This window comes from Pleurodeles waltl, chromosome 3_2, assembly GCF_031143425.1.
Source record: "Pleurodeles waltl isolate 20211129_DDA chromosome 3_2, aPleWal1.hap1.20221129, whole genome shotgun sequence".
In the NCBI taxonomy this organism is placed as follows: domain Eukaryota; kingdom Metazoa; phylum Chordata; class Amphibia; order Caudata; family Salamandridae; genus Pleurodeles; species Pleurodeles waltl.
In genome coordinates, this window is record NC_090441.1 from 211,772,789 (window position 1) to 211,916,967 (window position 144,179).

General features: G+C 47.2%; 1 protein-coding gene across 1 annotated transcript; it reads left to right on the plus strand.

Moving 5' to 3' along the window:
- Positions 1-6,908: 6,908 nt before the first annotated feature.
- On the plus strand, positions 6,909-69,646 carry INHA (inhibin subunit alpha). Its single transcript, XM_069227208.1, has 2 exons — positions 6,909-7,195; positions 67,263-69,646. The coding sequence occupies exons 1-2, from the start codon at positions 6,913-6,915 to the stop codon at positions 68,015-68,017; spliced, it is 1,038 nt and encodes a 345-aa protein (XP_069083309.1). The 5' UTR covers positions 6,909-6,912; the 3' UTR covers positions 68,018-69,646.
- Positions 69,647-144,179: the final 74,533 nt, after the last annotated feature.

Below are 144,179 nucleotides of genomic sequence, written 5' to 3' on the forward strand. Positions count from 1 at the left end.
TTCATTGTTTCCCAGACAGTAAGTACCCTCGAGTGGGTGTGAAATGCCTCCCAGGAGCAAACAATAGGCTCTCCTGAATGGTCGAAGATAACTCCTCTGAACTTCACAGAATATACAAGACGGGGCTATTTGGATCTTTTTTGACACTTAAGTGTCAAATCATTCTGGAATGTCAAATCCTGCTTGACGGGTCTGCTGAGTTCACATATAACACTTGGGGAACACGTGAGAACAGGGTGCTGTGGGCTTCTGCCTGACACCCCATGAATCTCTAAGTGCCTCCCTCAGCTCCTACGGAACTTTAGAAGTTTACTCCTATAGTAGATTGGGACTACGTCAGAAGGTAAAATCCTTGAGCAGGACAAACCTGGTTGTTGTATCTTACCAGCCCTCCATCATGGTCAGACTCACTTTGCGCCTATGTCCTGGTCTACCGTGACCAGTTACTATCATTGGCGCTTTGTACTGTTTGCCATTATTTCTCCTTAAAACGCACATTTCTCAGGTTCCTATTATTGGACCTTTGTCAAGTTTGTGCCTTCTTGTTTATTACATTTGCTCTATATTTCTAATGCAGTTTGGGTTTTTAATTGTTTTACATGATGACCTTTTTTGCTGTTTTGGTACTGCATAAATATTTTACACTTTGCCCTAAGTTAAGCCTGGCTGCTCTCTGCCATGTGCATTAGGCCCTTGAGTCATCCACCCCAAATAATAATCCAGTTTCTTGCACTGCCTTTCAGCTACTTGGACACTGAATAACTGCCCATCAGTGATTGGGCCACACTCACTCTCTCACTGTCACATACTTTCTTAGGTTATTTCTCTCTAAACCAGCTCTGATGGGTTCTTTCATTCTAGTTTTTTCATGTATTTTTTGTCTGGCTACCTCTCACTCATTCTGATTCTGAACGAAATCCAGTTTGTTGATTTTTAGGGGGCTTAGGGCCCCATTTACGAGGCCCTTGTTCCACCGGGGCGTCACTTTTTGTGACACTTCAGTGGCACGTAGCAGTGCACCATATCTACAAGGTGGCGTTAAGCCACTTTTCCTAGCTTAACGTGGCCTTGTTGATATGGGCCGCCCGACACAGTTTCCTGCGGCTAAGGGGCATCCAGTGGGTGTTGCTGTGGGCGTTCCACCACAACACCCACTGATTTTTGACAGTGCCTCAGATTTACAAGAAATCCCCAGGGGAGGAGTTAGAGTGGCACAATGAGGAGAAAAACGTTTATTTCGCGTCGTTTTTTGCTCTTTCAATGTGTGCTGCATTCTGCAGCACACATATAAGGAACAAAACACCATTAATTATTGTTTTTTGCAGGAAGGTGTCCCTTTCTGCACAAAAACTATCTCCCCCGCACCATGGCGCAAGGGTGGCTGCGTTGGCACTGGGCAGCTAATTTTGCGACAGCGCAAGGGGAAACACAGGGATGCGCTGTATTCTTTTAAATACGGTGCATCCCTGCCTTTTGGAAATGACATAAAAAGTCATCATAAAAATCCAAAATTTTGGGGCAATCGTTTGAAACTGTTGGATGCCCGATTCTTATAAAAGAAGTCATTGGGAAGCATGGAGTCCAAATGGAGAATATAGACACTGTAATCAGTACACACTACCGATGTCTTTAGACGTTCATTTGTACACAACAAACAACCCGTACACGAGGTCTCAGTGAGACCGTGGTGGCTGCAGCCCGGTGCCTCGGCACAAGAAAAGCAGATTTCTGCACCAAAGCAACAGCTGATGTTTTATGGCCAAACTGAGAGGACAGAACTCAGTCAGTGGCTCAATCAATCAATCAATCAGGGAATTTGTAAAGCGCACTACTCACCCATGATGGTCTCAAGGCGCTGAGGAGGAGGTGGGGGAAGGGGGGAGGGGGGAGCTGCTAATGCTCGAACAGCCAAGTCTTGAGAAGTCTTCTGAAGGTAAGGAGGTCCTTGGTCTGACGCAGGTGGGTGGGAAGGGCCGAAGGGCGGAGTTCTGCAGACAGTACCTGCAAAGAGGGTATCACTGGAGAAGGAAACTAGACAGAAATACACAGAGGACCCTCCTGTACTGGGAGGAGGCCTGGACAACAGTTCACTTATCATGCCACAAACTATGAAATTTGGCGATTTTCTTGCTACGCTGAAAGTCCCGAAATTGCACCATTTTGCGACTTTGCATAATTAGGAGCTATTACCAGTCAATAATCTACAGCAACGTTTGCCATTGCCCTTAAGAATTCACCGCAAACGTGTGCAAACAACAGAAAGCAAGCATCCTGTGCTCTCTGCGCTTTGTTTAAATGCACCTTCGGGGCAGAAATTGACACGAGTGCACATTTCACACTAAAATATAGCACAAAATGACTGCATAAATTTGCTTAACTTTTGTGTAATTACAGAAAAGCACACCCCACAGGAGATCAGCGAGTGGAGCAGCTCAGAGGACCCGAGCAGGGAGACAAGCATTGGCAAAAAATAAAGTTTTGCCTTGAGTTGTTGAAGGTGAATGGTACCTGCTATCAGTGGCCTTTGTTGGGCTGGCTTGTATTGCTGGTGCTGGGTCCTTCTCCCTTGGTGACTGATCATACTTCATCCAGGTGACTCATTCCTCCTTATTAGCATCACTAAAGCTGCATGCAGCGAGCCACCTTCGGTGGTGCAGCTCCTCCATCAAACAAGCACTGGCTGCTCACCAGTGCTTGCTAACTGCTCAAGGCTGCTCAGCCCACTGTGGCTCTCTGGCTTCTTTCCTACTGTACATCTTGAGGCATGCCATCTGAATGGCATTTTATGGCACTAGTTAACCCTTTGTGGTAAACGTGCATCATTTATAATTCCTGCCCAGTGATAGAAGAACCGTAATGCAGGTGCACAGAGAAGGGACTGTGCCTCAGACATCTCTTAAGTATGATCAGTTTGTTGTCCCTCCTCATCGACCGCTTGGAACTGTCAGTCTTTTTAGGCAGCATTAAAGCGTCTCAGGAACAGAGGGATCTGAGGGAACCAGAGTATCTCCATCCCAACACTCCTGTAGTATGATGAAATTGATTGTATGTCAGCCAACAAGCCAAATTTGGATGTATTGAGGTTGTGTCACTATGCTGGATTTTCTGGTCACAGGGCAGTAAAAACCGCCGTAGATGTACTCTTAGTATTACAATATTTTTGGTGACCAACTGTTCATTCTGACGTCATAGAATATGATGCTGCGGGTCCCACTTGTGGTCAACACTAGCCAGGAAATTCTAAACTTTTGAAATATTCACAATTTCTACCTGGGGCTCCGGAACCTTGTCACATGATATCCTCAGGACCTCTGCCTTCTAAATGCAATTATGGTTACTCTGCATACCGGTTTCAAAACTTCAAATTTTTCTCCTTTAGCCAAGGTACCCACAGCAGAAGAAATTACTTAGGGCCTTATTACGAGGCTGGCAATCTGAAGAATGCCAGCCTCGCAGTGGCAGTCGGAACTCCATAGCTGTGGTGGACAGACCGCCACATTACGATGCTGGTGGGCAGACCCACCAACCTACCGCCATCCCTGCCAGGATCAGAGATCCCGGCGGTCTGGTGGTTGCGGGGGTCCTAATCTGCCAGGGCAGCTCTGCCCTGGGGATTACAACCTCGTTCTCTGCCAGCCTTTTCCTGGTAGTAGCACTGCCATGAAAAGGGTGGTGGAGAACGGGTGCTGGCATGGGCAGTGCAGGGGTCCCCCTGGCCAGCACCCTCGCAATGTTCACAGTGAAGATTACGAGGGTACTGCTGCGTCCTGCATCCTACAACATTGCCACCGGCTCGATTACGAGCCGGAGACAATACTGTAGGCTGTTTCCTGCTAGGCCACTATGGCGGCAACCTCCCCATCGGAAGTTCGGCGGACGGACTAAATTGTCAGCCGAACTCATAATAAGGCCCAAAATGTCCCATAATGTTTGCACTGTTCAAAGATCACATTAAAGAAACATGTTAACTCAAGATCAAGGTCACCTGTTTTGCTCCTAGAGTTAAGGTTTGGTGTCTTCTCCTTGCCTTCCACTTCATGCCTGATGTTAATATTGTGTCAAAAATAGCATTGGATACAAACATTGTCACAAAAGATATTGTGATGGCAAGAATATCGTGGTACAGAATACTGCAGGTAAGACTATTGTGTTTTGTAAGTGTGTAATGTTGTTTTTCATAGCTGTTAATAGTCTCAATCTTTACTATTTTGCAATATTCTGTGTTTTAAGTTAGAAACGTGAATTTTAGTTGTCTAGTTTTTTTAGTAGTCACCTTATTCTTTTGGTAATATATTTTATGTTTTGCTTTTGACATCATTGTATTTTTTTTATTATGGATAAGTTGGCAGGTTTGTAGGAGAGTAGGGCGAGAACATATTTTAATAGATATGTAAATTGTTGATACTTTTCAAACTATGTTAAGTTTAATTGGTTAATTAGATTAATACTCGGGTAAATCATTAAAATATCGCTGCATGCAATGCTGCCCTGCGGATTACGACTTCGTTCTCCACCAGCCAAGGCTGGCAGAGAACATGTGCATGGGGCTGCGGGGGGGGCATCACTGCCCGTGCACTAGGCATGGGCAGTGCAGGGGTTCCCTTGCCCGGCACAGTCGCCATGTTCACGGTAACATTGGGACGGTGCTGGTGCACCCTGTGCTCTACAACAGTGCCGCTGGCTCGATTACGACCCAGAGACAATGCTGTAGCTTGTTTCCTGCCAGGCCAGTGGGCAGAAACCTAAGGTTCCGCCCGCCGACCTAGCGGGAAACTCTTAATAACGTTCGCACGTAGTTGCCACAGAGGCGGCGGCCACCCTGTCGGGAGTTTGGCGGACAGGCTTTCCCATCCGCTAAACTTGATACAAGGGCATAAGTGTTTGTTCAGAAGGGTTGGGAAGAGGAGAAGGATGCTAGATCGTGGCTAGGAGGGCCGATAGGTCTCCTGGGGTCGCGGATCGTAAAGGATGTGTCCTTTAGACGAGGTGGCGGGGAGAGAATGTTTGATGTGTCACTTAGGGTTGTGTTGTAAAGTTGCAAAGCAGGTGGTGGCAAAGTTCGTCCGCTCAGGCCTGTGCCATTGCAGTATCCTTTGCCACACTGTGCTTGCATCTCCTTGCCAAGTGTGCTGTCTAGCTAAAGTCTGGCTGTGGCCTGGCTATCTCTGCTCCTGACTTTTACAGCACCCTCCTCCCTGGGCCTTGGATTCACTCCCCCCCATAATCGGCCTGGGCTCCTGCCATCTCAGCCCCACCTCCAGGCGTCCCCTGGCTTCCACACTCCTTGCCCTCTCTGCCCATCTTCTGCTTGTCCTCTGTCTTCTGTCAGCCCAGGCCCTCCAGCTTTTCTTGCCCTCTTTCCTAAAAGTTCTGCACCGCCCTGAACTGTAGGTTTGTGTATCCTCTTCTCTGTCTCCTGTCACCCCAGAGTGTCCAGATTGTCTTGCCCTCTCTGCCAATCTTCTGCCCCCTCTGAACCCTAGGATGTTACCATCTCTTCTGTGCCCAGTCATCCCAGGCTCTCCATGTTCCTTGCCCTCTCTGCCAATCTTCTGCCCCCTCTGAACCCTAGGATGTTACCACCTCTTCTGTGCCCAGTCATCCCAGGCTCTCCAGGTTTCCTGCCCTCTCTGCCCATCTTCTGCCCCCCTCTGAACCGTAGGTTGTTGCGACCTCTTCTGTGCCCAGTCACCCCAGGCTCTCCAGGTTTCCTGCCCTCTCTGCCCATCTTCTGCCCACTGCTGGACCGTAGGTTTTTGTTGTATCTACTGCCAGCCCAGACTCTCCTCTTTCTCCGTCTTGCGTCCCCTCGTGTGCTTTGTGGGCTCTTGCCTTTTCTGTAAACATCTGTGCCCGCCCCCTCTCTGCCCCCGCCCTTGGCATCTCTGCCGCAGTCTCCTTGTACCCCGCTCCCTCTGCGGAGTCGTGCCATCATTGCACCCGTGCCTTGGTGCCCCTTGCCCTCTATAGTGCTCAACACGTCTGCCACCGTCTCCTGGTGCCCCTACCGTCCATGGGAGCTTCCCCCTCTGCCCCATGTCCTGGTGCCTCCTGTGCTGGGCATGCTGTTATTTAACCAATACCACGATGCCCCCTACCTTGGCCTGGGCTTCTTTGCCAACCCCATGCCTGTGCCAACCCTTACTGCGCCCATCTGCTGCCCTCTGTGGGCCTGATCCGCCTGCAGGCATTCCTAGCCCTCTTACCCACATGTCTGGCCACCTCCCCCCCCCCAAGCCTAGCCATCTTTTTCACCCACCCACCCATGGCTGTCTCGGCCCCTCACTCACCTGTCTGGGTATCCCTCTTCTCCTGCCCCGCCCCCCGCCCCTGGCTGTCCCGGGCCCTCACTCACCTGTCTGGGTATCCCTCTTCTCCTGCCACCCCCCACCCCTGGCTGTCTCGGACCCTCACTCACCTGCGTCGGTATACCTCTTCTCCTGCCCCACCCCCACCTCTGGCTGTCTCGGCCCCTCACTCACCTGCCTCGGTATCCCTCTTCTCCTGCCCCTCCCACCCCCACCCCCGGCTGTATCGGACCCTCACTCACCTGTGTTGGTGTCCCTCTTCTCCTTCACCCACCACCCATGGCTGTCTCGGACCCTCACTCATCTGTGTTGGCATCTCTCTTCTCCTGCCCCACCCCTGGCTGTCTCGGACCCTCACTCATCTCCCCCCCCCCCCCCCCATGCCCCCTGCCCCGTCACTTCTTCCCAGGCTCCTAGACACCACATTCCGCAGATGTCTGCGTTCCTCCAGATAGGACACAGCAGCAGCGCCCTGTCCTTGGCGGCGTGTTCTCTTGGGCATGGCCCAATGCCAGGGCTGATAAGGGCACCGACTCCCCCAGAGCAGAGGGCATCATAGCCGGCGGTGCCCCGTGCAGGGCATCACTCACTGCCCGCGTCAGCTATGGCACTGCTGCCACTCGTCGTGCTCCTGATGGTCCTCGTGGGGCCCGAGGGCTGGGCACAGAGCTGCAGGACCCCCCCGGGGGTCCGACAGCACATCCTGGAGAAGGTGCGGGGACATGTCCTGGACGCCCTGGGCCCCGCCCCCACCCCCTGGGAGGGCGAGCGCCCCCTGCCTCGTGGCATCCACAAGAGGCATGACCCAGGCCCCCTGGCAGCCCTCAGAGGGGGCGACGAGTCCAAGGTGGAGGACTCCTCCCAGGTCATCCTCTTCCCCGCCACAGGTGAGTCTCAGGGGTGGGGGGCTCTGACTCTAGGGGACCCCATCTCTCCACTCTGCACCGGCTGAACATGCCAGCTGCTGGGTACAGCAGTGACGGTGCCAGGGTGCCAGGGGCCCCGTGCGAGGAAGGGCGCGGGCCCCTGGATGAAGTGTGAAACATGCCAATAACCTGGCGTCAGTGGAGCTCGGTGCCACTGCACCTGCGGCACCCCTGGGATGTTGAGGTGCCCTGAAGTAATTCCTATATTCGTGGGCTGAGTGGTTCCTTCACAGTAGTGTTCACATGGACTGTAGAGCGGATGGTATTTACAGGCACCGCCAGGGCAGTTGGGGGTATTTTCATGTACTCGAGGAGCAGCTGGGGGCACTTGCAGGTTACTCCAGGGCAGCTGGCGCGAGAAGCATGAGGGAAGGACCCTCACTCAGGTGACGAGGGTGAATGCATGGATGGGGGTGTGGACTCTGTGTGAGGTGTGTGGGTGCTGTGGGTGGGTGGCAGAGACATCTGAAGCCAACTCACAGAGAGGCTGTGCCTGCGCATGCGTGTGGGGGCAGAAGGGTACACCCGCTCAGTTCTACGTGTTTAAAGTGGTCTCCGTCGTACAGTTTAAGCCACGTTGAATGTGGATACAGACTGTGCCCAGAGGTGGAGGCAGCATCCAGGCGCACCAACGAGGGTACATGCACTGGACCCCGAGCAGCAGAAGAGGGGCCCGTGAGAGTGCACATCTGCCACCGGCCACCGGTAAACTCACTGAGGAGTCCCCCCGGGAGTGGCAGAGAGTAACCCCTAGGAGTGGGCATATGTACCACCATCCCTGATGATATATGACTGAGGGGTCCACCCAGGCGTGGCAGAGAGTGACCCCTAGGAGTGGGCATATGTACCACCATCCCTGATGATATATGTTTGAGGGGTCCACCCAGGCGTGGCAGGGAGTGACCCCTAGGAGTGGGCATATGTACCACCAGCCTTGATGATATATGTTTGAGGGGTCCACCCAGGCGTGGCAGGGAGTGACCCCTAGGAGTGGGCATATGTACCACCAGCCCTGATGATATATGTCTGAGGGGTCCACCCAGGCGTGGCAGGGAGTGACCCCTAGGAGTGGGCATATGTACCACCAGCCCTGATAACATATGTCTGAGGAGTACACCCGGGGTGACAGTGAGATATGCACAGACGTGGACATATATACAACAAGCTGTGATATATGTTCTGAGGAGTCAACCAACGCTTGGCAGAGAGTGTCCTCTAGGAGCGGACATATGAACAACCAGCTTTGATATATGTCCTGAGGGGTCCACCCAGGCGTGGCAGGGAACAACTATTTCTGCTCTGTGCACTATCCATCTATGCCCTGTACCACACTCTCTGCAGTATTCCTGCCCGCTCTATATCACACTCTGTGCAGTATCCATCCCTGCTCTATACCACACTTTGTGCAGTATCCATCCCTGCCTTATACCACACTCTGCGCAGTATCCATCCCTGCCCTGTATCACACTTTGCGCAGTATCCATCCCTGCCCTGTACCACACTCTGCGCAGTATCCATCACTGCCCCGTATCACACTCTGTGCAGTATCCATCCATGCTCTAAATCACACTCTGCGCAGTATCCAACACTGCCCCGTATCACACTCTGTGCAGTATCCATCCATGCTCTAAATCACACTCTGTCCAGTATCCATCCATGCTATAAATCACACTCTGTGCAGTATCCATCCGTGCTTTATATCACACTCGGCACAGTATCCATCCATGCTCTATATCACACTCTGTGCAGTATCCATCACTGCTATATATCGCACTCTGTGCAGTATCCATCCCTGCCCTGTATCACACTCTGTGCAGTATCCATCCCTGCTCTATATCACACTCTGTGCAGTATCCATCCATGCTATAAATCACACTCTGTACAGTATCCATCCATGCTCTATATCACACTCTGTGCAGTATCCATCCCTGCTATAAATCACACTCTGTACAGTATCCATCAATGCTCTATATCACATTCTGTGCAGTATCCATCCCTGCCCTGTACCACACTCTGTACAGTATCCATCCCTGCTATATATCGCACTCTGTGCAGTATCCATCACTGCTATATATCGCACTCTGTGCAGTATCCATCCCTGCCCTGTACCACACTCTGTACAGTATCCATCCCTGCTCTATATCACACTCTGTGCAGTATCCATCCATGCTATAAATCACACTCTGTACAGTATCCATCCATGCTCTATATCACACTCTGTGCAGTATCCATCCCTGCTATAAATCACACTCTGTACAGTATTCATCAATGCTCTATATCACATTCTGTGCAGTATCTGTCCCTGCTCTGTATCATACTCTGTGCACTATCCATCCCTGCTCCATATCACACTCTGTGCAGTATCCATCCATGCTCTAGATCATATTTTGTGCAGTATCCGTCCATGCTCTATATCACACTCTTTGTAGTAACCATCCCTGCTCAGTAACACACTGTGCAGTATCTATTTCTGCTCTGTATCACACTCTGTGCAGTACTCCTGCCTGAACTGTACTCCACTCTGTTCAGTATTCTTCCCCGCGCTGTCCCTGCTCTATATCACACTCTGTGCAGTATTCATCCATGCTCTAAATCACACTCTGTGCAGTATCCATCCGCACTCTATATCACACTCTGTGCAGTATCCATCCCTGCTATAAATCACACTATGTACAGTATCCATCAATGCTCTATATCACATTCTGTGCAGTATCTGCCCCTGCACTGTATCATATTCTGTGCAGTATCCATCCCTGCTCCATATCACACTCTGTGCAGTACCCATCCATGCTCTAGATCATATTATGTGCAGTATCCATCCATGCTCTATATCACACTCTGTGTAGTATCCATCCCTGCTATATATCACACTCTGTGCAGTATCCATCCCTGCTCCATATCACACTTTGTGCAGTATCCATCCATGCTCTATATCACACTCTGTGCAGTATCCATCCATACCTTGTACCACACTCTGCGCATTATCCATCCCTGCTATATCTCGCACTCTGTGCAGTATCCATCCTAACTCTATACCACACTCTGTGCAGTATCCATCCCTGCTTTATATCACACTCTGTGCAGTATCCATACCTACTCTATACCACACTCTGTGCAGTATCCATCCATGCCCTGTACCACACTCTGCACAGTATCCATCCCTGCTATATATCACACCCTGTGCAGTAGCTATCTCTGCCCTGTACCACAGTCTGCGCAGTATCCATCCATGCTCTATATCACACTCTGTGCAGTATCCATCCCTGCTATATATCACACTCTGTGCAGTATCCATCCCTGCCCTGTATCACACTCTGTGCAGTATCCATCCCTGCCCTGTATCACACTCTGTGCAGTATCCATCCCTTCTCTATATCACACTCTGTGCAGTATCTGTCCCTGCTCTGTTCCACACTTTGTGCAGTATCCATCCCTGCTGTATATCACAATCTGTGCAGTATCCATACCTACTCTATACCACACTCTGTGCAGTATCCATCCCTGCCCTGTACCACACTCTGCACAGTATCCATCCCTGCTATATATCACACCCCGTGCAGTAGCTATCTCTGCCCTGTACCACAGTCTGTGCAGTATCCATCCATGCTCTATATCACACTCTGTGCAGTATCCATCCCTGCTCTATATCACACTCTGTGCAGTATCCATCCCTGCTTTATATCACACTCTGTGCAGTATCCATACCTACTCTATACCACACTCTGTGCAGTATCCATCCCTGCCCTGTACCACACTCTGCACAGTATCCATCCCTGCTATATATCACACCCTGTGCAGTAGCTATCACTGCCCTGTACCACAGTCTACGCAGTATCCATCCATGCTCTATATCACACTCTGTGCAGTATCCATCCCTGCTATATATCACACTCTGTGCAGTATCCATCCCTGCCCTGTATCACACTCTGTGCAGTATCCATCCCTGCTCTGTATCACACTCTGTGCAGTATCCATCCCTTCTCTATATCACACTCTGTGCAGTATCTGTCCCTGCTCTGTACCACACTTTGAGCAGTATCCATCCCTGCTGTATATCACAATCTGTGCAGTATCCATACCTACTCTATACCACACTCTGTGCAGTATCCATCCCTGCCCTGTACCACACTCTGCACAGTATCCATCCCTGCTATATATCACACCCCGTGCAGTAGCTATCTCTGCCCTGTACCACAGTCTGCGCAGTATCCATCCATGCTCTATATCACACTCTGTGCAGTATCCATCCCTGCTCTATATCACACTCTGTGCAGTAGCCGTCCCTGCTATATATCACACTCTGTGCAGTATCCATCCATACCTTGTACCACACTCTGCGCAGTATCCATCCCTGCTATATATCACACTCTGTGCAGTATCCATCCCAGCTCTATACCACACTCTGTGCAGTATCCATCCCTGCCCTGTACCACACTCTGTGCAGTGTCCATCCATGCTCTATATCACAGTCTGTGCAGTATCCATCCATGCCCTGTACCACACTTTGTGCAGTATCCATCCCTGCTGTATATCACAATCTGTGCAGTATCCATACCTACTCTATACCACACTCTGTGCAGTATCCATCCCTGCCCTGTACCACACTCTGCACAGTATCCATCCCTGCTCTATATCACACCCTGTGCAGTAGCTATCTGTGCCCTGTACCACAGTCTGCGCAGTATCCATCCATGCTCTATATCACTCTCTGTGCAGTATCCATCCCTGCTCTATATCACACTCTGTGCAGTAGCCATCCCTGCTATATATCACACTCTGTGCAGTATCCATCCCTGCCCTGTATCACACTCTGTGCAGTATCCATCCCTGCCCTGTATCACACTCTGTGCAGTATCCATCCCTTCTCTATATCACACTTTGTGCAGTATCTGTCCCTGCTCTGTATCACTCTCTGCAGTATCCGTCCCTGCTCTATATCACATTCTGTGCAGTATTCCTGCCTGCTCTGTATCACACTGTGCAGTATTCCTGCATGCGCTGTACTACACTCTTTGCAGTATCCATCAATGCTCACTATCACACTCTGTGCAGTATCCATCCATGCTCTATATCACACTCTGTGCAGTATCCATCCCTGCCTTGTACCACACTCTGCACAGTATCCATCCATTCCCTGTAACACACCCTGCGCAGTATCTATCCCTGCCCTGTACCACACTCTGTGCTGTATCCATCCCTCCCTTATACCACATTCTGCACAGTATCCATCCCTGCCCTGTACCACAGTGCGCAGTATCCATCCCTGCTATATAACACACTCTGTGCAGTATCCATCCATGCTCTAGATCATATTCTGTGCAGTATCCGTCCATGCTCTATATCACACTCTGTGTAGTAACCATCCCTGCTCAGTAACACACTGTGCAGTATCTATTCCTGCTCTGTAACACACTCTGTGCAGTACTGCTGCCTGCACTGTACTCCACTCTGTTCAGTATTCTTCCCCGCGCTGTACCTGCTCTATATCACACTCTGTGCAGTATCCATCCATCCTCTAAATCACACTCTGTGCAGTATCCATCCGCACTCTATATCACACTCTGTGCAGTATCCATCCCTGCTATAAATCACACTAAGTACAGTATCCATCAATGCTCTATATAACATTCTGTGCAGTATCCATCCCTGCTCTGTATCATACTCTGTGCAGTATCCATCCCTGCTCCATATCACACTCTGTGCAGTATCCATCCATGCTCTAGATCATATTCTGTGCAGTATCCATCCATGCTCTATATCACACTCTGTGTAGTATCCATCCCTGCTATATATCACACTCTGTGCAGTATCCATCCCTGCTCCATATCACACTTTGTGCAGTATCCATCCATGCTCTATATCACACTCTGTGCCGTATCCATCCATACCTTGTACCACACTCTGCACAGTGTCCATCCCTGCTATATATCACACTCTGTGCAGTATTCATCCCAGCTCTATACCACACTCTGTGCAGTATTCATCCCTGCTTTATATCACACTCTGTGCAGTATCCATCCCAGCTCTATACCACACTCTGTGCAGTATCCATCCCTGCTGTATATCACACTCTGTGCAGTATCCATACCTACTCTATACCACTCTCTGTGCAGTATCCATCCCTGCCCTGTACCACACTCTGCACAGTATCCATCCCTGCTATATATCACACCCTGTGCAGTATCTATCTCTGCCCTGTACCACAGTCTGCGCAGTATCCATCCATGCTCTATATCACACTCTGTGCAGTATCCATCCCTGCCCTGTATCACACTCTGTGCACTATCCATCCCTGTTCTATATCACACTCTGTGCAGTAGCCATCCCTGCTATATATCACACTCTGTGCAGTATCGATCCCTGCCCTGTATCACACTCTGTGCAGTATCCATCCCTGCCCTGTATCACACTCTGTGCAGTATCCAACCCTTCTCTATATCACACTCTGTGCAGTATCTGTCCCTGCTCTGTATCACACTCTCTGCAGTATCCGTCCCTGCTCTATATCACATTCTGTGCAGTATTCCTGCCTGCTTTGTATCACACTCTGTGCAGTATTCCTGCATGCGCTGTACTACACTCTTTGCAGTATCCATCCATGCTCTATATCACACTCTGTGCAGTATCCATCCATGCTCTATATCACACTCTGTGCAGTATCCATCCCTGCCTTGTACCACACTCTGCACAGTATCCATCCATTCCCTGTACCACACTCTGCGCAGTATCCATCCCTGCTATATATCACACTCTGTGCAGTATCCATCCCACACTCTATGTAAAATCTCTGCTCTGTGCATTGTCCCTTCTTTGTGGAGTATACCTGCCAGCTCTGTATCATTCTGGGCAGTATCCATCTCTGCTCTGTATCACACTCTGTGCAGTATCCATCCATGCTCCATATCACACTCTGTGCTGTATCCATCCCTGCCCTGTACCACACTCTGTGCAGTATCCATCCCTGCTATATATCACATTCTGTGCAGTATCCATCCCTGCCCTGTACCACACTCTGTGCAGTATCCATCCATGCTCTATATCACACTCTGTGCAGTATCCATCCCGGCTCTATACCACACTCTGTGCAGTATCCATCCCTGCCCTATACCACACTCTGCACAGTATCCATCCCTGCTATATATCACACTCTCTGCAGTATCCATCCCTGCTATAAATCACACTCTGTACAGTATCCATCCATGCTCTATATCACACTCTGTGCAGTATCCATCCATGCTGTAAATCACACTCTGTGCAGTATCCATCCATGCTCTATATCACACTCTGTGCAGTTTCCATCCCTGCTCAATATCACACTCTGTGCAGTATCCATCCTTGCTCTGTACCACACTCTGTGCAGTATCCATCCCTGCCTTATTCCACATTCTGCGCAGTATCCATCCCTGTCCTGTACCACAGTGCGCAGTATCCATCCTTGCTATATAACACACTCTGGCCAGAATCCATCCCTGCTATATGTCACTCTCTGTGCAGTATCCGTCCATGCTCTATATCACACTCTGTGTAGTAACCATCCCTGCTCAGTAACACACTGTGCAGTATCTATTCCTGCTCTGTATCACACTCTGTGCAGTACTCCTGCCTGCACTGTACTCCACTCTGTTCAGTATTCTTCCCCGCGCTGTCCCTGCTCTATATCACACTCTGTGCAGTAGCCATCCATGCTCTAAATCACACTCTGTGCAGTATCCACCCGCACTCTGTATCACACTCTGTGCAGTATCCATCCCTGCTATAAATCACACTCTGTACAGTATCCATCAATGCTCTATATCACATTCTGTGCAGTATCTGTCCCTGCACTGTATCATATTCTGTGCAGTATCCATCCCTGCTCCATATCACACTCTGTGCAGTATCCATCCATGCTCTAGATCATATTCTGTGCAGTATCCATCCATGCTCTATATCACACTCTGTGTAGTATCCATCCCTGATATATATCACACTCTGTGCAGTATCCATCCCTGCTCCATATCACACTCTGTGCAGTATCCATCCATGCTCTATATCACACTCAGTGCAGTATCCATCCCAGCTCTATACCACACTCTGTGCAGTGTCCATCCATGCTCTATATCAAAGTCTGTGCAGTATCCATCCATACCTTGTACCACACTCTGTTCAGTATCCATCCCTGCTATATATCACACTCTGTGCAGTATCCATCCCAGCTCTATACCACACTCTGTGCAGTATCCATCCCTGCCCTGTACCACACTCTGTGCAGTGTCCATCCCAGCTCTATATCACAGTCTGTGCAGTATCCATCCATGCCCTGTACCACACTCTGTGCAGTATCCATCCCTGCTGTATATAACACTCTGTGCAGTATCCATACCTTCTCTATACCACACTCTGTGCAGTATCCATCCCTGCCCTGTACCACACTCTGCACAGTATCCATCCCTGCTATATATCACACCCTGTGCAGTATCTATCTCTGCCCTGTACCACAGTCTGCGCAGTATCCATCCATGCTCTATATCACACTCTGTGCAGTATCCAACCCTGCTCTGTATCACACTCTCTGCAGTATCCATCCCTGCCCTGTATCACACTCTGTGCACTATCCATCCCTGCTCTATATCACACTCTGTGCAGTAGCCATCCCTGCTATATATCACACTCTGTGCAGTATCCATCCCTGCCCTGTATCACACTCTGTGCTGTATCCATCCCTGCCCTGTACCACACTCTGTGCAGTATCCATCCCTGCTATATATCACATTCTGTGCAGTATCCATCCCTGCCCTGTACCACACTCTGTGCAGTATCCATCCATGCTCTATATCACACTCTGTGCAGTATCCATCCCGGCTCTATACCACACTCTGTGCAGTATCCATCCCTGCCCTATACCACACTCTGCACAGTATCCATCCCTGCTATATATCACACTCTCTGCAGTATCCATCCCTGCTATAAATCACACTCTGTACAGTATCCATCCATGCTCTATATCACACTCTGTGCAGTATCCATCCATGCTCTAAATCACACTCTGTGCAGTATCCATCCATGCTCTATATCACACTCTGTGCAGTTTCCATCCCTGCTCAATATCACACTCTGTGCAGTATCCATCCTTGCTCTGTACCACACTCTGTGCAGTATCCATCCCTGCCTTATTCCACATTCTGCGCAGTATCCATCCCTGTCCTGTACCACAGTGCGCAGTATCCATCCTTGCTATATAACACACTCTGGCCAGAATCCATCCCTGCTATATGTCACTCTCTGTGCAGTATCCGTCCATGCTCTATATCACACTCTGTGTAGTAACCATCCCTGCTCAGTAACACACTGTGCAGTATCTATTCCTGCTCTGTATCACACTCTGTGCAGTACTCCTGCCTGCACTGTACTCCACTCTGTTCAGTATTCTTCCCCGCGCTGTCCCTGCTCTATATCACACTCTGTGCAGTAGCCATCCATGCTCTAAATCACACTCTGTGCAGTATCCACCCGCACTCTGTATCACACTCTGTGCAGTATCCATCCCTGCTATAAATCACACTCTGTACAGTATCCATCAATGCTCTATATCACATTCTGTGCAGTATCTGTCCCTGCACTGTATCATATTCTGTGCAGTATCCATCCCTGCTCCATATCACACTCTGTGCAGTATCCATCCATGCTCTAGATCATATTCTGTGCAGTATCCATCCATGCTCTATATCACACTCTGTGTAGTATCTATCCCTGATATATATCACACTCTGTGCAGTATCCATCCCTGCTCCATATCACACTCTGTGCAGTATCCATCCATGCTCTATATCACACTCAGTGCAGTATCCATCCCAGCTCTATACCACACTCTGTGCAGTGTCCATCCATGCTCTATATCAAAGTCTGTGCAGTATCCATCCATACCTTGTACCACACTCTGTTCAGTATCCATCCCTGCTATATATCACACTCTGTGCAGTATCCATCCCAGCTCTATACCACACTCTGTGCAGTATCCATCCCTGCCCTGTACCACACTCTGTGCAGTGTCCATCCCAGCTCTATATCACAGTCTGTGCAGTATCCATCCATGCCCTGTACCACACTCTGTGCAGTATCCATCCCTGCTGTATATAACACTCTGTGCAGCATCCATACCTTCTCTATACCACACTCTGTGCACTATCCATCCCTGCCCTGTACCACACTCTGCACAGTATCCATCCCTGCTATATATCACACCCTGTGCAGTATCTATCTCTGCCCTGTACCACAGTCTGCGCAGTATCCATCCATGCTCTATATCACACTCTGTGCAGTATCCAACCCTGCTCTGTATCACACTCTCTGCAGTATCCATCCCTGCCCTGTATCACACTCTGTGCACTATCCATCCCTGCTCTATATCACACTCTGTGCAGTAGCCATCCCTGCTATATATCACACTCTGTGCAGTATCCATCCCTGCCCTGTATCACACTCTGTGCAGTATCTGTCCCTGCTCTGTATCACACTCTCTGCAGTATCCGTCCCTGCTCTATATCACATTCTGTGCAGTATTCCTGCCTGCTTTGTATCACACTCTGTGCAGTATTCCTGCATGCGCTGTACTACACTCTTTGCAGTATCCATCCATGCTCTATATCACACTCTGTGCAGTATCCATCCATGCTCTATATCACACTCTGTGCAGTATCCATCCCTGCCTTGTACCACACTCTGCACAGTATCCATCCATTCCCTGTACCACACTCTGCGCAGTATCCATCCCTGCTATATATCACACTCTGTGCAGTATCCATCCCACACTCTATGTAAAATCTCTGCTCTGTGCATTGTCCCTTCTTTGTGGAGTATACCTGCCAGCTCTGTATCATTCTGGGCAGTATCCATCTCTGCTCTGTATCACACTCTGTGCAGTATCCATCCATGCTCCATATCACACTCTGTGCTGTATCCATCCCTGCCCTGTACCACACTCTGTGCAGTATCCATCCCTGCTATATATCACATTCTGTGCAGTATCCATCCCTGCCCTGTACCACACTCTGTGCAGTATCCATCCATGCTCTATATCACACTCTGTGCAGTATCCATCCCGGCTCTATACCACACTCTGTGCAGTATCCATCCCTGCCCTATACCACACTCTGCACAGTATCCATCCCTGCTATATATCACACTCTCTGCAGTATCCATCCCTGCTATAAATCACACTCTGTACAGTATCCATCCATGCTCTATATCACACTCTGTGCAGTATCCATCCATGCTCTAAATCACACTCTGTGCAGTATCCATCCATGCTCTATATCACACTCTGTGCAGTTTCCATCCCTGCTCAATATCACACTCTGTGCAGTATCCATCCTTGCTCTGTACCACACTCTGTGCAGTATCCATCCCTGCCTTATTCCACATTCTGCGCAGTATCCATCCCTGTCCTGTACCACAGTGCGCAGTATCCATCCTTGCTATATAACACACTCTGGCCAGAATCCATCCCTGCTATATGTCACTCTCTGTGCAGTATCCGTCCATGCTCTATATCACACTCTGTGTAGTAACCATCCCTGCTCAGTAACACACTGTGCAGTATCTATTCCTGCTCTGTATCACACTCTGTGCAGTACTCCTGCCTGCACTGTACTCCACTCTGTTCAGTATTCTTCCCCGCGCTGTCCCTGCTCTATATCACACTCTGTGCAGTAGCCATCCATGCTCTAAATCACACTCTGTGCAGTATCCACCCGCACTCTGTATCACACTCTGTGCAGTATCCATCCCTGCTATAAATCACACTCTGTACAGTATCCATCAATGCTCTATATCACATTCTGTGCAGTATCTGTCCCTGCACTGTATCATATTCTGTGCAGTATCCATCCCTGCTCCATATCACACTCTGTGCAGTATCCATCCATGCTCTAGATCATATTCTGTGCAGTATCCATCCATGCTCTATATCACACTCTGTGTAGTATCCATCCCTGATATATATCACACTCTGTGCAGTATCCATCCCTGCTCCATATCACACTCTGTGCAGTATCCATCCATGCTCTATATCACACTCAGTGCAGTATCCATCCCAGCTCTATACCACACTCTGTGCAGTGTCCATCCATGCTCTATATCAAAGTCTGTGCAGTATCCATCCATACCTTGTACCACACTCTGTTCAGTATCCATCCCTGCTATATATCACACTCTGTGCAGTATCCATTCCAGCTCTATACCACACTCTGTGCAGTATCCATCCCTGCCCTGTACCACACTCTGTGCAGTGTCCATCCCAGCTCTATATCACAGTCTGTGCAGTATCCATCCATGCCCTGTACCACACTCTGTGCAGTATCCATCCCTGCTGTATATAACACTCTGTGCAGTATCCATACCTTCTCTATACCACACTCTGTGCAGTATCCATCCCTGCCCTGTACCACACTCTGCACAGTATCCATCCCTGCTATATATATCACACCCTGTGCAGTATCTATCTCTGCCCTGTACCACAGTCTGCGCAGTATCCATCCATGCTCTATATCACACTCTGTGCAGTATCCAACCCTGCTCTGTATCACACTCTCTGCAGTATCCATCCCTGCCCTGTATCACACTCTGTGCACTATCCATCCCTGCTCTATATCACACTCTGTGCAGTAGCCATCCCTGCTATATATCACACTCTGTGCAGTATCCATCCCTGCCCTGTATCACACTCTGTGCTGTATCCATCCCTGCCCTGTACCACACTCTGTGCAGTATCCATCCCTGCTATATATCACATTCTGTGCAGTATCCATCCCTGCCCTGTACCACACTCTGTGCAGTATCCATCCATGCTCTATATCACACTCTGTGCAGTATCCATCCCGGCTCTATACCACACTCTGTGCAGTATCCATCCCTGCCCTATACCACACTCTGCACAGTATTCATCCCTGCTATATATCACACTCTCTGCAGTATCCATCCCTGCTATAAATCACACTCTGTACAGTATCCATCCATGCTCTATATCACACTCTGTGCAGTATCCATCCATGCTCTAAATCACACTCTGTGCAGTATCCATCCATGCTCTATATCACACTCTGTGCAGTTTCCATCCCTGCTCAATATCACACTCTGTGCAGTATCCATCCTTGCTCTGTACCACACTCTGTGCAGTATCCATCCCTGCCTTATTCCACATTCTGCGCAGTATCCATCCCTGTCCTGTACCACAGTGCGCAGTATCCATCCTTGCTATATAACACACTCTGGCCAGAATCCATCCCTGCTATATGTCACTCTCTGTGCAGTATCCGTCCATGCTCTATATCACACTCTGTGTAGTAACCATCCCTGCTCAGTAACACTCTGTGCAGTATCCACCCCTGCTATATATCACATTCTGTGCAGTATCCACCCCTGCCCTGTACCACACTCTGTGCAGTATCCATCCATGCTCTATATCACACTCTGTGCAGTATCCATCCCGGCTCTATACCACACTCTGTGCAGTATCCATCCCTGCCCTGTACCACACTCTGCACAGTATCCATCCCTGCTATATATGACACCCTGTGGAGTATCCATCCCTGCCCTGTACCACAGTCTGCGCAGTATCCATCCATGCTCTATATAACACTCTCTGCAGTATCCATCCCTGCCCTGTATCACACTCTGTGTAGTATCCATCCATGCTCTATATCACACTCTGTGCAGTATCCATCCCTGCCCTGTATCACACTCTATGCAGTATCCATCCCTGCCCTGTATTACACTCTATGCAGTATCCATCCCTGCTCTATATCACACTCTGTGCAGTATACATCCCTGCCTTGTATCACACTCTGTGCAGTATCCATCCCTGCTCTATATCACACTCTGTGCAGTATCTGTCCCTGCTCTGTATCACACTCTGTGCAGTATCCATCCCTGCTAAATATCACACTCTGTGCAGTATTCGTGCCTGCTCTGTATCACACTCTGCAGTATTCCTGCCTGCACTGTACCACACTCTGTGCAGTATCCATCCATGCTCTATATCACACTCTGTGCAGTATCTGTCCCTGCTCTGTATCACACCCTGTGCAGTATCCATCCCTGCCCTGTGCCACACTCTTTGCTGTATTCCTGCCTGTGCTGTACCACACTCTGTGCAGTATTCCTGCCTGTGCTGTACCACACTCTGTGCTGTATCCCTGACTGCGCTGTACCACAGTCTGTGCAGTATGTCTGCTCTGTGCAGTATTCCTGTCTGTCTGTACCACTCATTGTACATTATGTCGGTCTGCTCTGTGCAGTATTCATGCCTGCTCTATGCAGTATTCATGCCTGCTCTGTATCACAATCTGTGCAGTAATCCTGCATGCTCTGTATCATAATCTGTGTAGTATACCTGCCTGCCCTGTACCACATTCTGTGTAGTATCTGTCTCTACTCTGTACCACACTCTATGTAAAATCTCTGCTCTGTGCATTGTCCCTTCTCTGTGGAATATACCTGCCAGCTCTGTATCATTCTGGGCAGTATCCATCTCTGCTCTGTATCATACTCTGTGCAGAATCCATTCATGCTCCATATCACACTCTGTGCTGTATCCATCCCTGCCCTGTACCACACTCTGTGCAGTATCCATCCCTGCCCTGTATCACACTCTGCGCAGTATCCATCCCTGCCCTGTACCACAGTGCGCAGTATCCATCCTTGCTATATAACACACTCTGGCCAGAATCCATCCCTGCTATATGTCACACTCTGTGCAGTATCCGTCCATGCTCTATATCACACTCTGTGTAGTAACCATCCCTGCTCAGTAACACACTGTGCAGTATCTATTCCTGCTCTGTATCAGACTCTGTGCAGTACTCCTGCCTGCACTGTACTCCACTCTGTTCAGTATTCTTCCCTGCGCTGTCCCTGCTCTATATCACAGTCTGTGCAGTATCCATCCATGTCCTGTACCACACTCTGTGCAGTATACATCCCTGCTCTATATCACACTCTGTGCAGTATCCATCACTGCCTTGTACCACACTCTGTGCAGTATCCATCCATGCTCTGTATCACGCTCTGTACAGTATTCATTCCTGCTCTATTTCACACTCTGTGCAGTATTCCTGCCTTCTCTGTATCATTATGTGCAGTATCCATCCCTGCTCTATTTCACACTCTGTGCAGTATCCATCCCTGCCTTATACCATATCCTTCCCTGCCCTGTACCACACTCTGCGCAGTATGCATCCATACTCCATATCACACTCTGCGCAGTATCCATCCCTGCTCTATTTCACACTCTGTGCAGTATCCATCCCTGCCCTGTACCTTGCTATATAACACACTCTGGCCAGAATCCATCCCTGCTATATGTCACACTCTGTGCAGTATCCGTCCATGCTCTATATCACACTCTGTGCAGTATCCGTCCATGCTCTATATCACACTCTGTGTAGTAACCATCCCTGCTCAGTAACACACTGTGCAGTATCTATTGCTGCTCTGTATCACACTGTGCAGTACTCCTGCCTGCACTGTACTCCACTCTGTTCAGTATTCTTCCCCGCGCTGTCCCTGCTCTATATCACACTCTGAGCAGTATCCATCCATGTCCTGTATCACACTGTACAGTATCCATCCATACTCCATATCACACTCTGTGCAGTATCCATCCATGTCCTGTATCACAGTATGCGCAGTATCCATCCCTGTCCTGTACCACACTGTACAGTATCCATCCATACTCCATATCACACTCTGTGCAGTATCAATCCCTGCTCTATTTCACACTCTGTGCAGTATCCATCGCTGCCCTGTACCACACTCTGTGCAGTATCCATCCCTGCCCTGTACCACACTCTCCGTATCCCCGTTCCCCGTATCCCCGTTCTGAGTAGTATCTCTGTTCTGTTGAGTATCTCCGTTCTGTATACTATCTCAGTTTTGTGCAGTGTCCCTGTTCTGTGCAGTATCTCTGTTCTGTGTACTGTCTCCATTCTGTGCAGTATCTCTGTTCTGTACAGTGTCTGTTCTGTTGAGTATCTCTGTTCTGTGCAGTATCTCCGTTCTGAGTAGTTTCTCTCTTCTGTGCAGTTTCTGTTCTGTGCAGTATCTCTGTTCTGTGTACTATCTCTGTTCTGTGCAGTACCTCCGTTCTGTGCAGTACCTCTGTTCTGTGCAGTATCTATGTTCTGTGTAGTATTTCTGCTCTGTGAGTATCTCTGTTCTGTGTTGTATCTCTGTTCCATGTAGTATCTCTGTGCTGTGCAGTATCTCTGCTCTGAGCACTATCCCCGTTCTGTGTAGTACCTCTGTTCTATACAGTATTTTTGTTCTCTGTTGTATCTCTGTTCTGTGCAGTATCTCTGTTCCATGTAGTATCTCTGTTCTGTATAGTATCTCTGCTCTGAGCACTATCTCCGTTCTGTGTAGTATCTCTGTTCTATGTAGTACATCTGCTCTGTGCAGTATCTCTGTTCTGAGCAGTGTCTTAGTTCTATGTAGTATCTCAGTTCTGTGTAGTATCTCTGCTCTGAGCACTAGCTCCATTCTGTGCAGTATCTCTGTTCTGTGTACTATCTCTGTTCTGTGTAGTACCTCCGTTCTGTGCAGTACCTCCGTTCTGTGCAGTATCTATGTTCTGTGTAGTATTTCTGCTCTGTGAGTATCTCTGTTCTGTGTTGTATCTCTGTTCTGTGTTGTATCTCTGTTCTGAGCAGTATCTCTGTTCCATGTAGTATCTCTGTGCTGTGCAGTATCTCTGCTCTGAGCACTATCTCCGTTCTGTGTAGTATCTCTGTTCTGTGTAGTACCTCCGTTATGTGCAATATCTCCTTTCTGTACAGTATCTCTGTTCTCTGTTGTATCTCTGTTCTGTGCAGTATCTCTATTCCATGTAGTATCTCTGTTTTGTATAGTATCTCTGCTCTGAGCACTATCTCAGTTCTGTGTAGTATCTCTGTTCTATGTAGTACATATGCTCTGTGCAGTATCTCCGTTCTGTGCAGTATCTACGTTCTGTGCAGTATTTCTGTCCTGTGCAGTATCTCTGTTCTGAGCAGTGTCTTAGTTCTATGTAGTATCTCCGTTCTGTGTAGTATGTCTGCTGTGTGCACTAGCTCCGTTCTGTGAAGTATCTCTGTTCTGTGTAGTATTGTTGCCCTGTGAGTATCTCCGTTCTGCGTTGTATCTCTGTTCTGAGAAGTAGCCCTGTTCCATGTAGTATCTCTGTTCTGTGTAGAATCTCTGCTCTGAGCACTATCTCCGTTCTGTGCAGTATCTCCGTTCTGTATACTATCTCCGTTCTGTGCAGTGTCTCTGATCTGTGCAGTATCTCCGTTCTGAGTAGTATCTCTGTTCTGTCCAGTATCTCCGTTCTGTGCACTTTCTCTGTTCTGTGCAGTTTCTCTGCTCTGTGTAGTATTTCTGCTCTGAGCACTATCTACGTTCTGTGTATTATCTCTGTTCTGTGTAGTACCTCTGTTCTGTGCAGTATCTCCGTTCTGTGCAGTGTCTCCGTTCTGTGCAGTATCTCTGTTCTGTGTAGAATCTCTGTTCTGTGTAGTATCTTTGCTCTGAGCACTTGCTCCGTTCTGTGCAGTATCTCTGTTATGTGTAGTATTTCTGCTCTGTGAGTATCTCCGTTCTGTGCAGTGTCTCTGTTTTGTGTAGTATCTCTCTTCTGTCCAGTATCTCTGTTTGTGCAGTTTCTCTGTTCTGTGCAGTATTTCTGCTCTGAGCACTATCTCCGTTCTGTGTATTATCTCTTTTCTGTGCAGCATCTCCGTTCTGTTGAGTATCTCCGTTCTGTATACTATCTCCGTTCTGTGCTGTATGTCTGTTCTGTGCAGTTTATCTGTTCTGTGTTGTATTGCTGTTCTGAGCAGTATCTCTGTTCTGTGCAGCATCTCTGTTCTGTGTAGTATCACTGCTCTAAGCACTATCTCTGTTCTGTGTAGTACCTCCGTTCTGTGCAGTACCTCCGTTCTGAGTAATATTTATGCTCTGTGAGTATCTCCGTTCTGTGCAGTATCTCCGTCTGTGAAGTATCTCTGTTCTGTGTTGTATCTCTGTTCTGAACAGTATCTCTGTTCCATGTAGTATTTCTGTGCTGTGCAGTATCTCTGCTCTGAGCACTATCTCCGTTCTGTGTAGTATCTCTGTTCTGTGTAGTACCTCGTTCTGTGCAGTATCTCTGTTCTGTGCAGTTTCTCTGTTCTGTGTAGTATCTCTGCTCTGATCACTATCTCCGTTCTATGTAGTATCTCAGTTCTGTGTAGTATCTTTGCTCTGTGAACTAGCTCCGTTCTGTGCAGTATCTCTGTTATGTGTAGTATTTCTGCTCTGTGAGTATCTCCGTTCTGTGCAGTATCTCCGTTCTGAATAGTATCTCCGTTCTGTGCAGTTTCTCTGTTCTGTGTAGTATTTCTGCTCTGAGCACTATCTCCATTCTGTGTATTATCTCTGTTCTGTGTAGTACCTCTGTTCTGTGCAGTATCTTCGTCGTTCTGTTGAGTATCTCCGTTCTCTGCAGTATCTCTGTTCTGTGCACTTTCTCTGTTCTGTGCAATTTCTCTGTTCTGTGTAGTATTTCTGCTCTGTGAGTATCTCCATTCTGTGTACTGTCTCCATTCTGTGCAGTATCTCTGTTCTGTAGAGTGTCTGTTCTGTGTAATACCTCTGTTCTGTGCAGTATATCTGTTCTGTGAAGTATCCCTGTTCTTTGTAGTATCTCCTTTCTGTTGAGTATCTCCGTTCTGTGTATTATCTCTGTTCTGTGTAGTACCTCCGTTCTGTGCAGTATCTCCGTTCTGTTGAGTACCTCCGTTCTGTGCAGTATCTCTGTTCTGTGCACTTTCTGTGTTCTGTGCAGTTTCTCTGTTCTGTGTAGTATTTCTGCTCTGTGAGTATCTCTGTTTTGTGTTGTATCTCTGCTCTGAGCACTATCTCCGTTCTGTGAAGTATCTCTGTTCTGTGTATTATCTCCGGTCTGTGTAGTATCTCTGTTCTGTCCAGTATCTCTGTTCTGTGCACTTTCTCTGTTCTGGATAGTATTTCTGCTCTGAGCACTATCTCTGTTCTTTGTATTATCTCTGTTCTGTGTAGTACCTCTATTCTGTGCAGTATCACGGTTCTGTTGAGTATCTCCGTTCTCTGCAGTGTCTACATTCTGTGCAGTACCTCTGTTCTGTACAGTGTCTGTTCTGTGTAGTATCTCCGTTCTGTGCAGTATATCTGTTCTGTACAGTGTCTGTTCTGTGTAGTATCTCCGTTCAGTGCAGTATATCAGTTCTGTGTAGTATCCCTGTTCTGTATAGTATCTCTGTGTATTATCTCCGTTCTGTGCAGTATCTCCTTTCTGTTGAGTACCTCCGTTCTGTGCATTATCTCTGTTCTGTGCACTTTCTCTGTTCTGTGCAGTTTCTCTGTTCTGTGTAGTATTTCTGCTCTGAGCACTATCTCCGTTCTGTGCAGTATCTCTGTTCTGTGTAGTATTTCAGTTCTGTGTAGTATCTCTGCTCTGAGCACTAGCTCCGTTCTGTGCAGTATCTCCGTTCTGTGTAGTATCTCTGTTCTGTGTAGTACCTCCGTTCCGTGCAGTACCTCCGTTCTGTACAGTATCTCTGTTCCATGTAGTATCTCTGTTCTGTATAGTATCTCTGCTCTGAGCACTATCTCCGTTCTGTGTAGTATCTCTGTTCTATGTAGTACATCTGCTCTGTGCAGTATCTCTGTTCTGAGCAGTGTCTTAGTTCTATGTAGTATCTCAGTTCTGTGTAGTATCTCTGCTCTGAGCACTAGCTCCATTCTGTGCAGTATCTCTGTTCTGTGTACTATCTCTGTTCTGTGTAGTACCTCCGTTCTGTGCAGTACCTCCGTTCTGTGCAGTATCTATGTTCTGTGTAGTATTTCTGCTCTGAGTATCTCTGTTCTGTGTTGTATCTCTGTTCTGTGTTGTATCTCTGTTCTGAGCAGTATCTCTGTTCCATGTAGTATCTCTGTGCTGTGCAGTATCTCTGCTCTGAGCACTATCTCCGTTCTGTGTAGTATCTCTGTTCTGTGTAGTACCTCCGTTATGTGCAATATCTCCTTTCTGTACAGTATCTCTGTTCTCTGTTGTATCTCTGTTCTGTGCAGTATCTCTATTCCATGTAGTATCTCTGTTTTGTATAGTATCTCTGCTCTGAGCACTATCTCAGTTCTGTGTAGTATCTCTGTTCTATGTAGTACATATGCTCTGTGCAGTATCTCCGTTCTGTGCAGTATCTACGTTCTGTGCAGTATTTCTGTCCTGTGCAGTATCTCTGTTCTGAGCAGTGTCTTAGTTCTATGTAGTATCTCCGTTCTGTGTAGTATGTCTGCTGTGTGCACTAGCTCCGTTCTGTGCAGTATCTCTGTTCTGTGTAGTATTGTTGCCCTGTGAGTATCTCCGTTCTGCGTTGTATCTCTGTTCTGAGAAGTAGCCCTGTTCCATGTAGTATCTCTGTTCTGTGTAGAATCTCTGCTCTGAGCACTATCTCCGTTCTGTGCAGTATCTCCGTTCTGTATACTATCTCCGTTCTGTGCAGTGTCTCTGATCTGTGCAGTATCTCCGTTCTGAGTAGTATCTCTGTTCTGTCCAGTATCTCCGTTCTGTGCACTTTCTCTGTTCTGTGCAGTTTCTCTGCTCTGTGTAGTATTTCTGCTCTGAGCACTATCTACGTTCTGTGTATTATCTCTGTTCTGTGTAGTACCTCTGTTCTGTGCAGTATCTCCGTTCTGTGCAGTGTCTCCGTTCTGTGCAGTATCTCTGTTCTGTGTAGAATCTCTGTTCTGTGTAGTATCTTTGCTCTGAGCACTTGCTCCGTTCTGTGCAGTATCTCTGTTATGTGTAGTATTTCTGCTCTGTGAGTATCTCCGTTCTGTGCAGTGTCTCTGTTTTGTGTAGTATCTCTCTTCTGTCCAGTATCTCTGTTTGTGCAGTTTCTCTGTTCTGTGCAGTATTTCTGCTCTGAGCACTATCTCCGTTCTGTGTATTATCTCTTTTCTGTGCAGCATCTCCGTTCTGTTGAGTATCTCCGTTCTGTATACTATCTCCGTTCTGTGCTGTATGTCTGTTCTGTGCAGTTTATCTGTTCTGTGTTGTATTGCTGTTCTGAGCAGTATCTCTGTTCTGTGCAGCATCTCTGTTCTGTGTAGTATCACTGCTCTAAGCACTATCTCTGTTCTGTGTAGTACCTCCGTTCTGTGCAGTACCTCCGTTCTGAGTAATATTTATGCTCTGTGAGTATCTCCGTTCTGTGCAGTATCTCCGTCTGTGAAGTATCTCTGTTCTGTGTTGTATCTCTGTTCTGAACAGTATCTCTGTTCCATGTAGTATTTCTGTGCTGTGCAGTATCTCTGCTCTGAGCACTATCTCCGTTCTGTGTAGTATCTCTGTTCTGTGTAGTACCTCGTTCTGTGCAGTATCTCTGTTCTGTGCAGTATCTCTGTTCTGTGCAGTTTCTCTGTTCTGTGTAGTATCTCTGCTCTGATCACTATCTCCGTTCTATGTAGTATCTCAGTTCTGTGTAGTATCTTTGCTCTGTGAACTAGCTCCGTTCTGTGCAGTATCTCTGTTATGTGTAGTATTTCTGCTCTGTGAGTATCTCCGTTCTGTGCAGTATCTCCGTTCTGAATAGTATCTCCGTTCTGTGCAGTTTCTCTGTTCTGTGTAGTATTTCTGCTCTGAGCACTATCTCCGTTCTGTGTATTATCTCTGTTCTGTGTAGTACCTCTGTTCTGTGCAGTATCTTCGTCGTTCTGTTGAGTATCTCCGTTCTCTGCAGTATCTCTGTTCTGTGCACTTTCTCTGTTCTGTGCAATTTCTCTGTTCTGTGTAGTATTTCTGCTCTGTGAGTATCTCCATTCTGTGTACTGTCTCCATTCTGTGCAGTATCTCTGTTCTGTAGAGTGTCTGTTCTGTGTAATACCTCTGTTCTGTGCAGTATATCTGTTCTGTGAAGTATCCCTGTTCTTTGTAGTATCTCCTTTCTGTTGAGTATCTCCGTTCTGTGTATTATCTCTGTTCTGTGTAGTACCTCCGTTCTGTGCAGTATCTCCGTTCTGTTGAGTACCTCCGTTCTGTGCAGTATCTCTGTTCTGTGCACTTTCTGTGTTCTGTGCAGTTTCTCTGTTCTGTGTAGTATTTCTGCTCTGTGAGTATCTCTGTTTTGTGTTGTATCTCTGCTCTGAGCACTATCTCCGTTCTGTGAAGTATCTCTGTTCTGTGTATTATCTCCGGTCTGTGTAGTATCTCTGTTCTGTCCAGTATCTCTGTTCTGTGCACTTTCTCTGTTCTGTATAGTATTTCTGCTCTGAGCACTATCTCTGTTCTTTGTATTATCTCTGTTCTGTGTAGTACCTCTATTCTGTGCAGTATCACGGTTCTGTTGAGTATCTCCGTTCTCTGCAGTGTCTCCATTCTGTGCAGTACCTCTGTTCTGTACAGTGTCTGTTCTGTGTAGTATCTCCGTTCTGTGCAGTATATCTGTTCTGTACAGTGTCTGTTCTGTGTAGTATCTCCGTTCAGTGCAGTATATCAGTTCTGTGTAGTATCCCTGTTCTGTATAGTATCTCTGTGTATTATCTCCGTTCTGTGCAGTATCTCCTTTCTGTTGAGTACCTCCGTTCTGTGCATTATCTCTGTTCTGTGCACTTTCTCTGTTCTGTGCAGTTTCTCTGTTCTGTGTAGTATTTCTGCTCTGAGCACTATCTCCGTTCTGTGCAGTATCTCTGTTCTGTGTAGTATTTCAGTTCTGTGTAGTATCTCTGCTCTGAGCACTAGCTCCGTTCTGTGCAGTATCTCCGTTCTGTGTAGTATCTCTGTTCTGTGTAGTACCTCCGTTCCGTGCAGTACCTCCGTTCTGTACAGTATCTCTGTTCCATGTAGTATCTCTGTTCTGTATAGTATCTCTGCTCTGAGCACTATCTCCGTTCTGTGTAGTATCTCTGTTCTATGTAGTACATCTGCTCTGTGCAGTATCTCTGTTCTGAGCAGTGTCTTAGTTCTATGTAGTATCTCAGTTCTGTGTAGTATCTCTGCTCTGAGCACTAGCTCCATTCTGTGCAGTATCTCTGTTCTGTGTACTATCTCTGTTCTGTGTAGTACCTCCGTTCTGTGCAGTACCTCCGTTCTGTGCAGTATCTATGTTCTGTGTAGTATTTCTGCTCTGAGTATCTCTGTTCTGTGTTGTATCTCTGTTCTGTGTTGTATCTCTGTTCTGAGCAGTATCTCTGTTCCATGTAGTATCTCTGTGCTGTGCAGTATCTCTGCTCTGAGCACTATCTCCGTTCTGTGTAGTATCTCTGTTCTGTGTAGTACCTCCGTTATGTGCAATATCTCCTTTCTGTACAGTATCTCTGTTCTCTGTTGTATCTCTGTTCTGTGCAGTATCTCTATTCCATGTAGTATCTCTGTTTTGTATAGTATCTCTGCTCTGAGCACTATCTCAGTTCTGTGTAGTATCTCTGTTCTATGTAGTACATATGCTCTGTGCAGTATCTCCGTTCTGTGCAGTATCTACGTTCTGTGCAGTATTTCTGTCCTGTGCAGTATCTCTGTTCTGAGCAGTGTCTTAGTTCTATGTAGTATCTCCGTTCTGTGTAGTATGTCTGCTGTGTGCACTAGCTCCGTTCTGTGCAGTATCTCTGTTCTGTGTAGTATTGTTGCCCTGTGAGTATCTCCGTTCTGCGTTGTATCTCTGTTCTGAGAAGTAGCCCTGTTCCATGTAGTATCTCTGTTCTGTGTAGAATCTCTGCTCTGAGCACTATCTCCGTTCTGTGCATTATCTCCGTTCTGTATACTATCTCCGTTCTGTGCAGTGTCTCTGATCTGTGCAGTATCTCCGTTCTGAGTAGTATCTCTGTTCTGTCCAGTATCTCCGTTCTGTGCACTTTCTCTGTTCTGTGCAGTTTCTCTGCTCTGTGTAGTATTTCTGCTCTGAGCACTATCTACGTTCTGTGTATTATCTCTGTTCTGTGTAGTACCTCTGTTCTGTGCAGTATCTCCGTTCTGTGCAGTATCTCCTTTCTGTTGAGTACCTCCGTTCTGTGCATTATCTCTGTTCTGTGCACTTTCTCTGTTCTGTGCAGTTTCTCTGTTCTGTGTAGTATTTCTGCTCTGAGCACTATCTCCGTTCTGTGCAGTATCTCTGTTCTGTGTAGTATTTCAGTTCTGTGTAGTATCTCTGCTCTGAGCACTAGCTCCGTTCTGTGCAGTATCTCCGTTCTGTGTAGTATCTCTGTTCTGTGTAGTACCTCCGTTCCGTGCAGTACCTCCGTTCTGTACAGTATCTCTGTTCCATGTAGTATCTCTGTTCTGTATAGTATCTCTGCTCTGAGCACTATCTCCGTTCTGTGTAGTATCTCTGTTCTATGTAGTACATCTGCTCTGTGCAGTATCTCTGTTCTGAGCAGTGTCTTAGTTCTATGTAGTATCTCAGTTCTGTGTAGTATCTCTGCTCTGAGCACTAGCTCCATTCTGTGCAGTATCTCTGTTCTGTGTACTATCTCTGTTCTGTGTAGTACCTCCGTTCTGTGCAGTACCTCCGTTCTGTGCAGTATCTATGTTCTGTGTAGTATTTCTGCTCTGAGTATCTCTGTTCTGTGTTGTATCTCTGTTCTGTATTGTATCTCTGTTCTGAGCAGTATCTCTGTTCCATGTAGTATCTCTGTGCTGTGCAGTATCTCTGCTCTGAGCACTATCTCCGTTCTGTGTAGTATCTCTGTTCTGTGTAGTACCTCCGTTATGTGCAATATCTCCTTTCTGTACAGTATCTCTGTTCTCTGTTGTATCTCTGTTCTGTGCAGTATCTCTATTCCATGTAGTATCTCTGTTTTGTATAGTATCTCTGCTCTGAGCACTATCTCAGTTCTGTGTAGTATCTCTGTTCTATGTAGTACATATGCTCTGTGCAGTATCTCCGTTCTGTGCAGTATCTACGTTCTGTGCAGTATTTCTGTCCTGTGCAGTATCTCTGTTCTGAGCAGTGTCTTAGTTCTATGTAGTATCTCCGTTCTGTGTAGTATGTCTGCTGTGTGCACTAGCTCCGTTCTGTGCAGTATCTCTGTTCTGTGTAGTATTGTTGCCCTGTGAGTATCTCCGTTCTGCGTTGTATCTCTGTTCTGAGAAGTAGCCCTGTTCCATGTAGTATCTCTGTTCTGTGTAGAATCTCTGCTCTGAGCACTATCTCCGTTCTGTGCATTATCTCCGTTCTGTATACTATCTCCGTTCTGTGCAGTGTCTCTGATCTGTGCAGTATCTCCGTTCTGAGTAGTATCTCTGTTCTGTCCAGTATCTCCGTTCTGTGCACTTTCTCTGTTCTGTGCAGTTTCTCTGCTCTGTGTAGTATTTCTGCTCTGAGCACTATCTACGTTCTGTGTATTATCTCTGTTCTGTGTAGTACCTCTGTTCTGTGCAGTATCTCCGTTCTGTGCAGTGTCTCCGTTCTGTGCAGTATCTCTGTTCTGTGTAGAATCTCTGTTCTGTGTAGTATCTTTGCTCTGAGCACTTGCTCCGTTCTGTGCAGTATCTCTGTTATGTGTAGTATTTCTGCTCTGTGAGTATCTCCGTTCTGTGCAGTGTCTCTGTTTTGTGTAGTATCTCTCTTCTGTCCAGTATCTCTGTTTGTGCAGTTTCTCTGTTCTGTGCAGTATTTCTGCTCTGAGCACTATCTCCGTTCTGTGTATTATCTCTTTTCTGTGCAGCATCTCCGTTCTGTTGAGTATCTCCGTTCTGTATACTATCTCCGTTCTGTGCTGTATGTCTGTTCTGTGCAGTTTATCTGTTCTGTGTTGTATTGCTGTTCTGAGCAGTATCTCTGTTCTGTGCAGCATCTCTGTTCTGTGTAGTATCACTGCTCTAAGCACTATCTCTGTTCTGTGTAGTACCTCCGTTCTGTGCAGTACCTCCGTTCTGAGTAATATTTATGCTCTGTGAGTATCTCCGTTCTGTGCAGTATCTCCGTCTGTGAAGTATCTCTGTTCTGTGTTGTATCTCTGTTCTGAACAGTATCTCTGTTCCATGTAGTATTTCTGTGCTGTGCAGTATCTCTGCTCTGAGCACTATCTCCGTTCTGTGCAGTATCTCTGTTCTGTGTAGTACCTCGTTCTGTGCAGTATCTCTGTTCTGTGCAGTATCTCTGTTCTGTGCAGTTTCTCTGTTCTGTGTAGTATCTCTGCTCTGATCACTATCTCCGTTCTATGTAGTATCTCAGTTCTGTGTAGTATCTTTGCTCTGTGAACTAGCTCCGTTCTGTGCAGTATCTCTGTTATGTGTAGTATTTCTGCTCTGTGAGTATCTCCGTTCTGTGCAGTATCTCCGTTCTGAATAGTATCTCCGTTCTGTGCAGTTTCTCTGTTCTGTGTAGTATTTCTGCTCTGAGCACTATCTCCGTCCGGTGTATTATCTCTGTTCTGTGTAGTACCTCTGTTCTGTGCAGTATCTTCGTCGTTCTGTTGAGTATCTCCGTTCTCTGCAGTATCTCTGTTCTGTGCACTTTCTCTGTTCTGTGCAATTTCTCTGTTCTGTGTAGTATTTCTGCTCTGTGAGTATCTCCATTCTGTGTACTGTCTCCATTCTGTGCAGTATCTCTGTTCTGTAGAGTGTCTGTTCTGTGTAATACCTCTGTTCTGTGCAGTATATCTGTTCTGTGAAGTATCCCTGTTCTTTGTAGTATCTCCTTTCTGTTGAGTATCTCCGTTCTGTGTATTATCTCTGTTCTGTGTAGTACCTCCGTTCTGTGCAGTATCTCCGTTCTGTTGAGTACCTCCGTTCTGTGCAGTATCTCTGTTCTGTGCACTTTCTGTGTTCTGTGCAGTTTCTCTGTTCTGTGTAGTATTTCTGCTCTGTGAGTATCTCTGTTTTGTGTTGTATCTCTGCTCTGAGCACTATCTCCGTTCTGTGAAGTATCTCTGTTCTGTGTATTATCTCCGGTCTGTGTAGTATCTCTGTTCTGTCCAGTATCTCTGTTCTGTGCACTTTCTCTGTTCTGTATAGTATTTCTGCTCTGAGCACTATCTCTGTTCTTTGTATTATCTCTGTTCTGTGTAGTACCTCTATTCTGTGCAGTATCACGGTTCTGTTGAGTATCTCCGTTCTCTGCAGTGTCTCCATTCTGTGCAGTACCTCTGTTCTGTACAGTGTCTGTTCTGTGTAGTATCTCCGTTCTGTGCAGTATATCTGTTCTGTACAGTGTCTGTTCTGTGTAGTATCTCCGTTCAGTGCAGTATATCAGTTCTGTGTAGTATCCCTGTTCTGTATAGTATCTCTGTGTATTATCTCCGTTCTGTGCAGTATCTCCTTTCTGTTGAGTACCTCCGTTCTGTGCAGTATCTCTGTTCTGTGCACTTTCTCTGTTCTGTGCAGTTTCTCTGTTCTGTGTAGTATTTCTGCTCTGAGCACTATCTCCGTTCTGTGCAGTATCTCTGTTCTGTGTAGTATTTCAGTTCTGTGTAGTATCTCTGCTCTGAGCACTAGCTCCGTTCTGTGCAGTATCTCCGTTCTGTGTAGTATCTCTGTTCTGTGTAGTACCTCCGTTCCGTGCAGTACCTCCGTTCTGTACAGTATCTCTGTTCTGTGTAGTATTTCTGCTCTGTGAGTATCTCCGTTCTGTGTTGTATCTCTGTTCTGTGCAGTAGCTCTGTTCCACGTAGTATCTCTGCTCTGTGTAGTATCTCTGAGCACTATCTCCGTTTTGTGTAGTATCTCTGTGCTGTGTAGTACCTCTGATCGGTGCAGTATATCTGTTCTGTGTAGTATTTCTGCTCTGTGAAGTATCTCTGTTCTGAGCAGTGTCTCAGTTCTATGTTGTATCTCAGTTCTGTGTAATATCTCTGCTCTGTGCACTAGCTCCGTTCTGTGCACTAGCTCCGTTCTGTGCAGTATCTCTGTTCTGTGTAGTATTACTGCCATGTGAGTATCTCCGTTCTGCTTTTTATCTCTGTTCTGAACAGTAGCTCTGTTCCATGTAGTTTCTCTGTTCTCTGCAGTATTTTTGCTCTGTGAGTATCTCCGTTCTGTGTAGTATCTCTGTTCTGTGTAGTATTTCTGCTCTGCAAGTATCTCCGTTCTGTGTAGTATCTCTGTTCTGTGTAGTATTTCTGCTCTGTGAGTATGTCCTTTCTGTGCAGTGTCTCTGTTCTGTGTAGTATCTCCATCCTGTTCAGTATCTACGTTCTGAGTAGTATCTCCGTTCTGTGCAGTATCTCCGTTCTGAGTAGTATCTCTGTTCTGTGCAGTATCTCTGTTCTGTGCAGTATCTCCATTTGTGCATTTTCTCTGTTCTGTGCAGTTTCTCTGTTCTGTGTAGTATTTCTGCTCTGAGCACTATCTCCGTTCTGTGCAGTATCTCTGTTCTGTGTAGTATTTCAGGTCTGTGTAGGACCTCTGCTCTGAGCACTAGCTCCGTTCTGTGCAGTATCTCCGTTCTGAGTAGTATCTCTGTTCTGTGCAGTATCTCTGTTCTGTGCAGTATCTCCGTTTGTGCATTTTCTCTGTTCTGTGCAGTTTCTCTGTTCTGTGTAGTATTTCTGCTCTGAGCACTATCTCCGTTCTGTGTATTATCTCTGTTCTGTGTATTATCTCCGTTCTGTTGAGTATCTCCGTTCTGTATACTATCTCCGTTCTGTGCAGTATCTCCGTTCTGTGCAGTATCTCCGTTCTGTGCAGTATGTCTGTTCTGTATAGTATCTCCAACCTGTTCAGTATCCCCGTTCTGAGTAGTATCTCTGTTCTGTCCAGTATCTCCGTCCTGTGCACTTTCTCTGTTCTGTGCACGTTCTCTGTTCTGTGCAGTGTCTCTGTTCTGTGCAGTATCACGGTTCTGTTGAGTGTCTCCATTCTGTGCAGTATCATTGTTCTGTACAGTGTCTGTTCTGTGTAGTGTCTCCGTTCTGTGCAGTATATCTGTTCTGTGAAGTATCCCTGTTCTTTGTAGTATCTCCTTTCTGTGCAGTATCTCTGTTCTGTGCACTTTCTCTGTTCTGTGAAGTTTCTCTGTTCTGTGCAGTATTTCTGCTCTGAGCACTATCTCCGTTCTGTGTATTATCCCTGTTCTGTGTAGTATTTCAGTTCTGTGTAGCATCTCTGCTCTGAGCACTAGCTCCATTCTGTGCAGTATCTCCGTTCTGTGTAGTATCTCTTTTCTGTGTAGTATCTCTGTTCTGAGCAGTGTCTCTATTCTATGTAGTATCTCAGTTATGTGTAGTAATCTCTGCTCAATGCACTAGCTACGTTCTGTGCAGTATCTCCGTTCTGTTGAGTACTACCTCCATTCTGTGCAGTATCTCTGTTCTGTGCACTTTCTCTGTTCTGTGCAATTTCTCTGTTCTGTGCAGTATTTCTGCTCTGAGCACTATCTCCGTTCTGTGTATTATCTCTGTTCTGTGTAGTATTTCAGGTCTGTATAGGATCTCTGCTCTGAGCACTAGCTCCGTTCTGTGCAGTATCTCCGTTCTGTGTAGTATCTCTGTTCTGTGCAGTACCTCCGTTCTGTGCAGTATCTCTGTTCTGTGTAGTATTTCTGCTCTGTGAGTATCTCCGTTCTGTGCAGTATCTCTGTTCTGTGTTGTATCTCTGTTCTGCGCAGTATCTGTGTTCCATGTAGTATCTCTGTTCTATGTAGTATCTCTGCTCTGAGCACTATCTCCGTTCTTTGTAGTACCTCTGATCTGTGCAGTACCTCCGTTTTGTGCAGTATCTCCGTTCCATGCAGCATCTCTGTTCTGAGCAGTGTCTCTGTTCAATGTAGTATCTCAGTTCTGTGTAGTATCTCTGCTCTGTGCACTAGCTCCATTCTGTGCAGTATCTCTGTTCTGTGTAGTATTTCTGCTCTGTGAGTATCTCCGTTCTGTGTTGTATCTCTGTTCTGAGCAGCAGCTCTGCTCCATGTAGTATCTCTGTTCTGTGTAGTATCTCTGCTCTGAGCACTATCTCCGTTCTGTGTATTATCTCTGTTCTCTGCAGTACCTCCGTTCTGTGCAGTATCTCTGTTCTGTGCAGTATCTCTGTTCTGTGAAGTATCTCTGTTCTGTGAAGTATCTCTGTTCTGAGCAGTGTCTCTGTTCTGTGTAGAATCTCAGTTCTGTGTAGTATCTGTGCTCTGAGCACTAGCTCCGTTCTGTGCAGTATCTCTGTTCTGTGTAGTATTTCTGCTCTCTGAGTATCTCCGTTCTGTACAGTATCTCTGTTCTGTGTAGTATCTCCGTTCTGTGCAGTATCTCCGTTCTGATTAGTATCTCTGTTCTGTCCAGTATCTCCGTTCTGTGCACTTTCTCTGTTCTGTGCAGTTTCTCTGTTATGTGTAGTATTTCTGCTCTGAGCACTATCTCCGTTCTATGTATTATCTCTGTTCTGTGCAGTATCTCCGTTCTGTTGAGTATCTCCGTTCTGTGCAGTGTCTCCGTTCTGTATACTATCTCCGTTCTGTGCAGTGTCTCTGTTCTGTGCAATTTCTCTGTTCTGTGTACTGTCTCTGTTCTGTGCAGTTTCTCTGTTCTGTGTACTGTCTCCGTTCTGTGCAGTATCTCTGTTCTGTACAGTGCCTGTTCTGTGTAGTATCTCCGTTTTGTGCAGTATATCTGTTCTGTGCAGTATCCCTGTTCTGTGTAGTATTTCTGTGCAGTATCTCTGTTCTGTGTAGTATTTCTGCTCTGTGGGTATCTCTGCTCTGTGTAGTGTCTCTGTTCTGAGCATTATTTCATTTCTGTGGTGTATCTCTGTTCTGTGCAGTATATCTGTTCTGTCCAGTATCTCAGTTATGTGCTGTATCCCTGTTCTGAGCAATATCTCTGTTCGGTGTAGTTTCTGTGTTCTGTGCAGTTTCTATGTTCTGTGTAGTATTTCTGCCCTGTGAGTATCTCTGTTCTGCCCAGTATCTCTGTTTTGTGCACTATCTCTGTTCTGTGTAGTACCTCCGTTCTGTGCAGTACCTCCGTTCTGAGTAGTATTTATGCTCTGTGAGTATCTCCGTTCTGTGCAGTGTCTCCGTCTGTGGAGTATCTCTGTTCTGTGTTGTGTCTCTGTTCTGAGCAGTATCTCTGTTCCATGTAGTATTTCCGTGCTGTGCAGTATCTCTGCTCTGAGCACTATCTCCGTTCTGTGTAGTATCTCTGTTCTGTGTAGTACCTCGTTCTGTGCAGTATCTCTGTTCTGTGCAGTATCTCTGTTCTGTGTAGTACCTCTGTTCTGTGCAGTATCTCCGTTCTGTTGAGTATCTCCTTTCTGTTCAGTGTCCCCGTTCTGTATACTATCTCCGTTCTGTGCAGTGTCTCTGTTCTGTGCAGTATCTCTGTTCTGTGTACTGTCTCCGTTCTTTGCAGTATCTCTGTTCTGTACAGTGTCTGTTCTGTGTAGTATCTCTGTTTTGTGCAGTATATCTGTTCTCTGCAGTATCCCTGTTCTGTGTAGTATCTCTGTGCAGTATCTATGTTGTGTGTAGTATTTCTCCTCTGTGAGTATCTCTGCTCTGTGTAGTGTCTCTGTTCTGAGCATTATTTCATTTCTGTGCAGTATATCTGTTCTGTCCAGTATCTCAGTTCTGTGCTGTATCCCTGTTCTGAGCAATATCTCTGTCGGTGTAGTTTCTGTGTTCTGTGCAGTTTCTCTGTTCTGTGTAGTATTTCTGCCCTGTGAGTATCTCTGTTCTGTGCACTATCTCTGTTCTGTGCAGTGTCTCAGTTCTGTGTAGTATCTCTGCTCTGAGCAGTATCTCCATTCTGCGCAGTGTTTGTTCTGTGTAGTATCTCCGTTCTGTGCAGTATCTCTGTTCTGTGTAGTATTTCTGCTCTGAGCACTATCTCCATTCTGTGTAGTATCTCAGTTCTGTGTAGTATCTCTTTTCTGTGTAGTATCTCTGTTCTGAGCAGTGTCTCTATTCTATGTAGTATCTCAGTTATGTGTAGTAATCTCTGCTCAATGCACTAGCTACGTTCTGTGCAGTATCTCCGTTCTGTTGAGTACTACCTCCATTCTGTGCAGTATCTCTGTTCTGTGCACTTTCTCTGTTCTGTGCAATTTCTCTGTTCTGTGCAGTATTTCTGCTCTGAGCACTATCTCCGTTCTGTGTATTATCTCTGTTCTGTGTAGTATTTCAGGTCTGTATAGGATCTCTGCTCTGAGCACTAGCTCCGTTCTGTGCAGTATCTCCGTTCTGTGTAGTATCTCTGTTCTGTGCAGTACCTCCGTTCTGTGCAGTATCTCTGTTCTGTGTAGTATTTCTGCTCTGTGAGTATCTCCGTTCTGTGCAGTATCTCTGTTCTGTGTTGTATCTCTGTTCTGCGCAGTATCTGTGTTCCATGTAGTATCTCTGTTCTATGTAGTATCTCTGCTCTGAGCACTATCTCCGTTCTTTGTAGTACCTCTGATCTGTGCAGTACCTCCGTTTTGTGCAGTATCTCCGTTCCATGCAGCATCTCTGTTCTGAGCAGTGTCTCTGTTCAATGTAGTATCTCAGTTCTGTGTAGTATCTCTGCTCTGTGCACTAGCTCCATTCTGTGCAGTATCTCTGTTCTGTGTAGTATTTCTGCTCTGTGAGTATCTCCGTTCTGTGTTGTATCTCTGTTCTGAGCAGCAGCTCTGCTCCATGTAGTATCTCTGTTCTGTGTAGTATCTCTGCTCTGAGCACTATCTCCGTTCTGTGTATTATCTCTGTTCTCTGCAGTACCTCCGTTCTGTGCAGTATCTCTGTTCTGTGCAGTATCTCTGTTCTGTGAAGTATCTCTGTTCTGTGAAGTATCTCTGTTCTGAGCAGTGTCTCTGTTCTGTGTAGAATCTCAGTTCTGTGTAGTATCTGTGCTCTGAGCACTAGCTCCGTTCTGTGCAGTATCTCTGTTCTGTGTAGTATTTCTGCTCTCTGAGTATCTCCGTTCTGTACAGTATCTCTGTTCTGTGTAGTATCTCCGTTCTGTGCAGTATCTCCGTTCTGATTAGTATCTCTGTTCTGTCCAGTATCTCCGTTCTGTGCACTTTCTCTGTTCTGTGCAGTTTCTCTGTTATGTGTAGTATTTCTGCTCTGAGCACTATCTCCGTTCTATGTATTATCTCTGTTCTGTGCAGTATCTCCGTTCTGTTGAGTATCTCCGTTCTGTGCAGTGTCTCCGTTCTGTATACTATCTCCGTTCTGTGCAGTGTCTCTGTTCTGTGCAATTTCTCTGTTCTGTGTACTGTCTCTGTTCTGTGCAGTTTCTCTGTTCTGTGTACTGTCTCCGTTCTGTGCAGTATCTCTGTTCTGTACAGTGCCTGTTCTGTGTAGTATCTCCGTTTTGTGCAGTATATCTGTTCTGTGCAGTATCCCTGTTCTGTGTAGTATTTCTGTGCAGTATCTCTGTTCTGTGTAGTATTTCTGCTCTGTGGGTATCTCTGCTCTGTGTAGTGTCTCTGTTCTGAGCATTATTTCATTTCTGTGGTGTATCTCTGTTCTGTGCAGTATATCTGTTCTGTCCAGTATCTCAGTTATGTGCTGTATCCCTGTTCTGAGCAATATCTCTGTTCGGTGTAGTTTCTGTGTTCTGTGCAGTTTCTATGTTCTGTGTAGTATTTCTGCCCTGTGAGTATCTCTGTTCTGCCCAGTATCTCTGTTTTGTGCACTATCTCTGTTCTGTGTAGTACCTCCGTTCTGTGCAGTACCTCCGTTCTGAGTAGTATTTATGCTCTGTGAGTATCTCCGTTCTGTGCAGTGTCTCCGTCTGTGGAGTATCTCTGTTCTGTGTTGTGTCTCTGTTCTGAGCAGTATCTCTGTTCCATGTAGTATTTCCGTGCTGTGCAGTATCTCTGCTCTGAGCACTATCTCCGTTCTGTGTAGTATCTCTGTTCTGTGTAGTACCTCGTTCTGTGCAGTATCTCTGTTCTGTGCAGTATCTCTGTTCTGTGTAGTACCTCTGTTCTGTGCAGTATCTCCGTTCTGTTGAGTATCTCCTTTCTGTTCAGTGTCCCCGTTCTGTATACTATCTCCGTTCTGTGCAGTGTCTCTGTTCTGTGCAGTATCTCTGTTCTGTGTACTGTCTCCGTTCTTTGCAGTATCTCTGTTCTGTACAGTGTCTGTTCTGTGTAGTATCTCTGTTTTGTGCAGTATATCTGTTCTCTGCAGTATCCCTGTTCTGTGTAGTATCTCTGTGCAGTATCTATGTTGTGTGTAGTATTTCTCCTCTGTGAGTATCTCTGCTCTGTGTAGTGTCTCTATTCTGAGCATTATTTCATTTCTGTGCAGTATATCTGTTCTGTCCAGTATCTCAGTTCTGTGCTGTATCCCTGTTCTGAGCAATATCTCTGTCGGTGTAGTTTCTGTGTTCTGTGCAGTTTCTCTGTTCTGTGTAGTATTTCTGCCCTGTGAGTATCTCTGTTCTGTGCACTATCTCTGTTCTGTGCAGTGTCTCAGTTCTGTGTAGTATCTCTGCTCTGAGCAGTATCTCCATTCTGTGCAGTGTTTGTTCTGTGTAGTATCTCCGTTCTGTGCAGTATCTCTGTTCTGTGTAGTATTTCTGCTCTGAGCACTATCTCCATTCTGTGTAGTATCTCAGTTCTGTGTGGTATCTCTGCTCTGAGCACTATTTTCGTTCTGTGCAGTATCTCTGCTCTGTTTAGTATTTCTGCTCTGTGAGTATCTCCTTTCTGCACAGTATCTCTGTTCTGTGTAGTATTTCTGCTCTGTGAGTATCTCCGTTCTGTGCAGTATCTCTGTTCTGTGTTGTATCTCTGTTCTGAGCAGTATCTCTGTTCCATGTAGTATCTCTGTTCTGTGTAGTATCACTGCTCTGAGCACTATCTCTGTTCTGTGTAGTACCTCCGTTCTGAGTAGTATTTATGCTCTGTGAGTATCTCCGTTCTGTGCAGTATCTCTGTTCTGTGCAGTATCTCTGTTCTGTTTTGTAACTCAGTTCCATGTAGCTTTTCTGTGCTGTGCAGTATCTCTGCTCTGAGCACTATCTCCGTTCTGTGTAGTATCTCTGTTCTGTGCAGTATCTCCGTTCTGAGTAGTATCTCTGTTCTGTGCAGTATCTCTGTTCTGTGTAGTATCACTGCTCTGAGCACTATCTCTGTTCTGTGTAGTACCTCCGTTCTGTGGAGTACCTCCGTTCTGAGTAGTATTTATGCTCTGTGAGTATCTCCGTTCTATGCAGTATCTCCGTCTGTGCAGTATCTCTGTTCTGTGTTGTATCTCTGTTCTGAGCAGTATCTCTGTTCCATGTAGTATTTCTGTGCTGTGCAGTATCTCTGCTCTGAGCACTATCTCCGTTCTGTGTAGTATCTCTGTTCTGTGTAGTACCTCGTTCTGTGCAGTATCTCTGTTCTGTGCAGTATCTCTGTTCTGTCCAGTATCTCCGTTCTGTGCACTTTCTCTGTTCTGTGCACTTTCTCTGTTCTGTGAAGTATTTCTGCTCTGAGCTCTATCTCCGTTCTGTGTATTATCTTTGTTCTGTGTAGAACCTCCGTTCTGTTGAGTATCTCCCTTCTGTGTACTATCTCTGTTCTGTGCAGTGTCTCTGTTCTGTGCAGTGTCTGCTATGTGTAGTATCTCTGTTCTTTGCAGTATGTCTGTTCTGTGGTGTATCTCTGTTCGGTGTAGTATCTCTGTGCAGTATCCCTGTTTTGTGTAGTATCTCTGTGCAGTATCTCTGTTCTGTGTAGTATTTCTGCTCTGTGAGTATCTGTGCTCTGTGAGTATCTCTGCTCTGTGTAGTGTCTGTTCTGAGCATTATTTCTGTTCTGTGGTGTATCTCTGTTCTGTGTGAATCTCTGTTCGCTGGAGTATCTCTGTTCTATGTAGTATTTCTGCTCTGTGAGTATCTCTGTTCTGAGAGTATTTCTGTTCTGTGTAGTATCTCCGTTCTGTGTAGTATCTCCGTTCTTTGCAGACACATGCTCTGTGGGTCAGGGGTGGACAGAAAGCCTCATCCAATCAAGGGCCATTGTAGGGCTTTTGGGCAGTTTCTAGCTACTGGGGTCGGCAGTGGTGTAACAAAACTTGAGGGGGGAGGGGCCTGCAAAGTACAGAGAGGGTCCCCCCTCCAGACTCAGTCAGGAGCTTTCAGGCGATAGTACTGCGTTGAGGGGCCTCCTGGAGCTCGCCCTCCGCAGGGACCTATGTTACACCACTAGAGGTCGGGAATGGATAGGCAGCCCATCTCCCTTGTGTACCCCTGTTGCATTGATCACCCACAGACACAGTCAGGAGCTCTCAGGCCAGGGTACTGTGCTGAGGGTTCCCTCTTGAACTTGGCCCCCTGCACCACAGGTGGCACTGGGACCTAGGTTACACCATAGGGGGTTGGGGGTTGGAGGTTGGGAGAACACAGACAGCTTATCTCCCTTGTGTATGCCTGTTGCAGGGACCCCCCCCCCCCCACCCCCCCACGGACTCAGTCAGGAGCTCTCAGGCCAGGGTACTATGCTGAAGGGGCCCTCTGGAGCTCGCCCCTCTCTCCCACACTGCAGGTGGCACGGGGACCTATGTTACACCACCGAGGGACGGGGTTGGACAGACAGCCCATCTCCCTTGTGTACGCCTGTTGCAGGGACCCCCACCCCTACGGACTCAGGCAGGAGCTCTCAGGCCAGAGTGGTGTGCTGAGGGGCCTCCTGGAGCTCAGCCCCCTGCACCGCAGGTGGCACGGGGACCTTTGTTACACCAGTGGGGGTGGACAGACAGCCCATCTGCCTTGTGTACGCCTGTTGCAGGGACCCCCACCCCTACGGACTCAGGCAGGAGCTCTCAGGCCAGAGTGGTGTGCTGAGGGGCCTCCTGGAGCTCAGCCCCCTGCACCGCAGGTGGCACGGGGACCTTTGTTACACCAGTGGGGGTGGACAGACAGCCCATCTGCCTTGTGTACGCCTGTTGCAGGGACCCCCACCCCTTCGGACTCAGGCAGGAGCTCTCAGGCCAGAGTGGTGTGCTGAGGGGCCTCCTGGAGCTCAGCCCCCTGCACCGCAGGTGGCACGGGGACCTATGTTACATCCCTGGTGGTGGACAGACAGCCCATCTCCCTTGTGTACGCCTGTTGCAGGGACCCCCACCCCTACGGACTCAGGCAGGAGCTCTCAGGCCAGAGTGGTGTGCTGAGGGGCCTCCTGGAGCTCAGCCCCCTGCACCGCAGGTGGCACGGGGACCTTTGTTACACCAGTGGGGGTGGACAGACAGCCCATCTGCCTTGTGTACGCCTGTTGCAGGGACCCCCACCCCTTCGGACTCAGGCAGGAGCTCTCAGGCCAGAGTGGTGTGCTGAGGGGCCTCCTGGAGCTCAGCCCCCTGCACCGCAGGTGGCACGGGGACCTATGTTACATCCCTGGTGGTGGACAGACAGCCCATCTCCCTTGTGTACGCCTGTTGCAGGGACCCCCACCCCTACGGACTCAGGCAGGAGCTCTCAGGCCAGAGTGGTGTGCTGAGGGGCCTCCTGGAGCTCAGCCCCCTGCACCGCAGGTGGCACGGGGACCTTTGTTACACCAGTGGGGGTGGACAGACAGCCCATCTGCCTTGTGTACGCCTGTTGCAGGGACCCCCACCCCTTCGGACTCAGGCAGGAGCTCTCAGGCCAGAGTGGTGTGCTGAGGGGCCTCCTGGAGCTCAGCCCCCTGCACCGCAGGTGGCACGGGGACCTATGTTACATCCCTGGTGGTGGACAGACAGCCCATCTCCCTTGTGTACGCCTGTTGCAGGGACCCCCACCCCTACGGACTCAGGCAGGAGCTCTCAGGCCAGAGTGGTGTGCTGAGGGGCCTCCTGGAGCTCAGCCCCCTGCACCGCAGGTGGCACGGGGACCTTTGTTACACCAGTGGGGGTGGACAGACAGCCCATCTGCCTTGTGTACGCCTGTTGCAGGGACCCCCACCCCTACGGACTCAGGCAGGAGGTCTCAGGCCAGAGTGGTGTGCTGAGGGGCCTCCTGGAGCTCAGCCCCCTGCACCGCAGGTGGCATGGGGACCTTTGTTACATCCCTGGGGGTCGGGGGAGGACAGCCAACCCTCTGCCTGGTGTACCTGTGCTGCAGAGACCATGGCCTTGGCCACAGCTCTCGTATCTGCTGTCCACCAGCTGCAACTGGCTTCATCCGGGACAGATGGACACGAAGCAGCCCTTTTGCAACATTGAAGGTTATGTGGCTCCAACCAGACACAAGGGGCCTCGTTTAGAAAGGCAAACTTACACTCCTGTGAAACTTTAGGAGTTTCTGCAGTCACAAATCACATGTTAATAGTAAGTTTACGACTTGGAGAGTCCACAGATGGAAGGGGGCAGAGATCTCCCTGCATGAAAAGTCAGCCCTCTCTTCCCAAGTACAGGTCTGTGCTGCAGAGGCCAGCGTGGCCACCACATGCACAGCCATGGCTGTCTGAAGCCGTAGTGAGGCCTCCGCAGGAGCCTGAGAAGGCACAGCACCCTCGTGCACAGGCGCAGCAAGACTGTGCCAAGTGCAGTCTCTGTTCCGTGCAGTGTCTCTGTTCTGTGCAGTATGGACAGACACACCCCGAGCAGCCTCACCAGGTCACATGTGGAGGTCACGTGACTCTGCACTGGTGCATGGGAAGGCCTCACCTGGCATCTCGTGCTGAGCCAGTATAGAAGCAGGATCACCTGTAAGTGCCCAGTGCGGCCTTCCCAGGTCACATGTGGAGGTCACGTGACTCTGCACCGGTGCATGGGGAGGAGTCACCTGGCATCTCATGCTGAGCCAGGACAGAAGCAGGTTCACCTGTAAGTACCTAGTGCAGCCTTCCCGGGTGACATGTGAAGGTCACGTGAGTCTGCACTAGTGCATGGGGAGCCCTCACTGGCATCTCATGCTGAGCCAGGATAGAAGCAGGATCACCTGTAAGTGCCCAGTGCGGCCTTCTTGGGTCACATGTGGAGGTCACGTGACTCTGCACTGGTGCATGGGAGGGCCTCACCTGGCATCTCATGCTGAGCCAGGACAGAAGCAGGTTCACCTGTAAGTACCTAGTGCGGCCTCCCCAGGTCACATGTGGAGGTCACGTGACTCTGCACTAGAGCATGGGAAGGCCTCACCTGGCATCTCATGCTGAGCCAGGACAGAAGCAGTTTCACCTGTAAGTGCCTAGTGCAGCCTTCCCAGGTCACATGTGGAGGTCACGTGACTCTGCACTAGTGCATGGGGAGGCCTCACTGGCATCTCATGCTGAGCCAGGACAGAAGCAGGTTCACCTGTAAGTACCTAGTGCGGCCTTCCCGGGTGACATGTGAAGGTCACGTGAGTCTGCACTAGTGCATGGGGAGCCCTCACTGGCATCTCATGCTGAGCCAGGATAGAAGCAGGATCACCTGTAAGTGCCCAGTGCGGCCTTCTTGGGTCACATGTGGAGGTCACGTGACTCTGCACTGGTGCATGGGAGGGCCTCACCTGGCATCTCATGCTGAGCCAGGACAGAAGCAGGTTCACCTGTAAGTACCTAGTGCGGCCTCCCCAGGTCACATGTGGAGGTCACGTGACTCTGCACTAGAGCATGGAAAGGCCTCACCTGGCATCTCATGCTGAGCCAGGACAGAAGCAGTTTCACCTGTAAGTGCCTAGTGCAGCCTTCCCAGGTCACATGTGGAGGTCACGTGACTCTGCACTAGTGCATGGGGAGGCCTCACTGGCATCTCATGCTGAGCCAGGACAGAAGCAGGTTCACCTGTAAGTACCTAGTGCGGCCTCCCCAGGTCACATGTGGAGGTCACGTGACTCTGCACCGGTGCATGGGGAGACCTCACTGGCATCTCGTGCTGAGCCAGTACAGAAGCAGGTTCACCTGTAAGTACCTAGTGCGGCCTCCCCAGGTCACATGTGGAGGTCACGTGACTCTGCACCGGTGCATGGGGAGACCTCACTGGCATCTCATGCTGAGCCAGGACAGAAGCAGGTTCACCTGTAAGTACCTAGGCCCGTATTTATACTTTTTTTGCGCCGTATTTGCGTCGTTTTTTGACGCAAAAACGGCGCAAACTTGCAAAATACCATTGTATTTTGTAGGTTTGCGCCATTTTGCGTCAAAAAGCGGTGCAAATGCGGCGCAAAAAAAAGTATAAATACGGGCCCTAGTGCGGCCTCCCCAGGTCACATGTGGAGGTGACGTGACTCTGCACCGGTGCATGGGGAGACCTCACTGGCATCTCATGCTGAGCCAGGACAGAAGCAGGTTCACCTGTAAGTACCTATTCCGGCCTCCCCATGTCACATGTGGAGGTCACGTGACTCTGCACCAGTGCATGGGGAGACCTCACTGGCATCTCATGCTGAGCCAGGACAGAAGCAGGTTCACCTGTAAGTGCCTAGTGCGGCCTTCCCAGGTCACATGTGGAGGTCACGTGACTCTGCACTAGTGCATGGGGAGGCCTCACTGGCATCTCATGCTGAGCCAGGACAGAAGCAGGTTCACCTGTAAGTACCTAGTGCGGCCTCCCCAGGTCACATGTGGAGGTCACGTGACTCTGCACCGGTGCATGGGGAGACCTCACTGGCATCTCATGCTGAGCCAGGACAGAAGCAGGTTCACCTGTAAGTACCTAGTGCGGCCTCCCCAGGTCACATGTGGAGGTCACGTGACTCTGCACCGGTGCATGGGGAGACCTCACTGGCATCTCATGCGGAGCCAGGACAAAAGCAGGTTCACCTGTAAGTACCTAGTGCGGCCTCCCCAGGTCACATGTGAAGGTCACGTGAGTCTGCACTAGTGCATGGGGAGCCCTCACTGGCATCTCACGCTGATCCAGGATAGAAGCAGGATCACCTGTAAGTGCCCAGTGCGGCCTCCTTGGGTCACATGTGGAGGTCACGTGACTCTGCACTGGTGCATGGGAAGGCCTCACCTGGCATCTCATGCTGAGCCAGGACAGAAGCAGTTTCACCTGTAAGTGCCTAGTGCGGCCTTCCCAGGTCACATGTGGAGGTCACATGACTCTGCACTAGTGCATGGGGAGGCCTCACTGGCATCTCATGCTGAGCCAGGACAGAAGCAGGTTCACCTGTAAGTACCTAGTGCAGCCTTCCCGGGTGACATGTGAAGGTCACGTGAGTCTGCACTAGTGCATGGGGAGCCCTCACCTGGCATCTCATGCTGAGCCAGGATAGAAGCAGGATCACCTGTAAGTGCCCAGTGCGGCCTTCTTGGGTCACATGTGGAGGTCACGTGACTCTGCACTGGTGCATGGGAGGGCCTCACCTGGCATCTCATGCTGAGCCAGGACAGAAGCAGGTTCACCTGTAAGTGCCTAGTGCGGCCTTCCCAGGTCACATGTGGAGGTCACGTGACTCTGCACTAGTGCATGGGGAGGCCTCACTGGCATCTCATGGTGAGCCAGGACAGAAGCAGGTTCACCTGTAAGTACCTAGTGCGGCCTCCCCAGGTCACATGTGGAGGTCATGTGACTCTGCACCGGTGCATGGGGAGACCTCACTGGCATCTCGTGCTGAGCCAGTATAGAAGCAGGTTCACCTGTAAGTACCTAGTGCGGCCTCCCCAGGTCACATGTGGAGGTCACGTGACTCTGCACCGGTGCATGGGGAGACCTCACTGGCATCTCATGCTGAGCCAGGACAGAAGCAGGTTCACCTGTAAGTGCCTAGTGCGGCCTTCCCAGGTCACATGTGGAGGTCACGTGACTCTGCACTAGTGCATGGGGAGGCCTCACTGGCATCTCATGCTGAGCCAGGACAGAAGCAGGTTCACCTGTAAGTACCTAGTGCGGCCTCCCCAGGTCACATATGGAGGTCACGTGACTCTGCACCGGTGCATGGGGAGACCTCACTGGCATCTCATGCTGAGCCAGGACAGAAGCAGGTTCACCTGTAAGTACCTAGTGCGGCCTCCCCAGGTCACATGTGGAGGTCACGTGACTCTGCACCGGTGCATGGGGAGACCTCACTGGCATCTCATGCTGAGCCAGGACAGAAGCAGGTTCACCTGTAAGTACCTAGTGCGGCCTCCCCAGGTCACAGGTGAATGTCACTTGAGTCTGCACTAGTGCATGGGGAGCCCTCACTGGCATCTCATGCTGAGCCAGGATAGAAGCAGGATTACCTGTAAGTGCCCAGTGCGGCCTCCTTGGGTCACATGTGGAGGTCACGTGACTCTGCACTGGTGCATGGGAAGGCCTCACCTGGCATCTCATGCTGAGCCAGGACAGAAGCAGTTTCACCTATAAGTGCCTAGTGCGGCCTTCCCAGGTCACATGTGGAGGTCACGTGACTCTGCACTAGTGCATGGGGAGGCCTCACTGGCATCTCATGCTGAGCCAGGACAGAAGCAGGTTCACCTGTAAGTACCTAGTGCGGCCTCCCCAGGTCACATGTGGAGGTCACGTGACTCTGCACCGGTGCATGGGGAGACCTCACTGGCATCTCATGCTGAGCCAGTATAGAAGCAGGTTCACCTGTAAGTACCTAGTGCGGCCTCCCCAGGTCACATGTGGAGGTCACGTGACTCTGCACCGGTGCATGGGGAGACCTCACTGGCATCTCATGCTGAGTCAGGACAGAAGCAGGTTCACCTGTAAGTACCTAGTGCGGCCTCCCCAGGTCACATGTGGAGGTCACGTGACTCTGCACCGGTGCATGGGGAGACCTCACTGGCATCTCATGCTGAGCCAGGACAGAAGCAGGTTCACCTGTAAGTACCTAGTGCGTCTCCCCAGGTCACATTTGGAGGTCACGTGACTCTGCACCGGTGCATGGGAAGGCCTCACCTGGCATCTCATGCTTAGCCAGGACAGAAGCAGGTTCACCTGTAAGTGCCCAGTGCAGCCTTGCCAGGTCACATGTGAAGGTCACATGACTCTGCACCAGTGCATGGGGAGCCCTCACGGGCATCTCATGCTTAGCCAGGACAGAAGCAGGTTCACCTGTAAGTGCCTAATGAGGCCTCCCCATGTGCAAGAGCAAAGAGGTAAAAATGCAGAACTGGCAGAAAGTGTAGTGCTTGTCTAGACATCACACCATTTAGGAGCTATATAATTTCCTCTTAAATCTATAACTGCTTTATTAATTTATAAAACACGCCTATTACCCATTTCAGTTGTACTGGTGCCACACTACAACACTCTCTACCCTAGAGCAGTCTAATCGAATAGGCAAGTTTTCAGTTTCTTTTTAAAAACAAAAAAAAGGAGTATTCCATTTTTCGAATATGAAAAGTTGAGCATTCCATTCTCCCAATGTGATACAGTAGAGCATTCTCTTCTCTGCAACTTGAGGAGGTGGAGTGTTTAATTACCATTAATGTGAGAAGGTCAAGAAACCAGTCTCCCTAAGGTGATAAGCAAGGGCATTCCAATCTCCCTAATGTGAGAAGGTAGAGCATTCCAATCTCCCTAATGTGGGAAGGCAGAGCATTCCATTCTCTCAGCCTGCAAAGGTAGAGCATTCTCTTCTCTGTAATTTGAGAAGGTGGATTATTTCATTATCTTTCATGTGAGAATGTAGAGCATTTCAGTCTCCCTAATGTGATAAGGTAGAACATTCCATTGTCCCTAATGTGACAAGGGATATCATTCCATTCTCCTTTTTGTGAGATGTTGAGCATTTCATTCTCTCTAATGAGAGGGGGTAGAGGATCCCATTTTCTGTAATGCGAGAAGGCACAGCACTCCGTTCTTGGTAATGTAAAAAGGTATAGCATTTCATTCTCCCTAATGTGAGAAGTTCAGCATTTCATTCTCCCTAATTAGAGAAGGAAGAGAACTCCAATCTCTGTAATGTGAGAGGCATTCCATTCTCCCTAATGTGAGAAAGCACACCATTTAATTCTCCCTAAAGTGAAAAGGCACAGCATTCCATTCTCTCTGTAAGAAAACAGAGCATCCCATTCTCTATGAGAGAAGGTAGAGCATTCCATACTTCCTAATGTGATAAGGCAGAGCATTCCATTCTCCCTAATGTGAGGAAGTAGATGATTCAATTTGCCTTAATATGAGAAGGAAGAGCATTCCATTGTCTGTAGTGAAACAATGTACACCATTCCATTCTTCCTAATGTGAGAACACATAGCATTTCATTCTCCCTAATGCGAAAAGGTAGAGCACTACATTCTCACTGTGAGTAGGTAGAGCATTCCTTTTTCTGTAATGTGAGAGAGTAGAACATACAATTCTCCCTAATTTGAGAAGGCAGAGCATTCTATTCCTTCTAATGAGAGAAGGAAGAGCATTCCATTTTCCCTTATGCGATAAGGTAGATCATTCCATTCTCCCTCAAATGAGAAAATAGGGCATCCTGTTCTCTCTAATGTGATAAGGCAGAGTATCCCATTCTCTCTAATCTGAGAAGGTAGAGCATTCCATGCTTGCTAAGATGAGAAGGTAAAGCATTCCATTCGCCCTAACATGAAAAGGCACGACATTCCATTTTCTCTGTGAGATAGCAGAGCATTCCATTCTCTGTGTGAGAAGGTAGAGCATTCCATACTTCCTAATGTGTCAAGGCAGAGCATTCCATTCTCCCTAATGTGAGGAAGTAGATTATTCCATTCTCCTTAATATGAGAAGGAAGAGCATTCCTTTTTTGTAATGTGAGAAAGTAGAACATACAATTCTCCCTAATGTGAGAAGGCAGAGCATTCTATTCCCTGTAATGAGAGAATGAAGAGCATTCAATTTTCCCTAATGCGAGAAGGTAGATCATTCCATTCTCCCTCAAATGAGAAGACAGGGCATCCTGTTTCCTCTAATGTGATAAGGCAGAGCATCTCATTCTCTCTAATGTGAGAAGGTAGAACATTCCATGCTTGCTAAGATGAGAAGGTAAAGCATTCTATTCTCCCTAATGTGAGAAGTTGAACATTCTGTTCTCCCTAATTTGAGAAGTTAGAGCATTCCATTCTCTGTAATGTGAGAAAGTAGAATATTCTATTCTTCCTGTGAGAAGGAAGAGCATTCCATACTAGGTAATATAAGTAGGTAGAGCATGCCATTCTCCCTGATGTGAGAAGTTGAGCATTCCATTCTTCCTAATGTGAGAAGGTAGATCATTCCATTCTCTTCAAAGCAGACACATTCATAGGTCTGGACATGACCTAGTCATGCATCTCACCTTCAGAGCAGTAAAGGCCTGGGAATGCATAGTCGCCCTCAGAAAATACTCTGGGTAATGCTTCATTTAAAACCATCTCAAGCTCTAGTACTGTCTACAGACCACAACAGCACAATCTCTAGTAGTGTCCACGGACCACAACAGCACAATCTCTAGTAGTGTCTAGAGAACACAATTGCACAAACATGAGTCTACAGAACACAACAGTGCACGCTCTGGCAGTGTGTAAAGAATACAACAGCACAATCCTTAGTAATGTCTACAGAACACAACAGCACAAACTCTAGAAGTGTGTATAGAACAGACAACACAAACTCTAGTAGTGTCTACAGAACACAACGGCACACGCTCTAGTATTGTCAACAGAACACAACCACAAAAATTGTAGTAGTGTCTACAGAACACAAAAATCGCAAGATCTAGGAGTGTATAAAGAACACAACAGCATAAACTCTAGTACTGTCTACAGAAGACAACTGCACAAACTCTAGTAGTGCATATAGAGCACAACAGCACAAACTCTAGCAGTGTCTAATGAACACAACAGAACAAACTCTAGTTGTGCCTATACCATACAACAGCACAAACTCTAGTAGTGTCTAAAGAACACAAGAGCACAAACTCAAGTTGTGTCTACAGAACACATTACTAACTCTATTAGTGTCTACAGAACACAACCACACAACCTCTAGTAGTATTTAAAGAACACAATAGCACAAACTGTAGTACTGTGTAAAGTACACAGCAGCACACACTCTAGTTGTGTCTGCAGGACACAACATCACTAACTCTAGTTGTGTCTATAGAACACAACAGCACAAGCTCTAGTAGTGTCTACAGAAGACAAGAGTACAAAATCTAATATTGTCTACAGGACACAACAGTACAAACTCTTGTTGTGTCTATGGAACACAACAGCATAAGTTCTAATAGTGGCTATTGAACACAACAGCACAAGCTCTAGAAGTGTTTACAGAACACAATAGCACAACTCCAGTAGAATCTAGTAGAATCTAAAGAACACAACAGCGCACACTCTAACAGTGTCTACAGAATGCAACAGCACAAACTGTGGTAGTGGCTACAGAACACAACAGCACAAGCTCTGGTAGTGTCGAAAGAACACAACAGCACAAACTCTAGTAGTGTCTATAGAACACAACAGCACAAGCTCTGGTAGTACCTGCATACTACATCAGAACAAGCTCTAACTGTGTCTACAAAACACAACACCACAAGCTCTAGTAGTGTCTACAGAACACAACAGCACACGCTCTAGTTGTGTCTACAAAACACAACACCACAACCTATAGCAGTGTCTACTGAACACAACAGAACAAACTCTGGTAGTAACTGCAGAACACAACAACACAGACTCTAGAAGTGTCTAAGAACACAACAGCACAAACTCTAGTAGTGTCTAAAGAACACAACAGAACAACCTCTAGCTGTGTCTACAGAACACAGCAGCACAAACTCTAGTAGGGTCTAAAGAACACAACAGAACAACCTCTAGCTGTGTCTACAGAACACAGCAGCACAAACTCTAGTTGTGTCTTGAGAACACAAAAGAACAAACTCTAGCTGTGTCTACAGAACACAGCAGCACAAACTTTAGTAGTGTTTAAAGAACACAACAGCACAAACTCTAGTTGGGTTTACAGAACACAACAGCACAAACTCTAGTTGGGTTTACAGAACACAACAGCACAAACTCTAGTAGCGTCTACAAAACACAACACCACAACCTATAGTAGTGTCTACTGAACACAACAGAACAAACTCTAGTAGTAACTGCAGAACACAAAATACAGGCTCCAGAAGTGTCTACAGAACACAACAGCACAAACTCTAGTAGTGTCTAAAGAACACAACAGAACAAACTCTAGCTGTGTCTACAGAACACAGCAGCAGAAACTCTAGTAGTGTCTAAAGAACACAACAGCCCAAACTCTAGTTGTGTCTACAGAACACAATAGCACAAACTCTAGCAGTGTCCACAGAACACAACAGCACAAACTATAGTTGTGTCTACTGAACAACAACACAAACTCTAGTGGTGTCTACTGAACACAACAGCACAAACTCTAGTAGTGTCTACAGAACACAGGAGCACAATCTCTAGAAGTGTCTACAGAACATAACTGTAGGAAAGTACCATCTTGCCTGGCATGTTACCCCAATTTTCATTGTATGTATGTTTGTTTTTGCCTATGTGTCACTGGGATCCTGCCAGGCAGGACCCCAGTGCTCATAATGTATTCCCTGTATGCGTTCTCTGTGTGGTGCCTAACTGTATCACTGAGGCTCTGCTAACCAGAACCTCAGTGTTTATGTTCTCTCTCTGCTTTAAAATTGTCACTGCAGGCTAGTGACTAATTTTACAAATTCTCATTGGCACACTGGAACACCCTTATAATTCCCTTGTATATGGTACCTAGGTACCCAGGGTTTTGGTGTTCCAGGAGATCCCTATGGGTTGCAGCACCTCTTTTGCCACCCATAGGGAGCTCAGACAATTCCTACACAGGACTGCCACTGCAGCCTGAGTGAAATAACGTCCATGTTATTTCACAGCCATTTTCACTGCACATAAGTAACTTATAAGTCACCTACATGTCTAACCCTCACTTGGTGAAGGTTAGGTGCCAAGTTACTTAGTGTGTGGGCACCCTGGCACTAGACAAGGTGCCCCCACATACTTCAGGGCAAATTCCCCGGACTTTATGAGTGCGGGGACACCATTACACACGTGCACTACATATAGGTCACTACCTATATGTAGCGTCACAATGGTAACTCCGAACCTGGCCATGTAACATGTCTAGGATCATGGAATTGTCACCCCAATACCATTCTGGTATTGGGGGGACAATTCCATGCATCCCCGGGTCTCTAGCACAGAACTCGGGTACTGCCAAACTGCCTTTCCGGGGTCTCCACTGCAGCTACTGCTGCTGCCAACCCCTCAGACAGGTTTCTGCCCCCGTGGGGCCTGGGCAGCCTGGTCCCAGGAAGGTAGAACAAAGGATTTCCTCTGAGAGAGGGTGTTACACCCTCTCCCTTTGGAAATAGGTGTGAAGGGCTGGGGAGGAGTAGCCTCCCCCAGCCTCTGGAAATGCTTTGATGGGCACAGATGGTGCCCATCTTTGCATAAGCCAGTCTACACCGGTTCAGGGATCCCCCAGCCCTGCTCTGGCGTGAAACTGGACAAAGGAAAGGGGAGTGACCACTTCCCTGACCCCACCTCCCAGAGGAGGTGCCCAGAGCTTCTCCAGTGTATCCCAGACCTCTGCCATCTTGGATTCAGAGGTGTTGGGGCACAATGGACAGCTCTGGGTGGCCAGTGCCAGCAGGTGACGCCAGAGACCCCTCCTGATAGGTGCTTACCTCTCTTAGTAGCCAAGCATCCTTTCTTAGTCGCCAAACCTCCTTTTTTGGCTATTTAGGGTCTCTCCCCTGGGCTATTCCTCAGATAACGAATGCAAGAGCTCACCAGAGTCCCTCTGCACTTCCCTCTTCGACTTCTGCCAAGGATCGACCGCTGACTGCTCCAGGACGCCTGCAAAACTGCAACAAAGTAGCAAGACGACTACCAGCAACATTGTAGCGCCTCATCCTGCCGGCTTTTGCGACTGTTTCCTGGTGGTGCATGCTCTAAGGGGTGTCTGCCTTCACCCTGCACTGGAAGCCAAGAAGAAATCTCCCGTGGGTCGAGGGAATCTTTCCCCTGCCAACTCAGGCACCAAACTTCTGCATCACCAGTCCTCTGGGTCCCCTCTCATCCTTACAAGTGTGCTCCCTGGAAACAGGAGCTGGTTCCAAGTGTCTCCCACAGTCCAGTGGCCCTTCTGTCCAAATTTGGTGGAGGTAAGTCTTTGCCTTCTCACGCCAGACAGCAAACCTGTGTACTGCGTGATCTGCAGATGCCCCGGCTTCTGTGCGCTTTTCCAGGACTTTCTTTGTGCACAGCCTAGCCTGGGTCCCAGGCACTCTGTCCTGCATTGCCCAACTCACTGAGTTGGATTCTGACGTCGTGGGACCCTCCTTTGTGACTCTGAGTTGACCGCTGTCCTCAGGTCTTCTAAGTGCCTGTTTCGGTACTTCTGCGGGTGCTGTCTGCTTCTGTGGGAGCTCTCTTAGTTGCTGAGCACCTCCTGTGTCTCCTCCTCCAAGAGGCGACATCCTGGTCCTTCCTGGGCCCCAGCAGCACCCAAAATCCTCAACCACGACTCTTGCAGCTAGCAAGGCTTGTTTGTGGTATTTCTGCGTAGAAACACTTCTGCATCCTCTGGCATGCCGTGGAACATCTTCTCACCAAAGGGGAAGTTCCTGGCATATTCCGTTGTTGCAGAATCTTTGGCTTCTTCCACCCAGAGGCATCCCTTTTGCACCTTCATCCGGGGTTTAGTGGGCTCCTGCCCCCCCAGGACACTTGCATGACTCTTGGACTTGGTGCCCTTCCTTTACAGGTCCTCATGTCCAGGAATCCGTTTTCAATGCTTTGGTAGCAGTTGTGGTTCTTGCAGAATCCCCTATCACAACTATACTGTCTTTCTGGGGTAGTAGGTAACTTTACTCCTACTTTTCAGGGTCTTGGGGTGGGGTATTTTGGACACCCTTACTGTTTTCTCACAGTCCCAGCAACCCTCTACAATCTCCCATAGGCCTGGGGTCCATTTGTGATTCGCATTCCACTTTTGGAGTATATGGTTTGTGTTGCCCCTAGACCTATGTCTACCTATTGCATCCTATTGTGATTCTACATTGTTTGCACTACTTTTCTTACTGTTACTTACCTGTTTTGGGTTTGTGTACATATAATTTGTGTATATTACTTACCTCCTAAGTGAGGGTATCCTCTGAGATACTTTTGGCATATTGTCACTAAAATAAAGTGCCTTTATTTTTAGTAACTATGAGTATTGTGTTTTCTTATGGTATTGTGCTATATGATATAAGTGGTATAGTAGGAGCTTTGCATGTATCCTAGTTCAGACTAAGCTGCTCTGCTAGAGCTACCGCTATCAGCCTAAGCTGCTAGAAACACCTCTAATCTGCTATTAAGGGATAACTGTACCTGGCACAAGGTGTAAGTACTAGCAGGTACCCACTACAATCCAGGCCAGCCACCTACAATAACAGCAAAAACTCCAGTTGTGTCTACTGAACACAACAGCACAAACTCCAGTTGTGTCTACAGAACACAGCAGCACAAACTCTAGTTGTATCTTGAGAACACATCATCACAAACTCTAGTGGTGTCTACTGAAGACAACATCACAAACTCTGGTAGTGTCTAGAGAACACAGCAGCACAAACTCTAGTTGTGTCTTGAGAACGTATTCAGCAGAGCTCTAGTGGTGTCTAAAGAACCGAACAGCACAAACTCTAGTTGTGTCTATTGAACATAAGAGCACAGACCCTAGTAGAGTCTAAAGAACACAACAGCACAAACTCTAGTTGTGTCTACAGAACACAACAGCACAAACTATAGTAGTGTCTAGAGAACACAACAGCACAAATTCTAGAAGTGCCTAGAGAAAAAACAGCACAAACTGTAGGAGTGGTACAGAACACAACAGCACACACTTTAGTAGTATCCACAGAACAGCACAGACTCGAGTAGTGTCCACAGAACACAAAAGCACAAACTCTGGTAGTGCCTAAAGAACACAAGAGCAAAAACTCTAGTTTTGTCTAGAGAACAGAACAGCACAAGCTCTAGCAGTGTCTACAGAACAGCACAAACTCTACTAGGGTCTGAAGAACACAACAACACAAACTATAGTATTGTCTAAAGAACACAACAGCACAAACTCTAGTTGTGTCTATACAACACAAGAGCACAGACTCTAGTAGTGTCTAAAGAAAACAACAGCACAAACTTTAGTTGTGTCTACAGAGCACAACAGCACAAACTCTGGGAGTGCCTAAAGAACACAACAGCACAAACTCTAGTAGCATTTACAGAACACAACAACTCAAGCTCTAGTAGTATTTAAAGAACACAACAGCACAAACTCTAGTACTGTCTAAAGGACACAACAGAACACACTCTAGTTGTGTCTACAAGACACAACCACACAAACTCTAGTTCTGTCTATAGAACACAACAGCACAAGCTCTAGTAGTGTTTAAACACACAACATAACACAGCCTAGTTGTGTCTGCAGGATACAATGGCACAAACTCTAGTTCTGGCGACAGAACACATCAGCACACGCTCTAGTAGTGTCTACAAAACACAACACCACAAACTCTAGTAGTGTCTACTGAACACAACAGAACAAACTCTACTTGAGTCTACGGACCACAGCAGCACAAGCTTTACTAGGGTCTTCACAACACTACAGCACATACTCTAGTAGTGTCTAAAGAACACAACAGCAAAAACTCTAGTTGTGTCTACAGAACACAGCAGCACGACCTGTAGTTGTGCCTACAGAAGACAACGGCACACCAGCTCAATCTCTAGCAGTGTCTAAAGAACACAACAGAAAAAACTCTCTGGTGTGTTTTCAGAACAAAAAAGCACAATCTCTACAAGTGTCTGCTGAACACAACAGCACAATCCCAAGTGGTGTCTACAGACCAAAACAGCACAAACTCTAGTGGTGTCTACAGAACACAACAGCACAAGCTCTAGTAATAGTTAAAGAACACAACAGCACAAACTCTAGTACTGTCTAAAGGACACAACAGAACACACTCTAGTTGTGTCTACAGGACACAATAGCACCAGCTCTAGTAGTATGTAAAGGACACAACAGAACACAGCCTAGTTGTGTCTACAGAACACAACAGCACAAATTCTAGTAGTGTCTACTGAGCATAGCAGCACAAGCTCTACTAGGGTCTAAAGAACACAACAGCACAATCTGTAGTAGCGTCTACAGAACACAACAACACAGGCTCTAGATCTAGAAGTGTCTACAGAACACAATGGCACAAACTCTAGAAGTGCCTCAGAACACAACGGCACAATCTCTAGTGGTGTCTACTGAACACAACAGCACAACCGCTACTAGTGTCTACAGAACACAACAGCACAAACTCTAGTAGTGTCTAGAGAACACAACAACACAAACTCTAGTAGTGTCTACATAACACAACAACACAGGCTCTAGTACTGTCTACAAAACACAACATCACAAACTCTAGAAGTATCTACAGAACACAACATCACAAACTCTAGAAGTATCTACAGAACACAACAACACAGGCTCTAGAAGTTTCTACAGAACACAACATCACAAACTCTAGAAGTATCTACAGAACACAACAACACAGGCTCTAGAAGTTTCTACAGAATACAACACCACAAGCTCTAGAAGTGCCTACAGAACGCAACGGCACAAAATCTTGTGCTGTCTACTGAACACAACAGTACAAACTCTAGTAGTGCTTACCGAACACAACAGCACAAGCTCTAGAAGTGTCTACTGAACACAACAGCACAAGCTCTGGTAGCGTGTAGAGAACACAACAACACAAACTCTAGTAGTGTCTACAGAACACAACAATACAGGCTCTAAAAGTTTCTACAGAACACATCGGCACAAACTCTAGAAGTGTCTACAAAAAAGAACAGCACAAACTCTAGAAGCACCTACAGTACACAACTGCACAAACTCTAGTGGTGTCTACTGAACACAACAGCACAAACTCTAGTAGTGTCTACTGAACACAACATCACAAACTCTAGTTGAATCTAAAGAACACAACAGCATGAACTCTAATAGGGTCAAACAAAAAAGCAACAGCACAAACTTCTATGTAACACTACAGCACAAGCTCTAGTAGTGTCTGCAGAACACAACAGCACAAGCTCTAGTAGTGTCTAAAGAACACAACAGCACAAACTATAGTAGTGTCTACAGAACACAGCAGCACAGCTCTAGTACTGTCAACACAACTGCACAATCTCTAGGAGTATCTACTGAACACAACAACACAAACTCTACTAGGGTCTAGAAAACCCAACATCACAAACTCTAGTAGTGTCTAAAGAACACAACAGGACAAACTCCAGTTGTGTCTACAGAAGAGAACAGCACAAACTTTAGTTGTGTCTACTGAACACAACAGCACAAGCTCTAGTAGTGTCTAAAGGACACAACTGCAGAAACTCTAGTAGTGTCTAAAGAACACAACAGCACAAACTCTAGCTGTGTCTCCTGAACACAGCAGCACAAACCTAGTAGTTTCTACAGAACACAACAGCACAATTGCTAATAGTATTTAGAGAATACAACAGCACAAAATCTAGTACTGTCTAAAGGACACAACAGAAAACACACTAGTTGTGTCTGCAAGACACAACCGCATAAACTCTAGTTGTGTCTATAGGACACAACAGCACAAGCTCTAGTAGTGTCTACAGAAGACAAGAGCACAAACTCTAACAGTGTCTACAGAACACAACAGCACAAACTTGTATTGTGTCTATGGAACACAACAGCATAAGCTCTAGTTTTGTCTTGAAAACATATTCAGCACAAACTCTAGAAGTGTCCACAGAACAGAACAACACACTCTCTAGTAGTGTCTACAGAACACAAAAGCACAACCTCTTGTTGTATCTACGGAACACAACAGCACAAGCTCTAGTAGTGTCTACAGAATGCAATAACACAGACTCTAGACGTGTCTAGAGAACACAACAGCACAAACTCTCGAAGTGTCTACAGAACACAATAGCACAAACTATACAAGTGTCTTCAGAACACAGCAGCACAATCTCTATTAGTGTTTGCAGAACACAACAGAACAAACTCTTTGTGTGTGTCTACAGAACAAAAAAGCACAATCTCAATTAGTGTCTACAGAACACAGCACAAACTCTAGTAGTGTCTACAGTACACAATGGCACAAACTCTGGAAGTGTCTACAGAACACAACAGCACAAACTCTAGTGGTATCTACAGAACACAACAGCACAAACTCTAGAAGTTCCTACAGAACACAACATCACCATCTCTAGTAGCGTTTACAGAACACAAGAGCATAAGCTCTAGAGGTGTCTACACAAAACATCAGCACAATGTCTAGTATTGTCTAAAGAACACAGCATTACAAACTCTCTGTTGTGTCTATAGAACAAAAAAGCACAATCTCTATTAGTGCCTACAGAACACAACATCACAAACTCTAGTAGTGTCCATAGAACACAATGGCACAAACTCTAAAAGTGTCACCAGAGCACAATGGCAGAAATTCTAGTAGTGTTTACAGAACACATCAGCACAAGCTCTAGTGGTGTCTACAGACCACAACACCACAAGCTCTAGTGGTGTCTACAGAACAACAGCACAAACTGTAGAGGTGTCTACAGAATACAACAGCACAAACTCTAGCGGTGTCTACAGAACACATCCGTACAAACTCTAGCGGTGTCTACAGAACACAACGGTATAAACTCTAGCGGTGTCTACAGAACACAACGGCACAAACTTTAGCGGTGTCCACAGAACACAATGGCACAAACTCTGGTTGTGTCTACAGAACACAATGGCACAAACTCTATCAGTGTCTGTAGAACACAACGGCACAAACTCTAGCAGTGTCTATAGAACACAACGGCACAAACTCTAGCAGTCCCTACAGAACAGAACAGCACAAACTCTAGTTGTGTCTACAAAACAACAGCACAAACTCTAGCGGTGTCTACAGAATACAACAGCACACAATCTAACACACTAGGGGCATGCTACCACAATGGAGGCACACTACCACACTGGGAGCATGGTACGTCACTGGTGGAATGGTACCACACAGGGGGCATGCTACCACACAGGGGGCATACTACCACACGAGAGGCACACTACCACACTGGGGGCACATTACCACAACGGGGGCACATTACCACAGTGGGGGCATGCCACCACACTACGGGCACTCTACCACTCTAGGGGCATGCCGCCACACTGGGGGCATGCTGCCATACTGGGTGCATGCGACCACACTGGGGGCATGCTACCACACAGGGGGCATGCTACCACATGAGGGGCACCTTACCATTCTGGTGCACAATACCACATGAGGACACGCTACCACACAAGGGGCATGCTATTACACTAGGGGCATGCTACCACACTGGGGGTATGCTGCCATGTGGGGCAGCTATAACTGGCTTAGCAAGGTGCAGTAAGTGTCAATCAAGTAACATTTCACAATTTTGGTCATATTTGTTGGAAATACAATTTTTGCAATCAAGTTGCTTGATTGCGACTAGTGGCCTCCATTAATTAGCTTGACATTTGTTTAAGGGTTCAACTCCCTCCGCATTAGATCAGGCTTTTAAATTTTGCTCTGTGAATCGATGCTGGTGAGTTATGATACCATTGAGCTGCTAAAGAGTATAAATGATAACTGGAAACCCTGGGGATCTTCATGCTCAGGAGAGTTGTTGGCTTGAGTTGGGTTGGAGGGGCTTTGACCATTGAAGTGACGTCTTCTTCCAGGTCGGGTGGGCTCTGATCATTGAAGTGATGTCTTCTTCCTTGGAGGGTGGGTTCTGATCATTGAAGTGATGTCTTCTTCCTGGGAGGGTGGGCTCTGATCATTGAAGTGATGTCTTCTTCCTTGGAGGGTGGGTTCTGATCATTGAAGTGATGTCTTCTTCCAGGTTGGGTGGGCTCTGATCATTGAAGTGATGTCTTCTTCCTGGGAGGGTGGGCTCTGATCATTGAAGTGATGTCTTCTTCCAGGTCGGGTGGGCTCTGATCATTGAAGTGATGTCTTCTTCCAGGTCGGGTGGGCTCTGATCATTGAAGTGATGTCTTCTTCCTGGGAGGGTGGGCTCTGATCATTGAAGTGATGTCTTCTTCCAGGTTGGGGGGGCTCTGATCATTGAAGTGATGTCTTCTTCCAGGTTGGGTGGGCTCTGATCATTGAAGTGATGTCTTCTTCCTGGGAGGGTGGGCTCTGATCATTGAAGTGATGTCTTCTTCCAGGTTGGGTGGGCTCTGATCATTGAAGTGATGTCTTCTTCCTGGGAGGGTGGGTTCTGATCATTGAAGTGATGTCTTCTTCCAGGTTGGGTGGGCTCTGATCATTGAAGTGATGTCTTCTTCCTGGGAGGGTGGGCTCTGATCATTGAAGTGATGTCTTCTTCCAGGTCGGGTGGGCTCTGATCATTGAAGTGACGGCTTCTTCCAGGTCGGGTGGGCTCTGATCATTGAAGTGATGTCTTCTTCCTGGGAGGGTGGGCTCAGATCAATGAATTAATGACTTCTTCTGGGGAGGGTGGGTTCTGATCACTGAAGTGATGGAGAAGGCCACCTCAGATATTACGCCTCTCATGAGGTCAAATGACATCACTGATGACAACACTGATGATGTCAGTGTGCGCATTATACAGCGGTGGGTTCCTGAGTGTGCGCGTGTGGGTTGATAGCATGGAAATAGTGCGAGCCCCAGGGACAAGGGTCATTGTGTATTTTAGAAGGGTATAAAGTGCACCGATGACAAGGCACTCAAGTTTGAGTTGGAGAAAGTACTCCATGTTAAACAAGGTAAAGGCTGAGTGCACCTGACGTGGGCTGCAGGGGATTTTTGAAGGTAGGTTGTGGCTTAAAGCCAATGCATACTGTCAGACATCTGTGAGCGAAGCCACAGCTCTGTGGACAATACTTTTTCCGCTAGTGTATACCTAGACATGTGCCCATGTTAAATAGTTATAATTTAGTGGTATAGACACATTGTATATGTTGTGCATGTTTATTTCTAGAACCTCGCTAAAGAGTTTGTGCATTTCAAAGTGTTGAATAATGCAGAATATAGGGGTGTCCCACTTAAAGGTGGTTTATCTCATACTAGTGTTGTAAGCCTGGCTCTAACATGTGTCATTAAGCCTATCAAAAGTGTGTGTGTAGTGTAATTTACTCAACTACAGAGTGTTGCCCACGGGTCCTGACTGTAGATGACTTTACAGTGGCAAATGTATATCTCACAACCTCTTGATTTAAAATTGTGGCCATGTGAAGTGTTTAAGAGTCCCGCCAATAAGGTGAATGGAAAATTGGCCACATGTGTAAAGTGTTGAATTACTTCAAGGCCACAGACCTAATAGGACCCTGTCACAATGACTGTGTGATGTCATCAGTGACGTCATCTGAAATTACATCAGTGATGTCATTCGTGATGTCATTTAACATATCACGAGTGATGTAATAAATACCGTGACAAACAGTGCACGGCGGGGTGCAAGTTATAGCTAGCTCAGTAAAATATATCGAGTGAACTTCACAGGTTTTTTGTTTTTTTTAATGTAGTTATTAGCAGTTTCTTTGTTTTTTTCCCAGTAAATTTCATATTTTTCATGCATTTGACTTCCGGCCCCCTTCAGGGTTTGCAGTGGGGTTCAGCCTACATCCACGCCCTGTGTCCAAACCGCTCCAGGCGCCAACCTCTGCTGTTTTTAGGAGTTGAACCACAAGGCTTGAACTTTGGACAGTCGTGTTTTATTTTCTGTAATATTTGCTTATTTTTTTTATATGCAGACCCCTCTTAGGTGTAGTGAACCCAGGACAAGCTACATACCAGGTACCAGGAACTCAGGACACGCGTCTCTGGCTTTGCGTTCCCTTCTCGGGCCCTGCTGCGCTAAAGCCAAGGCCGTGAACCCCGAATAACGCGGCAAGGGTTGGGGAGCTTGCCTTGGGTTTCTGCACAAATTGTAAATTGCAAAGCCCCGAGCGCACACTCTGGCACAGGCCTCAGAGGAGGGGTCTGGAGAGGGTCACCAGAGTTTAAACTAAGAACACGGTTGTGGGATCTGCTGACCTCTTCTGGGGTATCCAGTGTCTTGCCGTCTGCAATGGCTCCCAGGGACACCAGTGCTGTGAAGGTACCACAGACCCTGAGCCCTGGGGTCCCCCTGAGGGTGGGTCCTACGGCCTGGGGCCAGGATGCTCTCATCTTGCCCCTCATGAGGTCTTTGCAGCTGTGTGAGGCTGCAGGGGCTGGGGCTGCGCTGTGTAGTGACGAGGAATCTTCCTCTTGCGGCAGCCAATCAGAGCGCTCGCATCTGTGGGTCCACGGTTCGATCTGCTACTTCGATATGGAGGATGGGGGGACGCTGCTCCCTGAAATCGGATGGTTAGTTTTGTCATTTTGGATTTGCAGCTCTGAAAATGCCTTGCAGTTCAAACAGTCAAGATATACAAAAGTGTTAACCCTGTAAAACAATCTTTTTGAACACAGCTCTAGAGCTGCTGCGCATATTTACACCGAAGCGCACTTCCGGAGTAAATAGCGACTGTTTGCCGAGTTTGATGTAAATCCGCCCAGCGGTTTTGGCTGCAGGTGCAGCAGAATTTCCTAAACCCCCCAATAATACTCTTTGTATTCCTTCGTGGATATCATCTGCAGCCTGACTTCATCCTACAGCTTGGGGGAGCACTAAAAGCCCCCCCCGGTGAAAGAAAAAGAAAGCTGAGGTGCTGGACCAGCCCATTAGATGGGGGGTCAGTGTTGGGAATAGTGAGGTTCTGTGTCCGCCCCTCCAGCAGGGACATCTTGAGGATTTTGGGGGCCCTCTGACAAACATATTTTGAGGGCCCCTGTTGTGAACAGCTTTGAATTTGGGATCCAGTTTCAGCCCTTTCACGCTCTCTTTGGCCAGGTCACTGACAGTGCGCAGGCGCACTCGTCCAAATCCTAAATGTGTTTCCATCTATTATTCAGGGAGAGTGGCGCGTGTTTTCAATAATGGAAGACAGTACCAGTTCCTCTCTCATTAATTGATAGCTCGAAACATTTGTTTCACTGTCAAAAGGTACATTGGTAAACATTTAAAATAATACAGCTTAAAAATCTTTTAAAACAACAATAAATATGTCTAGAGTATGTGCAACAATTCATCAAATATAGTTGCCTAGAACGGGGTCATGCAGAACATTATCTGGAGGGAAGCCTCTGTGCAGGGTGCAATGCTTCGAGGCTAACTGACCAGCTATGAACAGGACTTTGGAAGCAGCTCCACCCTCAGTCCAGGAGGTGTCACTTCAGAATATTCTGTCTGTCTCTCCTCCAGCTTGAAGGCCAGGGGACCTGCACAGGGGACTGGTCCATGTGTGTCTTGGTTTAGCATAACAAAAAACAACACTGCAGCAGCTCACTAATATTACTGCAAATAACCTCTGTGCGCCCTCCCATGTGTCATATGTGAGGTCCTGTTTTGACCTAAAAGAAACTTTTTATGCTTGTTGCATGAAGCATAATCACAACAATTTCCTGAAAAATGCCTGTAATAGACTCTCATACATCACCTGCATTAAATATAAATAAAAGGAAAGTAGTATTTGAAGTCATATGTTCAGTGGTGGGCAGTAATTTTAAAAGGGGGGAGGAGGGAGCCTACACCTGCACACTTACACCTCACTCCCACCCATTCATTCACACATGCACTCACACACCCATTCACAACACTCACTAACAAATACACATTCATTCATACACACAAACATGCCCCAAACATAAAAAAAAAACCTTCAGCAGCTCCAACAGGGAAGCCTCAGAGGTCCCAGGAGGGTTGGGACTGCTTGCTTCCCTCATTGGCTGGCCTAAGGTCAACCAATGAGTGAAGGCAGCAGTCCCAACTCGTCACAGAGTGGGATGGGATGAGTGAGACTGCTGACCCCACCCGACAGGGCTGTGACTTCTTCAGCCCAGCAAAGTTCAGCTCAGGCAGCGAGGAGTCTGTGCGAGGAGTCTGTGCATTTAACACAAGTCCAGCTCCTGGCTGCCTGACCTGAACCGGAGGAGTATCTATCAGATGCCCTTCACGTCAGGAAAAAGGTGGAGGACCTAGCCCCTGAGCCCGTACGAATGGGCCACTTCTGCATATGTTTAAGAATTATTCAAGTTCATCAGGGCACGAGTCTCTGCAGAACAGAGCTGGCTCTACCAGGGGGTGCTGAAAGGCTGGTGCCCTGGGGCTGAGCCCAATTTGGCCATGCCTTCAAATGTCTCTGCTCTCCAGTTTTTCTGTGTCACTCACCCATCTCCTCTCCTTCCACAGATGTCCCCTGTGATGCCACTCAGCAGATGCCCTTGAGTCCGGACCAGGAGACCCTCTTCACCTACCTCTTCCAGCCATCTCCGCACATCCTCAGCCGACAGGTCACCTCAGCTCAGCTCTGGTTCTTCACTGGCTCTCTCGTACCATCCAACCCCCCACTCAACATGTCAGCACCACCAGCCGAGGTACTGGTGCTAACTGGGCCGGGCCACACCACCGTCGCCACCACCTGGGTCCAGGTGTCAGACGAGTGGACCTCTTTCCACTTTACCCAGCCCTTCCTTCACTATATCTCTCAGAAGATCTTCGTGCTATCGGTGCAATGTCCATCATGTCCATGTGTCTCAAACGCAGAGAAAATGCCCTTCATCGTGTCCACCACAAAGCCACGGCCCCAGGACCGGGCTCGCAGGTCCTCCTTACCGTGGTCTCCTGCGGCCATCAACCTCCTGCAAAGGCCCTCAGAGGATGCCCAGAGCCACGTCCACTGCCACCGGGGCTCCATCAACATCTCCTTCGAGGAGCTAGGCTGGGACAAGTGGATCGTCCACCCCAAGAGTTTCCTCTTCCACTACTGCCATGGGACCTGCTCCACCTCCAGCACCCTCATCCACAAGCTGGGCTTCCAGCTGTGCTGCGCGGCCCTTCCGGGCACCATGAGGTCCTTGCGCGTTCGCACCACCTCGGACGGGGGGTTCTCCTTCAAGTATGAGACGGTGCCCAGTATCATCACCGAGGACTGCGCGTGCATCTGAGAGCAGCAGGGGTGCTGGTCCCACCAAATGTGCATGCAGGTCATACGTCTGGGTGACAGTGTGTGTAATGTGTCATGGTTAATTGGGTGCTGTGTATAGCACATATGTCTGAATGTGTGTATGCATACAGATTTCCCTGTATGTGTATCTGTGTGTGTGTGTGGTGTACAAATGCCCCTATATATGTGTGTGTGTACAGATGCCTATGTATATGTATTTGTGCATGCGTGTACAGATGCCCCTGTACATGTGTGTGTGTGTGTGATTGTACTGATGCCTATGCAAATGTGCGTGTGTACAGATGCCCTTGTATGTGTGTGGTGTATACACATGACCCCGTATATGTGTGTGTGTGTGTGTACAGATGCCCCTGTATTTGTGTGTGGTGTGTACTCATGCCCCTGTACATGTGTGTGTGTGTGCACATATGCCTGTGTATATGTATTTGTGCATGTGTGTACAGATGCCCCTGTAAATGTTTATGTGCGTGTGTGAGTGCACAGATGTCTAAGTATGTGTGTGTGTGTGTACAGATGCCCCTGTATGTGTGTGTGGTGTGTACACATGCCCCCGTATATGTGTGTATGTGGACAGATGCCTATATATATGTATTTGAGCATGTGTGTACAGATGCCCCTGTATATGTGTGTGTGTGTGTACAGATGCCTATGTATATGTATATGTGTGTTGTGTGTGTGTACAGATGTCTATGTATATGTATTTGTGCACATATGTACAGATGCCCCTGTACATGTGTGTGTGTGTGTGTGTGATTGTACCGATGCCTGTGCATATGTGTGTGTGTACAGATGCCCTTATATGTGTGTGTGGTGTATACACATGACCCCATATATGTGTGTGTGTGTGTGGTGTATACACATGACCCCGTATGTGTGTGTGTGTACAGATGCCCTTGTATGTGTGTGTGTGTGGTGTGTACACATGACTCCATATATGCCTGTATGTGTACAGATGCCCTTGTATGTGTGTGTGGTGTATACACATGACCCCGTATATGTGTGTGTGTGTGTGTGTGTGTACAGATGCCCCTGTATTTGTGTGTGGTGTGTACTCATGCCCCTGTACATGTGTGTGTGTGTGTACAGATGCCTGTGTATATGTATTTGTGCATGTGTGTACAGATGCCCCTGTAAATGTTTATGTGCGTGTGTGAGTGCACAGATGCCTAAGTATGTGTGTGTGTGTGTGTGTGTGTACAGATGCCCCTGTATTTGTGTGTGGTGTGTACTCATGCCCCTGTACATGTGTGTGTGTGTGTACAGATGCCTGTGTATATGTATTTGTGCATGTGTGTACAGATGCCCCTGTAAATGTTTATGTGCGTGTGTGAGTGCACAGATGCCTAAGTATGTGTGTGTGTGTGTGTGTGTACAGATGCCCCTGTATGTGTGTGTGGTGTGTACACATGCCCCCGTATATGTGTGTATGTGGACAGATGCCTATATATATGTATTTGAGCATGTGTGTACAGATGCCCCTGTATATGTGTGTGTGTGTGTACAGATGCCTATGTATATGTATATGTGTGTTGCGTGTGTGTACAGATGTCTATGTATATGTATTTGTGCACGTATGTACAGATGCCCCTGTACGTGTGTGTGTGTGTGTGATTGTACCGATGCCTGTGCATATGTGTGTGTACAGATGCCCTTATATGTGTGTGTGGTGTATACACATGACCCCGTATATGTGTGTGTGTGTGTGTGTGTGTGATTGTACCGATGCCTGTGCATATGTGTGTGTGTACAGATGCCCTTATATGTGTGTGTGGTGTATACACATGACCCCATATATGTGTGTGTGTGTGTGGTGTATACACATGACCCCGTATGTGTGTGTGTGTACAGATGCCCTTGTATGTGTGTGTGTGTGGTGTGTACACATGACTCCATATATGCCTGTATGTGTACAGATGCCCTTGTATGTGTGTGTGGTGTATACACATGACCCCGTATATGTGTGTGTGTGTGTGTGTGTGTACAGATGCCCCTGTATTTGTGTGTGGTGTGTACTCATGCCCCTGTACATGTGTGTGTGTGTGTACAGATGCCTGTGTATATGTATTTGTGCATGTGTGTACAGATGCCCCTGTAAATGTTTATGTGCGTGTGTGAGTGCACAGATGCCTAAGTATGTGTGTGTGTGTGTGTGTGTACAGATGCCCCTGTATTTGTGTGTGGTGTGTACTCATGCCCCTGTACATGTGTGTGTGTGTGTACAGATGCCTGTGTATATATATTTGTGCATGTGTGTACAGATGCCCCTGTAAATGTTTATGTGCGTGTGTGAGTGCACAGATGCCTAAGTATGTGTGTGTGTGTGTGTGTGTACAGATGCCCCTGTATGTGTGTGTGGTGTGTACACATGCCCCCGTATATGTGTGTATGTGGACAGATGCCTATATATATGTATTTGAGCATGTGTGTACAGATGCCCCTGTATATGTGTGTGTGTGTACAGATGCCTATGTATATGTATATGTGTGTTGCGTGTGTGTACAGATGTCTATGTATATGTATTTGTGCACGTATGTACAGATGCCCCTGTACGTGTGTGTGTGTGTGTGTGATTGTACCGATGCCTGTGCATATGTGTGTGTGTACAGATGCCCTTATATGTGTGTGTGGTGTATACACATGACCCCGTATATGTGTGTGTGTGTGTGTGTGTGGTATATACACATGACCCCGTATGTGTGTGTGTGTGTGTACAGATGCCCTTGTATGTGTGTGTGTGTGGTGTGTACACATGACTCCATATATGCCTGTGTGTGTACAGATGCCCCTGTATGTGTGTGTGTGTACACATGCCCCCGTATATGTGTGTGTGTGTAAAGATGCCTATGTGTATATATATCTATGTATAGATGCCCCCTGTATATGTGTGTGTGCGTCATGGTTCATTGGGTGCTATGTGTGTGCATATGTGTGAGTGTGTGTGGTGCATATGCCCCTATACATGTGTGTGTATACAGGTGCCTATGTATATGTGAGTGTATGTACAGATGCCCCTGAGTATGTGTTTGAGTGTTAATGTGTGTGTATACAGATGCCCCTGTACAAGTGTGTGTGCGCAAATGCCTGTGTAGATCGTTGTGAGTGGGTCTATGTGTTGGTGTGTGTGTGCGCACACACAGATGTCTCTGTATATGTGTGTGATTGTACAGCTGTCTATGTCTATCTGTGTGTGTGTGCACAGATGTCCCTTTATATGTTTGTGTGTGTGTGTGTATAGATGTCCGTGTATATGTGTGTGAGTGTGTCTATGTGTGTGTATACAGATGGCCCTGTACGTGTCCGTGTGTGTGTTCGCACGTGTCTGTGTGCCCGGCCCCATGTGTACCTGTGTATGTGTGTGTAGATGTCTGTGTCTATGTGTGTGAGTGTGTCTATGTGTGTGTGTGTGTGTGTGTGTGTGTGTTCGCATGTGTCTGTGTGCCCGGCCCCATGTGTACCTGTGTGTGTGTGTGTAGATGTCCGTGTCTATGTGTGTGAGTGTGTCTATGTGTGTGTGTGTGTGTGTGTTCGCATGTGCCTGTGTGCCCGGCCCCATGTGTACCTGTGTATGTGTGTGTGTAGATGTCCGTGTCTATGTGTGTGAGTGTGTCTATGTGTGTGTGTGTGTGTTCGCATGTGTCTGTGTGCCCGGCCCCATGTGTACCTGTGTGTGTGTGTGGGACCCAGTGTGTGTCTGACGATGAGTGTGAAGGGTGCCTATCTGCCGGGTTCTCAGTTCCGGGTCTTTTGTTGTAAAGCCACAACCACGTGTGTTACCGAGGCTGGTCTCAGGGCCCTCAGACCCCACAAGGATGCTCCCAGCTTCTCGGGCCCTTCACACATGGGACAGCCTGGACACAGCTCCCACACACTTCCAAAGCAGCTGCAAAAACACAGGGCTAGAAGCTTCTAGAAGCTTGTGTGCGCCTCCGTACAACACACCCAGGACCCCGAGGCCCTCACGCAGAGTCCCCCGGAGTGACGTCACCTCCTGGTTCAAGCCTTCATCCCGCACAGGCTGATTACAACTTTTCTACACTCGATTTCTCTGCGTGCGGAACATCCTCCATTTTTAGGTGTGTAAAGTTATCTAATCCAAGCTCCTGCAATAACCCGCATGCGTAAAATAAAAACCTTAAACGGAAGGCCAGTGTGAGAGGAAAAGCACCCGATGAGGCCTCCTGCAGCTGCCAATGATTGTTTAGCATAAGTTGTAGCGGCATACGCCTTCAGATCTACAGATCTCGTTATTTTACAACTGTTGTATCATGCTCCACGTGCTGTTTTTTAAATGTAAATAAAAAAAATGATATAACATTATGTTACGCCATAGTGCACGTGCTGCATTTTTTTTTTTTTAAAGATGTTTTTTATTGAGTCAAATACAAGAACATTAACTTAACATTGCCAGGACAGAGATATGCAGTTGTGAATATATATGCATAAGGAATATTATACTTATAAATGCATATTAAACATGTAAAGGAATTGGGCATATACAGCAATATAGTATCAAAGACTCCAAGTTTGAATAAAGAAAGAAGAGAGGGAGAGGGAGAAGAGCTGTAGGGATAGAAAAGGGAATCAAGTGATAGCCATGTGGAGAGAGAGGTAATAGACATTAGTTACAGCGAATGTAAGATGAAATAAGTATATATAAGAAGAAAAACAGGAAATATATTGACATTTTTTAAAAAGGAGGAGAAAAATCCATTTCCTTCGCAGTGCGTGAGAGATAGTTACTTAATGGCAACCATAGCTGATGACGTTTGAAGAAAGTTCCTGTTGAATCAAGCTTGTAGCTGTCAAGTCTATGATGATAACATACAGAATTCCACCACTTTCTGAGAGTAATGTTCTCTGAAGATTTCCAGTTAGAAGTAATAATAGAGATTGCAATAGAAAGCAAAAGGTCCACCAATTTTCCAAAAGGCCTGAATGAACTACAGATATCGTGTATGCCACCCAAAAACAGTAATTCATATGACATTGGTAAGGAGATCTGAGCTATTGCTGAAATGCGAGACCATACTGAGGACCAAAAAGTAGATAGGGATGGACAGGAAAAAGCATGTGAAAGTCAGTACCCTGCTGAGTGTGGCAGCGCCAACAATTGTAATTTTGTCGAAGTTTGAGTTTGTAAAGGCGTACAGAAGTGTAGAAAAGTCTATTATAAAAAAATATAGGGTCTGTGTGAGGCTTGCAGTGCGTGCAGTGGAATGTATCTTATACCATATTCTATCCCATAAAAAAGTTGGCCAAACAACACCAAGATCTGATTCCCACAATGTCTCAAAAGTGATTTGAGTCTAGATGAAACAGACGTTCTTAAAAGTTTATAAATTCCAGCTGCCCTAGGATAATTAGAAGTTACGATCGGGTGTGGAGATGATGCAAGAGAAGAATGATTATGATGTATAAGTTTATTGAGGGCCTCTTGGACCAGAGTAGAAAGAATGATATATTGGGATTTCATGTGAATAGGGAGATTATAAATTGCTGAGAGAGTAGTAAAAGGGAGGAGACTGTCTTTATGATATAATTGGGAAATGAGAAGAATACCTTTAGTCATCCAAGCCTTCCAACACAAGGTTTTACCTTGTTTCCTAAGCGAACTATTGTGCCAAATAGGACTGTTAAAGAATTGATTAATGGGGGTAAGATGCAAAATAAAAAAAGGTTTCAGTAAGTTGACTGAATGGGAGATAGTGCTGGGCAACCAGAATTTTGGAGGGTTAGACATAAATATAATGTGTTTATGGGAAAAGGGAGAAATAAACGTTTCTTCCAAAGAGAACCATAGCTTTTGAGGGGCATCATTGAGTGTAGATAAATAGGGATGTATTTGCTTAATGCCAAAAGATTTGTGATAAGTTATAAAGTCAGGAAAATTAACTCCACCTTGTACTTTAGGAAGTTTTAATTTTGAGAGAGAGATTCGGGATTGTTTACCGTTCCACAGGAACTTTGATAGAATTTTATCAATTGAACTAAAAAATAGTTTAGGTATCTGTGGAGATGGTTTGGTAACTTATGTAATATAGAAGGGTCAATACTAGAATTTTATGAGCTAGATGGTATTCTAGAATGGAATGTGGAGAGCTGGAGGAAAGAGAAGGGGAGAAGGAGGCGAGAGCTGTGCTGGTGATACTGTACATTGCTGTGCTGGAGATGCTGCACATTTAATGTGAAATAAAAGAAAGATGGAATTAAACTATGCTGGAAGACTCATCTTTACATTGGCGACGAGGGGCCATACCGTGCAGGAGACGGATTGAGATTGAGTAGAGCATCTCCACTCCTACAAACAAATTCAGCTCAATAAATCAACAAATTCAGGAAAAAAAAAGAAAGAAGGTGGAGACTACTAATGAACCTTCAAACATTGATTTCTGTTGGAACTGGTGAGCAAAAAAATATTATTTGCAATCTGACAGTTTGTTCTTAAACGTTAAATATTTGTATGGGAGGAAAATATTTGACAAACTTTGTGGAGGAAACCGAATTGGATGACTAAAAGCTAAGCTAAGCGGTTCGATTGAAGTTAATGATAATATTTTAACCAACGCATGCCGCGCGTCAGTAATGGACTGTGTATATTTGAAAAAACTACAAGTGAGACGTGTGCGGCGTGCGGTAACCGCAAAGTGAGCGCGTGCTGCGGTCAGCGTTTTTCAAACAGCATGCGCACACAGCACGCGATGGAAGCTGTGTAGTGCTCGGCGTCAGCACTCTTCAAAAGACATACCGCAAGCACCATCTCGGTAGCGCGAGCAGATTCGTGCCGCTGATAGTGTTAACGCGACGCACTGTTTCCTTCTGCGAGTGAAACGATAACACGAATAAACTAGGGATTGTTTAAAATAAATAAAAGGAAAGGACTTACGTGTGCACTTCACATCTCTGTCTTCCACGTCTCCCTGTCTTGATCTTCTTGATCCAAAAAATCGAAAGCAAAGAGGGACTTAACAGAAATTGTAGGAAATCGAGGAAAGACTTAGTAGAGGTTGAATACTCTACTAAGGAAAGACTTTTGAATTTTTTTTTTTATTTAAGAGGTAAAAACAGAAGGAAGACATTATGAATATAAAAAGTGTATAGATCAAAATTATTAATATAATTAATTAATATTTATAACAATAATATTGAATAAGGAACTTAAGGAATTATGGGTGATCAAAGTATCTCTTCACCACCACCCTTTTTGCCAACCCCTGGAGAGCCATCTATTCCATGGAAACAGTGGAAAAAGATATTTTCTACCTGCTTACTAGCAATTGGGGGTGATCGCTACAGTTCAATCAGAAGACAGGCGATTCTTCTTCATCATTTAGGTATAGAGGGAAGAAGAACCTATGAGCACCTACCAGAGGTTTCCTTAGGTATGGGTGATGGTCAGCCCTCCAATCTGTTCGAAATGTCTTTACAAATGCTAGATTTGCAATTTACACCTAAAACTAACTTGGTTTTAGAACGTCATAAATTCTTCTCGAGGATGCAGAATGCTGAGGAAGATATGGCATCATATGTAGCAACCTTACGTGGACTCGCGTTGTCTTGCCGCTTCGAACAGTTATCTGATTCTCTGATAAGAGACCAGATTGTAAGGTGTGCTTACAACAAAAAGATAAGAGAGAAATTAGTAATGAAAGATCCTAATCTGGATGAAGCTATACAGATCGCTAAAGCAATGGAGCACATGGCTGTATGGCTACAGCAAATGGATGGTTCGAATAAAGAAGGAAAGCAAAATATTGTTAATGAAATGAGGGATAAGAGCAAACTCCCAATTGGTGAAATGAAGAAAAAATCAGCAAGGAATTGGGAAGACCCGGATCGAGGAACATTTGACTCGAGGGAAGTAAAATGCTATAGGTGTGGAGCACCTGGACACATTGCATCAAGCAACATGTGTGCTGCAAAACCGCTATATGTCGCAATTGCGGAAAAAGAGGGCATTTTGCCAAAGTCTGTAAATTTAAAAACAGCGAAGGTAGCGGACGTGCAATCCTAGAAATCCAGGATGTCTGTGGGAACTTGGAAGAAGTAATATTAACTGTGGATGGAAGCCCCATTGATCCAGCACCTAATGTTAAAACTGCGAGTGTAAAGGATTTGATACACAAGATTGATCTGGAAAGTACAAATGTTTTAGAGAAACCTCATGCTCAGGTGTTACTGAATGACATGCCAGTTAAGTTGTTGGTAGATTCTGGGAGTCTGTTTACCCTCATTTCAAGAAAAACTTATGAGGAATTGTGGAATAATGTTGAAGAGGAGAAAATGTTGGAGCCTGATATAAAAGCTGTGAGGTATGCAGGGAAAAGAATAGTGATGATAGGTATGATTTGGATGACAATCGTTTTCAAAGGGAGAGCAGTTAAAGGAAGAATATATATTGCAGACTTTGGTACTAATCTATTGGGTTGGCGCCACCAGAAAGATTTAGGGATAGTCCTGAATCCCAATGCTAAAGAGCCTGTAATGATAATGGAAAAAGAAAATGTTAGTGAAGTTAATGAAAACAATCGTCATCCTTTAATTCAAAAGCATCCACTAGTTTTTTCTCCAAGATTAGGCGTCTTGAAAGGATTTTCTCATAAAATTGTATTAAAGAGAGATGCAAAACCGGTTGTTCACAGAGTGCGTGGCATACCTAACTTGATGAAAGAACCATTAAGAAATGAATTGGATAGATTGTTGCAAGATGGCATCATTGAACCTATTGAGTCTTCAGAATGGCTTGCTCCAATTGTCGTAGCACCCAAGGAAGGAGGGAGGATTTGTCTATGCATCGATCTTAGAAATTTGAACAAAAACATTTGGGTGGACAGACAACCATTGCCAAATATTTCTCAGATGTTGTCTGTAAAAGGAAAAGGGTGCATTTTTAGTGTGTTGGATATGTCCTCAGCATATCATCAGATTATTTTACATAAAGATTCTAGGCACTTGACATCCTTTGTGACGCCTCTGGGGGCATTCCGCTATAAGAGGATGCCTTTTGGATTAGCCTCTGCCTCAGCCGTTTTCCAAAGACTAATGGAGGAGATTTTTTGAGATTTGGAGAAAGTGTTATGCTTTCAAGCTGACATTTTGATTGTAGGTAATAATGAAAGAGAGCATAACCTCTTATTTGAAGAAGTGATGTCCAGATTGGAGAAGAGAGGCTTAACCACTAAAGAGGAGAAGTGCCAAATTGGAAAATCTGAAGTAACTTAAATGGGACACTCTGTTAGTGGAAACGGTATTAGACCTAAGAAAAGCATAGTGGCTGCAATTGAGAAAGCACCAGAGCCAACTAACAAGGATGAGTTGAGATCTTTTTTTGGGTCTTGCAGAGTACTGTGCCAAATTCATAAGGAATTTTACAGAGATTGTGGAACCTTTAAGGAGATTGATGAAAAAAGGTATGGTATATGAGTGGAGTGAGGACTGCAAATGCGCCTTTGAGAATGTGAAGAAATGTATTTTGAGTGCTCCTACCTTAGGTGTCTTTGATGTAACAGCAAAGATGTATGTGACTTTGGATGCGAGCAATGTGGGAGTAGGAGCGGTCTTAACACAGGTAAAGGATGGTGATGAGTACGTTGTGAGTTTCGCTTCAAGACGATTGCAGGGTGAGGAATTATCGTATTCGGTAATTGAAAGAGAGGCCTTGGCTTGTTGCTGGGGAATCAATCATTTCAAGTTTTACTTGTGGGGAGTGCCTTTTATATTGAAGACAGACCATAAGCCCTTGATTTATATTTTTAAGGGGGGGGGCGTGGTTTAGAAGGGAATGTAACACCGTGAATTTCAAGATGGTTATTATCTGTAATGGAATATAATTTTGATGTGAAGTTTGTAAAAGGTAATAGAAATGTGGTGGCGGATTGTTTATCTAGAATGCCTGTGGATGAGGATGAAATCGTGAGTGAAGTGGTTGAGAATTTTGTGGGAACCATCTTGGGTGAATTGGCCTTGAGCGAGATCCCATGGGCTAATGCTAAAGCGAATGATTTGGTTATGAATAAGGTGGACATATGAGGATGAACAAGATAGTGATGTGTCTTCTTACTTTAGGATTAAGGATCAACTGGAGGGTAGGCTGTATAGGAAGAATCAAATTGTTCCTCCAGAGGGTGTTAAGAAGCACATTATTGACATAACACACCAGGGACATTTAGGGCGAGGAGTAATGAAAAGGAAAATAAGACAATTGTTCTGGTGGCCAGGAATAGACAAACAAGTAGAAGAGACAGTGAAATATTGTGTACCTTGTGGTAATAGTGACAAAACTAAGATTCTAAGGCAAACTCCTCTAGCTTCCATAAGTTTTCCAAAAAGACCTTGGGAAAAACTAGCTGTAGATTTCATTGGTCCCTTCTCCAGGTTGGGTGCTAGGAGCAAGTTCATTATTGTGCTAGTTGACTATCACTCTAAATGGTTTGTAGTCAAAATTGTTGACCAAGTGGACACTGCAAAAGTCATAGAATTCTTTGAAGAAGTTTTCTTAGAAGAGGGTATTCCAAAAACTATTGTGTCTGATAATGATGTACAGTTCGTGTCACGTGAAATGGTGGAATATTTACGGAGGTTGGGTATTAATCATGAGAGAGTTGCTCTCTTTCGGCCACAGGCCAATGGTTTGGTTGAAAGGGAGAATTATGTAAAATGATGTGGACATATCGCAGAACTCCACATTCAGTCACTGGGGTGGCACCGTTTGTGTCTCTGAAGGGCAGAATGCCTGGTGTGAAAGAATGCCCAGTGTGGTTAAAAACTGAAAGGAATGTAAGAGTGGACAGGGAGGCAATGAAAAAGAAAGTAGAAGAGATGCAAAGAAAAAATATCCAACAATATACCAAAAGAATGAGTGTGAAATATGGCCACATAGATAAAGGAGATTGGGTAGTGACAAGGAGAAGTGGAGTAGTGGTGAATGGGGACAGCAAGTACTCTGCTCCTCAACTGGTGAAGGAGGTCAAACGAAATGTGGTAGTTTTAGAGGATGGTTCTTCCTGGAGTATGGGAAGTGTGTGCAAAGTTCATCGTTGAAACGTTAGAATGCAATGTTTCTCAAGTATTTTGTAGAACATTTATTGTAAACTGATGTTAATAGTATTGTCTTATTTTTGTGTATCTAATCTTATTTAATCTTTTCCTTGTTTTGTTATGCGTTGTATATCATATAGGGGGGAGAAGTGTGGAGATGGTTGGGTAACTTATGTAATATAGAAGGGTCAATACAAGAATTTTATGAGCTAGATGGTATTCTAGAATGGATCGTGGAGAGCTGGAGGAAAGAGAAGGGGAGAAGGAGGCGAGAGCTGTGCTGGTGATACTGTACATTGCTGTGCTGGAGATGCTGCACATTTAATGTGAAATAAAAGAAAGATGGAATTAAACTACGCTGGAAGACTCATCTTTACAGTATCCTAATAGGAAGCATCATAAGGAAGAAGTTAATGATAGGGAGAAGCATCGTCTTAATGATGTCCAAGCGGCCCCACCACGTGAGATATAACGGAGACCATTTCTGTGTGAGATCGACAAGCTTTGCGGATAAGATTTCTAAATTAGTCCTTAATGTATCCCTGAGAGTAGTGCAGTACCATACCCCCAGGCATTTAATCTTAGAAGAATTCCAAGATAATCCTGCATCAAGGAATATAGAGCCAGTGCAATGAGCATTAAGTGGTAAAACCACTGTTTTTTCTCTATTAAGTTTATAGCCAGAAACATCAGAATATAAGCTGAGCTCATGCAGGAATGCAGGATGAGAGGTGTCAGGGTGAGACATGAACAAAAGAATATCTTTCGCATATGCCATAAATTTGATGTGAGCATTATTAATTTGAAACCCCGTAAATTGTTCAGACGTTTTTAATTGGTATAGAAAAGGTTTGAGAGCCAAAATAAATAGTAAAGGGTATAATGGGCATCCCTGACGAGTACCCCTTTTACGAGGGAAAAAAGGAGATCGGATACCATTTGTTATAACCGAGGAACATGGTGAGGAATAAAGAATGGATATAAAATGTTGGAATTTAGTACCTAGTCCATGCCATTCCAATGCTTTCGACAAGAAACCCCAGTTAACCCTATCGAAGGCCTTTTCCGCATCCAATGATAAAGCAGCCACTTAAGTTTAGATACCTTGTTAATAATATTTTAAAAAGTACGGGAATTATCTGCTACATTTCTATTAGGGATAAAACCAGATTGATGAGAATCAATAAGGTCAGGTATATATGGGATTAAACGGAGAGCTAAAACTTTCGCATAGAGTTTACAATCAGTATTAATTAAAGATATGGGTCTATAATTTTTACAGTCAGTTGCATCCTGATCTTTTTTGGGAAAAAGACAAATCATGGCCTCCGTAAATGAGCCAGATGCAGAACCTGATATTATAAAGTGATTAAGTAATTGAAAGAGTTTGGGGAAAAGAGACTTAGCAAACTGAATAAAGAATTCTACTGTGTAGCTATCTGGGCCTGGAGCCTTACCCTTGGGGAGAGATTGTAAAGCTGTATATAGTTCGGTAAGTTGTAGGGGTTGGTCTAAAGATGAGAGGTCAATCTGCAATGGGTCTCTTGGTTTGAGATTAGATAAATATTGGTTGAGACATTCAACTGTTGTTATGTGTTCTAGAGTGTACAGGTCCTTATAGTAGGAAGCGAAACACAATGCATATCTTTATCTCTAACATGTTTAACACCATTGTTATCTGTGATAGATTTAATAGTTTTTTTTTTTTTTCTTTGTTTCAAATATCGAACTAGAAGAGAACCAGCTTTATTGTTACCACCATAATATCTGGCATTTATTTTCAGGAGGGTGCCCAATGCTTGTTCAGTGGTATATTGGTTAAACTCCATTTTAGCTGAGACTAGTGCTTCAAGATGTGATTTACTAGTTTTGTGAGTGTAGTATTCATGTTCTAGGACTTTATATTTTCAAGGATGGAAGTCTATTTTTGTTGAGCAGACTTTTTTTTTGAGTGAGCGTAACTTATGATGAAACTCCTAGAGGCTGCTTTGAATGAATCCCACACAAAGTGAAATGGTAGTTGATCACTATCGTTGATGTGAAAGTATTCTTCTATAAACTTACTGTAGGAGGCGATAAAAGTAGCATCTGAAAGTACAGAGTTATTAAACCTCCATGAAGATGTTTTAGAACCATTAAGAAAAAGATCAAGGTCAGTAATCACAGGTGCGTGATCTGAGATCAAAATAGCACTGATTTCAGAGTTTACCATATGTTGCAATAAACCTTTACTCAGAAAGATATAATCAAGCCTAGAATGGGAATGGTGGGTATGAGAATAAAAAGAGTATTCCAAGAGGTCGGAATTGCATACTCTCCAGGAATCAGAGAGAGAATGCTGTCAAATAAAGTTTTTAAAAGCTTTGTGGGAGGCATGTGGAATGAAACATGACAGTGGAACGTCTGTCCAGAAATGGATCGAGAATTTGGTTGCAGTCACCACCTATTAGTAAATTGTTTGAGGAATGTTCAGAGACAATATGTGAAAGATTCTTCCAAAAATTTGGATCCGAATGTGTGGGGCCGTATATATTTAGGATAGTAAGAGAAATATAGTCAATTGTAAATGTAACAAGTACCCAGCGACCTTCTGTATCTTGATGCTGTGAAATTATGGTAGGTTTGAGAGATTTATGACAGAGTATAATTACCCCATTTTTGTTTGTGATGGAAGGGGAGTAGAAAATGTCCCCCACCCATTGTTTTTTAAGCTTAATTGCCTCAGAGTTGTTGAGGTGAGTCTCTTGCAACAAAGCAATGTGGCATTTCAAACGAGCAAGGTGAGATAAGATACACTGACGTTTAATGGGGTGTTTAAGGCTCTTAACATTCCAAGTAACAGTTCTAAGTTGCATAACAAGAAGTATTAATAAACAACTGCTGTAACAAGGAAACAACTAGGCATATCAATTTTGCAAAAGCAAAGAAATGAGAAAGAAACAAGATAGTAAAGAAAAAGAAAAGGAGGAAGATGACCTCCAGAAGTTGTATATACATGGATGTGGCAATACAGGGACTAAAGTCCACGAAAGCTAAAGAAAACAAGATAGAAAGTGAATACCCCGAAAGGTTGAGGGGCAGCGGAAAACCTGAAAAGACAGGCAAGAGTGGCTTCAGCACAAGAAAAGTGATATTAGATATTAAAACAAATGAAGGCGAGTTTCATGGAAGAAAAAAAAACATACAAACGAAAAATATACCATTCAGGAGACCAAATAACGTAATAACTACAGTAAAGGAGTGTGACATGAAAAACAATAAAAATCAAAGCTTACCAGTGAAACGTGTGGGAGAACAATTTGGATGGTGAGAAAAGGACACGGTTGGGAAAGGAACATGAGGATTGCACAAAGAACACTATCTAAAAATATATATATATTTATAAGAAAATAAGAAGATGCAGAGAAGGAAAACCATGGATATAAATATTAAACATAACCATTACTACTAAACTGTCCAGAAAAAAAAAAAGAAAGGACATTAAAGACAAATCAACTTATATCTTCAAGTAATTGCAGATGCTCCTAGTTCCATTGCTTCTGTTTTGTGTTGGTTAATAAAAGCTTGTAGTGCTGAAGGTTCCTCAAATGAGTAAGATTTGTCCTTGAATGTAATTTTGAAAAGGTATGGGTGAAGAAGACCATATTGAATATTCAAGGATTTGAGTTGTGAACGTAAGTCCAAAGACTGTTTGCGACGTGCAGCTGTAGCAGGAGAGAAGTGATGTGTGAAAAACACTTTATAACCTGACCATAGCAAAGAGCCCATCTTTTTGGCTTCCGAGAGTATTTGCATCAAGTCAGTAAATTGGAGAAAGAGAATAATAATGCCTCTAGGATGTGCACGAGGGCCAGTTGAAGTCTGTGGACCTAAACGATGTGCGCGTTGGGTAGAGAGGGGAGAGGTAGAAGGCAAGCGAAGAATTGAAGGTATTGCTGTTTGACGGAATGCAATCATGTTAGAGCCTTCCGAACCTTCTGGAATCCCAAAAAGGCGAAGATTATTTCTCCTATTTCTATTTTCTAAGTTTTTGGTAGCCTTTTAAGTTGAGCTATGTCCTTGGAGATCTACGGATTGACAGTGTTACAATCTTCAAGGTTACTGACTCTCTGTTCCAGAGTACAAATTAGTTGTTCGTGTTGGGACCATTGCTCCTCAATACGTTGCAAAGAGCCATTAGTGTCCATCATAAAGGGCTTTAGTGCACACAATTCCTCCATGACATCATCTAGAGTAAGATGTGTAGGTGATTTTGAGGGAGAATCAAGGTCTTTTTTTGGGCGCTTGACGGAGGAGGTGTTAGATGTTTTTTTCGCAATTGCGCCAGCAGCATGAGATGAAGAGGCGCTATCCTTTAAAAAGACTGCAGCACTATCCATTGTTAAAGCTGATGGTAGAGAAGATTTAGTTATATGTGTGCGCACCACTCGAAGAGGATTATTGGACTTGGAGAAAGATGATGACTGGCAACTCTGAGAATTATGTGGTCTACCCATAAAAGCCAGCACCAATTTGGTAATAGGAAGCCAGCAATGTGAGGTGTTGATGAAATTATATTACTCATGAGAAGCTGCTGCCAGAAGTTTCCAACAACAGAGCAAAATATAATAAAAAAATATATATAAATAGAAAATCCTAAATTATTCTCTCATAACAGGCATGACAGAATACCACAAGAGCAAAGCACCTTACTGCACATAGTCAAACAATTGGTGACTAGTTTTAAGGGAACCTTCTGAAAAGGAAAAATCCCCTCCGTCAAAGGAAAGCATTTATCATGTTATGAAGAGCAATTTGAAAGAGCTCCTTGACAACAAGAGCTGCCAGTGAATACTGAAAGTTGAAAACCTCAGCTAAATGTGATTGAAGAGAGAGATCAAAAGTTCAGCTGGCTGTAAGAAGGTAATAGATAAATAATTACCTCAGGCCCTCACATTACGTCTCTGAAATGACTTCAAAACTTGATGTCTCTGTAAGAGAAAGGCATATTTATGTAAGCTCCGGTGCTCAAAAATGCTGAAGAAATTAATCATTTTGATGTGAAAACATCTCCTTCTTTCCAGGAAGTGCTGAAGCCTCACGGAGCTCTAAAGAGCAGCAGCCATCTTGCGTGACCTCCAGCCACGCCCTTGTGCTGCATTTTTCTGAGAGCTGCGTCAATGAAGGATGTTACATACCTACCATTGGGATGTTTCCTGACCATTCCCTAAGTGTATAATTTTCTGTTGGTTCTGCGTACATACTGACTGACCCACACATTCACTGACATGTGAATCATGGTCAGTTCATTGGATGGGTAAACGCTAGTTCAAGAAATTCAGGACTGAATGGAAAAAAGTCTCCGAACACAATTTCAAGAAATGAAATTAAAAGTAAAAATAAACACGAACAGGAAGCGCTGGAGGGTGATTATATTCTGCCTTTTACCTCTCATACGTACATCCCCTGGACCATGCGGAACACGCTCAGAGGTGTTGACAAGCTGCTGGGCACCCCCCCGGCGGTCAGGAGGCATGGGTCTAGCAGGGGTCGCGACACTCTCAGCCCCTGTGCAGCCAGACGTTTGTAAATAGTAGAGAACACCAGCACAGACCCGATGAAGAGGAGGGACATTGGCGGGTATTGACTCCTGCCTCGTCCCCCCTGTGAGGTCTGGAGTGGTCTCCCCCGCTCGCAAGCCAGGCCTGGGGCAGACGGCGGGAGAGTGGTACTAAGTATGGCTGGAGGTGGGGTCAGACTGACAGCAGTGCTGGCTAATAGCTCAGATGCCTTACGACAATACCCAGAGCTCTGATACTCAGGTCACTCATGCTACCAGCATCCGGTCACGTGATCAGGACTTTGCCTTATATTCCAGGACATTTTCAGCAAACAGTCGTTATTGCACTTATCACCTCAGGACTGGATTACTGCAACCCCCTTTACCTCAGTATCAATACTTCCTGTTGTTGTGTAGCTATTTTAGCTATAGTTTGTATATACGGTATTTTAGCACACTGGGCCTGCCGCTTTGCACTTTAACCTAGATATGTTTTATTTCAGCTTTGTTATTTATTTTAACAGTAGCCATATTTGCGGTTTTGTTTTATTTTATTTTCTCTAGCCAGCTGTTCTTCACCTAGGTCAGCACTGCGTTCTTAATCTTAAACAAGACATTTCTTTCACTCTGTGCTTTTCTCAAGGCTGCATTGAGATAGGTTGCCAGCAAAAGTGGTACGCTTTGTCTCCAATGTTCACAGAAACATACACAGTCTTACATGGGGATCCTTTCCTGGAACATCAGCTGTTTTATTATAAAAATACTACTTTGACCCATGTGCGTGAGAGGGAGATTCCAGCCAGATGACCATGACTGTATGCTGATTGCTGAGTGCTTCGTTGCAGCTGCTTATGTAGACTACAGGCCTCTTACCCAGGTACGAGGGATGATGTCTTCCCAGGGGAAACCTGAAGGACAGAACCAGAGCTTAACTTGCTGTGCTCTAACATAGCCTAGGTTGGAACTACTCCTAACCACCTTAGTGACAATATGGTAGCGTTATTCTTGTGTTTTACTCTGCTTGTCACAAATGTAATCCTGTCATGCTTCATCATCCTAGTTATTGCAATACATATCTTATTATCTAAGACACAGTTTCTTCAATAAAACCTTTTTGAACTCTACTCTGCCTCTGATTGTCCTTGTATACATGAGGCTAATGTAACCGAGAGAAACGGATGAGATCTGAGGGACCACGATTCCCCTGAGGAGTCATGTATGTCATGTGCCCGGTTGCCCAATCATCCCTGCCCTTGGGTGGAGATGAGGCACTGCTAGCTAGCCGGAACAAAACCCGGATGAGGCCGACAGGGGTCACATGGTGCGGGATCAGACTCAGTCCCCCGCAGTCCAGGTGATTCTGCCTCCCAAATCCAGTAGTCTCATTAGGATACTGAGAACCTACGCGACACTGTGTTAACAAACTGCAAGTTGTCCAGAAACCCGACTACCCAACTGATCCCTTTACACCTGAGGCATTCTGCTGTCAGAGAAGATAGTTGCCCCCTCCATTGCCTCCCAATTAAAACAAGCATTTGCAATGCAATAGGTCTTGCATTTTCTTGAGTTTCAGCTATTGGAATTGTAAATTCACAAATGGACTTGTCTTGCCACATAAATTAGCCAACCCTGCCTCATAATTTTGTCTTTCCCTGCCATATAATTTCAGTGGCTCAGCATTTAACCTAGTCACTTCCATTTACCTTCTTCCTCTATCTTAAAACATATACAATTATCATATAAACCTTTATCAGAAATAAACTTTTGACATTAGAGTGTAATGCTCAAAACACTATAACAAAAATATAATTTGGGACGGATTGGAGGGTGAAAGGAAAGAGGGAGTCGGGAGTAAAGATGGAGAGGACAAGTGGCGTAGTATCGGTGTCATGGGGCCTGGAGTAAGAAAGGAAAAAGGTTGAATGGCTTTTCGGAAGGAAAATACAGCAGTAATTAAAGTTGAGTGAGGTCTGTAGGTCTCTGAGCCCCGGTGCCACTGCACCTGTTGCTCCATTGATAACTAGGCCTCAGGAGAGAAAGAGGATGGGGCAGAAAAAGAGAAGCGAAAGGAATACAGCAGACAAAAGGAAGAAAGAGATGGGGTCTCAAAGAAATAAAAGAACAAGAAAATGAAAACACAACTAAGAGAAGAAATAGAGCAAGCTTGTGACACAAAAGAAAAAAGGGAAGGAAGTTAGCGAAAGAAAGATAAAGAGGAAAAAATAACAAAACAAGTGTGAAAAGAAAGAGAAAAATGAATATTAGAGAAAAAAAGAGAGATGTTGAGAGAAACAAGCATTGAAAGAACCAGGTCATGCATGTACTGACACATTTCCTACAGACACAGAATGGGAAAACCACTTTGACACTTCGGGTCCCGACAAGTAACTTGTGGCTTCCACATACAGATGGGAAAGGAGGGATTTGTAGTAAAACATGAATTGACGCATAAAAATAAGAAAAAAACAGAGAAAAGAATGAAGAAAGATTTTTTTTTTAAAGTGAAAGGACGCATACTGAGCAAATAAAAAAAACAAAGAAAGAATGAAGGGAAGAGAAAAAATAGTGAAAGAATGGACGCCTGATGAAGAAAAAAGAGAGGACCGAAACAAGGAAAGAAATAACCAAGTTTTTGCGAGTTTGAAAGAAGAAGTAGCAAGAGCAAGATGAAGAGCGAAATATAAAAAGGAGAGGAGTAGAAATAAACAGTTGAAAGAAAGAGCAAAACTGTTAATGTGTGGATTTTAAGAACTGGAAAGAGAAAACTGGGTGAGAAAGAAAACATGGAGAGTTAACAGAGTAAAGGAAAGAACGGAGTGAGATAGGTGAAACAGACCCTCTCACATAAAGATGGCAGCGAAGAATAGATTTGATTTGTTCCCCCACGTCCTCAAACAGACAACAGAGTGTGGAACAGCGGGGGGCACTGCAGAACAGCAGGAGGTGCATAAGAGTTGTATGTGAACCCCAATACAGCAATATTGGGGTGCTTCAGATCAGGACTGGGGGTATAGACAGAGCTGTGTTCCGGCCCAGTGTTGGAATAACAGAAAGGCAGCGGGCGAGGAATGAGAAACTGGGCGCCGTGTAATTCCTGGTATTGGAATAATGGGGTGCTGCTGGTTAGGGTTGAGGTGCACTAACAGACTTATATGCGGGCTGCAGTACTGGAACAGTAACGGGCACACAAGGTTAGAAGTGGAGTATTTTAATGGAGTTATGTGTGGAACCTAGTATTGGTGTGCTAGCGTTGACGAGTGTTAACCTGGAGGTTCCCTCGCTAAGCTGCAAGTGGGGCCCCGAATGGGAGTGGCATTGCTTCTGAAGCACAGAAGCGAGGAGTCCTGAAGGGCGTGTGTGTGTGTGAGTCTTAGTACTGAGAGGAAATGTGCACTGAATGTTAGAATTGATGGATTCTGCGGAGCTGTGGTGGTTCCCATCAACAGTGACGTTGGATGTTAGACTTGAGGTGCAGTGGCTGAGCTGTGTATTGCTTTTTTGGGTCCAATATTGTCTTGGCAGTGGGACTGAATGTTAGAACAGAGCTGCTGTAATGGAACTGTATGTGAGTAGGGTTCCAGTTTAGGAAAGGAAGTGACCTCGGGGGTGGAACTGAGGCACACTGATGGAGCCCTAGTGGCAATTTACTTTTTGGCAGGAGTTGAGTGTTCATGGAAGTGGATCCAGTAGCAGACCCCAGAATGCACTGGGAAAGCAAAACCTAGTCTTGTGCTCATCAACACACTCAGGCACCAAAGACAAAGCTGTGCTGTTCACACAAATGAAGATATAAGGCTGGCTTGGAGTGAGGAGCCAAAGGTGGCCCCAAAAGAGGGCAGGAGACACGTCCCCTCACACATAGGGTTCAGGGAATCTTCCCATCTCCTTCGAGCTGCACCCCAATTTGTAGGTAGAATATACAGCCCAAATTTACTAAAATTTTGCATTGAGTTGCGGTACTTTTGTGGTGCTGCCCTAATGAAAAATCCATTTTGGGATCTAGCAACCCACTCAAATTAAGATTTACTTGGCTTTGTATGGGATTTCATCCAAAACATAACACAACGCAGTGCGTTATCACTGCCTCGCCTTACTTTGCATCAGGGAGGCATTACATGTGTGGAGCATGAGCACATCCACCCCAGTATCTGGACGCAAACCGATATTTACTAAAGTCATTAAAAACAAATTTTACAACAAAATGGTGCACCTAGCGGAAACTAGCGTAAGAAGGTGAAATGTTTATTCCTTCTCTTTACTTCCTCTTTCCATGTTTGCTGCTTTCTGCAGCACACAGACAAAGTTTAATTAGCAGATGATAGTTTTTGCAGAGGAGGGTATACCCTTCTGCACAGAAAGTATCCTGGTGACAGTGCTGGTTCCCTTGCCTCGTGGTGCTAGGCTGCTGCGTGGGCGCTAGGCAGCCAAAAGTGGGGCGGCTCTGAGTGCAGTACTGCGTCATATCTTCGTAAATATTGTGCGGTTCAGCTCTCTCCCTTTCACGCAATGCAACGCAGCAGCTCCCATGTTGTCAGCATTACATCAACATGCTATGAATATGATTTAATTTAATCTCCACTATTCAAATTCTATGAATTAAGCAGTGTTGTGTGAAAAACTTAAACTTAGACTTTTAAAAACGTTTTAACAACTTTTACACTGTGTATACACTTGTAAAGCACACACACACCCCACTTGCTGTAAACTTTCGCAATAATGCTCATAATTACTGCATACACCACTACACCTTCTTCTTGGTACTATTTTATTTTCTATTTGGACATGTTCATGTTCTTAAATGCCTTATTCAGTTTCAATTCAGTTTCAGTTCAATTTTGTGCAGGGAGGGGCACTTCCTGCACAAAAACAATCCTGAGAGGTGTTTTGCTCTTTCTACGGGCCTCATTTATGAGCCCCACGATCCACAGCGGCACAGCAAGTGCTTTGCCGCACCACCCTGCACCACCGGGAAAAATCAGAAATGCACTATGTCTGCAAGATATGGTGCATTTCTGTTCTCTCCCCCTGCGCCGGTGCACAAATTGCTGCCTAGCGCCAACGCAGGCATCCTTGCACTATGGGGATGATTGGTTTTGTGCAGGAAGTGACACCTTCCTTCACAAAAACAATCACAAGAGGTGTTTTCCGCTTTCCATGTGTGCTGCAAAATGCAGCATACATAGAAAGAGGAAAAAAAACTGAAATAAAGATATTCTTCCTGTTGCATAATTCTTATGCCACCCCTGAGCTGGCATAGGAATCTGACACATTCCCAGATTTGTAAATCTGGGAATGCATCAGATTCCTTCAGGTTCCATGGGTGTTGCATGGACACACCCCGAGTGTGGCCTTGTAAATATGGGCTGGCACACTGCGCCACCGGAGAGTAAAAAAAAGACTCTCCGGTGGCACAGTTTGCCGATAGGCCCTGGTAAATGAGGCCCTACGTGTGTTGCAGAATGCAGCACACATTGAAAGAGAAAAAAATGAGGAGAAATAAAATAATTCTCCTCTCTATGCCCGTAAGGTTTTGGCGCTTCCCCAGGTTTACTTGATTAAGTAAATCTGTGGCAGCATCAAAATCCTTGGGTGCTGCGTTAGAAAACCCACCGCAGTGCCCGCCGAACGCCTCCCTTGCACAGATAGAAGCAGTGCAGCACCCGCAGAACGCCTCCCTTGCACAGAGTGAAGCAGCGCAGTGCCCGCGGAACGCCTCCCTTGCACAGAGAGAAGCAGCGCAGTGCCCGCGGAACGCCTCCCTAGTGAAGCAGTGCAGCGCCCGCGGAACGCCTCCCTTGCTCAGAGAGAAGCAGTGCAGTGCCTTGCAATGCGTTGTCTCACTCCATATCTATGAGGACATTCAAAGCTGCGCAAACTGGCTTTGCGTGGCCTTATAGATATGTTTGATAAGTTTGTGCTGCTGAAGCGGCAGGAAAGTGATGCACCGGAGGCGCACGCCACTCATAAATATGCCCTTTAGGACTGTATTTATAGGCCCCTAGCGCCAGCGGCGCGCCACTTTTTGTGACGTTCCTGTGATGCTAAGCACAGTGCTCTATTTACAAGGTGGCGTTAAGCCACTTTTTGTGGCTTAACGCCACTGTGTAAATACGGCCCCTTCCCACACAGCACTGTGCTTGGAAGGGGCGTGCAATGGGTGTTGTTGTGGGCGTGACACAGCAACACCCATTGCATTTTGACGCTGCCTCAGATTCATTAAATCTCGTAAACCTGAGGCAGCATCAAAATCTAATGCCACCCACAGGGGTGGCATCAGAGTGGTACAACGAGAAGGAATAGTTGTATTCCTCCTTGTTTTTTGCTTTTTTATGTGTACTGCATTCTGCCACACACATAGAAAAAGCAAAATGCCAGAAATTATTGTTTATGTGTGGGAAGGTGTCCCTTCCTGCACATAAACAATCATTTGAAAATTATGCTTTGGCACTTCTGTGTGTGCTGCATTGTGCAGCACACACAGAAGTGCCAAAGCGACATTAGTGCTTGTTTATGTGTAGAAAGGGACACCTTCCTGCACATTAAACAATCACAGCCCTCAACGCAGATATCCTTGCACAGCGGTGTAAGGATGCCTGCGTTGGCAGCTAAATTTAGCGCGAACGCTGGGGGAAACACACGCATACCTGAGTTTCTAAAGTGACGCAGCGTGGCACTGCCAATTTTAGCGCAACACTGCGCTGAGCCACTGTTCTTTAAATCTGGCCCTTAGCGTTTATCCCCTGCCCGGTCACCGGTGTGTCTTCAGTGGTCACTTAGGCAGGTAACCAAGCCATGGTCAGCCTGAGAACTGGACCACTGGGTCTGGGGTGACCTACGACACCTGCAGCCCAGGTTGGGTGCATTTAGGGGGTGCTGGCACTCCTTCCCTCTGTCCTTTGTGCAAAGCAACAGAAGAAAGAACCTCTAACCCCCCCCCCCCTCTCCCTTCCTCCCCCCTCCCACCAGGCAGGCATGAGACCTCTTTACAAGAATACCGTGTTCATTTGCAGCATCACAGGCGCAGTCACTGGGCGATCCTGACGCAAGAAGCGAAAATCGGTCCCAAAAGATGGCGAAGGAGCCTCACACTATCCTCATTCTATAGGGGGCCATGATCCGTTATCCCACAAGGGGCAGGTGGCATCCTGACAGCCGGGGATTGGCCTTATTTTGGGGGCTGCAGCTCAAATCGCTTGGCCCGCAGCCCCAGTGTGAAGTGGTACCCACAGGATGACAAATAGTGCAACTACTGTGGTCCTGGGCGGACTAGGCTGGTTTCAGGATGAGCGTCAGCGGTTAGTCCTAAACAGTGCTGAACACTCGCATCACCCATAAATTAACACAACTTGTGTATAGGAAAAAGACATTATAAATAACCTTGCGACAGTCGTTTTCCAACAAATAAAGTGTGGTCTGTTTTGTGAAATGTAATCCGTGTGGACGTCGCAAGAGCTAGAGCCTACAAACCGGTTGGGGGTGGAAACTCCAGGCCCCTACGCGGTGATTCAGCATCACTGTGACATCCCTCCACAGTCTGCTTTTTCTCTGTTATCAGTTTGTGGCTACCAAGCGCTACATTTGTGATGACAAACGGTGTCCTTCCATGTGGGAACTCCCAACCCCTCCTGGATGCAGCGTGCTCAGGTCTGCTGCTCTCGCGCACTGGCTCTTTAAATCAGGGTTCTCCAACCTTTTCTATAATGTGAGCTGCATCTGACTGATGAAAAAAGTCCTGAGAAACTACAGACAGTCACCTGTTGCAGTAGTGACCACATCAGAGACCTTCACAATAGTACATCTTCAGGATTACTGGCGGTGACTACGCAGCACTACAATACTGCTTGATGCCAAAGTACCTTACCCAGGACACTGACTAACAGAATAACAAGAAGGTATATCAACCTGTGGGTGGGTAAAGATTTAGGGCCTGAGTTAGAGTTTGGCGTATGTGGTTACTCCCTCACAAACATGATGGATGTCCCGTCCACCGTATTACGATACGATCCACAACATAGGAATTCGCCACAAAGCCTTAGACTGGCTCACCTCCTTCCTCTCCGACCGGACCCATAGAGTCCGCTTTCCGCCCTTCCACTCCAACACTACCAAGATCACCTGCGGAGTCCCCCAAGGGTCCTCCCTCAGCCCCACACTCTTCAACATCTACATGATCCCCCTAGCCAACATCCTCCGAGCACACGGAATCACTATCCTCTCCTATGCAGATGACACCCAACTCATCCTCTCCCTCACCCGCAACCCCACCACCGCCAAAACCAATCCTACACGCCGCTCTCCTCGACACCGCCAACCGGATGACCAATAACCACCTCAAGCTCAACTCAAACAAAACCAAGATCATCGTCTTCGGCCCCAACAAAACCACATGGGACGACTCCTGGTGGCCCACCGCCGTAGGCCCCGCCCCCGCAACCCACGCACGCAACCTCAGCATCATCCTCGACCCCTCCCTCTCCATGACACAGCAAATCAATGCTCTAACCTCCTCCTGCTTCCACACACTCCGCACTCCTTCAAATGGATTCCCCCAGAAACCAGAAAGACAGTCACCCACGCACTCATCAGCAGCAGGCTGGACTACGGTAACGCCCTCTACGCCGGCACCACACTCAAACTCAAATGCAAACTCCAGAGAATCCAGAACACAGCCGCACGCCTCATCCTTGGCCTCCCACGCCACGAACGAATCTCACCACACCTCAAATCCCTTCACTGGCTCCCCATAGACAAGAGAATCACATTCAAGATCCTCATCCACGCACACAAATCCCTCCACAACACCGGCCCAACCTACCTCAATGAAAGAGTTAACTTCCACACCCCCCTAGCCCCTGCAGACCTCGCCCTACCCACAGTCCCCCGCATCCAACGCACCACCACAGGAGCCAGGTCTTTCTCCTACCTCGCCCTCAAAACCTGGAACTCCCTCCCCACCAACCTTCGCAAAACCAAAGACCTACTGGTCTTCAGAAAGAACCTCAAGACATGGTTGTTCGATCAGTGTCCCTCCCTACCCCCTCCCCCTATCTCCCCTCCCCCAGCGCCTTGAGACCCTCACGGGTGAGTAGTCGCTCTACACATTTTTTTGATTGATTGATTGATTGATTCCATTATATCCATTGTTATGACGGAGTAACCCATCCACCAAGCTCTGAATCAGCCCCGTACTATTCTAATCCAAATACCTTGAAGGTGTACGTCAGTCTCCACTACTGACAGGTGTGGTGTTAAGAACATGAATACAGCTGTACGTACCTATGGATACCTACTGTCATGATGCCTTGATATACTTTGGTACTCTATTTCCTATACACAATATTTTGGCTGGAAAATATTTAAAATTCACTATTGTAGCACAAGGGCCTCAAACAGGTAGCTCAAGAGCTCCTGGTAGCTCACAGTGCCACGAAGCATCTTCTGAAGTTCAGCAAAGCACCTACTTAAAGGACTGGCTGTATCGAAGGAAGGAGCGCTATATATTTCCGCATTCTCGGAGTGGCCTCCAGCCAAACCAATGGCAGGGCGACATGCAACACACAAACACAAGCTGTGATAGAGTGCAGAAGCCTCACCGTGACCACCCGTCTCCACTGTGCAAAGGTACGCGGACAGTGGTCACTTTGCAAGCCCCACTCTATCAGTCATACAGTTGTAGTGAAAACAGGGCCAGAGAAGAGGTGCCAGTCAGAGCAGAGTGGACTCGGTAGAGTGTGGGGCTGTCACAGACAGAGTAGAAGCATGTGAGAACCATATATTAGGAACCCTGTAGCCAAGAAGAGCAAAGTCTGAATGGAGAGTGGGGACAGGTTACACCTCTTCTGTTTCAGACGGCGGAAGTGGTGTGTATATTTGTTTAAATGTTTCTGTGTAGACATGCCTGGGTTTCCAGGTATCTGGCATGGTGTTTAAACCTGAAAGACTTTGGGGTATATTTACTAAAATTTGATGTTGTGTTTGTGCCACAAAAGTGATGCAAATCGACACTAAGGCCCTCATTATGACACTGGGGGTAAATCCCGCTTACTGCCAGGCTGACATCCGCCAACTTACGGCCGCTGTGGCGGATATCCGTTCACCATATTATGACACACACACACCAATCTGACAGAATACAGCCACATACACAAATCCGCCAGACCAAAGGTCAGTGATAAAGTGGCAGTCCCAAAACCCATACCATTAGGCCAACAAAACAACGCCCACCACATTATAACCCACGAATCACCATGGTGGACATCCAACGGTGGTAAACCATTGGCGGTACATACCGCCGCGCTCAGAATAGACACCCACATACAAAACAACACTACATTGGCCAATATGAAAAATACATACCTGACAACCATACACACACCACTCCCACCCACCCACACCACTATCAAACAGACACCCACATTACCCACAACCCTTTACAAACAACAATTACTACCAGGAGACTGAGAAGAAGAGCACAGAGACAACTAGACACACACACCACATACACCCATACACCCCTCACGCACTCCACATCATACACCCCAACACATCACCCAACACACCCTCACCAACACACATCACACAACACCCATGGCACCACAGAGGCACCCCCGTTTCACTAAGGAGGAGAAAAGGGTCATGGTGGAGGAAATTGTCACGGTAGAGCCACAGCTCTTTGGAGCACAGGTACAGCAGATATCTAAAGCAAGGAAGATGGAGCTACGGTGGAGAATCGTGGACAGGGTCAACGCCGTGGAACAGCACAAGAAAAAGGGACGACATCAGAAAGAGGTGGAATGACCTACGGGGGAAGGTAAGTTCCATAGCAGCAAGGCACCAGCTCGCTATCCAGAGGACTGGCGGGGGACCCCCACCACCTCCCTCACAGCTCACAGCATGGGAGGAGTAGGTACTGGCAATACTGCATCCTGGGGGACTTGCTGGAGTAGCCAGAGGACTGGACACAAGTAAGTCAACATTTACTACTTATCACCCCCCATATCTGCATGCCATCCCACCTCCTCACGCTCACTCCCATCACTCCACTCCATCCCACACACTGCACCTACACATATCACTAACCCCAATGCCAAGCCCTGCATGCCATACTAATGCATGGACAGCCCTCCCAGCCCTGCATGGACACCCATCATTAAAGCATGCACAGCATAGGGAAGCTAACATAACCACACTACATCACCATACACAAGCAAAAGCTGGCAGGGCAACACCAACCATAGAGGGGAAGCTACGGAAGTACACATGCCATACACTTGAAACATAATACATCATTTACATCCCCATAGGTACCGCAGCCAATGTCAGTGGAGAGGAGGTGCCACCACTATCCAGTCCTCCAACAGAAGAGGCCCCCAGTGATGACAGTAACTCTGGACTTCTGGATCTGAAGCACCTACCTGGCCCATCAGGGACCACTGGAAAGCCGGTCACCCAAGCCCACTCACAGACCACCATAGAGCCTCCCCCTTCAGGAGCCAACACCACAGCACCCACCCAGCGTACCCACACCTCTGTCCCCAGGACACGTCAATCAGCAGTGTGCCCACCTGTACCGGGATCCCAGGCCACACCTCGCCCACAAGACAATCAGGGACCTGGGGTCAGTGACAGTGGGCACACCGTTGAGAGGCCAGAGGCATAGGCCAACAGGGACACTGGGAGGACTGCTGTGTGCCAGGGGGAGGACAGGCCCAGGGAACCGACTCTCCAGGAGGCACTCTCCGAGATACTGGGAGCCTACCTGTAGGAAAGTACCATCTTGCCTGGCATGTTACCCCCATATTTCACTGTATATATGTTGTTTTAGTGTATGTGTCACTGGAACCCTGTTAGCCAGGGCCCCAGTGCTCATAAGTGTGCCCTGTATGTGTTACCTGTGTTATGACTAACTGTCTCACTGAGGCTCTGCTAACCAGAACCTCAGTGGTTATGCTCTCTCTGCTTTCCAAATTGTCACTAACAGGCTAGTGACCAATTTCACCAATTCACATTGGCATACTGGAACACCCTTATAATTCCCTAGTATATGGTACTGAGGTACCCAGGGTATTGGAGTTCCAGCAGATCCCTATGGGCTGCAGCATTTCTTTTGCCACCCATAGGGAGCTCTGACAATTCTTACACAGGCCTGCCACTGCAGCCTGAGTGAAATAACGTCCACGTTATTTCACAGCCATTTACCACTGCACTTAAGTAACTTATAAGTCACCTATATGTCTAACCTTTACCTGGTAAAGGTTGGGTGCTAAGTTACTTAGTGTGTGGGCACCCTGGCACTAGCCAAGGTGCCCCCACATTGTTCAGGGCAAATTCCCCAGACTTTGTGAGTGCGGGGACACCATTACACGCGTGCACTGGACATAGGTCACTACCTATGTACAGCGTCACAATGGTAACTCCGAACATGGCAATGTAACATGTCTAAGATCATGGAATTCCATGATCCCCTGAGTCTCTAGCACAGACCCGGGTACTGCCAAACTACCTTTCCCGGGGTTTCACTGCAGCTGCTGCTGCCAACCCCTCAGACAGGTTTCTGCCCTCCTGGGGTCCAGCCAGGCTTGGCCCAGGAAGGCAGAACAAAGGACTTCCTCAGAGAGAGGGTGTTACACCCTCTCCCTTTGGAAAAAGGTGTCAGGGCTGGGGAGGAGTAGCCTCCCCCAGCCTCTGGAAATGCTTTGATGGGCACAGATGGTGCCCATCTCTGCATAAGCCAGTCTACACCGGTTCAGGGATCCCCCAGCCCTGCTCTGGCGCGAAACTGGACAAAGTAAAGGGGAGTGACCACTCCCCTGACCTACACCTCCCAGGGGAGGTGCCCAGAGCTCCTCCAGTGTGCTCCAGACCTCTGCCATCTTGGAAACAGAGGTGCTGCTTGCACACTGGACTGCTCTGAGTGGCCAGTGCCAGCAGGTGACGTCAAAGACTCCTGCTGATAGGCTCTTACCTGTGTTGCTAGCCTATCCTCCTTCCTGGTAGCCAAACCTCCTTTTTTGGCTATTTAGGGTCTCTGCTTTGGGGAATTCTTTAGATAATGAATGCAAGAGCTCATCAGTGTTCCTCTGCATCTCTCTCTTCACCTTCTGCCAAAGGATCAACCGCTGACTGCTCAGGACACCTGTAAAACCGCAACAAAGTAGCAAAGACGACTACTGCAACCTTGTATCGCTGACCCTGCCACCTTCTCGACTGTTTCCTGGTGGTGCATGCTCTGGGGGTAGCCTGCCTCCTCTCTGCACTAGGAGCTCTGAAGAAATCTCCCGTGGGTCGACGGAATCTTCCCCCTGCAACCGCAGGCAACAGAAGACTGCATCACCGGTCCTCTGGGTCCCCTCTCAGCACGACGAGCGTGGTCCCTGGAACTCAGCAACTCTGTCCAAGTGACTCCCACAGTCCAGTGACTCTTCAGTCCAAGTTTGGTGGAGGTAAGTCCTTGCCTCCCCACGCTAGACTGCATTGCTGGGTACCGCGTGATTTGCAGCTGCTCCGGCTCCTGTGCACTCTTCCAGGATTTCCTTTGTGCACAGCCAAGCCTGGGTCCCCGACACTCTAACCTGCAGTGCACAGATTTCTAAGTTGTCCTCCGGCGTCGTGGGACTCCCTTTTGTGTCTTCGGGTGAGCTCTGGTTCACTCCTCTTTGTAGTGCCTGTTCCGGCACTTCTGCGGGTGCTGCTTGCTTCTGTGAGGGCTCCCTGACTTGCTGGGCGAACCCTCTGTCTCCTCAGCCAAGTGGCGACATCCTGGTCCCTCCTGGGCCACAGCAGCATCCAAAATCCCTAACCGCGACCCTTGCAGCTAGCAAGGCTTGTTTGTGGTGTTTCTGCGTGGGAACACCTCTGCAAGCTTCTTCACGACGTAGGACATCCATCCTCCAAAGGGGAAGTTCCTAGTCCTCTTCGTGCTTGCAGAATCCACAGCTTCTACCATCCGGTGGCAGCTTCTTTGAACACTCAGCTGGCATTTCGTGGGCATCTGCCTACTCTCGACTTTGTCGCGACTCTTGGACTTGGTCCCCTTGTTCCACAGGTACTCTCGTCCAGAAATCCATTTTGGTTGCATTGCTGGTGTTGGTCTTCCTTGCAGAATTCCCCTATCACGACTTCTGTGCTCTCTGGGGAATATAGGTACACTTTACACCTACTTTTCAGGGTCTTGGGGGTGGGCTATTTTTCTAACCCTCACTGTTTTCTTACAGTACCAGCGACCCTCTACGAGCTCACATAGGTTTGGGGTCCATACGTTATTCGCATTCCACTTTTGGAGTATATGGTTTGTGTTGCCCCTATACCTATGTGCTCCTATTGCAATCTATTGTAACTATACACTACTTGAATTACTTCCTTTTGCTATTACTGCATATTTTTGGTATTGTGTACATATATCTTGTGTATATTTGGCATCCTCATACTGAGGGTACTCACTGAGATACTTTTGGCAAATTGTCATAAAAATAAAGTACCTTTATTTTTAGTATATCTGTGTATTGTGTTTTCTTATGATATTGTGCATATGACACCAGTGGTATAGTAGGAGCTTTGCATGTCTCCTAGTTCAGCCTAAGCTGCTCTGCTATAGCTACCTTCTATCAGCCTAAGCTGCTAGAAACACCTCTTCTACACTAATAAGGGATAACTGGACCTGGTACGGAGTGTAAGTACCCTTTGGTACCCACTACAAGCCAGGCCAGCCTCCTACACTACCATCATCCTTTTGTGTTGCTAAAGTTGCCCTAAGTGTGAAGGGTATGCCCAGACGTGGATCCCTTGCTCACTGTGCCACTGGATTCAAGCTAGCCTGGCTGATGAAGGGTGAAACCCTGAAACCAGTTCCAGGATGCTTGTTTCCGGTCCAGGGAGGACCTGGCTTGGCAGTTCGGGCTGGACTGTTCCCATGAGGAACAGGGTCAAGACTGATTAGCATATGGCTGGGTCCAAAGTGGGGTGGCATGGTGAGCAAAAGAACGATGGATTAAACCCAGATCTGTGACTGGGGGTGAGTGTTTGCATTTTTCAGCACTCCGTCCATCATCCTTTTATGTTGCTAAAGCCTACCAACATTCCCAGGACACAATGGGCCAGATCATTGACAACATGCAGGAGAATAGGCGGCTACAGGAGGGACAGTGTCAGGGGATCAGGGAGTACTTGCAGGCCATTAACACCACCCTGATCTCCATTGCAGGGGAGCTGGCAGACATGGCCAACATCATGAGGGAGGCAGTGTGACACCAGTGGGCCCCTACCACAAGCCAGTCAACTGAACAGCCCTCCACTTCTGCTGCCGCTAGTGGCAGGAGGCCCCGCCACAGGACCCACAGGCCACCAGCACCCCTCTCCCTGCAGATGGTGAACCACCCTGCAAACGTTCCCTGTGACCCAGACAGAAGCCAGAGACACTTGCCAAGACCACCACCAGGAAATGAGACTCTCCTGATTGTCCCCCTTGTGCCCCCCTCTGTCACCTTGCCCACCTTGATCTGTCATTGCTCCCCTTCCTATGCCCCCCCTTGGACACTGCACCTGTGCTACAAACAGACTGGAACAATACCCTGGGCTTTCTTCCATCATCACCCCCTTCCATTGCACTTTCCCCTCTATTTTTTAGCACAACAATAAACACCCTTGGATAATACCTGACTACTAGTATTTCATGTATTGCAAATTTGTATTGATTGAAACAGCTACAACCATTGCAAATGAAATGTACATAGTGAGAGCATAGAATGAATGGCCTGTTGCTGGCTGTAGTGATCACATCACAACATTGTTGTCAAATCACCAACATCTGTAAAATGATAATCCATAGGTGACAGTAAGTAAAGGAAACAAGTGGGTAATGCCATCATGCCAATGCCACACAGAATACAACAATACTCATGGAAATGTGAAGTTGCACTGTCTCACCTGTGTGTCACTGGAAGTACTGACGTATCACTGATGTTCTGTTGTCCACATCCTCATCATCTGCCTCCTCATCCTCACTGTCCTCAGGGTCCACTGCTGCCCAGGGGCATCTCCAGTCTCCTCCTCCTGCAGAAAAGGTACATGGCGTCAGAGGGCCAGGTTGTGCAACATGCAGCATGCCAGTACTATCTGGCAGACCTTCTTGGGTGAGTAGCACAGGGATCCACCTGTCAGATGGAGGCACCTGAACGTGGCCTTCAGGAGGCCAAAAGTCCTCTCAATTATCCTTCTGGTTCACCCATGTGCCTCATTATAACATTCTTCAGCCCTTGTCCTGGCATTCCTCACAGGGCTCCCGAGCCACGATAGGTTTGGGTAGCCAGAGTCACCTGCAAGTATCAGCCACACACTATCCTATTTGGTTAACAGCAGAGGCATACACCAACATGCACTGGTTGGGGATCAAGGCTCACCTAGAAGAAACACCCTGTGCCTCTGTAGTTGGGCCATCACATTTGGGATGCTGCTATTCCTCAGTACAAAGGCATCATGCACCGACCCAGGATACTTAGCATTGACTTGGGAGATGTACTGGTCCGCCAGGCACACCATCTGCACATTCATGGAGTGGAAACTCTTACGATTCCTGTCCACCTGTTGATTCTGGCGGGGGGACAAACGCAATATGAGTACTGTCAATTCCCCCAATAATATTGGGGATATGCCCCATTGCATAAAATCTGGCCTTCGCAGTGGCCAAATCTTCCACCTGGGGGAAAGCAATGTTGCTGCACGTGTTTTACCAGGGCAGATAAGACTCTTGCCAGCACAATAGAGAACATTGGCTGTGATATTCCTGCTGCCAAGCCCACTGTTACTTGGAAAGAACCTGTTGCCAGAAAATGGAGCACTGATATAACCTGTACTAGATGGGGGATCCCAGTGGGATGACGGATAGCTGATATCAGGCCAGGCTCCAACTGGGCACACAGCTCTGTGACTGTGGCCCTGTCCATTCTATAGGTGAGTATAATGTGCCTGTCCTCCAGTGTAGCCAAGTCCACCAGGGGTCTGTACACGGGGGTATGTCTCCATCTCCTATTCATCCGCAGTGGTAGGTATCTAAGGGACACAAGAGTGAGTAGGCTGTCACAATTTGATCAACTATACCACAACAGCAGTCCACATCGTGCAATCATGTTTCGGGACAGAGTAATTTAAAAGTATGTGCCTATTTATCCTGTGACGCAGCAGTTATCGATAGGCCTGTTCACACCCCCTGAAATGGCGACCACCTGTCCTGCGTGGAGGTACAGGTGGCAGTGAGGTCATTCCGCCTACGTTGTGCACCGTGGTGGTAGGCGGTTGTGAACCGCCGTACAATTCCTCATTGGATAATATTGGGCCCTATGGGGTACAGTGGCCAATGGGGATCTACGCCAGAGGTGACGGTGTACACCGCCACGGATGTGACAGCCATTTTCTCTATCTTTCCTCACTTGTTTCCTGACCTTCCAAAGGAGAAGACCTACACTGCATGTGCTGATGTGACCTGTGTCTGGAACCTACCATGGCCCGTGTGACTGGGTAAAGGGCCCCAGCCTTCACTTCGGGGTAGTTGGAGCGACTGGTGGATGGGGTCCTACCCCAGTACCAGACTGCTGTATGGGCCTCCAGACCAACAGGTGAGTACACTGTGGGCAGATGTGTGTGAAGGTATTGTGTAAGGGTGGGTGTGGGATGGGGGAATTGTTTGTTGGTGGTGTACATGTTGTGAGCTGGCCTATGTGTGTGCCAATGGTGATGGAATCGGGTATGGTGGGCCATGTGTGTGACAGGTTGGACTGTTTGTTTAATGGAGTTCTCCTGTATGTATTATCTCTGCAGGTCAGTGCTCATCAAAAGAAGGGATTATGATGTGCCATCGCCAAGGACGTGTGGACCTTGGGGGTCACTGTCGGAAACGGTGGGAGGACCTGAGATGCTGGCCATGGAAGACCGCGGAGGCCCAGCTGAGAATGGCCTCCCAACGAGGAAGGGGTGCCCTTCGGACCCTGACCCCCCTGATGTCCTGCATACTGGCGATGGCGTACCCTGAGCTGGATGGGCGCTTGAGGGAATCAAAGCAGCCACAAGGGGGTGAGTAAATTGGGTATCATTACAACGTATGGCTGGTGGGGTAGTATCCGGGTGGTGGTTGTGTGTTAGTGGGTGCCCCTAAGGCCAGGCCAGACATTGCAGAGTAGGTCCTCTGAAGGGTAATGGTTACATGGCAAATACAGGTAACCTAGCTTGTTAGTATTCACTTTTAGGCAGGGCTGCGTGGGTCTCAGGTGTGCTGCAGTTGGTGGTGTGTGCTCCTCCTCATGCCTTGGTGACTAGCCATTTCACTGGTAGTGCAATGCATAGTGCATAGGCCTGTTCCCAGTGTGTGAGGGTGCTGTTGACACCAACGGTGGTTTTGGTGCAGTCATTGACCCAGTGTATCCTTTGTCTCTCTTGTGAGAAGGTAGCCTCTTTCTAGCCTTGTTACCCCCACTTTTGGCCTGTTTGTGAGTGTATGTCAGGGTGTTTGTCACTGTTTTCACTGTCTCACTGGGATCCTGATAGCCAGGCCTCAGTGCTCATAGTGAAAACACTATGTTTTCAGTATGTTTGTTATGTGTCACTGGGATCCTGCTGGTCAGGACCCCAGTGCTCATAGGTTTGTGGCCTATATGTATGTGTCACTGGGACCCTGTCACACAGGGCCCCAGTGCTCATAGGTGTGCATGTATATGTTCCCTGTGTGGTGCCTAACTGTCTCACTGAGGCTCTGCTAACCAGAACCTCAGTGGTTATGCTCTCTCATTACTTTCAAATTGTCACTGACAGGCTAGTGACCATTTTTACCAATCTACATTGGCTTACTGGAACACCCTTATAATTCCCTAGTATATGGTACTGAGGTACCCAGGGTATTGGGGTTCCAGGAGATCCCTATGGGCTGCAGCATTTCTTTTGCCACCCATAGGGAGCTCTGACAATTCTTACACAGGCCTGCCACTGCAGCCTGAGTGAAATAACGTCCACGTTATTTCACAGCCATTTTACACTGCACTTAAGTAACTTATAAGTCACCTATATGTCTAACCTTTACCTGGTAAAGGTTAGGTGCAAAGTTACTTAGTGTGAGGGCACCCTGGAACTAGCCAAGGTGCCCCCACATTGTTCAGAGCCAATTCACTGAACTTTGTGAGTGCGGGGACACCATTACACGCGTGCACTACATATAGGTCACTACCTATATATAGCTTCACCATGGTAACTCCGAATATGGCCATGTAACATGTCTATGATCATGGAATTGCCCACTCTATGCCATCCTGGCATTGTTGGTACAATTCCATGATCCCAGTGGTCTGTAGCACAGACCCTGGTACTGCCAGACTGCCCTTCCTGGGGTTTCACTGCAGCTGCTGCTGCTGCCAACCCCTCAGACAGGCAGCTGCCCTCCTGGGGTCCAGCCAGGCCTGGCCCAGGATGGCAGAACAAAGAACTTCCTCTGAGAGAGGGTGTGACACCCTCTCCCTTTGGAAAATGGTGTGAAGGCAGGGGAGGAGTAGCCTCCCCCAGCCTCTGGAAATGCTTTGTTGGGCACAGATGTGCCCAATTCTGCATAAGCCAGTCTACACCGGTTCAGGGACCCCTTAGCCCCTGCTCTGGCGCAAAACTGGACAAAGGAAAGGGGAGTGACTACTCCCCTGACCTGCACCTCCCCTGGGAGGTGTCCAGAGCTCCTCCAGTGTGCTCCAGACCTCTGCCATCTTGGAAACAGAGGTGCTGCTGGCACACTGGACTGCTCTGAGTGGCCAGTGCCACCAGGTGACGTCAGAGACTCCTGCTGATAGGCTCCTTCAGGTGTTAGTAGCCTATCCTCTCTCCTAGGTAGCCAAACCCTCTTTTCTGGCTATTTAGGGTCTCTGTCTCTGGGGAAACTTTAGATAACGAATGCATGAGCTCAGCCGAGTTCCTCTGCATCTCTCTCTTCACCTTCTGATAAGGAAACGACCGCTGACTGCGCTGGAAGCCTGCAAACCTGCAACATAGTAGCAAAGACGACTACTGCAACTCTGTAACGCTGATCCTGCCGCCTTCTCGACTGTTTTCCTGCTTGTGCATGCTGTGGGGGTAGCCTGCCTCCTCTCTGCACCAGAAGCTCCGAAGAAATCTCCCGTGGGTCGACGGAATCTTCCCCCTGCAACCGCAGGCACCAAAAAGCTGCATTACCGGTCCCTTGGGTCTCCTCTCAGCACGACGAGCGAGGTCCCTCGAATCCAGTGACGCTGTCCAAGTGACCCCCACAGTCCAGTGACTCTTCAGCCCAAGTTTGGTGGAGGTAAGTCCTTGCCTCACCTCGCTGGGCTGCATTGCTGGGAACCGCGACTTTGCAGCTACTCCGGCCCCTGTGCACTTCCGGTGGAAATCCTTCGTGCACAGCCAAGCCTGGGTCCACGGCACTCTAACCTGCATTGCACGACTTTCTAAGTTGGTCTCCGGCGACGTGGGACTCCTTTGTGCAACTTCGGCGAGCACTGTTTCACGCATCCTCGTAGTGCCTGTTTTTGGCACTTCTCCGGGTGCTACCTGCTTCAGTGAGGGCTCTTTGTCTTGCTCGATGTCCCCTCTCTCGGCAGGTCCAATTTGCGACCTCCTGGTCCCTCCTGGGCCCCAGCAGCGTCCAAAAACGCCAAACGCACGATTTGCGTGTAGCAAGGCTTGTTGGCGTCCTTCCGGCGGGAAAACACTTCTGCACGACTCTCCAAGGCGAGAGGGATCCGTCCACCAAAGGGGAAGTCTCTAGCCCTTTTCGTTCCTGCAGAAACCTCAGCTTCTTCTGTCCAGTCGAAGATTCTTTGCACCCGCAGCTGGCATTTCCTGGGCATCTGCCCATCTCCGACTTGCTTGTGACTTTTGGACTTGGTCCCCTTGTTCCACAGGTACCCTAGATTGGAAATCCACAGTTGTTGCATTGCTGGTTTGTGTCTTTCCTGCATTATTCCTCTAACACGACTACTTTGTCCTTAGGGGAACTTTAGTGCACTTTGCACTCACTTTTCAGGGTCTTGGGGAGGGTTATTTTTCTAACTCTCACTATTTTCTAATAGTCCCAGCGACCCTCTATAAGGTCACATAGGTTTGGGGTCCATTCGTGGTTCGCATTCCACTTTTGGAGTATATGGTTTGTGTTGCCCCTATCCCTATGTTTCCCCATTGCATCCTATTGTAACTATACATTGTTTGCACTGTTTTCTAAGACTATACTGCATATTTTTGCTATTGTGTATATATATCTTGTGTATATTTCCTATCCTCTCACTGAGGGTACACTCTAAGATACTCTGGCATATTGTCATAAAAATAAAGTACCTTTATTTTTAGTATAACTGTGTATTGTGTTTTCTTATGATATTGTGCATATGACACTAAGTGGTACTGTAGTAGCTTCACACGTCTCCTAGTTCAGCCTAAGCTGCTCTGCTAAGCTACCATTATCTATCAGCCTAAGCTGCTAGACATCCTATACACTAATAAGGGATAACTGGGCCTGGTGCAAGGTGCAAGTACCCCTTGGTACTCACTACAAGCCAGTCCAGCCTCCTACATTGGTTGTGCAGTGGTGGGATAAGTGCTTGAGACTGCTTACCACTCTTGTCATTGTACTTTTCATAAGAGAAAAATATACAAAACAAGGTCAGTGTATATAGACATAGCCAAAAAGTTTTGCATTTCCTCTTTTCACTCTTTTCTAAGTGCTGAAAAGTACTTCTAAAACTTTCAAAAAGTTCTTAAAAGTTTAAAAAGTTTTTTCTGTCTTTCCAAAAAGTTCTGAAAACTTTTTTCTCTTTTTCTATCACTTTAACTCTCTCTAAAAAATGTCTGGCACAGGAAAAAATGTTGAACTGTCCAAACTTGCATATGATCACCTTAGCTGGAAAGGAGCAAGGAGTCTCTGCATAGAGAGAGGTTTGAGTGTAGGGAAGAATCCTTCTTTAGAACTGTTAATTAATATGCTTAGAGTACAGGATAAGGCCATAAGTGCCCAATCTGTAGAAAAAGTAGCTAATGGTTCTCAATCTGATCCAGGGACTCCCCCAGGAAAAGGTTCAGGAAAGAAACGTCTCAGCCTGCCCATTACTAGACAGTCTAGCATAGTTGGTACAGAGGTTGAATCACACCATACTAATGGTGTGCTCTCACATTATACTGGTAGCCAAGCTGTTAGGGTGCCCTCTGTAAGGGACAGGTCTGCTTCTGTTCATTCCCATCATACCTCTGTATCTAGAAATGTCCCTCCCACCCACCCTGATGACAGATTGTTAGAAAGGGAGCTCAATAGATTGAGAGTGGAACAAACCAGACTGAAGCTCAAGAAGCAACAGCTGGATTTGGATAGACAGTCTTTACAATTAGAGAAGGAAAGACAGAAGTTGGGTTTAGATACCCATGGTGGCAGCAGCAGTATTCCCCATAGTCATCCTGCAAAAGAGCATTATTCCAGGAATCTGCACAAGATAGTTCCCCCTTATAAGGAGGGGGATGACATTAACAAGTGGTTTGCTGCACTTGAGAGGGCCTGTGCTGTACAGGATGTCCCTCAAAGGCAGTGGGCTGCTATCCTATGGCTATCATTTAGTGGAAAAGGTAGGGATAGGCTCCTTACTGTGAAAGAAAATGATGCCAATAATTTTACAGTTCTTAAGAATGCACTCCTGGATGGTTATGGCTTAACCACTGAACAGTACAGGATAAAGTTCAGAGAGACCAAAAAGGAGTCTTCACAAGACTGGGTTGATTTCATTGACCATTCAGTGAAGGCCTTGGAGGGGTGGTTACATGGCAGTAAAGTTACTGATTATGAAAGCCTGTATAACACAATCCTGAGAGAGCATATACTTAATAATTGTGTGTCTGATTTGTTGCACCAGTACCTGGTAGACTCTGATCTGACCTCTCCCCAAGAATTGGGAAAGAAGGCAGACAAATGGGTCAGAACAAGGGTGAACAGAAAAGTTCATACAGGGGGTGACAAAGATGGCAATAAGAAGAAAGATGGTGAAAAATCTCAAGATAAGCATGGGGATAAGGGTAAAACCAAAGATCCCACTTCAAATCTTAAACACTCTTCAGAGGGTGGGGATAAAACAAATTCTTCCTCTTCTTCCCAACCTGCACACATTAAAAAGCCTTGGTGCTTTGTGTGTAAAAATAGAGGCCATAGGCCAGGGGATAAGTCCTGTCCAGGTAAACCCCCTGAGCCTACCACCACTAATACATCAAGCTCTAGTGCCCCTAGCAGTAGTGGTACTAGTGGTGGGACTGCTGGCAACAGTCAAGCAAAGGGTGTAGTTGGGTTCACTTATGGGTCCATAGTGGAAACTGATGTAATCAGTCCCAAGACAGTTTCTGTCACACCTAGTGGCATTGGCCTTGCCACACTGGCTGCTTGTCCCCTTACAATGGATAAGTACAGGCAGACAGTTTCAATAAATGGTGTTGAGGCCTTGGCCTACAGGGACACAGGTGCCAGTTTCACTTTGGTGACTGAAAACCTAGTGCCTCCTGAACAACACATCATTGGACAACAGTATAAGATTATTGATGTCCATAACTCCACTAAGTTTCTTCCCTTAGCTATAATTCAGTTTAGTTGGGGTGGAGTTACTGGCCCTAAGCAGGTGGTGGTATCACCTAGCTTACCTGTAGACTGTCTCTTAGGTAATGACCTAGAGGCCTCAGGTTGGGCTGATGTAGAGTTTTATGCCCATGCAGCCATGCTGGGCATCCCTGAGGAATTGTTCCCTCTCATTTCTACTGAAATGAAAAAGCAAAGGAGAGAAGGCCTGAAAACTCAGGATCCCTCTCCATCAACAGGTAAAAAGGGTATCACAGTATCCCCTAACCACCCTACCATTCAGGATACCATTCCTGTGGTGGGAGAAACCTCTCCTGGGGTGGCACCTGTTCCAAGGGAATCATCAGCTGGCAAAGCTGGACTCCCTGAGGTAGAAGTACCTCTCTGTGGGATAACTAACATTGGTGACAAAAAGAGCACCATTTTAGTTAACATGGAGCATCCCTCCAACCCTTCCAGAGAAACTTTAGTGCAGAAACTCTGCACTGCCTCACAACACTTAGGACAGCATCCCTGCCCTAGTGTGGAGCTGATAGGACAGCATCCCTGCCCTGCTCCAACTCAAGAGAAACAGCATCCCTGTTCTCTCTTCCAGCCAGATGGACAAAGTTTTTGCCCAGCTATGGCTTTTCTGAGACAGCATCCCTGTCTGGCATTTCCATCACTACAAATAGGTTCAGTGGACAATTCCCACTGCTCTAAACTAAAACTTACTGATAGAAACTCTGAAAATACATCTTCACATTGTTGCTTAGCTAAAAAACTTCAAACAGGGTGGTTTACATCCCCACAGGGAAGTAACCATATAGTGGATGATAAAGGGAGTAACCAGTCTATTGCAGAGCTACTCTCTACTTATCACCACTTAGACAATAAAGTCTCAACTGGCCAAGGTTAGCCTTATTGTCCTTCGTTTGGGGGGGGGGGTTGTGTGAGAAGGTAGCCTCTTTCTAGCCTTGTTACCCCCACTTTTGGCCTGTTTGTGAGTGTATGTCAGGGTGTTTGTCACTGTTTTCACTGTCTCACTGGGATCCTGATAGCCAGGCCTCAGTGCTCATAGTGAAAACACTATGTTTTCAGTATGTTTGTTATGTGTCACTGGGATCCTGCTGGTCAGGACCCCAGTGCTCATAGGTTTGTGGCCTATATGTATGTGTCACTGGGACCCTGTCACACAGGGCCCCAGTGCTCATAGGTGTGCATGTATATGTTCCCTGTGTGGTGCCTAACTGTCTCACTGAGGCTCTGCTAACCAGAACCTCAGTGGTTATGCTCTCTCATTACTTTCAAATTGTCACTGACAGGCTAGTGACCATTTTTACCAATCTACATTGGCTTACTGGAACACCCTTATAATTCCCTAGTATATGGTACTGAGGTACCCAGGGTATTGGGGTTCCAGGAGATCCCTATGGGCTGCAGCATTTCTTTTGCCACCCATAGGGAGCTCTGACAATTCTTACACAGGCCTGCCACTGCAGCCTGAGTGAAATAACGTCCACGTTATTTCACAGCCATTTTACACTGCACTTAAGTAACTTATAAGTCACCTATATGTCTAACCTTTACCTGGTAAAGGTTAGGTGCAAAGTTACTTAGTGTGAGGGCACCCTGGAACTAGCCAAGGTGCCCCCACATTGTTCAGAGCCAATTCACTGAACTTTGTGAGTGCGGGGACACCATTACACGCGTGCACTACATATAGGTCACTACCTATATATAGCTTCACCATGGTAACTCCGAATATGGCCATGTAACATGTCTATGATCATGGAATTGCCCCCTCTATGCCATCCTGGCATTGTTGGTACAATTCCATGATCCCAGTGGTCTGTAGCACAGACCCTGGTACTGCCAGACTGCCCTTCCTGGGGTTTCACTGCAGCTGCTGCTGCTGCCAACCCCTCAGACAGGCCGCTGCCCTCCTGGGGTCCAGCCAGGCCTGGCCCAGGATGGCAGAACAAAGAACTTCCTCTGAGAGAGGGTGTGACACCCTCTCCCTTTGGAAAATGGTGTGAAGGCAGGGGAGGAGTAGCCTCCCCCAGCCTCTGGAAATGCTTTGTTGGGCACAGATGTGCCCAATTCTGCATAAGCCAGTCTACACCGGTTCAGGGACCCCTTAGCCCCTGCTCTGGCGCAAAACTGGACAAAGGAAAGGGGAGTGACCACTCCCCTGACCTGCACCTCCCCTGGGAGGTGTCCAGAGCTCCTCCAGTGTGCTCCAGACCTCTGCCATCTTGGAAACAGAGGTGTGGCTGGCACACTGGACTGCTCTGAGTGGCCAGTGCCACCAGGTGACGTCAGAGACTCCTGCTGATAGGCTCCTTCAGGTGTTAGTAGCCTTTCCTCTCTCCTAGGTAGCCAACCCTCTTTTCTGGCTATTTAGGGTCTCTGTCTCTGGGGAAACTTTAGATAACGAATGCATGAGCTCAGCCGAGTTCCTCTGCATCTCTCTCTTCACCTTCTGATAAGGAATCGACCGCTGACCGCGCTGGAAGCCTGCAAACCTGCAACATAGTAGCAAAGACGACTACTGCAACTCTGTAACGCTGATCCTGCCGCCTTCTCGACTGTTTTCCTGCTTGTGCATGCTGTGGGGGTAGCCTGCCTCCTCTCTGCACCAGAAGCTCCGAAGAAATCTCCCGTGGGTCGACGGAATCTTCCCCCTGCAACCGCAGGCACCAAAAAGCTGCATTACTGGTCCCTTGGGTCTCCTCTCAGCACAACGAGCGAGGTCCCTCGAATCCAGCGACGCAGTCCAAGTGACCCCCACAGTCCAGTGACTCTTCAGCCCAAGTTTGGTGGAGGTAAGTCCTTGCCTCACCTCGCTGGGCTGCATTGCTGGGAACCGCGACTTTGCAAGCAACTCCGGCCCCTGTGCACTTCCGGCGGAAATCCTTCGTGCACAGCCAAGCCTGGGTCCACGGCACTCTAACCTGCATTGCACGACTTTCTAAGTTGGTCTCCGGCGACGTGGGACTCCTTTGTGCAACTTCGGCGAGCACCGTTTCACGCATCCTCGTAGTGCCTGTTTCTGGCACTTCTCCGGGTGCTACCTGCTTCAGTGAGGGCTCTTTGTCTTGCTCGATGTCCCCTCTCTCTGCAGGTCCAATTTGCGACCTCCTGGTCCTTCCTGGGCCCCAGCAGCATCCAAAAACGCCAAACGCACAATTTGCGTGTAGCAAGGCTTGTTGGCGTCTTTCCGGCGGGAAAACACTTCTGCACGACTCTCCAAGGCGAGTCGGATCCGTCCACCAAAGGGGAAGTCTCTAGCCCTTTTCGTTCCTGCAGAAACCTCAGCTTCTTCTGCCCAGTCGAAGCTTCTTTGCACCCGCAGCTGGCATTTCCTGGGCATCTGCCCATCTCCGACTTGCTTGTGACTTTTGGACTTGGTCCCCTTGTTCCACAGGTACCCTAGATTGGAAATCCACAGTTGTTGCATTGCTGGTTGGTGTTTTTCCTGCATTATTCCTCTAACACTACTCTTTTGTCCTTAGGGGAACTTTAGTGCACTTTGCACTCACTTTTCAGGGTCTTGGGGAGGGTTATTTTGCTAACTCTCACTATTGTCTAATAGTCCCAGCGACCCTCTACAAGGTCACATAGGTTTGGGGTCCATTCGTGGTTCGCATTCCACTTTTGGAGTATATGGTTTGTGTTGCCCCTATCCCTATGTTTCCCCATTGCATCCTATTGTAACTATACATTGTTTGCACTGTTTTCTAAGACTATACTGCATATTTTTGCTATTGTGTATATATATCTTGTGTATATTTCCTATCCTCTCACTGAGGGTACACTCTAAGATACTTTGGCATATTGTCATAAAAATAAAGTACCTTTATTTTTAGTATAACTGTGTATTGTGTTTTCTTATGATATTGTGCATATGACACTAAGTGGTACTGTAGTAGCTTCACACGTCTCCTAGTTCAGCCTAAGCTGCTCTGCTAAGCTACCATTATCTATCAGCCTAAGCTGCTAGACACCCTATACACTAATAAGGGATAACTGGGCCTGGTGCAAGGTGCAAGTACCCCTTGGTACTCACTACAAGCCAGTCCAGCCTCCTACAACCAGTGATACGGACTTGTCCTCTGATGGGAGCTCCCCTTCCAGCACCGCCCTCCCAGCAGCCCCTCAGCCTTTGCCTCGTGCCCGCTCACCCAGGAGGATGGGCATCTCCTTCGCCCCAGGCACCTCAGGCCCTGCCCCTGTCACCCCTGCTGCCCTCAGTGAGGAGGCCATTGACCTCCTCAGGTCCCTCACTGTTGGGCAGTCTACCATTTTGAATGCCATCCAGGGTGTAGAGAGGCAGTTGCAACAAACCAATGCATTCCTGGAGGGCATTCATTCTGGTCAGGCAGCCCTTCAGTAAGCTTTTCAGACTCTTTTCTTCCCCTACCCAGACCCACACCCCTGTACCTCAGCCTACCCCAAGCACACCATCAGACCAGCATGCACACACCCCAACACACAAAGGAAGCTCAGGCAAACATAAGCACCACACATCCCACAGGCACTCACGCAAACATCACGCACATGCAGACATAGCAACATCCACTGCCTCCACTGTGTCCCCCTCCTCCTCGTCTCCCTCCTACCTCCCAGTGTTGTCTCCACTCACACCTGCATGCACTACATCTACAGCCACTACTTCCATCACCAACACACCCCGCTCACGTGCAGTCACTACCCTCACTACAATTCACACATCCCCTGTATCCTCTCCCAGTGTGTCTGAGACACCACCTCCCAAGGTACACAAATGCAGGCACACACCCACCCAACAGCCATCCACCTCACAACAGTCTCCAGCACATGCACCTTCACCCAAAGTCACCAAACGTACACCTCCTACAACCACAACCTGTTCCTCCACTCCCAAACCCCCTCCAGCTACCTGTCCCAGTGTTCCCAAGAAACTTTTCCTGTCCACCCTTGACCTCTTTTCCTCACCTCACCCACCCCGTCAGTCTCCTAGGGCCCGACTCTCCAGGTCCCAACCTAGCACCTCAGCCATGAAATCGGTGGGATCAGTGGTGCCAGTAGTCACAGGATTCTGGAGTGCACCAGGCAGCAGGGCAGTCAGTGTGGCAAGGAGCCACAGCACGGACAGTCCCCCACCTGTCAAGCATCAAAAGTTGGCGAGTGCCCAGCGGGAGAGGGGGAAGACACCAGCCACCAAAGCCGCTCCCAGGGGTACAGGTGGGAGTGTGGAGTCAGCTGCGACACCTTCCAAGGTGGGGAAGGGGCACTAGAAACCCAGCAAGTCTGGGAAGATCGGCACGGCGGAGAAGACCGCCATCAGCCCCGCTGCCCAGGAGGCGACCGCCATCAGCCCCGCAGCACCAGCCCCGCTGCCCAGGCGGCGACTGGCATCAGCCCGCTGCCCAGGGGGCGACTGCCATCAGCCCCGCTGCCCAGGAGGCGACCGCCATCAGCCCCGCAGCACCAGCCCCGCTGCCCAGGATGCGACTGGCATCAGCCCCGCTGCCCAGGGGGCGACCGCCATCAGCCCCCCTGCCCAGGAGGCGACCACCATCAGCCCCGCTGCCCAGGAGGTGACCGCCAGCACCAGCCCCGCTGGCCCAGACAGGACAGCCAGCACCAGCTCCGCTGACCAGGATGCGGCCGCCAGCAGCAGCCCCGCTGGCCCAGACAGTACCACCAGCAGCAGCCCCGCTGGCCCAGACAGGACCGCCAGCAGCAGCCCCGCAGGCCCAGAGAGGACCGCCAGCACCCGCCCCACAGGCCCAGACAGGACTGCCAGCAGCTGAGTCGCTGCCAAGGACACCGCCGCCACAAGCACCACTACAAAGGACACCGCCGCCACAAGCGCCGCTGGCCCATGAGCACCAAGAGCACTGACGCTACTGAGTCCAGCACGAGCAGGATGAAACACTCTGGGCACAAAGCCCCCTCCAGAACCAGTGGAGATTTACATCCACTACCTCGGTCCTTGGCAGGATGAAGCACTCTGGGCACAAAGCCCCCTCCAGAACCAGTGGAGACAGGCATCCACTACCTCAGTCCTCGGCAGGATAAAGCACTCTGGGCACAAAGCCCCCCCAGAACCAGTGGAGACAGGCATCCACTACCTCTGTCCTTGGCAGGATGAAGCACTCTGGGCACAAAGCCCCCTCCAGAACCAGTGGAGACAGGCATCCACTACCTCAGTCCTTGGCAGGATGAAGCACTCTGGGCACAAAGCCCCCTCCAGAACCAGTGGAGATTTACATCCACTACTTCTGTCCTTGGCAGGATGAAGCACTCTGGGCACAAAGCCCCCTCCAGAACCAGTGGAGACAGGCATCCACTACCTCTGTCCTTGGCAGGATGAAGCACTCTGGGCACAAAGTCCCCTCCAGAACCAGTGGACACTGTTATCCACTTAAGAGACTGTGGCTTTGCACTCCCCAGGATTGAACAGTGGGCAACCCACCCACTGTAGAGACTTGAAAGACTGTGGCTTTGCACTCCCCAGGATTGGACAGTGGGCACCCCACCCACTGTAGAGACTTGAGAGACTGTGGCTTTGCACTCCCTAGGATTGAACAGTGGGCAGCCCACCCACTGTAGAGACTTGAGAGACTGTGGCTTTGGGCTCCCCAGGATTGAACAGTGGGCAACCCACCCACTGTAGAGACTTGAAAGACTGTGGCTTTGCACCCCCCAGGATTGAACAGTGGGCATGTGGCCCTCTCGTGGATTTGGCGTTGTGCACTCATCCGGCTTTGGTGCCCCCCCTTTCCCTTCCCCCTGAGGTGCCTGTTTTATTTCTGTCTGATGCCCCTGCAATGTTCTCTCCATCATGTTCGGGTACCTTGTGTGGGCTTCGCCCATGCAGTGTGGGCCCAGTGTTCCACGGACTTAAATGGAGCAATACCTGGACTTCTATTCTTGGTGTATACATTTGTTAATAGTGTATATATATTTTTGCGTACTGGATTTTAATAGATTACAATGGTTACACTAATTTCCTTTTGTCTTTGCATTCTTCCGGGGGGGGTTTGGGGGGAGTAATTGTGATGTATCAATATGTATTAGTGTGTGTGTTGTCGTGGGTAAGGGTGGGGGTGGGGGTGTTGCATGTGTGTGTCACTGTTTTTTCCCTCCCCTGTGTCGTAGGTGCACTACTCACCGTGGTCTTCGCCGCCGGCGTTCGTGCTCCTTATAGAGGAGCAAGAAGATGAAGGCTGGGAAAATGTGAAGCTCTGGTTCCATGGCGTCCTGGTTCCACGTGGGGTGTGTTGAGGTGAGCGTTTTCCCTTCGAAGTCCTGTTTCCGCCGTGTTTTTGTTTGCGGTGAATCCGCCCCGGAAAAGGTGGCGGATTGGTAGGTTGTAATACTGTGGGCGGAACATTGTCCTCCGCCTGTCTGTTGGCGGTGACCGCCGTGCTGTTTGATTGTACCGCCATGGCGGTCGGAGTGTTAAAGTGGCTGTCTATGTTGGCGGTTTCCGCCACGGTCGGAATTCAATTTTTTTTTACCGCCGGCCAGTTGGCGGTCTTACCGACGCTTTAACACCGACCGCCAGGGTTGTAATGACCACCTTTGTCCCTATCTAGCTCAGCTTGGATAGCACTATGCTGATCTTATGCTTAAAAACTTTGCTAGATAAACAGACATTTGAGGTGAGCAAATCTAGAGTGTTGCTGGTGTTGCAGGGTGCTCCTTACTGGAGCTGCTCTCCACCTAAACTTGAGAACTACCCAGAGTTCTCTTTTCTTTTTTGTGTATATATATATATATATACTTCATCTAAATATATATATTTGTATATATATATATATATATATATATATATATATATATATATATATATATATATATATATATATATATATAAATATACTTTATCTATATTGAACCAATTATGAATTTGGAGGTTTTGGGGTTGGAGGCGGATATTACGTGTCCCAGCCCGTTTAAACCAAAGTCAACTTTTCTACCAGTTACACATAGTGATGCTATAGAGGTTTTCGAAAAGGATGTGATTAAACAGCTTAAGAAAATAAGATATGGATCGAAAAGTAAGAAATATGACAATCTCTCACTCATGCAAAGATTGGCTCTGGATAATTTAGCAAAGGATCCCAGTATTATAATCCATGAATCAGATAAAGGTGGCAATGTTGTTGTCTTAGACAGAAGCCAATATTTGCAAGAGGGGGAACAACAGCTAAAAGACTCAGAGGGTCATTCCTACCCTGGCGGTCATAGGTGACGGAGGAAGCACCGCCAACAGGCTGGCGGTGCTTCCGGGGGCATTCTGACCGCGGCGGTAAAGCCGCGGTCAGAAACGGGAAACCGGCGGTGTCCCGCCAGTTTCCCGCTGCCCCAGGGAATCCTCCACGGCGGCGCTGCTTGCAGCGCCGCCATGGGGATTCCGACCCCCTTACCGCCATCCTGTTCCTGGCGGCAGGATGGCGGGAACGGGTGTTGTGGGGCCCCTGGGTGCCCCTGCACTGCCCATGCCACTGGCATGGGCAGTGCAGGGGCCCCCTAACAGGGCCCCATTAAGATTTTCAGTGTCTGCTATGCAGACACTGAAAATCGCGACGGGTGCCACTGCACCCGTCGCACCCCTTCCACTCCGCCGGCTCCATTCGGAGCCGGCATCCTCGTGAAAGGGGGTTTCCCGCTGGGCGGGCGGGCGGCCTTCTGGCGGTCGCCCGCCAGCCCAGCGGGAAACTCAGAATGACCGCCGCGGTCTTTTGACCGCGGTACGGTCTTCTGGCGGTTCCCGCTTGGCGGGCGGCGACCGCCGCCCGCCAATCTAGGAATGACCCCCTCAGACTGTTATGTTGCAGCTGAACAGTTAGATTTAAAGATGTCTACTGTTAAAGATCACAAGTTGTTAATGGAATGGAAAGCGAAGGGTTTAATAGAATGGGAAGAATATCAATTCCTCAAATGTGATTACCCTAGGACACCAATTTTGTATCTTGTACCAAAGCTGCATAAAGATGGTCAGAATCCCCCGGTAGACCAATTGTATCAGCAGTGGGCTCCTTCCTTGAAAACACTTCAAGATATATTGATTCTTTTTTAAGACCATTTGTGGAGAGTTGACCTTCTTATGTGAAAGATACAACACAGTTTTTGAAACTAATGGATGGTTTGAGATGGGAAAATGATTTTTTGCTTTTGACATTGGATGTCAAAAGCTTGTATGCATATATTCAACATAGTTTAGGTTTAATGGCGGATAGACACTACATGAGAGCTAGATCTATCTCATATTTAATGCACACTGAAATGATCTGCGATATGATTTGGTATTGTCTTACTAATAATTGTTTTCTATTTGACAATCAAGTGTATAGACAGCTACAAGGAACAGCTATGGGTACATGTTTCGCTCCCAGCTATGCAAATCTCTTCTTGGGCTGGTGGGAGGAGCAGGTATCCATTAATGTAACCGATTATGAGAATAAGGTCGTGTTGTAGTGTCGATATATTGACAACATTTTTGTAATATGGAGAGGTGATGAAAATTCAGCAAAGAAGTTTGTAGTGGCTTTGAATGAAAATTTGTATAATTTGAAATTTAGTGAACAACATTGTAAGACATCAATTCAATTTCTAGATGTGGAAGTAAGCGTTGAAAATTGTGAAGTCAAAGCTCTACAGAAAAGCGACAGCAGGTAACAGTTTATTAAATGCAAGGAGTGCTCATCCACCAAATTTGATTAGAAGCATTCCGTATGGAGAATAACTGTGAGCTAAACGTATATGTAGCACTTGGAAAAATTACCAGCAGGAATGCACGATAATGTGCAAAAGATTCAGAGAGAGAGGATATAGCAAGGATGTTATCAGTACAGCTATGAAGAAGGTAGAGGGCCACTCTAGAACAGACTTATTATATTCACCACAGAAAATAAGTGATAATGATGAACAAATGAGATTTATTACAACTTATTCTAATCAAGCCTCGAGGTTAAGACAAATGCTTACCAAGAGCTGGCACATTCTACAGACAGATCCCCATTTAATGACTTTTGTCTGTAGTATACAATTGGTTACCTTCCAGAGAGGGAGATCCATATGAGAAGGTTTAAGTCATAATTTAGTGGTTAGCTTGATTAATGGGAATCATGACAGATCAAGTGTTTCAGGGTTTTACTGCTGCCAACAGTGTAAGGCATGTAAGTACAGTATTAATTGCTCCAATGTTATTTGGGGCAATGGACAGAATGAGTATAGAATTAAAGGACATTACAATTGTAATACAGAATTCTGTGTATACTGCTTGAGATGTCCCTGTGATAAAATGTATGTGGGAAGCACCATACACAAAGCAAAAAAGAGAATATTGGAACATATAAGAGCCATACACAATAATGACCGAACTATGCTGTAGTAGGACACTTCCAGGAAGAACATCAGGGCAATGAGAAACTGCTCAGTTATTTGGTGTGTGATCAAATTAGACCTGATGTATGTGGGGGTGACAGACAAAAGACATTACGAATATTAGCATCGAAATTCTAGTGAGGAAATGAGCATTCATCTAGGAAGTTAGATCTGGGTATTAGATGAGTTCATATTTTTGGGACATTGATAATGGGGCTTCAGATTATAAGGATATGTATCTTGACATGGTTTTATTTTGTGGTGTGGGGTTAGATGAGGAATATCCAAACATAGACCTTATGGCAGTAGCAGTCAGTAACTGACAGGATGTAAAATTGAAAGTTTGGAAAGGTGTGTGCAATAACAATAAGGGAGCTTTCTACATTTATGTGACATGTGTAGGGAATATTAGATATTATGCATTTGTTTAAATGAGTAATGGAGAAACAGAAATGTTATTTATATATTATAAATGAAATTGCATAACATTGTCTATTTTTGTAATTGTACCTAGGATCACTTTTTAGAAAGTTTTAACCTTATGATGTTGTTGCTTAAGTAATATAGGCACCAGACATCATTCCAATATTCCAATATGGCCACTGCCGTTATGAGTAGTTTGTTTGTCTCTGCACAATTAGTCTGTTTTTTATGTTGGTGCATTGAGGTATTTAATGGGTTAATGTTTCTAACTCCTCCATCCGTGAACAAGGCTACGTCTGAAACGCGTTGGGAGGAACACTGTGTGACAGTAAATATATTTGCAATTGGCTGGAAGTGTCCTGACTGTTTTCCTTTCACTTGACAAGGAAATGCTATATATATATATATATATATATATATATATATATATATATATATATATATATATATATATATATTTATTTATATAAAATATCAAATGAAATTCTGAAGTGAGCAAAAAAAAAAAAACATGGATTTGAGCCAGAGTGTGCTGCCATCATTCTTGATCTCTGTGTGGCTTGTGAGGTTAATGTGAGCCGCCTCTGAGAGTCTAAAATGATATGGGTTTCACATATATATATATATATATAAATAATTCACTTTAAAAACCAAAGGTTACAGGGACGTTATAGTTATTCTCATATTTTAATCGTACAAAACCTTAGAAATTCACCACTTAGAGTTATCTCACGTAACTGTAACTCATGCCCTAAGGTAACTATAACTCACGCCCCCGCCATGAACAATTTGTTCATCAAAATTTTGCTGCAAATATCACATTGATATTATTAATGCTGTTATCAAAGATGTCATTAGTACTGTAACTTGTGCGTAATTACCAGTGCATGGCGAGGGCACGAGTTATAGTTACTTGAGATAACTCTAACTATAACAGGTGAATTTCTAAGGTTTTGAACACTTAAATTGCGAGCCTCACTATAATGTCCCTGTAACCCTTGTTTTTTAGTGAGTTTCTATGGTTTTTTGATGTACAGTCATTTTCATTACTATATGTTAATCCAACCACAGCTGCACACGACCTTTGGCCGCACGTGGTGGTGGTTGGCCCAGTGCCTGGCCTGTGGCCAGGCCCTGGGCCACCCCCCGTAAGCACCCACCCTTACATCATGCACTGCGTTCACTCTTGTGCACCGGAGGTTGCCTGCAAGAGCTGGGCTGCAGCCAGACACTGTGGCCAACCTCTCTAACCACCCAAACCCATGCTGTGCATTGCCCTTGGATCGTGCGTGGTGGGAGTTGTCCACAGCTTCTCTGAGTGTCAGAATAGGTGTGAAATGGTTATCTGGGGGTGGGAGTGGCTGTCAGATTGTCTGTCTGGGTGTGAGAATGCATACATCAGTGTTTTAGTGGGTGCGTCAATGTGTGCGCAGGTCTGTGAGTGGGTGCATGAGAGTGTAAGTGGGTCTGTGAGTGTTTATGTGAAGGCCTGAGTGGGTGTGTGAGATTAACTATCTGAGTGGGTCTAAGTGGGTGCGTGAGGGTCTGACTGGGACTCTGAGTGAGTGCATGAGGGTCTGGATGGGTCTGTGAGTGGGTGTGTGAGTGTCTGAGTGGGTCTGAGTGGGTGCGTGAGGGTCTGATTGGGGCTCTGAGTGGGTGCGTGAGGGTCTGATTGGGGCTCTGAGTGAGTGCATGAGGGTCTGGATGGGTCTGTGAGTGGGTGTGTGAGTGTCTGAGTGGGTCTATGAGTGGGTGCCTGAGTGTTTGAGTGGGTCTGTGAGGGTGTGCGTAAGTGTCTGAGTGGCAGTGTGGGTGGGAGAATTGATTGGAAAAGAGACAGAGACAGAGAATGAAAGTGCGAGGGAGAGAAAGAGAGTTTTTTAGGTTTTGATGTCTGATATACTTAGAATGAGATATTTGTATCCAATTAAAAATCAAATACAAAATATTTGTTTAAAAAAAATATATATATAAATTTTTTTATTTAATAAAAAAAAGTGGTAACGAGTTCAGCTGGATTCAAACCCGCCAAAGCTCAGTGTAAAGGTCTGCAACCTTCACACTGAGCTATGGGGTATTTTTTTTTTTTTTTTTTTTAGCCCCTTATGGGCTTTCTGTGACCGCGGGGGACCCCTATTTTTTTATTTACATTATTGTAAAAATAATAATAAAAAGCACTTACGGGCCTCCTGGCGCAGCGAGGGAAGCATTAAGGCTTCCCTGGCAGTGCATTGCTTCAGCAAGTAGGGAGCTGCTTTGACTGCAGCTCTGTCCTTGCTGAAGCATTTCATCTTTGTCCCCTGCACGCAGAACACAGCACATATAGAAAGAGGAAACAACAAGAAGAAATTGAAACTATTCTCCTCGTTGCTCCTGCCCTAGGAAGTAGCACAGTTTTGATGCATTCCCAGGTTTACAGATTTTTGTAAATCTGAGAATGCGTCAAAAACCATTGGTAGTGCGTGGGAACACCCACCACAGTGTCCATGATGCAGTGTAAGGCAACACAGCGACTTTCACTGCATTGTCCTTCACCATAACTACGAGGCCATGTTTAGCCACGCAAAGTGGCTTTGCGTGGCCTTATATAGACCTGCACTATGCAGCACTGATGCGTCACAAAAAGTGACACAATGGTGGTGCACAGAGATTGTAAATAAGCCCCAAATTGTAAGGCACGTTGCAAAGAGAGTTGTGCGCTTGAGGAAATATCTTGGGGCTCATTAACAAGAAAATGATGCAGCATAGTGCCGTAAGCTAGCTTGCTTCGCCACGCTGCACCATTAGGAAAGTGCAGGGATGCGTCGTATTTACCGCAATATGACGCATCCCTGTACTTTCCTCTGCACTTGTGTACAAACTGCTGTATAGTGCCAACGCAGGCACCGTTGCCTACGTTGCAGGGATTATTGTGCATGTGCAGGAAGAGACACCTTCCAGCACATAAACAATCATTAATGGTGTTTTTCTCTTCCTATGACACATAGAAAGAGCAGAAACGAGGAGAAAGAAAGTTATTTCTCCTTGTTGAGCCACTTTTATGCCACCCCTGGGGTGGTGTAGGAATCTGATGCTTTCCAAGGTTTATGAAATCTTGTAAACCTGAGAATGTGTGAGATTCTATGGGTGTTGTGTGGGAACACCCGCAGCAACACCCATGAACGCCCCTTTCACGCAGAGCATGCGTGAAAGGCGGCCATATTTACAAGGCCATGAAGTGCCGCACAGGGAGGCTTCACGTGGCCTTGTAAATATGGGCGGGCACACTGCGCCACCGGAGGGCGCAGGGGCATTGTAAATGTGACCCCAGGTCCCAGGAAGAAACGTGACTCTTTGATTATTAAATGCTGGGACTGTCAGAATTGTTATAAGGCTCTAAAAAGCTTGTAAATGTCAGGTTGCTTCTTGTTTTGGATTCTTTCTTCCTCTCTCCCGCCTCTGTTTTGCTCAAGGGTGATTGTGTTTTTTCCAGTGGGGGTGTGTGAGTTAGGAAGTGTTTTGTTCTTACAGTAGGTTTTGTGAGTCATTCCAGAATGTTTTCCTCGGGTTCTCTCATTTTCATTGGTGGGCTCTGCTGTTCTTTGTTTCAGGCAGTCGGAGTAGTGACTGAGTGTCAGTGACTGAGTGTCACCGGCTGCTGGGCCTGGGGGCGCCACCAAACTGGCCCCTTTACTCACTTGGTGAAAATGTGATTTTTCCACACTTTTGTCTTCTTCTTACAGTTTATCCTAAACCATCAAGATTAAAAGTTGACTGCAATTAAACTTCTAAAAACATAGTTAAGGTTTCTTCCTGTGTTTCAGCAACCAAGTTGTGGCATCCTAAGCCCTTCCTATAGCAATCCTCTATACTCACATCCACAATGACAAACTCTCTATAAAACTATTGCAACAAATAATAACTGAGGCTATGATGTGCCTCAATACAAAATGCCTGTCTATTTAACAAGGCTGGGACTCTAGGATCTGCTGCCTCAGAGCACACCAAGGGCCATGTACTGCAAAGGCAAGGGTAATGATGTGCCCATGTATTATAAGGAATAAAGTACCCCCAGTGTGTCCTACAAGGATATTGATACTCCCCTGGGGGTTCAGTGGACCTCTTGTAGTACATGGTAGACAGCACAGTTGCACCTGTACAGACCTAGTACTGACTTGGCTGACAGTGCTGCAGCGCACAAGCGCTCAGAAGCACAAGTAACGGGGTGCACTTCTCAAGCACTACAGGGTATGTGCTCAATGGATTCCAGGCACCAGGGTCCCACACCCTTGAAAACTGCAGGGCTAGCAGTCTACCTGGCCATGCTCCTTCCACTCTGCTGATATGTGCTGAACTGACCTGAGCACCCCCTATGGCCCTGTTTTATGTAGCAGTAACAGCTCACACCACCAACAAGCCCTGCGACACCCTAAACAGGTGCAAGCCTCACAATGCTGGAAAAGCTGTCCCCATTACTTTATGAACAGCCCCTGTCTTTCTGAAGTCCCTCTTGTAAACAAACTCCTGGAAAATGTGCAGTTTCAAGGAACATCTCCTCACTTGCCAACCAAATCCTGGAAACAATTTTTAACAAAAGAAAATCAGTCACCTGTGGCTCACACTTCCAGCCGGCCAGGGCCTTCTCCAGGGAGCGGGGGGGGGCGCTGCTTACAGGAGACACAGACATGGGGTTTGCACAGGATCTGTGACAGGGGTCAGACAGTACTGCTGAAGAAAGGGAGCATGGGGCTGATGCTGGAGGCTGAGAGCACCAGAAGGAGAAGGTGACCTTCAGCCACAGCAGGAATGTCCACCTTTCCAGCTGAGGAAGCCAAGGACCACCTTTCTTGTCCCAGGAGCCAGGGTGTCAAAGAGGGCCTCCAAGCACGAGAGATGGACACTTCCTGTGTGCATCTGTCATCATCGGCAGAAAAACATGGCTGCAGGGAGCTGCTGCTCCTCTAACACAGTCATCGTTTCCCACTCCTCACCTCCAAAACCACCCAGAAACACAGAATGTACAGCAGGGTCCCTAGTGGGCTTGTATCCGAGGGGCGTCTACAGAAGGTGCCCACATGACAGCAAACATCAATGGACATCTACTCAGGTGGGCTGCTAGTCAGGAGGCCCCAGACTACTAGCAGCCTCTGCGAATCAGACAACTACACCCACTCGGTGGACTCTCTGGCATAGTAACTGCTGACCCCATGCATCCTGCATAGTAACTCCTGACTCCATGCATCTGGCATAGTAACTGCTGTCTCCATGCATCCGGCATAGTAACTGTTGACTCCATACATCCTGCATAGTAACTGCTGACTCCAAACATCCTGCATAGTAACTGCTGACTCTATACATCCGGCATAGTAACTGTTGACTCCATACATCCTGCATAGTAACTGCTGACTCCATACATCCTGCATAGTAACTGCTGACTCTATACATCTGGCATAGTAACTGCTGACCCCATGCATCCCAGATAGTAACTGCTGATCCATACATCTCACATAGAAACTCCTGACTCCATACATCCGGCGTTGTAACTGCTGACTCCATGCATCCGGCATAGTAACTGCTGACTCCATACATCCTGCATAGTAACTGCTGACTCCAAACATCCTGCATAGTAACTGCTGACCCCATGCACCCTGCATAGTAACTGCTGACTCTATACATCCGGCATAGTAACTGCTGACTCCATACATCCTGCATAGTAACTGCTGACTGCAAACATCCTCCATAGTAACTGCTGACTCTATACATCAGGCATAGTAACTGCTGACTCCATACATCCTGCATAGTAACTGCTGACTCCATGCATCCGGCATAGCAACTGCTGACCCCATGCATCCTGCATAGCAACTGCTGACTCCATGCATCCTGCATAGTAACTGCTGACTCCATGCATCCTACGTAGAAATTTCTGACTCCAAACTTCCTGCATAGTAACTGCAAACATCCGGCATTGTAACTTCTGACTCCATGCTTCCGACATAGTAACTGCTGACTCCATGCATCCGACATAGTAACTGCTGACTCCATACATCCTGCATAGTAACTGCTGACTCCATGCATTCTGCATAGTAACTGCTGACTCCATACATCCTACATAGAAACTTCTGACTCCATGCATCCTGCATGGCATATGCTGACTCTATGCATCCTACATAGCAACTGCTAACTGCATGCATCCGACATAGCAACTACTGTCTCAATGCATCTAGCATAGTAACTTCTGACTCCATACATCCTGCATAGTAACTGCTGACTCCATGCATCCTGTACAGTAACTGCTGACTCCATACATCTGACATAGAAACTGCTGTGTCCATACATCCTGCACAGTAACTGCTGACTCCGTACATCTCACATATAAACAGCTGTCTCCATACATCATGCACAGTAACTGCTGACTTCATATATCTCACATAGAAACTGCTCTCTCCATACATCCTGCACAGTAACTGCTGACTCCATATATCCGGCATGGTAACTGCTGACTCCATCCATCCTGCATAGTAACTACTGGCTCCATACGTCCCACATAGTAACCGCTGATTCCATACATCCGGCATAGTAATTGCTGACTCCATGCAACCGACATAGTAACTGCTGATTCCATACTTCCAGCATAGTAACTGCTGACTCCACGCATCTGACATAGCAACTGCTGACTCCACGCATCCGTCATAGCAACTGCTGACTCCATGCATCCGGCATAGCAACTGCTGTCTCCAAGCATCCAGCATAGTAACTGCTGACTCCATGCATCCCACATTGTAACTGCTGAATCCATGTATCCTGCATAGTAACTGCTGACCCCATACATCTGACATAGAAACTCCTGACTCAAAACATCCGGGATAGTAACTGCTGACTCCATGCATCCGGCATAGTAACTGCTGACTCCATACATCCTGCATAGTAAATGCTGACTCCATACATCTGACATAGAAACTTCTGACTCCAAACTTCCTGCATAGCAACTGCAAACATCCGGCATTGTAACTGCTGACGCCATGCATCCGACATAGTAACTGCTGACTCCATGCGTCCTACATAGCAACTGCTGACTCCAAATATCATGCATAGTAACTGCTGACTCCATACATCTCACAGAGTAACTGCTGTCTCCATACATCCTGCACAGTAACTGCTGACTCCATACATCCGGCATAGTAACTGCTGACTCCATACATCTGGCATAGTAATTGCTGACTCCATGCATCCAACATAGTAACTGCTGATTCCATACTTCCAGCATAGTAACTGCTGACTCCAGGCATCTGACATAGCAACTGCTGACTCTATGCATCTGGCATAGCAACTGCTGTCTCCAAGCATCCGGCATAGTAACTGCTGACTTCATGCATCCCACATTGTAACTTCTGACTCATGCATCCTGCATAGTAACTGCTGACTCCATACATCTGACATAGAAACTCCTGACTCCAAACATCCTGCATAGTAACTGCTGACTCCATGCATCCGGCATAGTAACTGCTGACTCCATACATCCTGCATAGTAAATGCCGACTCCATGCATCCGACATAGTAACTGCTGACTCCATACATCCGGCATTGTAACTGCTGACTCCATGCATCCGACATAGTAACTGCTGAATCCATACATCCTGCATAGTAACTGCTGACTCCATGCATCCTGCATAGTAACTGCTGACCCCATGCATCCTGCATAGTAACTGCTGACTCCATACATCCTACATAGCAACTGCTGACTGCATGCATCCGACATAGCAACTACTGTCTCAATGCATCTAGCATAGTAACTGCTGACTCCATACATCTCACATATAAACAGCTGTCTCCATACACCGTGCACAGTAACTGCTGACTCCATACATCTCACATAGAAACTGCTGTCTCCATACATCCTGTACAGTAACTGCTGACTCCATACATCTGACATAGAAACTGCTGTCTACATACATCCTGCACAGTAACTGCTGACTCCATACATCCGGCAGGGTAACTGCTGACTCCATACATAGTGCATAGTAACTACTGGCTTCATACATCCCACATAGTAACCGCTGATTCCATACATCGGCACAGTAATTGCTGACTTCATGCATCCAACATAGTAACTGCTGATTCCATACTTCCAGCATAGTAACTGGTGACTCCACACATATGGCATAGCAACTGCTGATTCCATGCATCCGGCATAGCAACTAGTGACTCCATGCATCTGGCATAGCAACTGCTGTCTCCAAGCATCCGTCATAGTAACTGCTGACTCCATGCATTCCACATTGTAACTGCTGACTCCATGCATCCGGCATAGTAACTGCTGACTCCAAGCATCCGACATAGTAACTACTAACTCCATACATCCGGCATAGTAACTGCTGACTCCAACCATCCGACATAGCAACTGCAGTCTCCATACATATGACATAGCAACTGCTAACTCCATACATCCCACATAGCAACTGCTGACTCTATACATCCTACATAGTAACTTCTGACTCCATACATCCCACATAGTAACTGTGACTCCATACATCAGACATAGTAACTGCTGAATCCATACAACCGGCATAGCAACTGCTGAATCCATACATCCCCCATAGCAACTGCTGACTCCATACATCCCACGTAGTAACTGCTGACTCCATGCATCTCACAAGTAACTGCTGACTCCATACACTCCACAAGTAACTGCTGAGTCCATACATCCCACATAATAAGTTCTGATGGCATCCATCCCACATAGTAACTGCTGACTCCATACAGCCCACATAGTAACTTCTGACTCCATACATCCCACATAGTAACTGCTGACTCCATGCATCCCACATAATAACTGTGACTCCATACATCTGACATAGTAACTGCTGACTCCATCCAACCAGCGTAGTATCTGCTGACTCTATACATCTGACATTGCAACTGTTGACTCCATACATCCCACATGGTAACTGCTGACTCCATACACCCCACATAGTAACTGCTGACTCCATACATCCTGCATAGTAACTGCTGACTTCATACATCCCTCATTGTAACTGTCGACTCCATTCATCCCACAAGTAACTGCTGACTCCATACATCCCACATAGTAACTGCTGACTCCATACATCCCACATAGTAACTGCTGACTCCATACATCCCACAAGTAACTGCTGACTCCATACAACCAGCATAGTAACTGCTGACTCAATACATCTGACATAGCAACTGCTGACTCCATACAGCCCATAAGTAACTGTGGACTCCATACATCCCACATAGTAACTGCTGACTCCACACATCCCACAACTAACTGCTGACTCCATACATCCCACAAGTAACTGTGGACTCCATACATCCCACATAGTAATTTCTGAAACCATACATCCCACAAGTTACTACTGCCTCCATACATCCCACATACTAACTGCTGACTCCATACATCCCACAAGTAACTGCTGACTCCACACATCCCACAAACTAACTTCTGACTCCATACATCCCACATAGTAACTTCTGACTCCATACATCCCACATGGTAACTGCTGATTCCATACATCCCACGTAGTAACTGCTGACTCCATACATCCCACAAAGTAACTGCTGGCTCCATACATCCTGCATGGTAACTGCTGACTCTATACATCCCGCATGGTAACTGCTGACTCCATACATCCCGCAAGGTAACTGCTGACTCCACACATGCCACAAGTAACTTCTGACTTCATCCATCCCACATAGTAACTTCTGACTCCAAACATCCCACAAAGTAACTGCTGCCTCCATACATCCCACATGGTAACTGCTGACTCCATACATCCCGCAAGGTAACTGCTGACTCCATACATCCTGCATGGTAACTGCTGACTCCATACATCCCACATAGTAACTTCTGACTCCATACATCAGACATAGTAACTGCTGACTTCATACATACATCTGACATAACAACTACTGACTCCTTACATCCAACATAGTAACTGCCAACTCCATACATTCCACAAGTAACTGCCAGCTCTATACATCTGACATAGCAACTGTTGACTGCATACATCCCACATAGTAACTGCTGGCTGCATATATCCCACAAGTAACTTCTGACTCCATACATCTGACAGAGTAACTGTTGACTGCATACAACCGGCAAAGTAACTTCTGACTCCATACATCTGAGATAGTACCTGCTGACGCCATACATCCCTCATAGTAACTGCTGACTTCATACATCCTGCATAGTAACTGCTGACTTCATACATCCCGCATAGTAACTGCTGACTTCATACATCCCACATGGTAATTGCTGACTCCATACATCCTGCATAGTAACTGCTGACTCCATACATCCCACATGGTAACTGCTGACTCCATACATCCCGCATAGTAACTGCTGACTCCATACATCCCGCATAGTAACTGCTGACTCCATACATCCCACATGGTAACTGCTGACTCCATACATCCCGCATAGTAGCTGCTGACTCCATACATCCCACATGGTAACTGCTGACTCCATACATCCCGCATAGTAACTGCTGACTTCATACATCCCACATGGTAACTGCTGACTCCATACATCCCGCATGGTAACTGCTGACTCCATACATCCCACATGGTAACTGCTGACTCCATACATCCCGCATAGTAACCGCTGACTTCATACATCCCGCATAGTAACTGCTGACTTCATACATCCCACATGGTAACTGCTGACTCCATACATCCCGCATAGTAACTGCTGACTTCATACATCCCACATGGTAACTGCTGACTCCATACATCCCGCATAGTAACTGCTGGCTCCATACATCCTGCATGGTAACTGCTGACTCCATACATCCCACATGGTAACTGCTGATTCCATACATCCCGCATAGTAACTGCTGACTCCATACATCCCACATGGTAACTGCTGATTCCATACATCCCGCATAGTAACTGCTGACTCCATACATCCCGCATGGTAACTGCTGACTCTATGCATCCGGCATAGCAACTGCTGTCTCCAAGCATCCGGCATAGTAACTGCTGACTCCATGCATCCTGCATAGTAACTGCTGACTTCATACATCCCACATGGTAACTGCTGACTCCATACATGTTGACCAACAAGACACCAAGAGTGAGGAAGCCTCTAGAAGTTGTGTCATCCTCAGCCCTGGATTCCCAGCAGCTGCCTCTGTATCCGTTTGGCCGCCCCGTGATCTGAAACATTCCACACCCCATTCCCTCTAGTTCCTTCATCTCATTCCTATCTCAAGCCCCAATAATGTCACAGGCCTTCAGCTGATGAAGTTCTACTGAATGTGGAATTCTTGAATTTCTTTGTAATTCCTCATTGGAAAGCACGCTCGGAATGCACGCTGTCCCCTACGGCAGACAGTGCGCATTCCGCGGGTGCTGTGCGCCACAGCGTTGGCTCCTTTGGGGGCCGAGCCAATGCCGCTGCATTGTTTCCACCAGGCTGACCAGCGGAAACGTCGTCATATAACAGTGTGAGGCCGCTGCCTTGACAGCCGCCTCACCACTGACGTTTTGGCGGTCTTGGTGGGAAAGCTGCCCAGATAATAACCAAGCCCTTGGTCTCTCTCATTCTTGGCAGCGTTATGAGAGGATTAGAGCCCGGCAAATGTTCATTATACCAGCATAATCCTGTGAAATTTCAGACATTTATGTTACACTAAATGCCCCAAATTAGACCATTAAACCACTTAGCATAATTTTCTGCATGTTCAGGGAAAAGTCAAGTTGCTGACACATGAAAACAACATGAACGAACAGAGCACAAGAGTCTACAGTTTGCTTCTTGTGCAATTTAATGCTATGTGTTAAGTCTCCCAGCATCCAATATGGACGTGAGGCCGCATTTCAAGCTAAAAAGTAGCACTAAATGCTGGGGTTGTGATTCACATTATATAAAATGTTGCATAATGACACAGAAGGAGATTACCTGAATTTCGCACACCCTTTGCAAGGCTCCATAAGCTGCCAGCTCAGGGCCTGATTCACAAAGGTAAACTTACACTTTTAGGTAAGGTTACAAATGCTACTATTCACAAAGGTATTTTACGCTGAGTATCTTTGCAACTGTAGAGTCTCTGCTCTTGGGGCAGAGAATCCGCAAATAAAGAACAGGACTGTGTGTGGTAATGTGAGTTACTTACTTGGTAACTGGTTTGGCTGTTGCAAAGTAACCTACTTACACTGTTTGCTGTTGTTGAGTTCTGCACGAGCCCTCCTTCCCTGGTTCACATCTGGATGTATTTGTTCAAGTGCTCGGCAGCTGGACTCTAAGCACTCTTCCCGCTGGTCACTGCCTCCGCCGCCGGGGACATCTCTCGAAGATGAACATCTTTCCCTACTCCACTGCGTCTCCTCACCCTCACTACATTGGCCGACCCCATGTGCAGAATGTCTTCCAAGAGTGCGGACACTCTGCAGTTGTAAAGATACTACTCGTAAAAAACCTTTGTGAATGGGAAAAACATACATTTACACCAAAGTGTGAGTTTACCTTTGTGAATCAGGCCCCCGTGTTTGCCCTTTATATTCCTCGTACCCATGCTCAAGGTCTTTTGTGCTCTTGTGATGAGAACCTTATTCACCTGCAAGGAGCTCGTTGTCTCACTTTCTGTCCTGTGTGTTAGATGGTGCCGGTGTGTAAGGTGAATAAAACCTCCACTTCTGGTGGGGCAGGGCTAGCATTAGATGCTCAAAGCAGTCAAGGGAGAGCCTTGTTTCTTCGTTTTGTGACATCACACTTTCATGTTTTTGCTCAATAAATGTGTTTAGACCTCAAGTAGGCCTGTGAAAGGATTCTCCTGTGACAGATCTGGTGCCAGGGCTTGGAACCCCTACACCCAGGTGAGATGGGTGAGAGTTGGGCTGAAGTCCACATGATGACACCAGGTGCCAAGGTACCGGAGAGGTAAAGAACACTCCAGCCAACAACCCACCCATCAGGTCAGACAGTGTTAGCACAATTACATTTATGAAATGTGAAATCTGATCATGTTTATTCTCTTCCTCTATTTTTGAAGAAACTCGAGAATGTTTTCTGGGTCGGAGATGTCAGGTCGAACCGGTTTGGGTAGTTGGTCACAGAGGGGAGTCCCAGGAGTGACAAGGCTGAATGTGATCCTTGGTACAGAGCATGGGATATCAAATTGCTGCAGAAACCTTAAGATCGTCAGAGTGCCGTGTCTTCAGCACAGAACCTTGAACGATGAATGTGTGTGTAAAGAGATTCACTGATCCAGCCGCCCAGAGAACTTCATGAGTTGTATACCTGGGACTGGAGAATTGGAGTCAGTGCGCATGAGCAAATGATACTTTCCTAACTCGCTCCACGAGAAGAGTTTGAGAAACAAGCGTAGGGTCCCTCTGTATCTTGTTTTCGTTCTCCCTTACAGACCAGAGACCACCCTGCTTGAATGGGCAGGAGGAGCAAACAAATGGAATCAAGAGTCGCAGGTGCAAGGGATGAAGAGACTCATGAGAAACTCAAATACCAAGGACCTGATTATGGCCCAGATTTAAGAGGCCCTTGCGCCTCCTTGCGCCACATTAACGTCATTTTTTTAAGCTACTGTGTCCCAACGATGCAAAATTCACTGCACAAGATTTACAAAGTAGCGCAATGCATGCATTGCACCACTTTGTAACCCCTTGTGCCACATTATGCCTGTGCCAGGCATAATGTATGCAAGGAGGAGTTCCCCCATTAGGGGGTCAAAAAAGTGGTGCAAAAGATTTCTTTGCACCATTTTTTGCGGCACTTTTTAACGCCTGCTCAGAGCAGGCGTTAAAAGGGAGCAGTCCATGGGTTACAATGCGCCCCAAAGTACTGTTCAGGGTTAGCGCCCGAATTTTGGCACTAACCCTGAACACTACATAAAGAGCGTCAAGCATTTTGACGCTATTGGCCCCTACCCTGCGCCATGGTGCGCCGTAATTTAAATACAGCGCACACATGGTGGCGGTAGGGGGGCGCTAAGTGGCGCAAGAAAAGTGACTCTGCACTGGCCGCAGCGCCATGTTTCTTAAATCTGTCCCTTAGTGTTTAGCGGAGAGGTTACTCTGTCACACAAGTGACGGATATCCCGTCTGCCGTGTTACAATGTCCATAGGATATAAAGAGGTCATAACATGGCATTTAAGGCAGAGTTACCCCATCTGTCAAACTCTAAATCAGACCCTGAGTCACTCGCCTGAGGGGCAGGGCTGGGGCTCCCACCCCGACTGTCCCACATCTTCCTTAGTTAGTTCTCAAAATGACTTCAGAAAAGATGGAACCCAGAGATGTTGGGTGTTTAAATATACCAGTGCAGACTGCGGGTGGGGATCCGGGGGCGGATCCCTAAGAAAGTAGACAGCACCAGCCACCCAGCCCGCACTAGGGGTGCAGGTAAACCATGTGTAAGTGAATGCAGGTAATGCACTAGCGAGCACACAGAGGCCACAATTACAGGACGGTTGGCAGCAAAACAGGAGCAGATGACACACAGAGCACACAATGACCTTGTGTTTCCTCAGCTCCCATCCGCACCGTCTGTATCAGTGACCCTTCTCCAGTGCATGTAAACCACCTGGTTGCCTGACCCTGGCATGGTGAGTGTCTGTCAGGCTGACCTTTGGTAAGCTCCATTTTCGAAAGCCTGTATGCATTTGTACTCATCATTCTCACAGCTAGGTGCCTGGCTGCCTGACCCTGGCGTGGTGATTGTCTGTCAGGCTGACCTTTGGTGAGCTCCATTTTTGAAAGCCTGTGTGCATTTGTACTCATCATTCTCACAGCTGGGCGCCTGGCTGCCTGACCCTGGCGTGGTGAGTGTCTGTCAGGCTGACCTTTGGTGAGCTCCATTTTTGAAAGCCTGCGTGCATTTGTACTCATCATTCTCACAGCTGGGCGCCTGGCTGCCTGACCCTGGCGTGGTGAGTGTCTGTCAGGCTGACCTTTGGTGAGCTCCATTTTTGAAAGCCTGTGTGAATTTGTACTCATCATTCTCACAGCTGGGCGCCTGGCTGCCTGACCCTGGCATGGTGAGTGTCTGTCAGGCTGACCTTTGGTGAGCTCCATTTTTGAAAGCCTGCGTGCATTTGTACTCATCATTCTCACAGCTGGGCGCCTGGCTGCCTGACATAGTGAGTGTCTGTCAGGCTGTAGGATGGTGAAAAGGCAAAGGGTCTTCTATTTGGCAGAGACTTAACCTTTTAGTCCAATGCTTGGTGGTGTGAGGCTCTAGGTGTCCTTCCAGTGCAGGTCAATTAAGCCAGGAACCTGGGGTGTCCTTTGACAGCTCTTTATCTTTCTCTTCTCGTGTTAATAAGGTCACCTGCTTTGATACTGTGAGGGTACCAGCAAGTGGCCAGTGAATTCCATACACTTCACTAGCTCCCAGCCCAAAAAGTGCCATGTTCAAAGCACCTTTGGGAATATTTATGGGGATTTGGCGTAGGGCAGAGTGGGAGGCCATGCTGCGCTGGTACAGTTTCTGCAGCTGAGTGCCAATGCTGGCGCCCTTGCACCACGTTGCAAGAGTGCCTCCGTTGCATGTATGATTGCATTTATACTGGAAGGGGCCCCTTCCTGCACAAAAACAATCCCAAGAGGCATTTTAATCTTCCAATGTGGGCTGCAGAATGGAGCACACATGGAAAAAGGAAAAAACAAGGTGAATTAAAAAGATTTCTCCTTGTTATGCCTCACCTCGGGAGGCGTAAGGTTTTGGCGCTTCCCCAGGTTTACGTGATTTTATATATCTGGAGCAGCATCAAAATCCATGGATGTTGTTTGGGAACACCCACCGCAATGCCAGTGGAACGCCTCCCTGGCGCAGAGTAAGGCAACGCAGTGACGTGCGCTGCTTTGCCTTACTCCATATCTATGAGCCATGCAATGCCACGCAGAGTGGCTCTGCGGCCTCATAGCCATGGGCGAGAGGTTTCCGCCGCCGGAGCGCCACGGAGAGTGATACTTTGGCGGCCAATCTGGCGGCACAAGGCTCTCATAAATACGCCTCTGTGTTTGGCCCACAAAGCGCTCAGCAATGCTGGTCCCAGAATCATTCTCACGGGCTTTCAGTGGTAAATCCACATTTATCATATGAGATTCAGCAACAAGAAAGAGGCGTGGTTCCTAGGTTTACACATAGAAGACGGGGAGGTAAATCCTTTCCCTGCCTTATGACCAAACTTTGGAAGTCGCTGCCAATAACATGAAGCCTTCGTAAAACCACAAGCGTTTTAGGAAACACATCAAGACCTGGGGGTTTCTCTCCGACCTTCTCTTCCCTGCAGACTGGATCCTTGCCCCGGCTTACAGCGCCATGAGGCCTTTGGTTCCTAGTAGCGCTTTAAAAGGGAGGGGGATGTGCTTGGACATTTGTAACTTGGGCACAAATACTCTAGTTCTGGCCTTAGTAATTATTGCATTGTTTTATTCTAGTCAGAGTAACGGATGCATTCAGTAACATAGCAGTGGCATATTATATAAACACCTGCAGCAAGCGCCTGGATACCCACTCGGGTGACAAGCCGCGCTATACAAATAACACCTGATTGGTTGATTTAGTGAATGGTGAAAGCCCAAAGTGTGTGGTCTTGTAGAAGCAGCTATTGAGAAAGCCAATAGGACTGGCTAGCACTTAAACATGTGCCTATAACATTAAAAAACGTCTTCTGCTAAAAAAACATTCCTTATGTATAGAATGCATACATAACTACTGCCACTTTATGTCTACTGTAAAGATGTGGTAACAATAAGTCATGCAAACAGCTGCGCCGCCAACGCAGATCTAAAAACTTCTAAAAAGAAGATGAGAAAACCCTGTGTGTGCTCCCTGAAACCACGACCGAGCCCTCGGCTGCGGTCCCACAAGCACAGCACTTCACTCGAGCCACCGGCAGGTGGCAGCGTCTGCGCGAGGATGCAGAGGGGGTTCAGGGCTTGAGGAGCCTGGGAGCCTCCTCCTTGTGCTCCTTGACTCTGTGTGTTAAAGCACAACAAACGAGAGAAGGGCAGACCGGGCAGGATAGAAGAAGGGCAGACTGGGCAGGATAGAAGAAGGGCAGACTGGGCAGGATGGGAGAAGGGCAGACTGGGCAGTCCTAGGACGAGTGAGGGCAGAAGGAGGGCAGACTGGGCAGGATGGGAGAAGGGCAGACTGGGCAGTCCTAGGAGGAGTGAAGGCAGAAGAAGGGCAGACTGGGCAGTCCTAGGAGGAGTGAGGGCAGAATAAGGGCAGACTGGGCAGGATGGAAGAAGGGCAGACTGGGCAGGATAGAAGAAGGGCTTGAGTGGGCAGGATAGAAGAAGTGCAGACCGGGCAGGATGGAAGAAGGGCAGACTGGGCAGGATATAAGAAGGGCAGCATGGGAAGGCTGGAAGAAGGGCTTGAGTGGGCAGGATAGAAGAAGGGCAGACTGGGCAGGATGGGAGAAGGGCAAACTGGGCAGTCCTAGGAGGAGTGAGGGCAGAAGGAGGGCAGACTGGGCAGGATGGAAGAAGGGCAGACTGGGCAGTCCTAGGAGGAGTGAGGGCAGAAGGACCTGGGCAGCTCTTGTGTTACCAGTTGTTCCATCCCTCCGGATGCCCACTCTAGAAGTTGTAAAAGTGCCCTCCGAGAGAGACCCACCCCCCCAACTCCACAAACCCCCCAATCACTCAACACCCAATGACTAGGGCGACAAGACTTTTAAAGTAAAAAACCAGGACATTTCATAAAAATAGAAAAATGGCCACACTTTTACTTTAACCCCGCAGCGGAATGAGAGCGCCCATCAGCACTGAATTACAGCAGAGGCGCTAAGGGCCAGATTTAAGAAAAGTGGCGCTAGGTTACATTACATGCAGCGACACTTTTCTTGCAGGCCCTTGCGCCCCCCACCTCCACCATGTATGCACCGTATTTAAAATATAGCGCACGATGGCGCAGGGTAGGGGGCAATAGCGTCAGAATTTAAGACGCTATGGGGGTCATTCCGACCCCAGCGGTCATTCTGACTTTCCCGCTGGGCCGGCGGGCGACCGCCAGAAGGCCACCCGCCGGCCCAGCGGGAAAGCCCCTTCAACAATGAAGCCGGCTCCGAATGGAGCCGGCGGAGTTGAAGGGGTGCGACGGGTGCAGTGGCACCCGTCGCGATTTTCAGTGTCTGCAAAGCAGACACTGAAAATCTTCATGGGGCCCTGTTAGGGGGCACCTGCACTGCCCATGCCAGTGGCATGGGCAGTGCAGGGGCCCCATGACACCCGTTCCCGCCATCCTGTTCCTGGCAGTAAGAACCGCCAGGAACAGGATGGCGGGAAGGGGGTCGGAATCCCCATGGCGGCGCTGCTTGCAGCGCCGCCATGGAGTATTCCTATGGCCAGGGGAAAACCGGCGGGAAACCGCCGGTTTCCCTTTTCTGACCGCGGCTTTACCGCCGTGGTCAGAATTGGCCAGGAAGCACCGCCAGCCTGTTGGCGGTGCTTCCGCGGTCGTTGGCCCTGGCGGTCGATGACCGCCAGGGTCAGAATGACCCCCTATATATGTACTGTTCAGTGTTAGTGCCAAAATTTTGGTGCTAACTCTGAACAGTACATAGGGGCCCATTACTCCATGTCCATGAGGCCGCGCAAAGCTACGCAGAGTGGCTAATCGTGGCCTCAGAGATATTGTTGAGACTTGCTCTGCCGAAACACCAAAAAAAGTGACCCTCTGGAGGGGGAAGACTCTCGTAAACATGCCCTTGTCTGTGTAAGGAATCAAAAGCCAATCGGTGGCTCAGTGAGTTGATGCTCACCGCTGACATCTGCAGTGACCTGAAGTTGTATATTCTGATCCTGACACAGCAGGCTCTACATCCTTTTCAGGTCAAGAAATTGAGAGCTTGTACATTTGGTATTAGTAAGACAACTTATTTAGAGCGCTTAGAAACAGCGTAAGTGTCATATGCAGCGCTACATAAAAAACTATATTAAAATTGCTATAATAATTATTGCTATAAGAGAGCTGCAGCTGTACCTCCTCCATAACCAGGATCTCTGACCCCTGCTACCCCAACACACACACACCATCCCGCCAGTCATTCTGTCACGACTTACGTGCTGCTTGCGCCGGGAGTTTGCAGATCTTGAGGCGTGGATCTTGAGGGTTCGACTTTGGCCCAAAAAGGGGCGACTCTTTCTGGTAGCCACGGTGCTGTAGGCGAGGAAACGCCAAGGACAGACCGTGACCGTGAGAAAGTAGCGCCAGAGGGAAAAAACCCCTTCAGAAGAAGAGGAAAAAACCTCCCAGAAGATTCGCAGGGGATTCCTGGAACAAGAACAGAGGAACAGGAATCAAAGGAACTGACGTAACACAGAAATGACGAAATCCAGAGCCAAGGGCTAGGAAATCAGGAGCGAGGACACTAACTGAAACAGAGAGTGTTGCAGCGCAAAGAGGAAAAGAAAAACCACCCTTAAATACCATAAAACAGGAAGTGACCCACAGGAAGAAAAAGGACACCATCTTGAATAGGGAAAAGTAGATAGAATAGACTGGAGCAGAAACCATAGAGAATAGGGAAGGAGGAATGCTGGGAAGACAGAGGTAACCTGGGAAGGGGAAAAGACATAAAGGACAGAGGAGAAAACAGACCCAAAAAGGAAGAAAGACAGAAAAGAAGAAAAAGGAGCCCCAAACAGGTAAGAGGGGTCAGGAGACCCCAACAAGATGGAGGGAGAGCGCAGCGCGAGGCCCCTAGTAAGTCCTGGGGCCTCGCAGGGTGCAAGAAAGGCTCGGGGCGCGCCGCGACTTAGAGACGCGAAGCGCGGCCCGAGCCGAACGCGCGGCTTGTGCCGAACGCTCGGCTCGCGCCGCGCGGTGCGGCGCGACAGTAGGCCCCCCTCCCGAAGGCCCTGGTTTGAAAGGAAATAAACGGTGAAAGCGCTGAGTCAGAAGAGGAGCATGAACAGAAGATGCATCTTCCCAAGAACACTCACTGAGAGGATAACCCTTCCAATGAATCAGATACTGCAGACGGGTGTGAAAAAGACGAGAGTCACAAATCTCCTGAACCTCATATTCAGGAACATCATCCACTAAGACAGGAGGAGGACAGGAAAACTGACGGGAATACGGATCTGGTACATAAGGTTTGAGTTGGGAGACATGGAAGACTGGATGAATCTTCCATGTGTGAGGCAAGTGAAGACGGACAGTGACAGGATTAAGCAACTGGAGAATACGGAAAGGCCCGTAATAGCGAGGTGTGAATTTGTTCTGAGAAAGACGTGAGGGTAAGAATTTAGAAGAAAGCCAAACTTTATCCTGTGGATGGTAGTCCGGAGTGGCCCTACGTTTCTTGTCTGCTACTTTCTTCATATATCTCTTGGTGTGTAAGAGATTAGAACGAATCAGTCTATGGATTTGTAGAAGACGTTTGGAAAAATGAGTAATAGCGGGTAAGGGAGTGGGAGACAGAGAAGAAGTAGGAAAAGAGGTAGGATGAAAACCATAAGAACAGAAAAAAGGAGTGGTCTTGGAGGCACTATGGACTGAGTTATTATAAGAGAATTCAGCGATAGGGAGATAAGTGTTCCAGTTGCTTTGAGTTGAGTTGCAAAAACAACAAAGGTATTGTTCTAAGCCTTGGTTCAGACGCTCGGTCTGTCCATTGGTCTGAGGATGGAAGCCCGATGACAGAGCTCTATCGATGTTTAGTGTCTTACAAAAATACCTCAAAAACCGGGAAATATACTGAGGTCCTCTATCAGATATAAGAGTATGAGGAAGTCCATGAAGACGGAAGATATGTTCAATGAATATCTGGCTTAATTCTTGGGATGTAGATAGCTTTTTCAAGGCAGTGAAGTGAGCCATCTTAGTAAAAGAGTCCACAGTGACCATGATTACCCGGTTTCCTGCTGAGAGTGGTAACGAACACATGAAATCGGTGGAGATGGTGTGACATGGAGTTGGCGGAACCGGCAAGGGCTGGAGTAAACCCGCAGGTCTGGTTCGGGGAATCTTGACTTGAGCGCATGTGGGACAAGCCTGAACGTATGTTTCAGTATCCTTTTTCCAAGTAGGCCACCAGAAAAATCGTGATAACAGTTCTTGTGTGGCCTTGATGCCTCTATGACCAGCAACCGGTGAATCATGACACATTTGTAATGCCTTTTCTCTCACTCTGTTAGTGGGGATGAATAACAGATCGTGATAATAATAGTATCCTTGTCTCTTATGTAAAAGAGGCCTTAAGTTCTCTATTTCATCATCAGATAGATTGGGGTACTCCAGTTGTACCTCCTCCAGAAAAGACTGGGCTACCCCAATGATCTTACTAGGTTCCAGTAGGGGTTGAGCTGGGACAGGAGTACAATCTGGATAACGACGCGATAGAGCATCAGCCAGAATGTTTTGGGAGCCAGGAATATATGTAATGTAGAAATCATACTGGCTGAAGAAGAAGGCCCAACGAGCTTGACGACTATTTTGGCATACGAAATTTCGTAAACATTGTAAGTTTCGATGGTCTGTTCTCACTTCAAAAGGTTCCTTGGAACCCATCAGAAACTGCCTCCATTCAATACAAGCTGTTTTCAGAGCCAACAATTTTCTTTCCAATACTGAGTAATGTTGTTCTGCAATAGAGAGTATATGAGACAAATAGAAAACAGGATGTTCAAGACCATCGTCCTCTTGTTGTTGGAGTAGAACGGCACCAATGGCTTTTTCAGAAGCATCGGTGACGACAATAAATCGTTTGTTGGTATCTGGATGTCTTAAGATGGGAGCTTGTGTAAATGCCTTCTTTAATTCCTGAAAAGCTGTTTCAGCAGTTTTAGTCCAGACAAACCCTTTAATAAGATTTTCCTTCTTTAAAGTGTGAGTTATATGGCTAGTTTGTTTAGCAAAGTCTGCGATGAATTGTCGATAGAAGTTCGCTAATCCTAGAAAGCATTGTGTTTCTTTAATGGAAGATGGAGAAGGCCAATCTAGGATAGCTTGTACCTTTTCTTGATCCATGGCTACTCCGGTGGTACTTAAATGATATCCTAGATATTTGACTTCCGTCTGGTCAAACTCACACTTTTCGGGTTTGCAAAATAGTTGATGTGCCCGGAGTCGTTGAAGGACTTGTTTAACATGGGAAGAATGGAGTTCGGGATTTCTGGAATAAATAAGAATATCATCAAGGTAGATTACAACTGTCTGATTCAGGAGATCCGAGAATACTGAGTCCATAAATCTCTGAAAAATTGCCGGGGCATTAGTAAGACCGAAAGGCATTACCCTGTATTCAAAGTGACCAAATGGAGTCCTAAAGGCCGTTTTCCACTCATCTCCTTCTTTAATGCGTAAGAGGTGATAGGCTCCCCGTAGATCTAGTTTGGTAAACCGTTGGGCCCCTCTGACTGCCTCTAAAATGTCCCTTATGAGAGGCAAAGGATAACGATCTTTAATAGTTATTTTATTCAGGCCTCGAAAATCCAGGCAAGGGCGAAGGTCCTTTGTCTTCTTGGGTACGAAAAAGAGAGGAGCCCCGGCCGGAGAAGACGATGGAACAATAAGACCACTTTGAATATTTTCATCCAAATACTCCTTTAGTACTTCCTTTTCAGTTTCCGTGAGGGAATACATCCTGCCAAAAGGAACGATAGTGCCAGGTTCCAAGGGAATAGCACAATCGTAATCTCGATGTGGAGGTAACACAGGTTTGGAAGGTTTTTGGAAGACATCTTGAAAATCCAAATAGTGTTCAGGAACTCCTTGGACTGTATTTATGGTCGAACCGGTGGTACCCTCCGTGATTATTGACCTCTTAGGCGACCAATACTTGTCTGAAGCAAAACAGTGCTCATGACAGAACTGTGAAGACAAGGAAACCGTCCGGGTAGCCCAGTTCACATATGGATTATGTCTGATGAACCACGGGATTCCAAGAATGATGGTATGGTTGGGGGAAGTTATAAGATCAAAGGAAATGTGTTCCTGATGGTTACTGATCTGTAGATTCAGCATCAGGGTAGTTGTATCTACTGGACCCGATGATATCAAAGATCCATCCACCGTGTGAACTTGTTCTGGAACCTCCTTAGGTTGTATAGGAACTTGTTGAGTGGTGGCCCACTTCTTATCCATATAAATGCCACTAGCTCCACAATCTAGTAGTGCCATAGTCTTCTCTTGACGGCCATCAGGTAATTGTAACATTACTGGTAAAATGAACAAGGATGTGGTATTGTCGTTGAAAGAACTGATGGAAGGTATAGCTGCTAATCCCGTCCCCTCCCTTCTTACAGAGGACGGGAAGCGGCGTTTCCCGATGGCCTTGATGGACGTACTGGACAGGTACGCAGTATGTGGCCGGCAGATCCGCAGTATAAACAGAAACCCTTCTTTCGTCTATCTTCTCGTTCGCTAGGGGAGAGAGGGCCTCGAGTTGTATCCACCTGCATGGGTTCTCCTTCGGTGTCTCTGACAGGAGGGCGAGGTTCCTCAGAACGATGCGGAAAAACTCGTGAGGTGCTTGGTTGAAAAGACCCTCTGCTCTTTCTCTTCTCTGCTCTCCGTTCCTGAAGGCGATACTCGATGGAGAGGGCTTGATCCATCAGGCCACGAAGATCTTCCACTCTGGTGGAATGTACTAGTTCGTCTTTGATTTCTTCTTTGAGTCCTCTACGAAACAAAGTCACCCAAGTACGTTCCACCCAGGTGGTCTCTGCCGCTAGTTGACGAAAGCGTGTAATGTATTGAAGGACATCTTGTGAACCTTGATGAATATCGCATAAGGCCTCTTCTGCTGAAGCCTCCAATCCCGGACGACTAAACATCAGCTTGAAGCGGTTCACAAAGGCGGAATAATCCGACAATACCGGATCGTTAGATGATACCATCGGGGTTGCCCAGGCCAAGGCAGGACCAGATAAGGCACTGATGAGATAACCCACCTTTGTTCTGTCATGGGAGAATTGGGTGGGTCGGAAGGCAAAGTACACTGTCAAGGAGTCAAGGAACTCTCGCAGCTTGGTTGGTTCACCCGAAAAACGATGGGTAGAGGCGGAGAGCGTCGGGACATCACCACTGCGGAAAGCCAAGGCCTGTCGCAGCGCAGCATTCTCACTGCGTAGTTGCTGTAATTCTTGAGCTTGTTGCTGAATTGTAGTTAGCAGAGCTTGATCCGGATCCGCAGCAGCTACCACAGTGTCTTCCATGGTGTTAGAAGACGTCGGGATGGTTAGGCGCTGCAATCTGTCACGACTTACGTGCTGCTTGCGCCGGGAGTTTGCAGATCTTGAGGCGTGGATCTTGAGGGTTCGACTTTGGCCCAAAAAGGGGCGACTCTTTCTGGTAGCCACGGTGCTGTAGGCGAGGAAACGCCAAGGACAGACCGTGACCGTGAGAAAGTAGCGCCAGAGGGAAAAAACCCCTTCAGAAGAAGAGGAAAAAACCTCCCAGAAGATTCGCAGGGGATTCCTGGAACAAGAACAGAGGAACAGGAATCAAAGGAACTGACGTAACACAGAAATGACGAAATCCAGAGCCAAGGGCTAGGAAATCAGGAGCGAGGACACTAACTGAAACAGAGAGTGTTGCAGCGCAAAGAGGAAAAGAAAAACCACCCTTAAATACCATAAAACAGGAAGTGACCCACAGGAAGAAAAAGGACACCATCTTGAATAGGGAAAAGTAGATAGAATAGACTGGAGCAGAAACCATAGAGAATAGGGAAGGAGGAATGCTGGGAAGACAGAGGTAACCTGGGAAGGGGAAAAGACATAAAGGACAGAGGAGAAAACAGACCCAAAAAGGAAGAAAGACAGAAAAGAAGAAAAAGGAGCCCCAAACAGGTAAGAGGGGTCAGGAGACCCCAACAAGACGGAGGGAGAGCGCAGCGCGAGGCCCCTAGTAAGTCCTGGGGCCTCGCAGGGTGCAAGAAAGGCTCGGGGCGCGCCGCGTCTTAGAGATGCGAAGCGCGGCCCGAGCCGAACGCGCGGCTTGTGCCGAACGCTCGGCTCGCGCCGCGCGGTGCGGCGCGACACATCTCTCCAACACCACAAGAGCAAGTGAAAGTCACCAACATCTCACCAAACCCTTCACAGCAACTGTCCCCACCCTGAAGCAGACTTTGACCAACACCGAAACACACTAGCTCCTCCAGCCCCCCCACCCCCCAGTAACAATCTCTGGAGTCTGATAAACCCCCCCTCTATTAACCACTGCTGGCCCAACACCCCACCGTGGACCCCCACAAGTGGGA

Excerpts from the sequence above, each read along its gene's own strand:
- INHA (XM_069227208.1), top strand. The coding sequence starts at position 6,913 with ATGGCACTGCTGCCACTCGTCGTGCTCCTGATGGTCCTCGTGGGGCCC. Across the intron at positions 7,196-67,262 it reads CATCCTCTTCCCCGCCACAG|ATGTCCCCTGTGATGCCACT; the intron begins GTGAGTCTCAGG and ends CTCCTTCCACAG.